Genomic DNA, 144,179 nt, shown 5'->3' with positions numbered 1-144,179 from the left:
TGTGCTGGCTTGCCCCATCAGTGAATCGTTTTGATGGCTGTCTATGGTGAGGAATCTGAGTGGGCTCAATCCCAAGGGAGTCAACCATCGCCACTGTTTTATCAAAAACCTCACGGAAGCTTTCCTCATTCCTTTTGCCCTGTAGAATGGATCTGACGTACTCTGTTGAACTTCTCATTCCTGCAATGGTTTCAGTGCGTTTTTGCAGGGACTTGTTCAGACATTCTAGCTGCTCAATCACTTCTAACGCCAAAAGACACCCAAGCACAGTTTTAAACCTCTCTCACAGCCCATTTGCCCTCACACCTGTGTTAGATCCATTTTCTGCCATCTCTTCTAAGCTAGACAAAACACTTTCATACTGAGACAGCACTGCTTTGATAGCTTTTCCTCTCACTGTCCACCTAGTTGGGCACAGTGGTCTGAGTGATGCTGACAGTCCTTCTGCATCTGTTGCTACAGTTGAAAATATAGCTTTGAACTTTCCAGACTGTTTGCTTAATGTCCCTAGCTCATGTACCCACTGCAAAGCATCACATATCAAAGGACTGGCAAGACATGCAGACTGGTTGATCAAATTAAGACAGTGTGTCCCACAATGCACATAAAATGCCAATGGTTGCTGTCTCTTCAGTTCTGCTTGTGCTGCTGAATACCTTCCCGACATATTGACAGCACCGTCATATGTTTGACCCCTCAAACAAGCCATGGGAATATTGAGCCTCAAGAGAACATCTGTGGCTACTCTAGCAATCTCCTCCCCAGTAGTCCCTGAGACCTCATATAAGCCAACAAAAACCTCATTTAGTACCAGGTCCTGGTCCACATATCTAAGACATATGGACTCCCATTCTATTCCTGAGATATCCTGAGTGCCGTCTACAATGATTGAGTACTGCAAGACTGGTAAAGACTGGATGGATTGTGTAATACTTCTGACAGTACTGTTTCCTAACAACTGCAAAATCTCATTTTGCACTGAAGGAGAGGTATAGTCATGAGAACGGGATAGCCAGCCAGAGAGACATGTGTCATCCCTGGCTTTGAATTTCAAAAGTTGAAACAGATTACCGTCTTGATTGTCATGGCCTCGCATTGCTATACCCTGCCTAGCAAGGTACTGTATTGAAGCTACGATGCTTTGTAGGCAGTGTCTGGGATTTTCTTGTTGTTTTGACCAGGCAGTTGAGAGTTGTGAATCTATCGGGGCTGCCTCTTGAGTTCTAACTGTAACTGCATGATGGTGGGACTTACTACTCTGATGGCGTTCAAAGCTAACAAGAGCATTCTTCCAGTTATTAAATCCCTTTGAGGAGAATACAGAGTCTGCCTTTTTAGACAGTGTACTTTTCTTGACAGTGTATGTTTTCACACAGTGAAAACAAAGAATTCCCTTCACCGTGGGGCTATAATGAAGCCATGGATACTGTTTGTACCAACTCTCCTGAAAATGGAGGACCCTATTGGACAGTGGTTGAACTGCAATGTATTTGGGATGTGGTTGGTTTGACTTGGTTTCTAAAATCCATTGAGTTCTACCCTGTTCTTCATTGTTGTCACTCTCACTGCTCTCCCTGTTTCTGTCTATAGCTGGACCAGTTTCCTTAGGAAAAGACCACATTATACAGTTAACCAGTCTGTATCATCAACTATATGTGACAGTACTGCACATAATATTTATGTGGTTAGTCACCAAACATTTTATATATTTTATATACATAGTTTTCTTCCCACAATATTAAAACCATGATTGGGTGCTTCATAAACCTCTTAGATAGCACTGCAACTTCAATGCAATATAAAACAAATACATTTACTTATTAATCACAATGTTATACACCTAGGCCTCACCTGCGACCCTGCCTCTTCACCTCTGTCTGAACTAGGCCTACTACCTAGCAGGACTGCTTCTGCAATCTGATTAAAAAAATGTTCTACAAAAAGTGACACAACATGCCAACTCAAAGCTCATATCTTTCTTTGTATGTTCTCAGAGCTTCAAAGTTTATTACAGGACTCATTATATATCTCAGACAGACTGGCATTTGCATGTATCAAAATCAGAATTGGCTACTTGACGTGTGTGTTAAGCAATAAGAACCGCAGGGTTTGTGCATTCAAGGATCATTGCCAAACAGAGAATGGTACATTTGGAATGAGATCTTTCATAGCAAATGAGTTCACATCAGGACAGCACGTAGCCTAGCCACAGATGAGTGTTTCAGTGATTTAGCACCTCTAAGTCATAATTCACCTGGATTTACTTGGAAGGAAAAGGAGAAAGGGATGTCAGATGCTGAAAGCTACAACAGGCGTCACCATGCCAAAGCTCTCAGCGTCTTGTCACCAGAACAGGTATGGGTAACTGACACAAAGGTATCTGGGACTGTGCTCCAGAACCACTCCACCCCAAGGTCTTACTTGGTGGATCTACCTCAGGGGGTGGTGAGACGCAACTGCCAGTACCTGATACCTCTACACACACCTGCACGAGACAGAAGGTCTCCACCACAGCAACAAACACCAGAGCCAACTCCTGAACAGGCTCCCATCTCACCTGCTGTGGTTCCCCAAGTCTCACCGGCAGAGACTTCCACTCTCAGAACTAGGTCTGGGAGAGCCATAGTTAAACCTAGTAGGCTTAACCTGTGAGCTAAAAAGAAGTGTAAAAACCAATGTAACTGGTGGAAAGAAAAGGCTGCGGGGTTGTTACGGGTACTGTTCTATGGAAAAGAAAAAGCGAGTCTATCTTAATGGTATGGGGGGAGGGTAGTTTTGAGCACTTTAAGTAAAACTGTGAGAAATTAGTAATTATAAATTTATAATTTAGTAAGTAGTAATTGCTTAAGTACATTAATCACTAAACTGCCTATGTTAACACTAACTGTTCTTTTTTTTACAGGATTTAGTTAGGAACAGACCTTCCAACAAAAGAGGCAGAAAAACCCTCTAAGGTCTGATGAGACAAAGGCAGTCTACCCTTTGTTCTCTAGAAAGGGGAGATCCTTTATTTGCAAACACGACAGAAACAGCTATGAGTTTTCCAAAAATTCACAGTATGATTGCTATATGTTTTCTTCAGCATTCTTCTGTCAAACTTCAACTAAAACAATGTTTGTCTTCTGTGCTGCTAAGCAGTTGTGCACTCCATAAATGTAATTAATACATAATTCATTATCCAGCCATTCACTTTGGTGGCAGTCATCGATTGTTAATGCCCCAAATCCTCCTTTGTAGTCCAATATGGCTGCCTCTATGAATGAAGCCCATTAGACTGATCATAAGGATATCTGTGGACTGCAGTTATTTAGTGATATATATGAAAAGGTTATCTAAACATTACGTATTACAAAGGAGGAAACTATAATCAGTATAATCACTCATAAAACATGAATAGAGGAGAATGAAAACATGACAGTCTCACCTTGATTCCTGCAGTATTTAAAGAAGAGAATCAGAATCAGAGCTATCAAAATCAGGAAGCCCCCAGCTGCCAGAGTGATAACCAGAGGGAAGGAGGAGGCTAATGAATGAAAGAAGAGGGGAAAAAAGAATGAAAGCTTGGCATGAAACCCCACTTCTGCTCTTTCAGTCATCATATCCCTAATATTAATTTGATCTGAGGAGAAATGGATCAATGTAAGCAGGCTGATCCAACCAGGATCACTTACTTTTAATTACATCCCTGACTCTGGGGTGTCACGATTTGACCAGTTTATATATTAATTTCTTAGGAAAATACAGCGTTATACAACATAACACAGAAAGATATTCAGACAAAATCGCACATCCTCGTTGTGCGTTTGAAAAATATCTCAAATTTTTTTGATAATTTCTTTTTTCCTGCTATTCAAAAACTAAAAGTAAGCAGTCTTTGATTACTTCAATCCTACTATTCCAGAGAATGCAGCTTGAGTATTGGGAAAACATCAGGACTGTGCAGGCAGATGTAATATGTCCCTCCTGAGTGATACTAAATGCTTTCATCTCTGTGGCTTGATGAAACACTTTTCACGTGGTGGTCACTGTAATAATGATGACCCCCTGCAGAGGGAGCAACAGCCAATTACAAATGATGTACCAGTTATGTCAGGCAATATTTTTGCATGCTCTCTGACAAAGATGTGGTTGCAAGAGAGCTGACATTGTCACCCTGACAGTGTTCACACTACTGAACTCTTCAACTCACCTGACACAGTCAGAGTGACAGGATCACTGCGCTGTGACGTCACATTTCTCCCCTCCAGCCACGCCTCACACCAATACTGCCCCTGGTCAGACCCAGCAGCTGCAGCGATGGTGTATCTGTCTCCAGGTACACTGTGACCAGCACTCTGGGACATGGACATCTGGTGCTCGTCTTTGTACCACAGATGTAACCAATTGTTGGAGGAGTCCACCCCACACTTAAGTGTGACGGTCTGTCCAGAGTACACGGAGCTCCATTGTGGCTCTACAGTCAGAATGGCTTTGGGCAGTGCTGTGGAAACAGACAGGCTAGACCATAGCTCCTTCTCTAGTTAAAATTTAGACAAGACTGAGTTCACAGATTTTATTCACTCTTTGGAATCTCCATCCTAACGTTTATTGTTCATATCAAGAGCATTGTAACACTACAGCGAGATGCAGGATTTAAGTTCTTCAGCATCAATAAATTCAAATCATTTGAGCTAATGACAACTAACTTTCATTTATGTATTTTGTTTTTCCAGGAACTTAAAATAAATGAATTTTTTGCTTTTTATTTAACCAAAAATTATTTGTAATTCATTTAGATTATATGCCTGAAGACAGCTTTTACGCCCATTGTGTCAATATTCTGCAATGCTATCACTTTTGTAAGTTACTGTGGATACCAGTGTCTGCCAAATGAATGAATATATGTATGGACAGACTTATATGCATTGAATCTCATAAAGACACCAATGGCAGTTCATGGAGAAAATTCCATGACATACTGTAGCATTATTAACCTAAACCAGCCAAGCAGCAGTCGGAGAGAGAGTGGAAAGATAGTGGACACCTACCTACATATTTTCCTGCAATATCCTGATACAGATAACTTTGGGCAGTCCAAGTAAAACGCCTCAAATGAAATGTTTAGTGTAGGACTATAATGAGACCCCTGCATAAAATTGTGGAGTGAATACTTCACACACAACCAACTGCAAAATGATGAGGTAAACAGATACTGAGAATAGATTTAATGGTGGTATTCAGCTCCCTCTGTGAGTTGTGGCAACAGAATTTTACAGTAAGGAAAGGTGATGAACCCAAGACAGAAATCTCTTTTGCCATCAGAATGGAAGATTAATTAACATGAATGGAAAAAATGTAAAATAAAACAAGTATTATGTATATCTTGTGACAAGTATACGAGTTCAACAGACCTGAAACTGTCACCCTGATAGTGTTCACACTACTGAACTCTTCACCTCACCTGACACAGTCAGAGAGAAGGGAGCACTGCGCTGTGACGTCACATTTCTCCCCTCCAGCCGTGCTTCACACCAGTACTGCACGTGGTCAGACACAGCAGCTGCAGCGATGGTGTATCTGTCACCAGTTACACTGTGACCAGCACTCTGGGACACGGACATCTGGAGCTCGTCTTTGTACCAGAAATATTTCCAGTTGTTGGGGGAGTCCACCCCACACTTAAGGGTGATATTCTCTCCAGGGTACAGGGGGCTCCATTGTGGCTCTACAGACAGATTGGCCTTGGGCAGTGCTGTGGAAAGACACAGGCTAGATCACAGCTCCTTGGTGAAATTTAGACAAGACTGAATTCAGAAATTTTATTCACCCTCTGGAATCTCAATTCTAACATTTATTGTCTCTATCAAAAGTTCTGTAACACTACAGCGAGATGCAGGATCTTCAAACTCAATAAATTCAAATCATTTGAACTAATGACAACTAACTTTCATCAACTAAAAATGATTTATTTCAGGAACTTACAAACATCGAATTCCATGTATTAAATTTGACCAAAAACTAGGTGTAATTCATTTGAAGTATGTGCCAGAAGACAGCTCTTACTCCCATTGTGGTAATATTCTGTATTGCATTCACTTTTGTAAATCACCCTGGATTAACAGTGTCTGCAAAATGATGACTATATGTATGGATAGACTTATATGTACTGAATCTCATAAAGACACCAATGCCAGTTCATGGAGCAAATTGCATGACATACCGTAGCATTAATTAACCCAAACCAGCCAAGCTGCTGTTGGAGAGAGTGTGGGAACATGATGGCCACCCACCTACATAATTTCTGGCAATATCCTGGTACAGATAACTTTGGACAGTACATGTAAGACAGCTTGAATGAAATGTTTAGTGTAGGACTACAATGAGATCCCCATATAAAATTGTGGAGTCACTACTGCACACACAACTAACTGCAAAAAGGGAATAACTTGCCAAAATGTAACCTCTAATGCAACAGCTAACAGGTCAACAGTTATAAGAGGAATTTGCCCAATGGATGATATAGGTTTTTGCTTAGATCACAATTTAAGGTAAGATTGGTACCTACCTAAGATTGGAAAGAGTGAGGAAAGACGGGAGCATCCCACCTACATATTTTCTGGTAATGGAGGCTAGATAACTTAGGCATTTCAGACACCTTAAATTAAAAATTTTGTGTGGGACTATGAAGGGACCCCGCTGTAAATTATTGGAGTCAAAACAGGGACAAAATACCATTCTATATAATAATATGTAATTATATTTGCTGTAATGCAAAAATACTTTTCATCTCACTTGACACAAGTATTAAAACAAGTATTATGTATATCTTGTGACAAGTATACGAGTTCAACAGACCTGAAACTGTCACCCTGATAGTGTTCACACTACTGAACTCTTCAACTCACCTGACACAGTCAGAGTGAAGGGAGCACTGCGCTGTGACTTCACATTTCTCCCCTCCAGCCGAGCCTCACACCAGTACTGCCCCTGGTCAGACCCAGCAGCTGCAGTGATGGTGTATTTGTCACCAGTTACACTGCGTTCAGCACTCTGGGACACGGACATCTGGAGCTCGTCTTTGTACCAGAAATATTTCCAGTTGTTGGGGGAGTCCACCCCACACTCAAGGGTGAGGTTCTCTCCAGGGTACAGGGGGCTCCATTGTGGCTCTACAGTCAGAATGGCCCTGGGCAGCACTGTGGAAAGACACAGGCTGGATCACAGCTCCTTCTGTCAGTAGCATTTAGTCAAGACTGAATTCTATGGATATGATAATCTAAATGTCCTAAAATATCTATTTTGAAAGTATGAAATGCTGTAAGGTGGGAATGGGAGACGCCTGACAACATACAGACTGTAGCACACCAAATAACGGACTGTTGCATTCTTGGGCCATAAACGACAGCCACCGGGCTGAGGAATGTGTCCCCACTCCGCCACACCAAGGAACTTTATGACAGGGTGGGTCACCAGGCGGGTAGGGAGAGTCAGAGGGCACAGGATCTTGATGATCCCAAATCCCTCAGGGACCCTTCCTCCTGACCAGTGGTGAAATCCCAACCTGCAGATATCAACTATTATGTCTGTATATTCTGTTTGGTTCAAGGTACACATGTCTTGCTTGGTCTCATTTTGATCCATACAATGCGAGTAGCAAAGGGGTGATAGTTCTGTAACAGCATAGGGTCTCCTAACCCTTAGTCTGAAAATTCGCTCAGCAAGCTAAAAGAATGAACACCAATGCACATGCCCCAAATAACGGGACAAGAATAAACTCTGGCACCAATCAATAGCCAGATAAGGACAAAACCTATTGGGGCCCTGTCCATGACCCCACCTCATGTGCTGACCAACTCCTTGAGATTCGGGTATATAAAGGGAAAGATTTCTGCACTCAGGGAGCACCGTCAGCATGGACTCCTGAGCACCAAGCGCATAGCTACAGAGCACCGTCAGTACGGACTCCTGCACACCAAGCGTATAGCCATGTGACTCCGTATAGGGAGTTCTGTCAGCACGGACCCCTGCGCACCAAGCGTATAGCCATGTGACTCCATATAGGGAGCCCCGTCAGCAAGGACTCCTGCGCACCAAGCGTATAGCCATGTGACTTCGTATAGGTATATATGTATTTATCATCATTTGCACTGTACCATACTGTTTCTTGTAATTTTGGAACTTCTAACTTATTGGAACAATTTGGATTAATAAAGATATTAGCCTTAACCTTTGTTTGTGATTTCTCATTTGGCCATTTCTAACGATGCACGTAGCAGGACTCGAGGTTTTTCCGTATGTTCTTGCCGTACCGCTCGAAACCCACTGATACTTACGCTCATAGTCAGTCTTAAGTATTGCACTATTCTGACGAGCCTGCAGTCCCTAGGTGGGCCGCCTAACGTATATTCTATGATTTAGAGTATAACACGGCAGCAAGTTATATTAAATGTGCTGGAACGGTATCCTACGTCGTGGACTGTGTAGCCTGATCACCTACAAGCCAAAGCGAACTAAGAATTCCTGGGATGCTTGGTAAAATTGGGAATTGGGGAACTAAAACGTAGGTTGGCATAAAATGGAGTCAGATTTGAATTATTTGATAGGCAGATTTTAACATCACTACTTCCAAAGACGCAAACACACGCATCTGCCTTCAACAGCCACCACTTCCTTCATTGCTTGTGACTGGCTGTCCTACAATACTAAGCACAATTTCACCGCAGTCACCAGATACATTCAATGTCAGATACATGCTGACAGAAAACAACAGAATAAAAGAACAATAGAATAAAACAGATCACAGAATAAAAATGTGGCTTTACTGTTAACCTTATTTCATTCTGGGACATTGCTGAGCCTTGAAGATTTATCCAAAGTCAATCAGCACTTACTTGTTACATTAATGTAGACTCGCTCACTGAGGGTTTCGAAACTGGGATTACTTTGTTTTGGCAAACTGCATCTGTACTCTCCTGTGTTTGTAAGAGCAGCAGCCCTGATGATGTATGGGCTCTTGATTCCACTGGAAAGGGGGTCATCATCAGTTGACGCATGTTGCGTTTTCTTCCAGTAGCTATATTTCTGCCCAGTAGAGAAATGTCCACCTTCACAAGTCAGATTCACAGACTCTCCTTCATATATCTGCCCACGTGGAGAGACAGTCAGGACACATTTCTGTAGCTCTGTGACAGAGGAAGAGGACAGTAACAGAACAGCTAGAGAAGTCCCCTCTGTGTCTCCATAATAATGGTCTCATTAAACATTTGTGGAAACCTGGTTTGAAATGGAATTCATCAGATCAGTATTACATCTGCACATAGATAACTCCAGAGGTATTACATCAATTCTGGCCAAAGTCCATCTAAATGGACTTTTTTAATGAACAGTGACAACAACTACATTACACAAAATAACAAACACTAAACTATGACAATATGAAAATTATGTGGCACTGTTGTGCTATAGCTATTTGTTCAGTGCTTTGTGACAACCTGAAATGTAATAATGCACTATAACAAATTTGGAATTGAAATTAAAACTAATGAAATAGCCCCCCACATTATCCCCAGTCCTACAGTATTTTACACAACATGAACTTGTGACAAATCATGGTATGTTTGAATAATCGCCTACCCTTTAGGAAAGGAAACATCAAAATTCACACTGAGATTTAAAATGTGGAAAGGATCAACAAAATGGTTGTAAATGACATCAAATAGGACACAATCTGTTGCTTCAGCTTCCTAAAACATTACTGTATGCTGTTTCATTTTCATTTTATGATGTTGTTTGTAATGATGTACCCAAGAGAAACAGGACTTTGGCTGGACATCTGTACATACTCACTTGATTCAGACTGCCTGAATATGGTCATGAAATTCAGCCCTGAAACACAGAGAGCAATCAGTAATATGCTGTCTAGCTCAATACTGCTAACAGCATGTTTCAATATTACCATGCGTACATCATAAGCAAAAGACGCCTCATCAGATTCAAGTAAAATACACAGGACTGCTATATGCTGTATAATTCTCAGACATGTAATCACTCACTCACTATTTATGCTCTTTTCCCCAAATTTTTCAATTGTTCTCCTTCAATTGTTGCTTCTCAATAACGTCCAAATGCATACATCATGAGAATATCACCTGTTTAGGTATTATTCATATTTCAGACATATGTATTTACTTCGCTCAGACAGAAAATTTAATTATTAAAATAAATTAACACTCATGAATTATATTAGCATAAATCGCTTCCTCAGATTAGAATCCAAATGAGAATAGGATTACTAGAGCAAGAAAAATGCACTCTTGAGCACCATACTATTTATACTGCGTACATACAGTAGGTTGCAGATATAACTATACCATTACAGTGTTTTAAATCGCCTCCCTGTGCTTTAACATAGTATCACAATATTCTATACATTCTTTCAGTAATTGAACATAGAATCATAGTTTTATACCTTTGTCCTCATACAGTTTGAATCTAAAGTACTTCATTCGAAGTCTCTTTTTGCTGATATCAATGGCATTTGAATTAAATACCCACAGACAATATAAATGTCCCTGATAAAATGTAAAAGATAGTGGTATTGTAAAAGACTGATTTTTCAGTACTCACACATTAATGTGATGGCTCTGCTTGCCAGCATGATTGCGGAGAAGGTTTAACAGTGTAGTTTCAGCTGTTTAAAAAAGGGACCGAATGCACACTGCTCAATCTGCAACATGGTATATATGTAGCTTTCATGTTCCTGTGATCAGTTTTGTGTGATGCAGTCTCTCACACCCCACCCAGTCCATCATTTCAACTAATCATACTCATGTTGTAGCTCCAGGGGCTGACATACCTTCTGTAACAAATACTCATGCTCACTAATGTTACTGAACTGCATGTGATTCTGTGGTGTGATTCAGCAAAGTGTGATACAAAAGAAAAGATATTCATTTAGCTATTTCTTCCTTCAGATTTAAAATCATGAACTCTTTTTTCACGCTGCACTAGAGTGGAGTGGGAACAGCCTGGAGGATACAGATCCTACTCCAGTGACATCATCCATGCAACTCGCAGGTACCTGAAGAATCACAGCTGAGATGAAGAAACCCTTACTGTCCTCCTCACCTGTAACCCCTGCAGAATGAAGCCAATTTGTTCCACCAATCCCAGTCACTGCTGACAAACAACATGACCAGTTTCAAACCAAGACCATAGACTAGCTGCCCCTCCTATTATCATTTTATATTTTGATGGCAGAAAAAATAAGCGTGTAAAAATAAAACTGAGGACAAGTGTTTGATTGGATATAACAAGCACACGCCACCCAGGAGGTTATTTATAAATACTTATTGCATCCCACCAAATAACTTCCCTGGGTTTAACACCTCTATTTAAATAAAGACTTTTTAATTCCCCTCACAGTGAAGTGCAGGTAGTTCTGTGTGTATTAAACACTCAGATAAATCACAAGACACTACAAACATCACAGCACAGTGAGTCACTTCAGAGAAATGCAAGCATGTTAAATGTACATTATATTCCAATAATCATTTTCACATAGCAGAGTAAGTTACATAAAGGTTCATTTGCAATTATCCAACCAACTCTAAAAATGCATTTAAAACAGACGTGTGGAATCGCTGGAAGAAGCTGCATTTCCTTCAAACACATAGTCAAATTCATATGACTCCCCTTTCTCATTCTTACAGAAACTGTATATACCATTGTTATGTATCAGGGTTTAATAGAATGACCTTTAGTAGTATTTGTATATATAGTATATGTTTGAGTTGAGAAATAGTTGCTAAAAATTTAATGTGTGTGGAAACGTTACCTACTGACGCTATCTGGTACTGCCTTCATATTGTATTTTTTTTTTTTTCCTTACAAAAAAGAACAAGAATTTACCGTAGCTGTATGGTATGCGACTGGCAATCGCAGCGCGGTGAAACTCTTCAGAAAAAGGCTTCGTTACAACCCCTGCTCTAAGTTTATGTATGTATGTGAACTGCATTTCAAACGGGAACTGATATCAATTTTATTTCCATGTCTGTTTCAGTTTCACTTTGTGAATCCCGGTACAACGGAAATTGCGGTCTGGACTATTCATGGTTGGATATCTGCGTCCCATAGCAGAGAGGCCAAGACAACCATATACCTCATATTTATCTTCATAAACATTTACACCAACCGTACAGGAGCCCTGCTGTGGTAAGACAAGCTGTCATTTAACATATAAACTAAAAGTAGAAAAGTGGCATCTTATGAGAATTACTTAGGGATAGACATGGAGATCATCATCAGCTAAGCAAAAAGGCATTCTTTGTGTGACTCCTTGCTGCACACACTAACGTATCTTTAAGACATGCAGGCTGGGGATTGCCACATCTTCTGTTTTAAGCACACAATGGTTCCTGCTTAAAATAGAGAACATCCATTCCACGTTGCACAACACTACAGGAAGAACAGGATGAAAACCGTTTTTTGTTTTTTTTTTTTTTACTAATATCAGCTTCTTTAAGAAACAAATGAATACAAGTCCCAAGGAAATACCATTCTCAAGAATAACATGCCTGAAATTAATAATGAACAATGAAATCCCAGCATGAAGCACTCTTAAGCCTTACACTCACAAAACACATTAGCATTCTTAGCAGTTAGCCTTCATAATGTTCTCCTTCTGCATTTTGATGAGGAAATTTCACATTGACACGCCTTCTCCTAGGCTCTGCACAGCAAGGAACAGATAAGCTAAGTGTAACTTTGTGAGTGTGAAAGCAGTCACACATGTGAGCTTCTCTGTTTATCAGAGTAAACACTAATGTGATCTCAGTGTATGTAACGCTTTGACAGACCGTTAACCTGTTTATCTAAATTCCAAACTATAAACTTTTCCAATTATGCTATGAACTCTTGATTCACTTCCTGTTTTGTATGTTTGTATGGTTCCTCTAATAGGGTCCTTGTGTTTCAGCTTCCTGTCATAAATATACTATACAAAATGTACAAAATAGCCATTAATGTGGCTAAACGTTTACTGAACCAATTCAGACTCTGTACCAAGGATACAACAGCCATGCCCCACCCAGATTTTATATTTACATTTACATTTATTCATTTAGCAGACGCTTTTATCCAAAGTGACTTACAAAAGTGCATATAGTGGGCAAACAGGCACAGGCACAAGGGCAAGATGTGTACAGGTCATACAAAGCAGATAGTGCTGAAGCTGAGCACAAGGTCAGTGTAGCGAGACAGAACTAATCTGATCTAAGGGTACATACAGTATATCAAATACAATCACTGGGACAATAAAGTACTGCTATACTACCTAGGCAAAAAACGTGCTACAAATACAAGGTAGGAGATAGAGCTACAAGTACAAGCCAAGAATCTTAGATCTACAAGGCCAAAATGACAAGGGTGTCAGTCCAGGTAGAGTCTGAAGAGGTGTGTCTTCAACCCATGTCTGAAGGGTTGGATTGAAGGGGTTGTTCTCAGAGTGGTGGGGAGTTCATTCCACCCTTGGGGGCAATGACGGTAAGGCGACGTTTTGAGGACCGTGGGCCTTTCGCTTTGATGGTGGGAGGAGCGAGGCGTCCGGATGTAGCAGAGCAAAGTTGTTGAGTGGGTGCGTAAGGTTGGATGAGGTCCTGGAGGTAGGTCGGGGCAGACCCTGCAAACTTACAGATATAAGCAAATCAATGATTCTTATTAGCATTTAGATGTTTGTTCTGTTTAGTTAGCAAAGATCTTGATCATTATAAGTAACTTGATGGGATTCCTACAAGCAGAGCACTTCCTGATATACCCTTACAGTTGAGTTCCCTCTTAATCAGGTCCATTCATATGGCGACCTGGTTCTGAACATCCTTGATGTGGGCCAGTAGGTTTTGGAGGTGATTCCTTTCCTGTTCAGATGATTCCAAGCAGCCCTTGACTAGATAGCCAGATACAGCTGTCACAGCCCTCGCCTGCATAACAGGGTATTATATGAAGCACAAGAACACAAGAGAACAGGCAATTTAACCCAACTAGACCCATCATTGGGCCTGAGGTCTGAAGTGTATCTATGCCTCCTACAAATCCTGTTAAGCTATCCTATGTATTAATAACTCTGAGTGAAAATGTGCTTCCATGTGTCAAAGTGAAATTTGCCTTTCAGTAATTTACACCTCCACCTATGCAACAATGTAAGAGCAGTAGGAATTCACTGGGTTTTCAGCTCATCTATTATTCTCCTCACTCATTTAAACACTGTTTGTACTACTTCATACGGCAGTATTATTCTGAAAGAGTCAGGTAGAAACTCTAAACTACTGGCAGTCTGAGAGTTTTGAAGTTTCAGAGTTTCTCTTCACTGAGTAACAGATTTAAAGTAGATGTTATGGCCAGATAAACCGTGAGACCTAAGAAACTCTTATTAAAGATGCCTTAACACCCTACACTTCAGTCATGGCACATATATATGAGCAGAGTTTGAATAACCATGGAGTCCTTTCATAACAGACAGTGATAAACTACACATGTGATCTCAAAGTCACGTACTGTAGGTGAATTTGCAATCTGGAGTAACTGTATTGTCTGACATCCACCTCAAATGACTGCAGAACACCTCAGGTTTAAGAGTTGAGCGTGAATGTTAGCCTCCCCCCCACAAAGCCCACCCACCCTACCCACCACTTGTAGAACGGTTGTTGTACTTCCCGACTATGAAAATGAATGCAGGCTTCAGACTTTGTTTCGTTGTTTCACAAATAGTTTCTTTAATACAGTAGAGGAAACAATGGATCTTCTCCCCAAGTACAGAGATAAAACAACCCTGACGGTATGGTAACACTGATCTTTAAAGGAATCATTTCCCACCCCCTCCAACATTCTCTGTACCCATCCTGGCTGGTGATCTGTGGGGGCTGGACATTCCCGCAGTCCCCCCTAGGAAGGAATCATTTGCATTCTGTAAGGTTGGCTGAAGCAACACCTTCTCTTGACTTCCTAGGGTTAGACTGGCCTGGCAAATGGTCAAGCAAACAATAGTCCCCACAGGGTTAACATTCAATTGGCATTGATGTTACCCACCATTCTAAATACCCATCTGAGCTATTGTCCTGTGGAGAGCAGACAGTCCCGCTGCCATCTCAGGAAAGAGTTGTGTGCATATGAAACGGTGGGGTCAAGCAGCACCTTTCCTCAACTTCCTGGGATGAAGCTGATCTGCCAAAAGCTCAACCACAAGATCTGTTACATATCCCAACACCTATCTGCGATGAACCTCACCATCTGTGTAGACCCCTCCTCCCCGTAGGAGCTAAGCAGGTCAGCGGCAGGACAAGGGTCCAGCCCCAGGCCTGGGGGCTTCTGGTAGCTGTGCTCACTAGTCATGTAGGCATCAGGGTTGGAAATCTGTCCACCAGATGTTCCGGGTAAAAGACGCATGCCGGTCACTCACTCATTGGTTTGTCCTCTTCTAGTTTCACCCATGACTGTGCCCACAGGTGCAGGCTGAAACTCTGTTTCTTTAAATACTAAAAATGAAAATGAAATGTTCTCTCTATTTATATTTGGTTTGATAGAAATGAACGGAAAATGGGATTCATGGCTGTACCCCCGATATGAGGTCCTAGACGGACTTACTGCAATATGCTTATCTTATAGGGCCTTTATGCCGTACACGTCAGCCAGCAACTGGTTGGCAGATGGAAGGAGCTTTCTGACAGGAAGGACATGATGCGCTTTTTAAAAAAAGATGCCCTATGATGTTAATCATTAATTCTTGCCGTTCCAATCCTGCATGCTGTGTAGGGTTCTTTTAAGTTGGCTCAAACTCTCTTGACCTTTGACCTTTACACCACATCCACATACATATTGGAACCAGAAATATGTCCTGCTGCTGGGGGAGTCCACCCCACACTTAAGGGTGATGGTCTTTTCTGGGTACAGAGGGCTCCATTGTAGTTCTACAGTCAGAGCTGAAAAAAGACAGACTGGAACAAAACTTCTTCTGACAGTACCATTTAGACATGAATTCTGTGGAAAAAATATCATGTACGCTTTAAAATATGTTTCAAAAGCACAAAGTAATTAACACAATGTATAATTATCATAAAATAAATATCTGAAGATGCACTCCACTCCACAAGATTTTGGAGTGTTTCTGTGGGAATTTGTGCCCATTCATTCTGTAGAGCATTTATGAGGTCAGGCACTGATGTTGGACGAGAAGGCCTGGCTCGCAATCTCCGTTCCAGTTCATCCCAAAGGTGCTCGATGGGGTTGAGGTCAGGGCTCTGTGCGGGCCAGTCAAGTTCTTCCACACCGAACTCATCAAACCATGTCTTTATAGTCCTTGCTTTGTGCACTGGGGCACAGTCTTGTTAGAATAGAAAAGGGCCTTCCCCAAACTGTTGGAAGCATAGCATTGTCTAAAATGTCTTGGTATGCTAAAGTATTAAGATTGCCCTTCACTGGAGATAAGGGGCCTAGCCCAAACCCTGAAAAACAGGTGTGGCCAAATACTTTTGTCCATATAGTGTACTTTGAGAAATTGTATTTTGTGTGTTTAAAATACTTAAAATACTTAATCAAATATGTCATTTTATTCTCAAATAAGACAAGAACTTTCATCTCCAGCCTTGCTATAGGACTAGTAAATATAGCATATCACAGTCTTTGGCTAGATGCAAGTAAATCACGTGACACATCCTGTTGGGTCCAGCGCGCGCGTTGTGAACTGTTTGTTTTCCTCATGACCAGTAACCCAATGACAGAAGCTGCTTTGGTGCTCGGTGCAGATTTCCTTAGGGTAAAGTATGTAGTAAAATATATTATCAGATATTGCTCACTGAATGTCAATATAGGATAGAAGAATAGAGCAATTAGCAAATAGCTGTGCTCTAGAACTTGTGAATTTATGTTGCGTTCAAGACACCTCGGAACTCGGATATTTCAAGCAGGAAATTTCCCACTTCCAATGTCAAGCGTTCACTCTGTTTACTTGGGGAAAAACGAACATGGATGCCTGTAGGAAAATCTCCTTTACTTTGTTTGTCAAGGAATATATTAAATATACGTAATAGTAGTACGCTACAGTTCTCCGCTTCTTGCTGAACTTTTTGAAGAACATTTAATAAAAAATTTGTAAAAATTTAATAAATGTCTATATATAATGTTACATATTGAAATCTAAATATTTAGGCCTATATTAAATATTTTTCTTATAAATCAATGACTTTCTAGAAGTAAGATATTTATCTAGCAAACATATGCAGTAGCTTACAGGCTTTTTTCCTTTGAACCCATAAATGGGCTACTTTTAACCCAAATGCTGGCAACTTTTCCTTGTTATGTCACCGGTGCTCAGGACAGATAAATCGGAGGTCAAAAATGATACCTGAATTTCTGACCAATAATTCCTAGTTCGACAACCATCCAATTCATTTTTTTACTAGTCAGATGTTTTTTACTAGTTCCGAGCTGTCTTGAATGTAGTATTACTTGCTAGCTTGCTAGTGGCATTCCAGCTAACATCACAGGCATGCTCAGACAGCCTGGGACAGTTGTATCTTGTGGTTATTCATATATGGAAGACTTCATTAGCGATAAATCAGGCTAGCTACTTTTGTTCCTAAGGACAAAATTCATTTGTAACAGCTAAATTTAGGTGTTTTTATAGCGGTTAATCTTCATTGTTGTCAGCGAAATAGCTTGCGCCATCCTCTTTTGGATAACATTTTTTATTACTGAGTTTTGTACATCTGTGGAGGGTCAGTTTAAATGTATTTTTGTATTTTCAAATTACAAATTCTTTGTATTTTAATTAAATACATTTTCTCACCAGTATTTTGTATTTTATTTTGATACAAATTACAAATACTTGCTCATTAAATGTAACAAGATACTTTTTGATGTATTTGTGCCCATCTCTGACCGCGCCTTCCTCCCCGGAGAACTTAGGGACCCAGGATGCACACATAAACCAGGGGACGGTGACGCCACCCAGCTGAAACACAGCACCTGCTCCCCCCGTCCATCCATTCTTGCGGCAAGGCGGATCCTACGCCAAATTTTTAGGGTGTCAGGAGCGGACAGAATGCCCAACCCCACCCCAACCGGTTTGTTCCCTCCTAGGGGTCCACCCGCCAAAAGGACACCAGGACAAGGTGAGTAGGAACACTCTCTTTACAAAAAAAAGTACACACACAAAATTTCATAAAAAATGTATAGACGCTGTTGCGTTTCCCAACCGCGGCTGATCTCCTACCCCTACCCTGCTACCCACTCCCGTCCTCCCCTTCCCGGACCCAGATGAGCAGGTATGCAACCCCACACACACCACACAATATCCTTCTGCACTTGTGACCCACTGCAAAACACTCCGTGATCTGGCGCTCCCACCGCCCGGGCACGGGGAGAGAAAGGACCACTCCTTTCTCTGCCAGGGGAAGTCCTACCACCGCGGGGGAGGTTCCACACATGCACACACTCACACACACACACACTACGCCGACACACAAAACAAAAACAGAAATATAAGGAGGGGGAATGTAGCTCGGCCTGTGGACAGGCTGGCAGCTCCAGAAGCGACCCATGTCTTCTCCTCGCTAGCACCTTGTGCCAGCTCCGCGGGATCACTCTGAGGGAGACACAGTTCAGCAGCCGGTTCCCCCGCTTTCCTTTCCACCCCGTGCCGGGGACTCAAACACACAGTTGATGGTTCGCGGTGTCACGTCCCTCACAACCAGGAGATCCACCTCCCCAGCAAACGCTTTCACAGGGTGGGGGCTCTCCTCATTCCTGGCTGCGTCTTGGAACTGTTAGTTGCTTCCCTCCTCCTCTAAGGCCTCGCCGCGTAAGCTCTTCTGGTTGCCACTTTTCCTGGAGCCGCCTAAAATACACAGCAACAACCTGTCATCCACACACACCCAAAAGATAATAAAGGAAAAAGAAATTGACTAACAAAACAAAACTCCAAAATCCACCCTGGGTCGTGACTCCCGGAACGCAAACCAAAAGCAAAAAGAAACAAAACAAAACGAAAATAACCAACTGAAATCCAGCCATGCCAGCACGTTTAATGAAAAATAAATCAAATTCCCACTCTAAAACCCTGTGTACTCTGCCTCCGTCAGCATCTCTGCCGCGCTGCTCCCACTCACCTGCCTAAATAGCCCTGGCGTCCCTTAACCAGATAGGCAGCAGGTGCGGAGCACGCACCGGGTAACGAACCTCGAAAAAACCCATAATTCAATAATTGAATTAGCCCTGCTGCACGCCCAAGACCCCTCGCTCTCCCAGGGAGTACAGCGTGACCAATTACCACTGTCAGGTGAAACTCCTGACACTTATATATGGTATGTGTGTGATGAACCAGCTTTATAGATATTGTAGTTTTATGTGTATATAACAAGAGTAGACACACTGTAGATAACTAATCTTACTGAGTTGCATGTGGTTCCATGGTGCTACGTTTGTAGGTACAAATTTCAGGTGAAACACATCACATGAAAGCAAGGTAGAAAAAAAACAGATATTCTTAATTACATGTCCTGAGATTGGAAATACCTGGGGAAATATATTTTGACAGGAATTATTGCCTAATAATTGCACAAATGCTAACATATTTGTTTAGTGATTCTGTGTGTTTTTCTTTCAGCAAAGTCATTGATACATGAAAACACAATCATATACTCACTAAGTGAAGGGTGAATCAACCTTGCTCTGCTGCCCTCTACTGGCAGTCTCCCACAATAACATGCAAGGATGAGTTATATCTTGGCTTCACTTACCAGATGTGAGATAATCACGTCCATTACAAAAACAATAACTTACAAATCGCATATTCTCCATGTCACCACATACACATTTGTATGTATTGGTATATTATGCTAGTACATCACACACTTTTCATGAGATATACATTATTAATAAATTATTTGCAAAACTGTGCTCAGGTGGAATATTTGTGTATATCAACGGGATCAGTAATGATCAACCAATTTTTTTCTTGGTTTTAGCCATTGGAACCCTGAGCATGAAAGTCTGCTATGAGTAAATAAAAGAGAATGTCAACTGACAATGTGTGAATGACATGGAGCTGGGAGCACAGAAGAGATGGAGCATAAAGAATATGGAAGCAATGTTTATTGGAAAACATGAAAAAAAGAAAACATGACTTTACTCTCCCACTGAAGTACAGTCTCCCCTTTCCTTGACTACAAACATCACACCAATCATATAACTTTTCATATACTCATGTACTGTTTCTTTTAGATCAGACTCCTTCTATTTCTGAGTTTTCCTGGAGCAGTAAATCAATTCTAGAACCGCTAAAATCCAACAGGTTTCCAGCTCCCTGTCAGTGAATTACACCCACAGAACCAGGGGATTATTTTCATTGTTTCATTAGGGTATTGTCATTATTAGTTAAATAAAAGCTGAAGCACTCGACACTGGGAAGACTGGTTTAACTAGCTCATTAGGATAGTTATCAGCTGCATAAGAAAGCATAAAAAAGCACACCGGACCAAAGTCTTCTACTATTTTGTCTCATGCCACGTTTAAAGCTTCATAAACATGATTTACTCCTTGTGATAGGTTTTTGAACAGAATCAAGAAGAATTTCATGTGTGCCATATATGAATCTTTTAAGTGCCATTCTTGTCTAATTGTATTTGCAAGTATATTGTGCCCTCGTTTCTGCAAGAGCAGAGGAAAACACACCGACTGCCCCCTTCTCCCCCAAATACTAAATTCAAACCAGGTAAATGAGGACAATTTCCTTATTATATTCCACCTCAAATAAGTTGGTCCTTTTAAAAGACGTCACAGAATAATTACATATTTATATTCATTAAGTATCAAGTGTACTGGAAAATGCAGCTGACAGTAGTTCATTAATACTGATGAATGAAGCAAATACAGATAGATACATGTTCTTTACCATAAATTGCAGTAATACATATAAACAGATGAAGTTTCAAATGCAGGCAGAGGTCTATCTAGATATACAGGTAGTCCCTGCTGTATGATAAAAAAAATAAGAAAACAGTGAAAAAGGCTTGTAGAAAAGGCTTGTGGTTTTCTTTCAGTGAAGCCCTGAGGGGGAGTTGAAGGAGGTTGAATGGTATCTACACTGTATGCACACGCAGTCTCACTCACACTATCAGAAGAGTATGATTTGGATGTCTTGTTATTCTCTGAACCAAACCATCACACAGTGCAGAGTCACAATACTGATAGTTTATGCTGAACTTTAGCTATATTAGTAAGAATGTCTAAATATAGACTTAAACATTATTAATGTCAGATAAGTAGAATTAGAATGAGTCCTGTATTTATGGTGAAAAATATCATGTTGCCCAGTGCCGGCCAGAAGCAGATGGGCCCCCCCATGAGCCCGGTTCTGCTCAAGGTTTCTTCCTGATAGGGAGTTTTTCCTTGCCACTGTTGCCTTAGGCTTGCTCTCAGGGGGTCTCAGGCCTGGGAACAATGTAAAGCTGCTTTGTGACAACTTGTGTTGTAAAAAGCGCTATACAAATAAAAATGAATTGAATTGAATTGAATTGAATTTGATGTTTAATTTTAATGAACTTAAGGTTGAATAAAAAATAACCAATGACTCAAACAATATTTAAAAAATGTATAGCATCTATACATTTGTCTATGGGAAAATAAGAGTGATAACTGATTTTCAAACGGGAATTTCCCATACAAATTTATATGCACGTCAATAAGCAAAGCATTGTAAAGAATACACCATTTAACTAAAACACTAAAACCGTGAAACGGAGTAAGCAGGTGTGCTGTAATGATCCTCAAGGCCACGGCGGTATGGAATCCTCCTCTCCCAAGGCAGGTGTGATTCTGGGATCTAGCATGACTGAGAAGGAGAAATAGGAAAACTGATAAAAGGAAGCAGATTGGTTTATTGTTAGGATTTAGATCCCCTCCCTAGCAGCGCCAGGGGAATCTGACTGGTTTCGTGACTTTAATCTCGAGTGTACTTATATTTCAGATTGATGCTGAATCTAAAATCTCAAACTTGGAAAGCCTTCAGTTAGCTATGGAAAGTAGAATTAGATATTTGTTAGGATTTAGATTCCCCTCCCTACCAGCAGTTCAGCAACATGTGATCTGATGGGTGCCATGGCTTTAATCTTTGTTACATCTCTTTTCCTTTGATGTTGAATCTAAATTCTTGTTAAGTTTCAATCCTTTATTCAACCATGGATTTTACATTGAGGATCTTGTAAAGCTGGGTTTGCTTACAATCTGTCAAGATGGAGTGGAGTTGAGATACCAGACACTCACTCTTCCTCTCTATCCATTTTTGACTGTGGAATACATCACATCTGGATCACTGCCTTAAGGGGGGGACAGAGAGCACAAAACATGACTCACACATGGCACTTGGACACGCTCACACACATCCACACACGGGTGCATGCGCACACACACACACACATACTTACAAACTATTACTGGCAGCATATGCTTATAGTGTGTATCAAACAATTACTTTTGAAAGTTTTGAAAACGTATTCAATTGTAATACTAATAGCTCTTTCCACCCATCTAAACAGTACTGTCATTTCAGAACACAAGATAAGGGAGGAAGTGAAATGCAGCATGTAACCAATGAGGTTAAAGGTAGGTGGGGCTAGGTGTGTCAATCAAGGTTATTTCATGTGTGGTCAGGAATGGGACATATTTGAGCCACACCACATGGACATGAAGGGAGTGGATGAATCATCCACTCAGTGCAGGGCAAAGCTGAATTTATAATGGAGTGAAATATTAGTGCAGCCATCCATCATGCTAGTGTGGTTTAGCCCTTACTCTTAATGTCTCTGTTACTCTACGGGTTGTTCTTACTGTCAGTATTCTTTTCCTTCTTCTTCTTGACATCCAGGGCCAAACTGGAGTAAACCACATCATTATGACCTGCAGCTTCCTGAACACCTAAAAAGAAATAGAGAATACAACATGGAGACTTACAGTTAAAATATAATACAGTGAGGAACAGAACGAGTCTTGGTGTGAGAAAAGGCTTATAAAATTGGTTTCTGTGAAAAACAGGTGCATTAGTTGAAACAACTGTCATCCATATAGAACTGATTACCAACACACGATAGCATTGCTAACCCAATTTAAATTATGTCAGAGATGCAGCTGCATTAAATCATTTTGATCAAAAGGGGGAGATATGACATTTGTCTCAATTGTACATTTGTTTAATTGTACAGATTTTAGTAGTAATGTGAAATGTACAAAGAATAATGCTTTCACATTACAATCAAGTTAAAATGTTATCATAATGGAATGAAACTTTACTGTGTCCATCCATCATGCTGGTGTGGTTTAAACTTTTACTGTTCCTATTACTCTAAGGGTTGTTCTTACTCTCAGTGCTCTTCTCCTTCTTTTCCATCTTAGTCTGGTTCTCCAGAGCCAAGCTGGAGTAAACCACATCATCCTGACTTTTAGCTTGTGAGACATCTAAAGACAGACAGAGGCAACAGTGTGAAAGGCATTCCTGTAGTATTTAAATTATCAGTTCAGTGTACAAAATTCTGAGAATAAGAGTAAACTCTGTCAACATGATTGTTCAGGAATAGTGCAATAACATGAGGCAGATTTTACCTTCATCTTACTGTGTTCCACTTAATCACTTAAAGTGGTTTTAGAATTACACTCTTACATGCAACTTTGAGATCAGAAGAAATATCAAGGCTTAAGTCAGTTCTCAAGAGTTAAAGTGAGAGTTTTTATGAATGAAGTCACAGGTCTCAGTGTGAATGTGATTCTCCCCTCTCCCAGTGCATTGGGTCTGGAGCCTTGTTTCTCTGAGTGTGCTGGGACTACGACTGATGTCTCTGACACGAGGAGAAACTCACCTCTTCTACTCCTGCGATTGGTCACAACCTGGGAATACAGGGGCTCCGAGCTCTGCTCTGTGAGCTGGTCCAAACCTGGGAGTGACAGGAGAGAGGGAGCAAGGAAGTGAAAGAAAGTGTGTGGGGGAGGAATATAAGAGAAGGGGAGAGACACAGATAGAGGACTAAGTGTGCACATTCTCCAATTTTGTGCACCTCGGTTTTGAAAATGATGCCAGTACTACAATACTCTGACTCAACATGGTGCTGTAGCTATACCAAGCTAAAATTTTGCTGTCAAAACTTCATTTGCAAAAGAAAGATAACAAGCTTTAAATATCATCACTAATGAATTTTGGTAAAAACAGATGCAGAAGACTACACAAATGATTTCAGGTTACCTTGCTACATTATTACATTGTTGGCATTTAGCAGATGGCCTTATGCACAGCAACTTACATAGGTTACAATTGTTTACATGTTACCCATTTAGACCGCTGGAAATTTATCGAGGAAATTCTGAGTTAAGTACCTTGCCCTATGGTACAACAGCAGTGCCCCAGCAGGGAACTGAACCAGCAACCTTTGGGTTATGAGTCTTGTTCCTTATCACAATGCTACACTGCCACCTTGCTAGCTCTATATTCATGCCGGGTTGCCAGCATGCTAGTCGGATGAATTGAATCACATATAACAAGCAACTTAAGCCAACTGATGAAATGCAATGCTACTTAGAATCTAGCTAGCTAAGTGCCAAGGTGGTTTTGACCCCATCGCTACTCTAGGTCTGATAATATAATAATATTGCGATCCAAGAGCCCTTTTGAGGGTGAGGAGTTAGATTCAGCAAACATTACATTTGTTAGAAAGAGCAACAAAAAAGGACAGTACCTAACCATAAACCGTGGTATTATTATATGTGGTACATAATGTGTTTGATAAGTGACAATAAGAAGCCTTAGGTATTATGGACCAATAGGAACCTGGTTGGGATATGCGGGGCATCTGGAGAGGTCTGCATCCGGGGCAGTTGGTAAAAGTTAACAAAGAGTTTCATGTTTGTTAAACAGTTTGTCTCATGTGCATAGGCTATATCTTTTCTTTGCAAACACGACATGGTGTCAGAAGTGCTGTGAAACTAAATCGGGACGGCAAAGGTCTGCCTGGAAGGAAAAGGAGGGAGATTGTTGAGCAAGTTAAATGAGTAACAGTGAAGAGCGGAGTGGGGAAGGAGCTAGCAAAATGGCTAACACAACCAGCGCTACATTTAGCATTCAGCCACCGGAGCCCTTTCATTTTTCTAAACCACACGAGTGAACGAAATGGATTCGGAGATTTGAGAGATTCCATCAAGCAAGCAATTTAACAGCAAGCTCTGAAGAGAATCAGGTGAATACTTTGATTTATTGTATGGGAGACGAAGTTGATGATGTTTTGAGAGGCTTGAAGCTCAGTGATGTAGACCAGCGCCAATACACTAAAGTGAGGGATGGGTTTCAGTCTTTCTTTGTAGTGAAAAAGAATATCGTTTACGAATGCGCACGATTTAATATGCGCAAGCAAGAAGCAAACAAGACTGTCAATGTATTTGTCACTGCCCTGTATGCATTAGCAGAGCACTGCAATTATGGAGCGTTGCATGATGAGCTGATTAGGGACAGGACAGTGGTAGGGCTGGCAGACACACGGCTCTCAAAGCGCATGCAAATGGAAAAAGACCTAGACCTGGAAAAGCCATGGCATGGCAAGACAATCAGAGGCAAGGGCGTAGGTTTGCTTTTGGCATTGGTGGGGACATAACCAGCAAACACCCCCTCCCCATGTGATTGAAGTCCGACAGATGATACATCGTAGGAGATATTTAACTATTTCATATTAATAACAGCAATGCTATTCAATTGACATTGTTTTAGTACATGTTGAGTACAATAATATGTTAATTAACTAACATGTAAGGTTATGTAATGTTAAATGCAAGTAATGACTGACAAGGAGGCAGTTTCACAAAGTTTACTACAGCCATAGTTCAGTTGTAAATATCAGTTAAAGCATGCATTGTAAACATCAATGAAAGAGCATCTAAACATAAAACTATATCCACTCTTGAAAAACTAATACAGAACAAATATAAATGTCCACTGCCTTGCTCCTGTGTGAAGGAGCCAAACACATGCCTATGCCTCTCTGTGACAGAAATGACCTGCTGGCATATTTGTTTGACATCAGTACTGTCCAGTCTATCCTGGTGGACATGGCACACAGCAACATTGTTTAATCTGACTTGTGTCATTGTTGTTCTCAGCCATGTTTTCAGTCTCATGAGAGCACTGAAACTTCTTTCAGCCTCAGCTGATGAGACTGGGATGACTAAAAGGAGCCTGACAAGGATCTGAACTTGATCAAACAGGCCTCTCACCTCAACTAGCATTCCTCTCATTATATAAGCCACGTCACCACTAGATTTGAAAGTGTGTTTGGACCATATCTGAAATTTTAGACTCTCCCTGTTAAGTTCTGGGTACTGATCAACAATGTCATTCACTTCTCCAGTGAGTAGTATTTCCTCCAGCTTCTGCAAGATATCTAGATCTGGTTGGTTGAACCTCTCCTGAAACTGAACATCTACACTATCCAGCATTTTGTAGAACTCTGATCTGTAATGCTCCTCGGGTGACTTAGGGGTGTGCTGGCTTGCCCCATCAGTGTATCGTTTTGATGGCTGTCTATGGTGAGGAATCTGAATGGGCTCAATCCCAAGGGAGTCAACCATCGCCACTGTTTTATCAAAAACCTCACGGAAGCTTTCCTCATTCCTTTTGCCCTGTAGAATGGATCTGACGTACTCTGTTGAACTTCTCATTCCTGCAAAGGTTTCAGTGCGTTTTTGCAGGGACTTGTTCAGACATTCTAGCTGCTCAATCACTTCTAATGCCAAAAGACGCCCAAGCACAGTTTTAAACCTCTCTCACAGCCCATTTGCCCTCACACCTGTGTTAGATCCATTTTCTGCCATCTCTTCTAAGCTAGACAAAACACTTTCATACTGAGACAGCACTGCTTTGATAGCTTTTCCTCTCACTGTCCACCTAGTTGGGCACAGTGGTCTGAGTGATGCTGACAGTCCTTCTGCATCTGCTGCTACAGTTGAAAATACAGCTTTGAACTTTCCAGACTGTTTGCTTAATGTCCCTAGCTCATGTACCCACTGCAAAGCATCACATATCAAAGGACTGGCAAGACATGCAGACAGTGTGTCCCACAATGCACATACAATGCCAATGGTTGCTGTCTCTTCAGTTCTGCTTGTGCTCCTGAATACCTTCCCGACATATTGACAGCACCGTCATATGTTTGACCCCTCAAACAAGCCATGGGAATATTGAGCCTCAAGAGAACATCTGTGGCTACTCTAGCAATCTCCTCCCCAGTAGTCCCTGAGACCTCATATAAGCCAACAAAAACCTCATTTAGTACCAGGTCCTGGTCCACATATCTAAGACATATGGACTCCCATTCTATTCCTGAGATATCCTGAGTGCCGTCTACAATGATTGAGTACTGCAAGACTGGTAAAGACTGGATGGATTGTGTAATACTTCTGACAGTGCTGTTTCCTAACAACTGAAAAATCTCATTTTGCACTGAAGGAGAGGTATAGTCATGAGAACGGGATAGCCAGCCAGAGAGACACGTGTCATCCCTGGCTTTGAATTTCAAAAGTTGAAACAGATTACCGTCTTGATTGTCATGGCCTCGCATTGCCATGCCCTGCCTAGCAAGGTACTGTATTGAAGCTACGATGCTTTGTAGGCAGTGTCTGGCATTTTCTTGTTGTTTTGACCAGGCAGTTGAGAGTTGTGAATCTATCGGGGCTGCCTCTTGAGTTCTAACTGTAACTGCATGATGGTGGGACTTACTACTCTGATGGCGTTCAAAGCTAACAAGAGCATTCTTCCAGTTATTAAATCCCTTTGAGGAGAATACAGAGTCTGCCTTTTTAGACAGTGTACTTTTCTTGACAGTGTATGTTTTCACACAGTGAAAACAAAGAATTCCCTTCACCGTGGGGCTATAATGAAGCCATGGATACTGTTTGTACCAACTCTCCTGAAAATGGAGGACCCTATTGGACAGTGGTTGAACTGCAATGTATTTGGGATGTGGTTGGTTTGACTTGGTTTCTAAAATCCATTGAGTTCTACCCTGTCCTTCATTGTTGTCACTCTCACTGCTCTCCCTGTTTCTGTCTATAGCTGGACCAGTTTCCTTAGGAAAAGACCACATTATACAGTTAACCAGTCTGTATCATCAACTATATGTGACAGTACTGCACATAATATTTATGTGGTTAGTCACCAAACATTTTATATATTTTATATACATAGTTTTCTTCCCACAATATTAAAACCATGATTGGGTGCTTCATAAACCTCTTAGATAGCACTGCAACTTCAATGCAATATAAAACAAATACATTTACTTATTAATCACAAGCTCTAAGGTCTGATGAGACAAAGGCAGTCTACCCTTTGTTCTCTAGAAAGGGGAGATCCTTTATTTGCAAACACGACAGAAACAGCTATGAGTTTTCCAAAAATTCACAGTATGATTGCTATATGTTTTCTTCAGCATTCTTCTGTCAAACTTCAACTAAAACAATGTTTGTCTTCTGTGCTGCTAAGCAGTTGTGCACTCCATAAATGTAATTAATACATAATTCATTATCCAGCCATTCACTTTGGTGGCAGTCATCGATTGTTAATGCCCCAAATCCTCCTTTGTAGTCCAATATGGCTGCCTCTATGAATGAAGCCCATTAGACTGATCATAAGGATATCTGTGGACTGCAGTTATTTAGTGATATATATGAAAAGGTTATCTAAACATTACGTATTACAAAGGAGGAAACTATAATCAGTATAATCACACATAAAACATGAATAGAGGAGAATGAAAACATGACAGTCTCACCTTGATTCCTGCAGTATTTAAAGAAGAGAATCAGAATCAGAGCTATCAAAATCAGGAAGCCCCCAGCTGCCAGAGTGATAACCAGAGGGAAGGAGGAGGCTAATGAATGAAAGAAGAGGGGAAAAAAGAATGAAAGCTTGGCATGAAACCCCACTTCTGCTCTTTCAGTCATCATATCCCTAATATTAATTTGATCTGAGGAGAAATGGATCAATGTAAGCAGGCTGATCCAACCAGGATCACTTACTTTTAATTACATCCCTGACTCTGGGGTGTCACGATTTGACCAGTTTATATATTAATTTCTTAGGAAAATACAGCGTTATACAACATAACACAGAAAGATATTCAGACAAAATCGCACATCCTCGTTGTGAGATTGAAAAATATCTCAAATTTTTTTGATAATTTCTTTTTTCCTGCTATTCAAAAACTAAAAGTAAGCAGTCTTTGATTACTTCAATCCTACTATTCCAGAGAATGCAGCTTGAGTATTGGGAAAACATCAGGACTGTGCAGGCAGATGTAATATGTCCCTCCTGAGTGATACTAAATGCTTTCATCTCTGTGGCTTGATGAAACACTTTTCACGTGGTGGTCACTGTAATAATGATGACCTCCTGCAGAGGGAGCAACAGCCAATTACAAATGATGTACCAGTTATGTCAGGCAATATTTTTGCATGCTCTCTGACAAAGATGTGGTTGCAAGAGAGCTGACATTGTCACCCTGACAGTGTTCACACTACTGAACTCTTCAACTCACCTGACACAGTCAGAGTGACAGGATCACTGCGCTGTGACGTCACATTTCTCCCCTCCAGCCACGCCTCACACCAATACTGCCCCTGGTCAGACCCAGCAGCTGCAGCGATGGTGTATCTGTCTCCAGGTACACTGTGACCAGCACTCTGGGACATGGACATCTGGTGCTCGTCTTTGTACCACAGATGTAACCAATTGTTGGAGGAGTCCACCCCACACTTAAGTGTGACGGTCTGTCCAGAGTACACGGAGCTCCATTGTGGCTCTACAGTCAGAATGGCTTTGGGCAGTGCTGTGGAAACAGACAGGCTAGACCATAGCTCCTTCTCTAGTTAAAATTTAGACAAGACTGAGTTCACAGATTTTATTCACTCTTTGGAATCTCCATCCTAACGTTTATTGTTCATATCAAGAGCATTGTAACACTACAGCGAGATGCAGGATTTAAATTCAAATCATTTGAGCTAATGACAACTAACTTTCATTTATGTAACTTTTTTTTTTCCAGGAACTTAAAATAAATGAATTTTTTGCTTTTTATTTAACCAAAAATTATTTGTAATTCATTTAGATTATATGCCTGAAGACAGCTTTTACGCCCATTGTGTCAATATTCTGCATTGCTATCACTTTTGTAAGTTACTGTGGATACCAGTGTCTGCCAAATGAATGAATATATGTATGGACAGACTTATATGCATTGAATCTCATAAAGACACCAATGTCAGTTCATGGAGAAAATTCCATGACATACTGTAGCATTATTAACCTAAACCAGCCAAGCAGCAGTCGGAGAGAGAGTGGAAAGATAGTGGACACCTACCTACATATTTTCCTGCAATATCCTGATACAGATAACTTTGGGCAGTCCAAGTAAAACGCCTCAAATGAAATGTTTAGTGTAGGACTATAATGAGACCCCTGCATAAAATTGTGGAGTGAATACTTCACACACAACCAACTGCAAAAAGGGAATAACTTGTTTAAAATGTAACCTCTAACACATGGAGAGGGCTCAACAATTATAACAGGAATTTGCAGAATGGATGATATAAGTTTTTGCTCAGATCACAATTTAAGGTAAGATGAGTGTCACTTGAAGATGAGGTAAACAGATACTGGGAATAGATTTAATGGTGGTATTCAGCTCCCTCTGTGAGTTGTGGCAACAGAATTTTACAGTAAGGAAAGGTGATGAACCCAAGACAGAAATCTCTTTTGCCATCAGAATGGAAGATTAATTAACATGAATGGAAAAAATGTGAAATAAAACAAGTATTATGTATATCTTGTGACAAGTATACGAGTTCAACAGACCTGAAACTGTCACCCTGATAGTGTTCACACTACTGAACTCTTCACCTCACCTGACACAGTCAGAGTGAAGGGAGCACTGCGCTGTGACGTCACATTTCTCCCCTCCAGCCGAGCCTCACACCAGTACTGCCCCTGGTCAGACCCAGCAGCTGCAGTCATGGTATATTTGTCACCAGTCACACTGTGACCAGCACTCTCGGACACGGACATCTGGAGCTCGTCTTTGTACCAGAAATATTTCCAGTTGTTGGGGGAGTCCACCCCACACTTAAGGGTGATATTCTCTCCAGGGTACAGGGGGCTCCATTGTGGCTCTACAGACAGAGTGGCCTTGGGCAGTGCTGTGGAAAGACACAGGCTAGATCACAGCTCCTTGGTGAAATTTAGACAAGACTGAATTCAGAAATTTTATTTACCCTCTGGAATCTCAATTCTAACATTTATTGTCTCTATCAAGAGTTCTGTAACACTACAGCGAGATGCAGGATCTTCAAGCTCAATAAATTCAAATCATTTGAACTAATGACAACTAACTTTCATCAACTAAAAATGATTTATTTCAGGAACTTACAAACATCGAATTCCATGTATTAAATTTGACCAAAAACTAGGTGTAATTCATTTGAAGTATGTGCCAGAAGACAGCTCTTACTCCCATTGTGGTAATATTCTGTATTGCATTCACTTTTGTAAATCACCCTGGATTAACAGTGTCTGCAAAATGATGACTATATGTATGGATAGACTTATATGTACTGAATCTCATAAAGACACCAATGCCAGTTCATGGAGCAAATTGCATGACATACCGTAGCATTAATTAACCCAAACCAGCCAAGCTGCTGTTGGAGAGAGTGTGGGAACATGATGGCCACCCACCTACATAATTTCTGGCAATATCCTGGTACAGATAACTTTGGACAGTACATGTAAGACAGCTTGAATGAAATGTTTAGTGTAGGACTACAATGAGATCCCTATATAAAATTGTGGAGTCACTACTGCACACACAACTAACTGCAAAAAGGGAATAACTTGCCAAAATGTAACCTCTAACGCAACAGCTAACAGGTCAACAGTTATAAGAGGAATTTGCCCAATGGATGATATAGGTTTTTGCTTAGATCACGATTTAAGGTAAGATTGGTACCTACCTAAGATGGGGAAAGACGGGAGCCTCACACCTACATATTTTCTGTTAATGGAGGCTAGATAACTTAGGCATTTCAGACACCTTAAATTAAAAATTTTGTGTGGGACTATGAAGGGACCCCGCTGTAAATTATTGGAGTCAAAACAGGGACAAAATACCATTCTATATAATACTATGTAATTATATTTGCTGTAATGCAAAAATACTTTTCATCTCACTTGACACAAGTATTAAAATAAGTATTATGTATATCTTGTGACAAGTATACGAGTTCAACAGACCTGAAACTGTCACCCTGATAGTGTTCACACTACTGAACTCTTCAACTCACCTGACACAGTCAGAGTGAAGGGATCACTGCGCTGTGATGTTACATTTCTCCCCTCCAGCCGTGCTTCACACCAATACTGCACCTGGTCAGACCCAGAAGCTGCAGCGATGGTGTATTTGTCACCAGTTACACTGCGTTCAGCACTCTGGGACATGGACATCTGGAGCTCGTCTTTGTACCAGAAATATTTCCAGTTGTTGGGGGAGTCCACCCCACACTCAAGGGTGATGGTCTCTCCAGGGTACAGGGGGCTCCATTGTGGCTCTACAGTCAGAATGGCCCTGGGCAGCACTGTGGAAAGACACAGGCTGGATCACAGCTCCTTCTGCCAGTAGCATTTAGTCAAGACCGAATTCTATGGATACGATAATCTAAATGTCCTAAAATATCTATTTTGAAAGTATGAAATGCTGTAAGGTGGGAATGGGAGACGCCTGACAACATACAGACTGTAGCACACCAAATAACGGACTGTTGCTCAAGTAAGCATTCTTGGGCCATAAACGACAGCCACCGGGCTGAGGAATGTGTCCCCACTCCGCCACACCAAGGAACTTTATGACAGGGTGGGTCACCAGGGGTGTAGGGAGAGTCAGAGGGCACAGGATCTTGATGATCCCAAATCCCTCAGGGACCCTTCCTCCTGACCAGTGGTGAAATCCCAACCTGCAGATATCAACTGTTATGTCTGTATATTCTGTTTCGTTCAAGGTACACACGTCTTGCTTGGTCTCATTTTGATCCATACAATGCGAGTAGCAAAGGGGTGATAGTGACAGCAGAGGGTCTCCTAACCCTTAGTCGCTCAAACCTGAAAATTCGCTCAGCAAGCTAAAAGAATGAACACCAATGCACATGTCCCAAATAACAGGACAAGAATAAACTCTGGCACCAATCAAAAGCCAGATAAGGACAAAACCTATTGGGGCCCTGTCCATGACCCCACCTCATGTGCTGACCAACTCCTTGAGGTTCGGGTATATAAAGGGAAAGATTTCTGCAATCAGGGAGCACCGTTAGCACGGACTCCTGAGCACCAAGCGCATAGCCTTGTGACTCTGTATAGGGAGCACCGTCAGCATGGACTCCTGCGCACCAAGCGTATAGCCTTGTGACTCCGTATAGGTATATATGTACTTATCATCATTTGCAGTGTACCATACTGTTTCTTGTAATTTTGGAACTTCTAACTTATTGGAACAATTTTGATTAATAAAGATATTAGCCTTAACCTTTGTTTGTGATTTCTCATTTGGCCATTTCTAACGACACACTTAGCAGGACTCGAGGTTTTTCCGTATGTTCTTGCCATACTGCTCGGAACCCACTGATACTTACGGTCATAGTCAGTCTTAAGCATTGCACTATTCTGGCGAGTCTGCAGTCCCTAGGTGGCCCACCTAACATATATTCTATGATTTAGAGTATAACACGGCAGCGAGTTATATTAAATGCGCTGGTACGGTATCCTACGTCGTGGACTATGTAGCCTGATCACCTACAAGCCAAAGCGAACTAAGAATTCCTGGGATGCTAAGTAGAATTGGGAATTGGGGAACTAAAATGTAGGTTGGCATAAAATAGAGTCAGATTTGAATTATTTGATAGGCAGATTTTAACACTACTTCCAAAGACGCAAAGGCACACATCTGCCTTCAACAGCCACCACTTCCCTCATTGGTTGTGACTGGCTGTCCTACAATACTAAGTACAATTTCACTGCAGTCACCAGATACATTCAATGTCAGATACATGCTGACAGAAAACAACAGAATAAAAGAACAATAGAATAAAACAGATCACAGAATAAAAATGTGGCTTTACTGTTAATTTTATTTCATTCTGGGACATTGCTGAGCCTTGAAGATTTATCCAAAGTCAATCAGCACTTACTTGTTACATTAATGTAGACTTGCTCACTCAAGGTGGTGTAATAGGGATCACTTTCTTTTGACAATATGCATCTGTACTGTCCTGTGTCTGTAAGAGCAGCAGCCCTGATGATGTATGGGCCCTTGACTCCACTGGAAAGGGGTTGATCATTAGTTCCCCCATGATTTTGCACTCTCTTCATGTAGCTGTATTTCTGCCCAGTAGAGAAAGGTCCACTTTCACAAGTCAGATTCACAGACTCTCCTTCATATATCTGCCCAGGTGGAGAGACAGTCAGGACACATTTCTGTAGCTCTAAGACAGAGGAAGAGAACAGAAACAGAACAGCTAGAGAAGTCCCCTCTGTGTCTCCATAATAATGGTCTCATTAAACATTTGTGGAAACCTGGTTTGAAATGGAATTTACATTTACATTTCTTCAGATCACTATTACATCTGCACATAGATCAAGAGGTATTGCATCAATTCTGGCCAAATAACGTCATCCAAAGAATATGCTATGATTCTAAATTGACTTTTTCAATGAACAGGGACAACAACTACATTACACGTAATAAGAACTAATCTATGACAATATGAAAACTAGGTGGCACTATTGTGCTATAGCTATCTGTTCAGTGCTTTGTGACAACCTGAAATGTAACAATGAACTATAACAAATTTGGAATTGAAATAATGAAACGGCCACTCTGAGGAATGTTCGTTCACATTATCTTCAGTCCTACAGTTTTTTTATACAACATGAACTTGTGGCAAATCATGGTATGTTTGTGAATAATCGGCCACACTTTAGGAGGGGAAACATCAAAATTCACACTGGGATTTAAAATGGGGTAATGGATCAACAGAATGGTTTTAAATGACATTGAATAGAGCACAATCTGTTGCTCCAGCTTCCTAAAACATTACTGTATGCTGTTTCATTTTGATTGGTTACTTCATTAGAAATAACATCATACAATCAGAGAAACTGGATTTTGGCTGGACATCTGTACATACTCACTTGATTCAGACTGCTCAAATATGGTTATGAAATTCAGCCCTAAAACACAGAGAGCAATCAGTAATATGCAGTCTAGCTCAATACATTTAACAGCATGTTTCAATATTATCATACGCACATTTTATAAGCAAAAGAAGCCTGATGAGACTGAAGTAAAATACACAGGACTGTTATATGCTATATAATTCTCACACACATTATCACTTAATCACTATTTATGTTCTTTTTCCCAAATTATTCAATTGTTCTCTTTCAATTGTTGCTTCTAAATAATGTCCAAATGCATATATCACGAGAATATCACCTGTTTAAGTATTATTCATATTTCAGACATATGTATTTACTTGCTTTGCTCAGACAGAGTATGTAATTTATTAGTAAAATATATTAATACTCACAAATTATATTAGAATAAATCTCTTCCTCAGTTTAGAATTCAAATAAGAATAGGTTTACTAGCACAACAAAAATGCCCTCTTGAGTGCCATACTGTTTATAGTGCATACATACAGTAGGCTACAGATATAACTATACCATTACAGTGTTTTAAATCTCCTCCCTGTGCTTTAACATTGCATCACAATATTCTACACCTCCTTCCTGTAACTGAACATAGAATCATAGTTTTATACTTTTGTCTTCATACAGTTTGAATCTTAAGGACTTAATTTGAAACAGTCTGTCTTTGCCATGATATCAATGGCACTTGAATTTAATACCCACAGACAATATCAATGTCCCTGATAAAATGTAAAAGATAGTGGTATTGTAAAAGACTGATTTTTCAGTACTCACACATTAATGTAATCACTCTGTTTGCCAGCATGATTGCAGAGGACGTTTAACAGTTCAGTTTCAGCTGTTTAAAAAAGGGCCCGAATGCACACTGCTCAATCTGCAGCATGGTATATATGTAGCTTTCATGTTCCTGTGATCAGTTTTGTGTGATGCAGTCTCTCACACCTCTCCCAGTCCGTCATTTCAGCTGTAGTTCTCAGCATTTTTTTGAAGTCGTTACATTATTATTTTACCCAAAACAGCGAGAAAGAACATTTTTAATTTTGTGACATTGACTCACTCATTAACACAATATCACAATTATTTTCACATTATTCACATTAAAACCAGTAAAGAGTCTAAACATCATGCCACATAAGCAGAGTGCCTTTTAAGGCACTCAATAATTGAATAAAATTATTGAGGTGAAATCACACTCAGTGATATGGAGTATGTGTATGCAGGATGATATTGTATTTTCATGTATATGTGTATGTAACAAGAGTAAAGCTGCTGCAGGTTTTCATCCTCACAGGGTTTAAAGGATACTGTTTAATGTTGTTGGGCCAAAGACCAAGGTCTCCAGCAAAAGGAACTAATCATACTCATGTTGTAGCTCCAGGGCTGACATACCTTCTGTAGCAAACTCTCATGCTCACTAATATTACTAAACTGCATTTGATTCCATGGTGTGATTCAGCAAAGTGTGATGCAAAAGAAAAGATATTCATTTAGATATTTCTTCCTTCAGATTTAAAATCATCAACTCTTTTTTCACACTGCTATACAGTGGAATGGGCACTGCCTGGAAGATACAGATCCTACTCCAATGACATCATCCAAGCAACTCACATGCACCTGACGAATCACAGCTGAGATGAAGAAACCCTTAGTGTCCTCCTCACCCCTGTCCCGTGCAGAATGAAGCCAGTTTGTTCCACCAATCCCAGTCACTGCTAACAAATGACATGGCCAGTTTAAAACCAAGACCATAGACTACCTGCCACTCCTATTGTTATTTTATATTTTCTTGGTAGAAAAAATGAGTAGGTAAAAATAAGACTGAGGAAAAGTGTTTGATTGGATATACAAAGCACACACCAACCAGGTAGTTACTTATAAATACTTATTGCATCCCACCAAATACTTTCCGTGGGCTTAACACTTCTATTTAAATAAAGAATTGTTAATTCCCCTCACAGTGAAGTACAGGTAGTTCTTCAGTGTGTATCAAACACTCACATAAACCACAAGACACTACAAACATCACAGCATAAAGAGTCACAGGAAGTTCAGGGAAACGCAAGCATGTTAAATATACAGTATATTTTAATAAACATTTTCACAGAGCAAATTACATAAAGGTTCCTTTGCAATTATTTAAATAAATGTGCAAGTAAATGTACAGCAAGTGTTTGTAAATAAAAGCCAACTTCAGCTCATCACCCAACCAAACCTAAAAATGCATTTAATACAGACATGTGGAATCGCTGGAAGAAGCTGCATTTCCTTCAAACACATAGTCAAATTCATATGACTCCCATTTCTTATTCTTGCAGAAACTGTATATACCATATCCCTCATATTTATCTTACACCCAGTGTACAGGAGCCCTGCTGTGGTAAGACAAGCTGTCATTTAACATGTAAACAAAAAATAGAAAAGTAGCATCTGATAAGATTTACTTAGGGATGGACATGGAGATCACCATCATTTTAGCTGAAAGGCATTCTTCATGTCACTCCTTGCTGACCACACTAAGGTATGTTTAAGAGATGCAGGCTGGGGGTCACCACATCTTCTGTTTTAAGCACACAGTGATCCCTGCTTAAGATAGAGCACATCCATTCTACGTGACACAACACTTCAGGAAGAACAGTTAATGATGAAAATGGGGATTTTTTTCGGCTCATATCAGAAACAAATGAATACAAGTCTCAAGGAAATACCATTCTCAACAAGAACATGCCTGAAATTAATAATGAACAACAAAATCCCAGCATGAAGCACTCTTAAGACTTACACTCACAAAACACATTAGCATTCTTGTGAAGGCAGTTAGCCTTCACAATATTCTCCTTCTGCAATTCGATGAGGAAATTTCACATTGACATGCCTTCTCCTAGGCTCTGCACAGCAAAGAACAGATAAGCTAAGTGTAACTTTGTGACTGTGAAAGCTTATCACACAATCACACATGTGAGCTTCTCTGTTTATCAGAGTAAACACTACATCTCAGTGTATGTGAACATCTCAGTGTATGTGACCATTTGACAGACCTTTAACCTTTTTATTTAAATTCCAAACTATAGACTTTTGCAGTTATGCTATGTGCAGTCTGGGTTTTCCAAGCACTTCCTGTTTTACTTCCTTCAGCTTCCTGTCATAAACCCTCCATGTGAAGTCTCTTATTGTGTCTCCTCCCCTACCTGAATCTGAGGTATGCGCTATGACCTTGCATTGTTTTCCACTTTGATCACAGCCAATGGTAACCCTCAGGTACATGTGCCCAAGTGTAAGTGGGTGGAGCCCATTTGGCTGGCTGGGTGATGTCACGGCAGGCGGGGCCCCTGGCTTAGATGGAGCACAGAGTGCTCATCTGCTGCACTTTGGCCAGGTCTGTCAGGAGCTGCTTGATCCGACGTTTCAGCTGGGGCAGTCTAGCCAGGGGGTCCGGAGGCTCCAGCTCCCCACTGAAGTCCAGCCAGCTCTCCAACACTGATCACACACACACACACACACACAAGTGCATACATAAGAGTTATTCAGGTTAAAGTGCTTAGATGTTTTTCTTGGCGTGTCTAAAGTTTGACAAGTGATAACCACATGGCGGCTACAGAATATAAGCCTACAGTATTACTGATAGGCAGTGTCACCCACACTTAACTGTTAATTTTTCTTTTTTCTATTCATGTCTGCAGTGTCACGTATAATTGTTTAGGCCAAGGGCAACATTTGAAAATATTTAACTAACCTAGCAGATTCTCTTCTCCAAAGATCCATATCAGGGTGGATGGTATAAATGGTATAGAAAGTACACTGGTATGAATTTGCCCTACAGTATGGATTTTGACTATACCGTGCTGACCAGTAGAGCTCTCACAGATCTAGGTGTAACTTCATCAAAAAGACACGATACTAAGCTTTAGCTACATACACAAATCTTTGCTGACCTGACAGTGATTAATCTTTTCTGAAGCATTAAAGTATTGTGGTCCGAGACACCGTGAGTTTGCACTACTGTCAGATGCGCACCCATTCTCTCTCGCTCACACACACACAGAGCAGTAGCCTAACCTCACATAATGTAGCCTACATACATCGACGTGACAAAACCCTTCAAAACCCCTATGTCCTGCATTAATGGCCACCCATTAAAAGTCTATCTGCATGTTATTTTCTTTTAATAATAATGTGTTATTCTCTTCCCATTACTCTTGAATAATGCTATGCATTGTGTGTGCTATCAGTTGATTATATTGTATAATGAAGACGGACAGGACGTCCACACAGCCCAAATGCTAGGGATGAGAGGAAGTTGGTGTGCGCATGCAGCTGAACACGGCGTTCGGGTTCATATAATTGCAAACTGTCAAGATTCTTTGTTGCTGTAATAAACTTGGGTGGTTACAAAAGGATTGCTTTCTTCTCGTTTGTCGGAGTGGTGAGATTGCAGGTTGCTCCTTTCTGAACCGCGGCTTCTCGCTCCTTCTTCGTCACAAGCTTTGACTTTGATTGCAATCTTGATTAACTTTATTCGTATGAACTATTTTTGAACTATTTCTATTGCTTGTTGGATATAAAGTCTCTCGTAATTTGGGGGTTTTGGGGTATTTTGTCACGTTTATAAATGTATATTTTGGTGTTAATCCAACGTCGGCTTGTGTGTAGACTAAAGATGAATGTGAGCGCGTCTGCTGAGACGTGATTAATTGATTAGCCTATTTCACTACACCGTGAGGCTATATTAATTATCGTCTCCAATTGTTTCAATAGGAGATATATATATTTGTTACTGACAGCCTATACAAACCAGCTACCTATCACCTGGTATCGCGATTCCTAAGTCCTGTAACAACCCCCCCTCCCCTCGCTTTTTTTTCCCCTTCGGATCTACACTGATCTCATACACGGCCTCTCTGCAATCCAGTTGACGGAAATCCCTCGTAGCGATGTAGAACTTTAATCCCTGAGTCAGTTTTTATTTTCATTTTGTGCAGCTTGATTTTATTTATTTCATGAAAAAGTGTTTTTCAGAGATGGAAGTTACTTGAGAAAAGGTTTTGTATTTTTTTCTTTTTATTATTGCAGTCTTGCACAATAAATGTTCTTAAAATACCTCTATACTATGTGAAATATGTCCTAGTAATACAGTTAAGAGTACAGTAATAGCTGCCATGCAGTTGCCATACCAGTGCTTTACCCCTTCAGAAGCATTTATACTGAAATTTTAGGAAAAACGAATATACCGTGATATATACCGTTACCATCTGTGTTTCAAATTATACCGTGATATAATTTTTTGGCCATACCGCCCAGCCCTAGATCCATAGTATACTGTACATATTATCCATTTATTTAGCTGATCATTCACTGAACTAGTTCAGACTCTGTACCCACCCAGTTCAGACTCTGTACCCACCCAAACTTACAGATATAAACTCATTTTCCTAAAAAATAGCTGATTTTTATTAGCATTTCATAGGGGTTTGTTCTGTTTAGTTAGAAAGGATCTTGATCATTGATAATGTGACTTGATTCCTATATCAGAATTATTATAGGCAGAGCACATCCTGACATGTCCTTACCGTCGAGTTCCCTCTCGATGAGGTCCATCCGGACGGCGACCTGGTTCTGAACGTCCTCGATGTGGGCCAGTAGGTTCGTCTGCCACTGGAGGTGATTCCTTGCCTGATCACATAATTCCGAGCGGCCCTCAACCAAGCAGCCAGATACAGCCATCGCAGCCGTCTCCTGCATCACAGGGAATCATATAACATCTAAAATGACTTCAGACCACCTCAGGGTTAAGAGTTAAGAACTGAGTATGAGTATTAGCCCATCCCCACCTCACCCCCCCACCCACCTCTCTGGAATGAACCATACCGTGTGTGTAGGTCCCTCCTCCCCTTGTGAGCTGAGCAGGCCAGCGGTAGGCCAGGGGTCCAGCCCCAGACCCGGGGGCTTCTGGTAGCTGTGCTCACTGGCAATATAGGCGTCAGGGTTGGAGCTCTGACCCAGGCTGTCCGCCAGGTGCTCTGGGTAAAATATGGGGGCCGGGCGCCCGCCCATTGGCTCGTCCTCCTCAAGGTTCACCCATGACTGCGCCCACAGGTGCAGGCTGGGACTCTGTTTGTTCCTAAATATTAAAAAAGAAAATGCAAAATTCTCTCCATTTATATTCACCTTGACAGGAATGAAAGGAAAATAGGATTCATGGTTGTCCCCCCAATGTGAGGACCCAGACAGACTTACTGCAATATGCCCATCTTAAGCTGCAGTCCGTGCAGCACCTCCTTGATGCCGTACACGTCAGCCAACAACTGGTGGGCAGAGACAATCTTTTGGGCATTCTGATGGGAGTAGTTCTCCGACAGGAAGGACAGGCCATACAGGTGTCCTCGCTTCAGCCAGTCCTTGTCATGCTGATATTTCGCGCTCCACCTCTGACCTGGCAAAAGACCGGATTCGACTTTACCTCTGTGTCGTGGTTACAGAAACAATCTGAGACAATGCGCTTATTGAAATAAAATGCCTTATGATGTCAGCCATTAAATTTTTCTCTTTCAACACTATATTCTGTGTGGGTTTTTTTCAAGAGACAAGTTTTCTCTCAGTATTTTGACCTTCGACCTTTATTCCACCACTGCATAAAAATTGGAACTAGGTGCTTTCATTTTAATGAAAAAAGCCTTCTGTAACGGTGAAATGACTTCGCTGTAACTGACTGCTCTCACCTGGAGGGTCCCGGCAGATGTAGCAGGTGTAATGTTTGGGCAGGCTGTCCTCAGGAAGGCCCATGCACATACTATGCTGCCAGCACATGCACTCTTCACACTAAGGGACAGAGGGAGACAAATAGGCCGCTCACCACTCAGCACAACAACATCGTCCTCTGTGGCTCTGAGATGCCAACACAACCACAAAGGCCTTTAGCTCCACAGACTGTTTAAGAACGCGTGCAGCTAGGCATTTTCCCAGGCATATTAAGCACTGTGTTACTGGCTTTTCTGGACCTATGAGCTTGTTGTCTCTGTAATGTGCATTTAATCTATCTCGCCATAATGGCTTCATAAGTTTCACTGGATAAAAGCACCTACCAAACAAATAACTTTTAATTTATCAACCTCTATCTATCAGGTGACGATAAATACATTCATGATATTATATGTCCTTTGACCTGAACAGGAAGTCAGCCATTCTGATGCCAGTATCAATCACAGTTCTGTTGCTTTAAGTTGTTGATATACGAACCTGTTGTCATCCATTCTGTTAAAGCCTTCCTAAGTATTGCCTGTCAGTTCATCACAGATCAGAGTTTATATTTTTGGAACATTAAGTATTTTATATTTCTTCTGATGTTTCCATTATTTTTGATGGATGTATAGATAACCTGCACTGCTAGCCTAGCCTCTCTGATTAGCCTAGCCAGTATTGTTACTGCCTATAGCTTGAATGTTAGTTAATTCTGTATTACTTCTGTCTTTGTTATTTCATGTATTTTGCATTTACATGTATAAAGTGCTACATAGCCATTTGCTATGTTTTTCTAAAAGGCTATGCATACATTTCCATCGGCCATGTTGTAGCTATTAGACAGCCAGCACTGTGCTGTAACCATATAATATTGTTTCTTATGGTACTTTTTTCTATTTTGGTCTTATAGTTTCACTCCTATTCACTCAGTATACGAGTGTCCAGCTCACTACAGTACTGTGGGTTGGAGGCTATATCCTGACCTGCATGTATAAATAAATGTATTCTTTTGAATGGAGTTTGGCTTGCTGTTAAATTGTGTAGAGACACACAAGGAGAACAGGACAAATTGAAACACCCTAACAGGATTTTCCTCTTTAGTCTTTAGCATATATACCAGGTAGACAGGTAATTTGTAGGTTTAAAGTTACCTGTAAACAAGTGACTGCTTAAAAGTTTCAGTTAAGATAACTTTTACTTTAAGCTATTAGATACTAGCATGTGTAGTCATGGGTACTGATTTCTTCTAAAGGTTCAATAATTTTAATAGTTTCATTCTTTTACCAGTGATCATTATGTGTGGCGTGCTACTTTCAGTGAAATTTTACCATTTACGTATATTCCTGCAATGCTCTTGCCCACACGTCTGTTTCTGGGTAAAGCATGTCATCAGTAGCCCTGTGTAGGACAAGTGCTTCTATATGACAACAGCCCTTTAGGGTTTTTACATTTATACTGCTGCTGTGCAAAGCTAAACAGTAATAATAATGTTTTGCTGCAACTCGCCTGTAGGATATTTCAGGAAGATGAAAGCCACTGTGGTCAGAGAGGACTTGTAAATACCCATAGCCTAGATATTACATCTACAGTTTAAAGCCGGACTACGTTACATAATAACATTGCCTTTAAATCAATGTTTATATCCAAATGAGACAAAAAGGTGGTTACACACATAGTCATAGGTGAAGCAGATACATACAGACACACACAAACACATACACACACACACACAAACACACATACACAGACCTGGATCATGAAGCCATTCTCCTCTTCAGTCTGGCAGACACAGCGCACGATCTCAGCTGTGTCACCCTCTTCCTGGAAATCATCAATGGAGAGTGAGTCCAGGTCCTGGCTGCAGTCATCTCCGCTGAGGAACAGGCTCTCTGTGGACGAGTCCTCCAAAAAGTCGATGTCTGACAGGTCTGGAGAAATGCACACAGGCTAAACTATAAGAGGGACCAAAACACAAGAAATCTGGCCAACACTAGCAGATCATCGTGTAATACATGGATTTTTTTTGCTTAGAAAAACAGCAGTGACCAAAGAGTCACTGGAACTCCATGTGAAGCCAGTGCTGCTGTATGTTCTTATCACTATAGCTGTAAGGGTTAAATTGGAGTGGATTTGAAAGCCTAGGCCCTGTCACTCACTCTCTCCCGTAAGGTCCACAGAGAGGATGGCACGGGGGTACTGGAGGGTCGTCTGTCTGGAGGGGGCCCTGCTATGCAGGTTGAAGCCACTACCAGATGCTTGGCTCACAGGAAAGGAGCATCTCCCCAGGAGGGCCAGAGGCATGTCCTCAAAGTCTGAGTAATCTGAATGAAGCACAGACAGGTCATTCACAGTAATGCCACTGCTAATCTACCAGTACGGTATCCACGGTACTGGTACTGCTAATCTACCAGGATGGTATTCACAGTACTGCTGCATGCACTGAATCAGGGGCAATCACAGTACTGCTGCTTCTACTGTATCAGGGGGCATTCACAGTAATGACACTGCTAGTCTACCACAAGAGCATTCACAGTACTACTACTGCTACTGTATCAGGGTGAATTCATAGTACTGCTACTGCTAATCTACCAGGATGACATTCACAATATTGTTATTGCTAATCTACCAGGACTACATTCAAAGTTCTCTTACTGCTAACAACAGACATCTAGAATGTTAAATTCTTATAATTGTTTCTTTGAAAATGAAAGCTTTTGGTTGGACACATCAAGTACACATTAGGTAAACACACCATATCAGGCTATTTTATAAACGCTTGGCACATTCATCAAAAAAATCCCTTGGTTTAATTTTGTCAGAGAAGAGGAGCAGTATCGTTTTAATGATTAATTATCAAGCAACATAAATGGAGAGATATATACACATACACATATACCCAATCACACTTCACTTACTGTGGTGCTTGGACTTCTTCTTCTTCTTTTTCTTTTTCTTCTGTTTTATTTTAAAAAGGTCCTTCTCCTTTTTGTCTTTCTTGTCCTTATCCTTCTCTTTCTTCTTCCCTGTAAAACAGATTGACATAAAACACATTAGCTATTTTACTTGGTTGACATTCACCAGCATTTAACAACTGATAAAGGAGATGTGATTGTACCTATTGGGAGGCATTTCTCCTCAAGTCTGACTTTTTTCTCAAATCTCATTGGTCCTGTGGAAGAGATCATTTAAACTATTAAAGAGTACAATTTACAGTGCCCACTAAGTTTATTTATATCCCTAATAAAACAGGTACAAAAGCTGCAATAATACACTGGATAACAGTTTCTGCTTAAAAATATTTTTAAAAGCTGCATTTTCCATCCTTAAAACATGGCACAGAGCCAATTAAAACTTTTCACAAATAATGAATTTTAATCCTGAAAATACAAGGGTCATATTTATTCACATCCTTGTAATAAGCATGTTGTAAATCAAGACTCCTCTGGAAATACCTGTTAAAAAGTCACACTGTCTGAAATCCCTAAGTGGGATGGGCAATACTCACCTGGATTCAGGGGGATGTTTAATCTACACTGTTTGAAACCCTGTAGCCGGGTGCCCAACACTGACCTAGGTCCAGGTGGTTGTCTTTCTCCATGGACTTCTTCAGGATCCTGTCGTGCAGACACTCGAAGGACTTGTTCCAGGATGGTGGTAGCAAGTCCTCCGCGCCCTCTGAGCTGACTGAGGTGGAAGAGTGTTTCTTCTTACTCAGTTTGGGGGGTCTCAGGCCAACCCCGTAAGGGTCCATGTGCAAGGCATGTTCAGGGGGGGACAGGGCTGGAGAGGGAAAACAACAAATCAATCCATAGATGAAACAACGGAATGGGAAACAACCATCTGAACATTATGGTCTGCATAGCTCATTTAACCCCACACTGGTCTCGAATGGTGCAAAAGGTAGTTCAATGCAATTAAAAACGTAATGCCTAGAAAACTGATGCAATCTACCCCAGTCAAACTATACCAACACCTATGACAACAAAGCATCTGAAATTAACACCCGGCAGGTAGATTTTTTTCTTTGGCAAGTTAAAGTTGCAGGTCACTGGCCACTCTGGTGTATGCTTCTTGCATGAAAAAATAAAAATAATAAGAATACATAAATATATAAGAATATATATACAATATATGTATTGCGGCCATCTCTGTGCAGTCACTAGCTGTCCAATCACAAGCTATGCATGACAGTGAGATGCAATTTCTTCTATCACAGGAAGATTTGTCTCGATTCCAAAACCAACTCACTAGTTTTGGTCTGAGAAGTGGTTATGCCCTTTACTATGTCTGCCACATTGTATTTTGATGACTGGCTCCACTATTGATTTAAAGCCTGAGTACAGAGACTTTAGTCAAATGAAAACCAGAATGATACATGCCATTGGAAAAAGTGGAGACTCCTCTCCGCCAGTTTTGAATGGCTATGTAAGTAAGTTTGATTTCAGCTTCACTGATTCTTTCTGTTGTTTAGGTAATGTCTGTTTGGCTAATGTCTTACTAGCTAGCTAGTAGTAGTAGCAAACAGTTTAGCTGTCAGCTTAACTGTAACATTGTCTTGCTGGCTAGCAGCTTTACCTAATAATAAATGATCCTGCTAACATACAGATGTGTGCCTGGCAGGACCAAGTTAAAATGTAACTTAATTGTTAATAATAATTCTTAATTACTTTGACTGTTAAAAAATCTGCCTTACTGGTGAATTTGTTTTATCTTACCAACCATCCTGGCTGGTGGACCAAAAAGTTCATTTTTGACCCTCCAACATGCAAGATAAGATTCCAAACAAGGGTTTATCAGATACAAACTAACAATTGCACACAGTTTAAGAAAGCACTTGAACGCATTATGAGAAACACATCTGACTATAAGAAAGGCTACTCGAGTTACATACAGGCAGAGGTGGAGACAGTTCTGCGCCTCTTGCTGTTGGTTGCTTCGGGGTGGGTGCTGCAGGGCACAGAGGCGGAGGTGGTCCTGGTGCGCCCTGCCCTGCTGGGGGACCCTGCCTCCAACTCTGCCACCTTCTCCGTGCTGTGGTAGTACTTGAGGTGGTAGTCCAGCAGCTTGGCTTTGCGGAAGGCTTTGGAGCAGCCGGGAACCTGACATTTGAACTTGTTATGGTCCGGGTCAAAGAGGGACTCTCTTGGAGATGTGGGGTCCTCTGACTTTATGGTATTCATTACTGAATATAAAGAGGAGCAACAGTGGAAAAAATTCTTGAACATTAGGGTGTTATATTTCATATCTCATTTTGAAGGACAGACAGAAAAACATAGGTATACAGACAGACCACAGACAGACAGGTAAACAGAGCAGAGAGGCACAGAGAGAGAAACATATTCAGACAGATAGGCAGGGAGATTTGTACCCCATTTTATCTAAAGCAACATCACATTTCAAACAGTCAAAGAGGAGGGGGAAAGCTAAATGCATTAGAAGAAAGAACAGAATTGTTGCACGTACTCGGCTCCCGGGAATGCTTGTTTAGCTTCGGGGTTCTGGCTGCTGCCTTCATATCGGCACCTATAAAAGACATGGAAATCTATCTCAGTACAGCTATCAGATGAAATGCTGTTTCACACGCCATCATCCTGCTTCCCTCTGTCGTCTCCTCTAAAATTGAAACACTGTTGCTACTACAAACCAATTCAACTCCAAGTCATGCCACATACATTTGCCCAACACGAGAATGTCAATGAATGGAGTACAGCAACATCACAAGCGTAAATGACAGCATTTATTAAAGCTATCAATCGGGCAACAATATAATAACAAACTTCATCCAAACCTACTTTTCACCACTGCTTGACCTGTTTTGGGCAGGAACACCTTGTCTCCAGCCAGTGTCTGATTGGATGAGGCACTCTCAGGCTGCCTGCCTCTCTCTGTGATTACAGGCTGAAGTGGTGGATGTGGTGATGCTGTGAAGGTGGGCTTGGACAGAGGTGGCTTGGATTTCTCCACAGCCAGAAGGATGGAGTCTGGAAAATAAAGGTTGCAGTCAGCGGTTGGCTAAGACACAGACTGTTCAGCTGCTACAGGAGACAAAACGTGAGCTCCATAATCTTTGACCAGGTGAGTCGTTTCTCTGGGGAGGACAAATGAAAGATAAAAAAGGTCATTACAAACCGCGGAAAGCCAGCTCTACTTCTTCCAGGCTGTGGCCCAGGAGGGGAAAAGTCAATTAATTTCAAGCTCTTATCATATCAAGTGGATGTCTGTTAAGTGCAAATTTATTTTTTAGAGAGCAGCTCGAGGTTCCCTTTAAGCAATTGATTATTAGTGTAATAACTGCTCCAATTAAACAGCTTCTCCAAGGCATGGAATAAGCAGAGGAATCACAGAGGTTTAACCATGGGTACACTGTCTACTGAGATGGTATATTTATTTAGATATGCATAGCTTCAAACTACAAGTTTTTGCTCTAAATTTCTATTTGCTTTCCTTTCCTTTATTTTTCTAAAATCTGCTTCAAACAATGTTAACACACAATCGCAGACAAAATACAAATGTCAAGTATGTTGACTATTTACTGATAGTAAAAAAATTTAAAAAGTAAATACGTTCACATGCTACGGTCTGAGATAAACAGCAGCCGAGTTTTCACATCTGTAATTCCCTGCTGGTAGCTGTACCACCCAGTACACTTTTCCTGTCTGATGTCTAAAACTAAGCAGCAAGACATGGTCAGTGCTTGGCTAAGAGGCATTCTGGGAAAATGCTGTTACTGTTGGAGGGCCAGCAATAGGCAGTGTCCCCACTGGACCAAGAAAATTCCTCTAGACCAGTGATGGAGACACTGTGCTGTAGGAGGTGTTGTCCTTCAGTGATGTTAACTGAGATCCCAAGGCCCGGACTCACAGTGATAAAAGATCCCATGGCACTCATCGAAAGAGTACGGGTGCTAAGCTCATGTCCTGGTCAAATTCACAGAACTAGGTCTCTGTATATGGCCAACTAATATTAAACCAACTGCGTTCCCCACCTGCCTTACTTCCCCTGATCAATTCTTACAAATATATGACACCGAGGGGTTGCCAAAGCAAAGTGGAGCACAGTCTGGGTCAAAACTCTTTTAAAGTGTCATTTTTACATGAAACTGTGGAAATAGATTTGGGGACAGTGCTCAGTGAATTCAAATCAATGTCAGCATTTGCAGTTACGCATGTACTCTACATCTGACTGACTGCCAAGGCCATGACTCTACAACAGCTGTTTGAGAAACACCTCTGGAGCAGGTGTGGCTGTCTCAGGTACTTGTGTGTGATGACAAACCCCTCCCTTCCACCCACCAGTCCAAGCGGTGTCAGGGACGCCTGGGCCGGGAGGAGCCGTGGCCTCTCCTAAAGCCTGCGTCTCCTCTGTAGCAGCTGTGTCCCTGGGGTGACAGTGGCTGCTGCTGGTGTCCCCCGGGTCCTGTTTTGGACGGACACTCCGTGGCTTGCTGGGCAAGGCAGGTGTGCTGTGTTCCCCTGTATCTGCACAAGGTCCCTGAGGTAAATTCAGAAGAAAAAAAAAATAGAATTACAGCATTCTGTTTGCTCCTTTTTGGGTTTTTTTTTTTTTTGAAATGCCCAATATTCTTCACCCCTTTTTCTTCCAGAAGCAAAATGCAAAATTGTATCGGAGAGGCGCCGCTCATCGTGACAACCACTGCTAACAGCCTGAGAGAATACAGCAAGCACGTGCTCTCCTCCACTTCTTTTGACACCGCGGTTCCCATGCCAACCTTACACAGACTTGAGTCAGAGGAAGAAACTTCTTGCACAGCTTCATACAAGCTGACTGTGAATACCCGAATGACCAGTGGGGGTCACTGGTGTGCCATGAGACAGACAAACCCCTGGATGACTTGCCAGTCCCTACTATCCCAGTGACATGAGGGATCAAAGCCAGGACATACATCTCACCCTGCACTTGAAAAAAGCACTTTTCCCATGAGAGCCATTTAAGAGTGATTACTAAATTTATCTTCAACCTGCAATATACACCAGCCCAAACAGCATCTCTGATGTCAGTAATCTAACTGAGGTCTGTATATATTTAATAATAAATGTGTACTGTACCTCTGCACAAGTTTCTGGAGCATCACTCCTCTCCTCCTTCCTCTGCGTCTCATCTTCCTTCGCTTCTTTTGAGACTAAAAGCCCAACAGTGCATGTGTATTTATACTGGTTATCTCATGAAGGCTTTTGCATGACAAAGGCTGTGTCCCTCACACCTGTTTAAAGGTGAGTAAAAACATTACCTGTGATCTTGCTGCTGAGCGATCTCTTTGTGCTGAGCATGCTGCCTGCTTTGGTTCTTTCCTTTTTAGCTTCTGCCATTGCAGCCTTTTCAAGGGATGGCTTAGGCTCTTCCATACCAATGCATCCCAGTGCTGCTTCACATAAAAGAAAGAACAAGAACAAACTCAAATAAGCCACATGACTCCAAGTTGCCGTTATATATCAGCATCGTAATGGTTGGTTTTAGGGAGTTTAGGATTAGCAGGAATAAGGAAGAGATCCTTGACAGGAGAGACGAGGCAGGGATGGGATACATGGAAAATACATGGAGAAAAGACAGGCCTTGCTCCTAAAAAGGCACAATGTAATGGAGAGTTACCCATCTTCTCGGTGGAGTCCAGCTCGTCGTCACTGGAGTCCTTGTCTGCGGGTTCCCTGTCGGCCATGTCTTCTGGCCTCCCCGCTCTCCTCTCCTCCTTGTCCATGCTTCGGTCTGAGGTGGTGCGCAGCTTCCTCTTCATGGGCGAGGTGGCTCTTACCAGGGCCATCCAGTCCTGCTGATGCACAGAGACCAAGGTGAATAACACAACTGACACGGACCAGAAAACTACCCCTAGGGGAGAACAGGTCAGCCTTATTCACACTGCACTGCATCCGCAGAGCAGCGCCTATCCTCAAATGGGAACCTGCTCTACTGTAGCGTGCTGTGATCCTGTCCCCATACATCCTGTCCCCGTACTGTCGATATACTTGCTGTATGCACTTTTGTAAGACGCTTTGGATAAAAGCGTCCGCTAAATAAATAAATGTAAATGTAAATAAATGTAAATGTAAATGTGATCCGCAGTGTGAAAAATAGCCATGGCCTGCATGCAAGTGCATCAGAGGATTGCATTCTCAATCTCGCCTCAGCGCTCCTGCACCAGTACAAAGGTTGGCATGCTGAGATGAGCCTCCTACAATATGTGGTTGATCATTCCAAGACAGGAGTTGCATGATGGGGAAAAAGAATTTTTTTAAATGTTGGTTGCTAAGATTTCAAACATTTGCTTCACTTCAACTTACCTGCCCTTTTGCATCCTCTGGCATTGATTTGATATGCATCCTCTTCATGCATCGAATAACTCCATCATAAAACTGCACTGTGTATGTACCTGAAAAACCGACATTGACAAGATCACAAAAGACTGAAATATACAATAGCAACTAACAGACCGAGGCTGAGATATATAACAGTAATTGCTAACAGAACTAATTCGCTGTTGCTTATTTCAGCTTCTTAAGTTCCAATGTAAGCAATACTCTCCTAGCATACACGCACCTTCTTTGTGTACGGACTCTATTTTAGCAGGGTAGTATCGGCAATCGGTCCATCTGGCCAAAACTGCCTCACCCGGCTTCAAATCCTGCAAGAGATATAAGAACAAGAGGACAAATGTATGATGATCTGGAATCCAGGAGAACCAAAAAGCAAACAGTGTTCCACATATGGACACATAGCTAGATGCTCCCCTGGATCATGAATATTACTGTTATTTGCCTCTGCACCTGTTTACTTTCAGTGTATATGCTGCTCTATAGTTACACACTGTTGTGCTTAAAATCTATACTGTAGAACACATATAACAGGATTACAATCTCCTGGTTCTAAGGATACCTCACCTTTTTCGGCATCTGTCATTGCAACTGTTTTATTAACTGATAAATTCTAGTCATGGGAGAATGAGTGGTCACTGATTCCATTATGGGTGGAGCTAACACGTAATGTCAACTACCGACTCCTTTGAATGAATCAAAAGACATGGCTCTCCACAGAAAAACACAATGACTCAGATAACTCCACCCATTATGGGGCTCACAAAGCCTCACTATCCTATCGCTGATATAAACTGGCTCGAGCTCTACATGCCACTTCATGCTAAAAGAAAATCGGACATGTAAACAGAACCATATACTCCATAACGAACACTGTTGCAGTGAACTATGTGCCTGAGTGATAAACAACCCAGAATACGTTTAACTGGAAAACTGTTAGTGAACTGTGTCTGGGGCATCCTGTCTAACTCATATCAAACTAATAAGTGGGCATTGTCAGTTTCAATTCCATTTGTCAGACAGCAGGATCACAAAGGCCTCCCAAGAGATTGGGTGTCATTTCATCAGGATGTACACTTTGTAGAGAATCACAGGGTAGACAATCTCAGCAATGCTTTAATGCTACCCAAGTGAGAAAAGCTATTTGGACATCCCTAACATTGGCCAAAATATCTCTGGAGGTTATGGAGTGCAGCTGAAATATATTACTTGTGCTGCCTGTGGTAACTCTGCTTGGTCCTCTGTGCTCCCTGTACATGGAGAATGCTCCTGATGGAGAGATACTCTCATCTCACCAAGTCTCCCCTGGTGGGAATGTTCATAAAATACACACAAACAATTAGTTCACTTATATATGTGTATAAAGGATCAGAATTGCATGCACTTTAAACCATGCTCACAGGATCAATCTGTGATCAAGATCTGATATTATTCTCTCACAGGTAAAAACAGTTAAACAACTACAAACATGGCCAAGCTTCATATTTTGCTGTTATGAAATCCTGACAGAGACTGGTGGAAAGAAAATTAAAACACCTACAGACATCTCTTCTTCTTTTAGTCCCTCTTTGAGGAGTGCTGGCTTCTCCAGGGGACGCAATCAGCCACTATCCCAGAGAATCCACTTGTCTAACCTGTGACTCCAGTGCTCAACGTGAACCAGCAACTTCCCCTCCTCATAATCAATCTTCTCAATCTGGGAGGGGTACCTGAGGAAATTACGTAGACATCAAAGGCCAATAGTTTAGGAGATGATTTAAACGTACAAAGACCCATTGAAGGTCTGGGACTTCAACAAACTGCCCGAGAGGAGTTTCCTATAATATTTCGGAAGCGTCAATCTAAAATGTGTCGATTGGGAGATTTCATGCTTATGTTAGCGTACAGAATATAAAGATATGTGGCGGCTCTAACTGAAGAAAGCGAATGAGCCAACTGATACACAGAATCAATACATTATGGAAATCCATACACGATGATTTCACTAAACAACTCGTTTCCAGGTCAGTTCACAGGTTATCTAGAAAACAGCTATACAACGTAACATTACTGTTTAATTCTGCGATGTGTGATAATTACTTAAGTAGGCCTATTTTGTGACAGACGGAATGTTGCTAAAGTTAAAAGCTAACTCTAGTGAAAATTTCCGTCATTACTCCGGTCAACGAACTGCCAGTGGGCAGCTACTTTTTCGAGCTTATAGTTTACCTACCTATGTAGAGCCTTAGTAAAGTCTTAACACGGCTGTAAGCCATACTTGCAATTAGTTAGCCAATGAATACGGGCAGTTAGCAGGCAACGTATAACTAGACGTTTTGCGAAGCGAGCTATTTAGCTAGTCAGTAAAACAATCACCAAACAAAAGGATCAGCTAGCAACAAAAGCTAAGGTGCGTTAGCAAGCTAACTGCCTATCTGGAACTATCATTTAACACAATTCATCGCCGTTGGAAGATTGACATCTCGTTACTGTTAAATAGATGGTCAGATTGAAAATATATATCCTGGTTAGCGTGACGCGTGACATTACCTTGACAGCGACTACCTTTCTGATCAGCAAAGCTACTTCAACTCAAGTTGGCTAGCTAGTACAAGACTAGGCTAGCCACCTTGCTAGCTAATCTCTGGGAACTAGCAAGGCAAATTTGTATTGTGCGATCAATACACTCGTACGTGCTCTGCAGAGTACTCGGATAACTGGCTCATTACCTTTTTCACATAGTTAAAGAAGGTTGTTATGTTTGAAACTCAACCTTCCTGTCATTCTTCAGCTGCCTATGACAAACTCTACCTAACCCAAACACTACGACGTCAGCGATACGAAGGCACTACAGTCACACAGACATTGAGATTTGAATACAAGAGTGGTTGAAGGCGTCGAGTTGTGCAGTATTCTGCGCAGCTACGCAGATATATATACTTCATCCGGAAGACTCGTTGTATAGCGTAGTACTGTTGAAGCAGCCGATCCACATAAAAGCAATCCGTGAATCTGCGCAAAAGAACCCATTCTGCACAACCAGTTTCCCCGGTCTTTGGCAGACATGTCACATGACCAGTGAGACAATAAACAAAAAACTTAACGTTAGCTGAGCTGTATGCATTTTTCTAATCTGTTAGAATCATATCGGTATTTTCCCTTAACTTTAAGTTACCCATACGGATACATGTTTTCACCTCAGATTACAGATATCCGTTGGTTACAGCAGATCTGAAGTGAGTTTGAGTCTTGAAATATTTTATTCATTATATTTGTGTGTTTTGCAGTCACATTAAGCAGTTTGGCCGTATTTTAAAATAATTTTGTGGTGTGTCCCGGTGTGTTAAGCAATACTTTATTACGCTATCGGAGGAGATCACAGTTTTTTTTTAATACAGCATTTGAGCTAGCCAGCTATCTAGCTAACTAGTACAACACAGTTTGCTACACACCTGATTTGCACAAATCGTACCTCACTTCATTTAGAGGCATTACTGCTATCTACAGGCCAGTTGATACGGAAGTCACTAGTGGAGCGTAGATTAATAGCTAGGCAGCAGCTGGGGGACTAATATTTCATTGTGTTAATGCGAAAGTATCTGAGGACACGGAACTTTATCACAGCCGGTCTTTTCCGGTGTCACACTTTTGTCGTTCCGGTCCGAACAGTCGTGTTTATGTGAAACAGCTTGCTTGTCCGCTAATTAATTTTACATTTAAAGACAGTGATATTATTTCCTGTGTTCTGATGGAAGCTAACGTTACGGAACATAGAGGGACCCCTTCAGTAATTGATAGATATTTTACCCGCTGGTATAAAACAGGTATGTTGTGACAAGAGTACCTACCGTACTAGGTAACCGCTATATTGTTAGGATGAAACATCATTTCTAAACGAATTAATAAAATGTTACTCCAGTTAGATACATGCTGTTCCAAACTGTATTCTCACGTAAATAGCTAACAGTGCATGCCTTGGTAGTAGGCTAACTATGATTTAAAGAAACGAACCACTTCATTTTTTTTTTTGTTTTTCCTGTAGATCTCAAGGGAAAACCATGTGAGGACCACTGCATCCTGCAACATTCAAACCGGTAGGAGCATGGTGTGGTAGGCAAAGAGTGTGTGCCTCTTGCACCTATGACCACAAATAACTTACCTCAAGATGCGATGTTATTGAAAATATCATCTTCCACGTGTGGGAAGAGGGACACGTGTGGAATATAGCTGTCATTTCAATAAAAACATTTTCCAAGGAATTCACGTGTACAAAAATATATACTGGCTAGGTCTGTTAACAATTTGTCCCCTTGGACATTATTTATATCAAAAGTTACCAGTTTGGGACACACAAACGAAACTGCCACTCCCAAGCAAAATGTCCCAGTGTTCCTGAAATTCCTTCTTGTAAATGGGTGCTGTCTTTTTTCTTACCTGTTTTACCATCCGAAGAAAATGTGTAATTATGTAGGAAACCTGGCAAGGTATATAAAACTGTTCTGTATGGACATGGGTATGTTTCACAACTAAGGAGATAGTGTATGTGCCCTCCCAATATGGTACAGTAAATAGCACCATATTACTGATATTAGCAATATTACAATAAATAGTACCATATTAGCGATATTACATATTTTAGCCTTACACATTGTAGTTATAACCAAATGCTTTCTTAAGTCTCCCTGTGATGTTGCATGCATTTGTTTAGCAGGCTACAGAATAGGTTTACGTTTTTAACTTAGTGATGGGTATCAATTAATGCCAAACTGCAAACACTGCTCGGGGTTGTATGTATGTTGTATGTGTAGGCCTATTTTTGTGGATTGTAGGTCTGTTGCAGTGTGTTGGGATGAAAAGTAGAATATTTTTCTTAATTAAAGTTCTTCCTGTGCCTTTTTGTACATTAATATTCATTTTTAAACATTACATTAGAGTGCCATGCCATGCACATGTGAACAGCATACCTTTTGTCTTCAAATCAACCCAACTGCCCAGAAATGGACTGTTTCCATAGTAACATTAAGTCCCAAGATTTAAAAGCTCGTGGAGATCATCAGAAAGCAGCCTATGTCAGAAACCCATGGTAGGAACAATCACTCCCATTTTGAAAATAGCTGGCTCATTATATCACTCGAATGTTTTGCCTGGAACCTTTATTTATTTATTTTTTTGGAGCTGGTTGATGAAGGTAGTAGTGGAGTCAGTGCATTAGTTGCTTCCCTGTAATAAAGCTGAGTGGATGGCAGAAAGGCCAGTGGTCACTGATTGGTTGTCAGAGAGAAGCAGATAAAACTGGGATATTCTGTGTAGTTTAGGATGCCTGGGTTGCACCTGCCACTTTGTATTTCCTCAGGAATTACAGAGTCACTTCTGTAAGTCACAGAAAGTGCGTAAACTGGGAGAACTTAATGTGGTTTTAAATCAGAGTGGCAGGGTTTGGGGCTCATTCAATTTGTCAGGAAAGCGTCCTTGAGTTCTACTTTGCAAAGCCTTCTGCAGCCACTCTATCGGTATTTGAAATGGATTTCTTTGGGCCAGAAGAAAATGGATAACTTAACGTCACTGCTTGCATTATTTGTTTTGTCCTTTTATCTCTGTATAGAATCTGTGTGATCACACTGGCAGAGTCGCACCCCATTATTCAGAAGGAGAAGAAGATTCAAAGCATCAACTACCAGATCAGTGCGGGGTGCAGCCGCCTTCAGAACAAGGTGTCCGGAAAGTCAAAACGAGTAAGTAGTCCCAACGTGGCCTCACACCCGTTCCCAAACCAGAGGGTGTATCCCTCAAGTTTCTAATATTCAAGCACACTGCAACAAATTGTTTCTATTTTTTAAAAAATACTTTAGGCCTTACAGAAACATGTGGCTGTTGTTGCTAGTGGTTTTGATATGCTTATAAAGTAATTAAGTTTTCCTCAGGAGCAGCTCTCAGACATTTTTCATCTTCATTCAGGGTGGCCAGTTCCTCACAGAACTCGCTCCACTATGTCGAATCACTTGCACAGACGGAGAGGAGTATACCATTTTCAGGTAAGTGCGTATAGTCTTTGGGTTCCTTCAGTACAGCTGAGCCACAGGATATATATAGAAACGCCTCACTTGTACTTAAGTATCTTTTGTTTACAGCTAAATCTACAATTCAAATGAGTCTTGTTAAATTTATATGTTAATGAAGTACCTCTGGCTACAGAGAAGGAAAACTAATGAATCCTGTCTTCTGTGATCCAGTTTTGGAGGCGGATACCCAGTAAGAACTTTGTTGAGAGAAATAAAAGCTTCTGCACTGAGAAATAAACTTTTGCCACCATTCTTCCCAGCTGCATCAGAGGCCGTCTGTTGGAAGTCAATGAGGATATCCTCACCAGGTCAAGCCTCTTGCTTGAAAAGGTGAAAAATATACACAAATTATTCCAATACATCTCTGTATATACTATAACACTGTTTTGTGTGTCAGTCTACCTGATGCAGAATTGAAATTCACACTGAACTATTCATAATAATAATATTCAAGTTGGAAGCAGAAATTTGTGTCATGTGACATAGCCATAGAAAAGTTGTGTCACGAGGCACAGCCACTAATGCAAAAGGGCACTCAGAGGACCATTGTTTCAGGAAATTTGTTGCTCACCTACTTGAATGATTTATTACTGAATTAAGTCCTATTTGTGTTTGTCGACTCAATGTCAGCTTTGTTGTCATTATGTGTACATATCTGACCAATGGAAAATCCTCCTCACTTTTGCCTCCTGGTTCCTCTGAAAAGGGTGGCTGAGTTAAGTTTGTCTGTCCCCTTGTTTCTGTATGGCCAGCCTTCCACGGATGGCTACATCGCTGTCATCCTTCCCAAGTTTGAGGAGAGCAAGAGCGTCACAGACGGCCTCCTGAGCCGAGCAGAGTACGAGGAGGTTGTCTCCAAAAGGGCGGCATTGAAACCGGAGCCCTGCTGACGGGACAAAGAAACTGGGAGGAGCATTAGCACACCGGCTGGACCCCGTCAGGGAGGCATCCTCATGGGTCATCTGCACACCCAACTCCCCATTTCCACAGATGCCAAAGGACCGTACCGACAATTGCACTGCAAAGAAGCTTTGAAAAACAAGCAGAGCTAAAATGTTGACTTTATGGATTGTCCTCTTTAACCGAAGACAGAGGAAAAGCCATTTAGGTTCAGGAGTGGAGATTTAAGACTTTCATTTGAAAGGTTCTTTTTCGTTGTGACATTAAGATAAAAATGGATTGGGATGGGAAAAATAAACATGGCAGAAGTTGTACAGATGTACAGTACTAAGTCAATCAGGCAACATTACCATTGTTTGCTTCTGGTCACTTACATCTGAGGGGACAAAGTGACTTTTAGAATGTCGTTTTGCAGGACAGAAATACCCATTCCTCAGGTTTATCTTCCCAAGGAATTTGGCATTCATGTATTCTGGGAAAATCCTGAGGACCATTTCATTTTTAAACACCTTGTCCATTTATATGAAGTATACAACCAGGACAACATTTATTTAGTGTACATACAAAGGAAGGACACATTCAGCCAAATGTTCTTTAAGAAAAAATAGTGTATATTTAGAATTTTGTTGGTTTATTAATCATTCAGCTGTCAACAATTAATGGTCCAAAACTATTTCCTGCAGGCTAATATGCTAACATTTGTGGTTCAGTCGACACATCTCACCAATCTGTTTATTCCTGTTTTTGAACGTTTTAGTCATCACTCAGTCCATTTGAAAGTTAGTACCAAAATATTACTTCCACTGACTTCTCAACATTTCAAGTACCGTAAAATACATTGCAGAGGCCCCACCACAGCTTATTCCAAAGATCTATAGTACAAAATATAACTTGGAAGGGAATGGTTCCTACTGACAAAGGATGCAGTGACATTTACTGCTGTGCTTGACCAGTGTGTCTTGCAAATATAATCATCTGTGCAGGAGGAAGCAAGGTCACAATATATTTCTGTAAAATAACATGGAGTATTTCTAGCAAACACCAATAAAATACTTCAGGCATTAAAAATCACAATAAAAATGGTACTTATTGACTTCTGATGGAGGTAATTTCAGGCACTGGACCTAATTTTTCAATCTTTGTTCAAGCTAAATGAAAAAAAAATATATATCTAGTAGTGTCTTTTTTTGGTATCAAAGTATGTGCAAGCCAATCATACCTGGAAGTATTATGAATTGACAACTGGTATTAGTAGGCAATAGTCTGAGTTAAATCAAACTGCCCTTTCATTAACAAGAAAGGGAGGTCATCAACTGACAATTACATGTGTATGTAGCCTGCAAGAGTCCTCACCAGCTCACACTTTGAAGGAACAAATTCTTAAACACCCTCTTTCAGACTGCAATTCGTCCTCCTTGGTTATAGTTTAGAAATGCTTATTGGTCAATGGCTTAAAAATACTACAGGTGTGCCACAAGTCAATGGATGTCTGTGCACAGTAAGGCCCAGCTGAGTGGAACTAGCTCTGCGAGTGAGGTTGTATGTCGCCCTCTGGTGGGGAGCGGCAGAGGTGCTCTGGTGAACGATCCGGGTCCGCAAGTCAGTCAGATGAATGGCAGTGCTGCTGGTCCTGGGCTACTTGCTCTCAAGGAAGGTGAGGCCGGCCATGTGGTGCTCCAGAGACTTGACCCCAAAGCCATTGGTGTTCTTGCTGTCCAGCGGGTCCTCCTTGACTGGGGTGGGTAACTGGTTTTCCCCCCAGCTCTGTGGCGAGCCCATGCTGCTACGCTCAGACTTGCACTGCAAATAGTTGCAGAGAAATAGCAGGTAGTGTGAAGGTAGCACCTATTTATGATCAACACATTCACTTTTAAGAAAAGCAAAACTGAATTCTTACAGTACTGAAGATTTCACTACGTGCACATGCTAGTTTAAATCTCCAAACTGCCTGTTTGACAAATGGCGTATGTGTGCTTCTTCATGAACACCAGGAAGAGGCGGACTGGACACTTCATATTCTGTTGTAAAAATTCTCTTCCACTATTCCAAGTGTGGTTTTACATTTACATTTTTGTCATTTAGCAGATGCTCTTATCCAGAGACTTATGAGATGCGAGTACTACTTATTCCATGTACACGACTAACCACGTACAAACAAGCCTTTTCTAGGTATTTTATTAATGAGGTCATCTGCTATACCTTAAAAAAACCAAGGCAAAAACCACCATGAGAACCATAGTAGTAGGCAGTAGTAGGCAGTTTCTAATGCTCCTTTTGCACCTGCAGATCCCAGAGTAAGCACAGCTGCCAAGTTTTTCCTCACAAAATCCATCAGGAAGGATCAAGATTTATATACAGGTCCTTCTCAAAAAATTAGCATATTGTGATAAAGTTCACTATTTTCTGTTATGTAATGATAAACATTAGACTTTCATATATTTTAGATTCATTACACACAACTGAAGTAGTTCAAGCCTTTTATTGTTTTAATATTGATGATTTTGGCAAAAAAGTAAAGAAAAACCAAAAATCCCTATCTCAAAAAATTAGCATATGTCATCCGACCAATAAAAAAAAAGTGTTTTTAATACAAAAAAGTCAACCTTCAAATAATTATGTTCAGTTATGCACTCAATACTTGGTCGGGAATCCTTTTGCAGAAATGACTGCTTCAATGCGGCGTGGCATGGAGGCAATCAGCCGGTGGCACTGCTGAGGTGTTATGGAGGCCCAGGATGCTTCGATAGCGGCCTTAAGCTCATCCACAGTGTTGGGTCTGGTGTCTCAACTTCCTCTTCACAATATCCCACAGATTCTCGATGGGGTTCAGGTCAGGAGAGTTGGCAGGCCAGTTGAGCACAGTAATACCATGGTCAGTAAACCATTTACCAGTGGTTTTGGCACTGTGAGCAGGTGCCAGGTCGTGCTGAAAAATGAAATCTTCATCTCCATAAAGCTTTTCAGCAGATGGAAGCATGAAGTGCTCCAAAATCTCCTGATAACTAGCTGCATTGACCCTGCCCTTGATAAAACACAGTGGACCAACACCAGCAGCTGACATGGCACCCCAGAGCATCACTGACTGTGGGTACTTGACACTGGACTTCAGGCATTTTGGCATTTCCTTCTCACCAGTCTTCCTCCAGACTCTGGCACCTTGATTTCCGAATGACATGCAAAATTTGCTTTCATCCGAAAAAAGTACTTTGGACCACTGAGCAACAGTCCAGTGCTGCTTCTCTGTAGCCCAGGTCAGGCGCTTCTGCCGCTGTTTCTGGTTCAAAAGTGGCTTGACCTGGGGAATGCGGCACCTGTAGCCCATTTCCTGCACACGCCTGTGCACGGTGGCTCTGGATGTTTCTACTCCAGACTCAGTCCACTGCTTCCACAGCTCCCCCAAGGTCTGGAATCGGCCCTTCTCCACAATCTTCCTCAGGGTCCGGTCACCTCTTCTGGTTGTGCAGCGTTTTCTGCCACACTTTTTCCTTCCCACAGACATCCCACTGAGGTGCCTTGATACAGCACTCTGGGAACAGCCTATTCGATCAGAGATTTCTTTCTGTGTCTTACCCTCTTGCTTGAGGGTGTCAATGATGGCCTTCTGGACAGCAGTCAGGTCGGCAGTCTTACCCATGATTGCGGTTTTGAGTAATGAATCAGGCTGGGAGTCTTTAAAAGCCTCAGGAATCTTTTGCAGGTGTTTAGAGTTAATTCGTTGATTGAGATGATTAGGTTAATAGCGTGTTTAGAGTACCTTTTCATGATATGCTAATTTTCTGAGATAGGAATTTTGGGTTTTCATGAGCTGTATGCCAAAATCATCAGTATTAAAACAATAAAACACCTGAAATATTTCAGTTGGTGTGCAATGAATCTAAAATATATGAAAGTTTAATTTTTATCATTACATTATGGAAAATAGTGAACTTTATCACTATATGCTAATTTTTTGAGAAGGACCTGTATATATATATATATACACACACACACACATATATACATATATATGTCACAGCTTACGAAATTGTTACATACATGGCACCATGTTGTAATGTAATGACGTATACACTGATTTGTCAATGAACCTGTCAATCTTGCAGAATGTAGTTGGGGGAGCTAACTGTGCTATGGCCCTTAGATTTGATAGCAACACACACCACAATGAATGACAGATATGGCATATGGTGCAGACAGAAATACACGGGGGTCAAAAATTATTGGGACACTCACTTTTTTTTTCTGAAAACCCACAATATTTTTGCTGCATATTCCATCAGACATTGGGAAAGTCATATTTATGTCAATGTCAATTTCAGCTTCATCTTCTGTGACCATGTTCCAACCTTGTTAGTTTTATATAGGCTTGAGTGTGAGTGTTCAATTAGGGGGCAGGGCAACGTTCAATCAGGCCTAATTGAAGTGATGGTCATTTTTGTTCACTTGTCTGCACTCAATAAGTATGTAGATACCTTTTAAAATTAAGTTAATGTCATGGAATTGTCAGTTTGTTTGGCAGAATTAATGTCATACATATTATTAAAATGTTGGAAATAAGGGTAGCCATCAGGCAATCGTGTGCCAATCACATAAAGAGATGTTTTGAAAATGTTAATAGTTGCCAAAACATGTAACTGTTTTCGCCACACCATAAATTAGGTTCGAGTGATAAAACTAATAGCTACATGGACACATCCACACTTAACCACAAAATGCCAAGGTGTCCCAATAATTTTGGACCCTAGTGTATATGCAGTTTAAATGAATTAATTTTGTGTTAATTTTTTTTAACTGATGGAAATTGAAACATGAGATTTGTTGCTGCGAGTCACAAAACCTAGCCAAAAAGCACTAAGCTAGAAACAGAAAGTGTAAGGGATGAGACCAATAAGAGGAGGCAGCCATCATGTGCAATCAATATTTCACTGACCTGAACAAATCAAAACAATCTGCTCTGGAAAGCAGGTGTATGTGATTGGTTGAAATCATTCAAGGACTGATAGCACATTGGGAGCTTTGCTCATCACTAATGAGTCCCCTTACCTTCCTGATGAGCTTGTTGCAGACTGGAAGGAGGCAGACCACTACAGTCATGATGCTTCTGGCATTCTGTATGCAGGCATCAACCTGAACAAGACAAATGGGATGAACAGTTGGAAAAAAGCCCTCTGAAAAAGAGAAAGTCCTCATGACAAATATACAGTGTGGTGTTTTAGCATATTAATTTATAGTGTATAAATATAGTGAAATATATAGTGAAAATATATGTGAATATATTTTATATATAAATATATAGTGAAATCTGAAAATCAGCAAGTTTAAATATGCAATCCATAAGGTGCTTTACATTTACAGGCTTTACAGGCAGAAGCTCACATTTCTGTCAGTTGCTCAAACTCATGTATTTTCTTTATATATATATGCGCAAAAGATTTAGGCACTTGTGGAAAAGTGATGTAAATTCAGAATGCTTTCAAAATAATGAAATGAATAGTTTTCAATGGATGCATTAACAACATACAAAGTGCACGAAACTGAAAAATCAATACAGTAGTTAAATCAATATTTGGTATGACCACGCTTGGCTTTCAAAACATCACTGATTCGCTTAGGTATACTTGTGCACAGTTTCGGCAAGGTACTCGGCAGGTAGGTTTTTCCAAGCATCTTGGAGAACTTGCCACAGTTCTTCTATGGATTTTGGCTGTTTCAATTCTTTCTGTCTCTTCATGTATTCCCAGACTTACTCAATAATGTTGAGATCAGGGCTTTGTGGGGGCCACACCATCTGTTGCAGGACTCCTTGTTCCTCTTTATGGTGAAGATAGTTTTTATCACTCTGGCTGTATGTTTGGGGTCATTGTCATGCTGCAGAATGAATTTAGGACCAATCAGAAGCCTCCCTGATGGTATTATATGATGGATAAGAATCTGCTTGTATTTCTCAGCATTGAGGAGGCCAGTAATTCTGACCAAATCCCCAACTCCATTTCCAATGCAGCCCCAAACCTGCAAGGAACCTCCACTATGCTTTACTGTTGCCTGCAGACACTCATCCTTGTAGCGTTCTCCAGCCCTTCAACGAACGAACTGCCTTCTTCTAGAGCCAAATATTTCAAATTTGGACTCATCGGTCCAGAGCACCTGCTGCTATTGTGCTGCATAGATGAGTCGTTTGGCTTTGTTTCCACGTCTGAGGAATGGCTTTTTGGCTGCAAGTCTTCCCTTGAGACCACTTCTGACCAGATTCTCCGGACTGTAGATGGGTGTACCAGGGTCCCTGTGGTTGCTGCCAGCTCTGAGCTGATGGCACTGCTTGACAGCTTCCGATTGCAGAGGGACGTCAACTTGATGTGTCTTTCACCTGCTGAACTGAGTTTCCTTGGCCGACCACTGCGTTTCTGGTCCTCAACTTTGCCCGTTTCTTTGTGCTTCTTCAGAAGAGCTTGGATAGCACATCTGGAAACACCTGTCTGCCTCGAAATTTCTGCCTGTGATAGACCTTGCTGATCCAGGATGACCACCTTGTGTCGTGTCTCTATGCTCACCTGTGTCAAGATTAGTAATCTGTTCTGCAACCTCACCTTTTCAGTATGGCTGATCCTCACCCAGTTTTATTCCCGCTACACAGGTGTTTCTGTTTCAGTTAATAATTGTGGTTAAACCTGCTTATGTTGCTAATGATTACCACTTGTTTTGTTTAGTTGTTTGGTATAGTTGTTTATCATGCATTGGCGTATATGCCTACAAAAACAGGTTTGGAGAGTCTGGAAGGTTTTGTGTTAGTTTGCCACTTTCTTTCTTTATTTAGTCTTAGTGGCACATTTGACTATTTTCAAAAGAAATGGTCAGAAATCTAAAATATGATATTTGTCATTGACACACTAATGGAGAAGATAGAAAACTGTTTTAAGACAAATGTTCCGTGAAAAAGCTTACGTGCCTAAGACTTTTGCACAGTACTGTGTGTATATATATATATATATATATTATATACACACACACACACACACACACACACATATATATATATATATTCGTAATTTTGTGTTTTGTGTATATTGTAAAACATATTTTTCAGTTTGGATCGTATATCTTAAAATACATTACTCTTTATAGGCTAAGAACTTAAAACCTAACATCCCACCCACCGACTAACCAACCACAGTTCAATGAAAAAAAAAACATAAACGTGAGACACTGTTGTTGATCTGAACCCTCGGGAGCGTTGTAGCATGTTTGGAAACAGAGGGGGAGCTGTACAAGCTGTTTGAATAAGTTACATGAATTGCACTTGAAAAACTCACACCAGCCAATTAGCTTCACTGCAACAAACAAAGCCGCCGCGGCAACCGAGACAGCCTTTGGCTGAGACCTTTACTTCATCCGCGCGCGGTAATGAGCTCTGACAGCCTGCCAGCGCGTCAGGACAAACAATGCCGAGCGCAGAGTCAATGACAATGAACGCAAACACCGCGGGTTCGCGCACCGCGTCTCTGTCTCCGCTCATTCTGCGCCCGCCTATCTCTCTATTCCAGCCGGCATTTTACCGATTTAATCGCTATTACTACCGTACTTTGCAAAATGAGGAAGAACGTGAATATTCTTATACATACATACACACACACACACACACACACACACACACATTTCAGTAAACTATATTTTGACATATTTTCATGACTTAGTAGTACTAATACAAGATTATTTAATAATTCGATAATGTACAACACAATTACTAAATTAATTGTAAATGTGGCTCTACCGCTTTCAATGTGTCAAAAAAAACACATGAAATTTGGGACAGAAGAAAAAAAGAAGTTTGATTTCAAGAACATAGTGATATTAATAAATGTGAGTAAAATACAATCAATGTACATTTTTCTGTTTAAAGACAGGCACAAGCAATGAAAAAGGCTAATAGTCATTGGATATTAGAGGAAAATCACTTGGGTTATTAGAGAGACACCAGAGCCATGCAAATTGAAGCTGTAAGTGAGCCGTGAATACCAAATAAATGACAGAGCAAGATAATGGCCTTGTTTAAAGAGAGATGTCTTCGGCAGACAATAAAAGGTAATAAAATGCCTGGCAGTGGTGCTAATGTTACCAGGGAAGCCAGGGAGAAGAGAAAAAGTCCAGATTTAAACATGGACTGACAAAAAGATCATAGAAACTGTCTACCAGCAGTTAATGATCGCAATGGTGATGTATGAACAAATGATTGACTGACATAAGAGAGCTTATGTGTTGATTGAGTATTGGACTGGACCATTTTGCATTACAGTCTATCTTTTCTAACCGTTGTCCTTCACAAAAAAATAACTGAGCAAAACTGTTGCAAAACTTGTGTTTTGTAATTCCTGGAGTCTGTCACTTATATATCTCCTCCATAATATGTAATAACCACAATCACAATCTCTAAATGCATTATGACATATGGGTCCCATGATATTTTTATAGCCTGTCTGTGTGTGCATTATTTACATTCACGAATGTGTAATTTATGCGTTCAGAGGGATTACCAAAATGCTCCAAAACGATTTCTACTCCATAAGCAAACGGTTACCCAAAACTGACACCTGTCTGAATGCAATCCATGGCCTTATAGTCAGTGATACGGTGTGTAGTCTCCCTAATATTATGGTGGAGGTGGTGTCCCACACTCTGCAGGAAATGAACGGGACTGCGGTCAGAGGGGCAACATCACCTTCTGGAAAGTAGCACTCTTGCCCTGCGCCACCGTCCTCCCAGTCAGCTGCAGCTGCTGACACAAGGCCACGAGCTTCTCCGTCTCCGATGTGGTGACCGCCTTCTCGTCATCTCCCAGCTAGCGGAAGAGACAGAGCACGCTGACAAGCCCGCGGGCACAGAGGGGGAGCAGAGTCAACTTCACCCCGCTTTAATACAACTTAACACTCCCCACATTCCTGACCAGCGTTAAGAAAAATTAATAAAAGCATGTTCGGTGAGTTTATACACACACAAAGCCCTGGTTACCCTGTAGGAGGGAACACTGCTCTTAATTCATTTCTCATATAAACAGGGTGTAAAATTTGGGCCTCTGCGAAGGCATTTACTGCTGGATTCATGGTCCCGTTCCCAGTTCTGTAAACTTGCAAAACTCCCCCGTCGGGGAGCAGTCAAGCAGCCAAAGTTATTTCGGAATTCCTCGTCAGACGGTGGCGCCGAAATTCTGCCCACGCCATTATCATTCATTTGACGTAATCTTTATTTTGCCCCCATGCGCCCCCTGCGGCAGTGGGGTGGGCTAACTGATACCTGCATTTCCACTTTCCCTCCAAAGATGGATGGAGGTCATTAGCGGTTGTCAGGGAAAGACATTTAATTAAATCCCGGGCTCGAAGGGGGCCACAGCTTGGAAATGTACTTATTATTTACCATGTCAGGCCTGAAAAAAGGCATTAAATAGGCAGAAAGAAACAGCGTGTGATGGTTTTAATTTCCTGGCACTTTGATTTATCACCATACCTGCGAGGACAGAGCCTGGAGACAGGAGCACAACTGAAAGCCCTCTTCGGAAAACACCTGCAAAGAACAGGCAAGGCAAGCCACTCATTACATCCTCACTCACTGGAAAAATGACTGAAGTTTTGTTTATGTAAGTTTCCCCCCATTGCAAGCGCAGAGTCGTCAACTTGTAAAACTAATTTCCAGTGTAAGAAACAAGACAATATTTCTTATCTCGACCTGGAACGGATTCATTAAGATGTCGTGCTCATAATCCTCCTCATCTGAGAGTTAAACAGAATTAACATTCCTTAAGCACATGACAGCACAAGGTTAACAGATCTACAGAACAAGAAAACACACAGTTTAAAGTATTCAGCACTCCAATAAAGCAATACCCATGCTACGCTTTACATCATAAAATACTGCGCAGCAGTGTGGTGTAATGCAAAGGTTGCAGATTAAATTCCCTCGTGGGGCACTGGTGCTGGGTACTTCAACTGCCTCAGTAAATATCAAGCTGTGCAAATGGATAATGTAAAAACTGTGTAAATCACTCTGGCTAATATCATCTGCTTAGTCCTGACTAAAACTAAGTCTTACTAAGAAAGACTAAGTTCTAACTTTACTGAAATGTAAAACAACTGTAATGTAAGAGATGTCTGCTGTGCAGAAAGGTGTCCTACTAAATTCTGTTCAGGTATTATACTATTGATATTGCTGTGTGATTCCAGACGTGTATGACGTGTCCTGTCTGATTTCCGGAAACAACCTGGCCCTTGGTACTATGGTCTAGCAGGACTGTGCAAAGAGGAGGTGATGTCCCACTCTGCAGAGGGCAACTCAGGCTACACGCCACACCTCAAACCTAACCCAAGCTGTTCTGCTGATCTCTGATCAGTGCTCAATTTACTGGCTAATCACTTATCCAGGACCAGCGCTGAGCTGGCCAGGAGGGATTTATCAGCTCGGTCACAACCTCTCTGCGAACGCGTTCACCACAGACAAACAATCGCTGGTGCTTTTAATAACACTTCGATCCTTCTTAGGGGCCCTCTTAGAGGGGTTGTCCCTGAAAGTGTCTGTTTTTAAAAATTGTCTCTGACAGTTTGCATTAAAAGTCCTCATAGGCTGTTAGGTGGAAGGGTGAGCCGGGCAGTGGGGTGCACCTCTGCTTGGTGGAATAAATCCAGGGTTGTCTTCAGCAGGCCCTCCCCTCTAGACCGAAAAGAAAAAAAGCATATCCAATGACTAATAGCCTTTTTCATTGCTTGTGCCTGTCTTTAACCAGAAAAATGTACATTGACTGTATATTACTCACATTTATTAATATCACTATGTTCTTGATATCGAATTGATTTTTTTTTTCTTCTGTCCCAAATTTTGTGTGTTTTTTTGGGACACTGAAATATCCACTGGTCTAGCTAGCCAGTGCTAATCAATGGGAAATGTGGTTAAACACATTAAATGAATTATGTTTGTTCTCTCAGATGGCCTTTTGTACAACCTCAAGTCTTCAACCCAATGTAATGAATTTCTACTGCCACTACAGCAGAGCTACCACTCTTCTGCAGTTTAATAAAGCTTCTAACTTACTCAAAGTATAGGACATTCAAATCATTTTTTCTCTGCCTTCCAATCCAACTTCAAACCCAGTTTTTGTTAGTTGTATTTCTTTATCTGAAATGTTAGATAGCGAGTTCAAATTATCAGTTTTTTCTTTAATTTATGCCATTTCCTTTCAGTCTAAACTGGGGTTAGTAATATGTTTGTAAAGTATCTGATGAACCTCTACTGAGCATTTATGATGGTAAGTTATTCCTTTGTGGGTGTGACTATGTGTGTGAGCATTTTTGAATGTGTCCTTGTTGAATGACAGTACCTGTTGAGGGGGTGTGTGCCTCTCAGTCAATAAAGAGCTATCCGTATCATGTGACTAAGGTGTGTGCCTCCTGGTCATTATCTGGTAAAGAGGTACCAATACCATGTGACTGAGACGAGTTCTTCTCAGTCCATACCTGGTGAATAGATACATGGAGTACGCCATGCTAGACATGCTCTGGCTCAGACGGACGATGTCGTGGTCCTGGTCCTCCCACTTCTCGCTCTCAGAGTCAACATCTGACGTCAGCAGACGTAGCTCCAGCCCCACCTTGGCTATGGTGGTCTGCTCCTGGAAGAAGCAGGTCAGAATGTCTGCGTTAGTATTGTCACATCTCATCAGCCTGTTAAGTCAGATTTTAACCAGTCACTCAAAAGTACGACCCTGCTGTGTAATCTATCCCATTATTACCATTTGTGCATTTCAATATGCTTGTGTTCCGACAGTTGTGTTCATGGGCACACACAGGCCAGAATGGTTTTCTGATTAAAGATAATTATATTCATTCATAATTATATATATATACAATTTACATGTATATATAATTATATGCAGTGATGCAAATACATTGACATGTTTAAAATAAATATTAATTTACCTCAGCGTCAAGCTTAACAGCCTTTACTGTCTTCAAATTTGCTGAATGTTTCTGAAGGAAAACAGAACATCTTAACACATTTCCTGGTACATATCCATTTCACAATAAAATAAATATTATACAAAGGTCTCAGTCACTGTGTCATATTTCAGTTATAGTAGGTTGAGAGATACTTACCCCTGGTCTGGGTAATGACAAGTAGGTTCTCTTATCACCTTAAATAAAATAAAAAAGGACATTTACCTCCAAACCAGTGAATCAATTGGTCAAGGTAATGTATTAAGAGGTGAAGTATGATAGATAAATGGTGATTTCTCAACAACCAAACATTTTACAGAGCTTGAAATCTCATAACTGAAAACTAATCTCTGAGCATTAGTGTATGCTCAGACTCTTTCCAGCACTCTTGGTTTAAAGACACTCAGCAATTTTTTTAATTTACATTTCTAAATATATCAGTATAAGATATAACAATACAATCCATATTTGTTCTAATCACTTCATCACAAAATGAAGGAATTGATCCAAGCTTAAAAATATGATTTGACAGTTGGCTGGTCTAAAATAGAAGTCTTGAGCAGGAAGTCCTAATTCCTAATTTATGTTAATCTTGAAGATAAAGACATTCAGAACCCATTACTTCAACATCTTTTCAAAGGTAAGTTTTTAGAGTTTCAAGTTTAGAAGTGTTTAAATTTCAACTCCCACTTTTCCTTTTTGCATACTTTGCATAGCAAAATGGACCAAAAAAATCACACTGTTCTATCTATCTTTTCATCCATTGGCAAATTAATATGGGAAATAAAAGAAAGCTATTTCTGACTATGCAGAGGCTTGGATATACACCCTGGAACCTTGTCTTCAAACGCAGACAAATGAGGGGTTTCGTGGTACGGGAAATACCTCCAGGGCATCTCTAAACTATGTCCTTAAATTTCACCAATGAGATTTATCTCTTTTCAATTCAATTACTTTATCAAAAGCTGTCTGACTTACTGATTGTGCCCTATAAATACCAGAAAGTGACATGCTTTAGGGCTTGGAAAAGATCTCAATCTTGCCATGGAGAAAAAGACCTTTTAAAAACAACTTAAATCACCATGCTGCCCATAACCTATTTATGGCCCCATGTACAACACAGTAAAAGGAAATTCTCTTAGTCCTTTTTCATTTGACAGAAATGGCCAAAAGAGGACAACAGAGAGAGTACTATACTTTTATAAAAACACCAGTGTAATTAATCTCCTAATAATGTACACATTTATAACAGAATGTGATCTGTGCAGGCATCATGGAAATTCAGCACTATCTATGGACCTATTACACAACATAAGGTTTATGTACCTATCTTTGTACGGCATTCTGGAATGGCTATATATCCCCCCCCCCCTTCCTGAGTGGTCTGATCCTGTTACTAGATGCTAAAGGTGAGGAAAAGGCAGTGGATAGATAAGGTGGAGACACGCGGGGCCTACCTCTCCGTCCCTCAAACACATCGTTTATTTCTCGGAGTAAGATGGCCATGTCGCTCAGCTGGGACTCCCAAGCTTCACAGAACACCTCCAGGTTCTCTTTGGCAATTTTGCTGGACGGGTGGAGAGCCAGCGTCTGTGCGGCCGAAATGATCTGTGGGAGAAGGGGGAAGACACTGTGACAGGGACAACCACACTGAAGGCAGCAGATGCAAACACAGCAAAACACTTCAAAAAGCACAGCTTTGAGCCAATTTAACATGGGTGCGAGAAACATTAGCACTGCATACAATAAAATGCAAATTCAAAAAATGAAGACCCACTGTATTCAAGTGACAGCATGTTTTTCAACAGACAGAGAACTGTACTAGAACTGTACTCTTTTCTGCTGGAATTAGTCTCAGCACAAATTACAGCCCTGTATTTCTACTTATTACTTACTAGCTTTGGGTTAATGAGAATGTTGTCACATTGCATTACAATATTATATTCCAAGAGTCTGTGTCTTGTTTCCAGCTACTCATTTCAAACACTGTAAGGATTTATGCTGTCAAAACATCTTAAATTTTCAACCTCAGCATTGATCAAAACCCAGAACTGAGCTAACACAGACTGACTGGGTGTGCAGTCCACATGTTTTCAAAACTCCTCTGCATGAGAAAGGCTCTGGTAATTATCTGCAATTACTCAAGGTTTTTTTCTCTCTTTTTTTAACAAAAAAATTAGTTTCAACGTCTTCATAAGAAGCCGCTGTCTCCCGGAGTGACCTTATTTGATTGCCTAACCTTTCAAAGCAGTCATTACCGGAGGGCGATGTCGTGGGTGATACTCTGTGCATTCAAAACCATGACTCCGAGTGATAATTAACTACAGCCACGGCCCGTAAAATGGAACATAATTACAAATAACGAGACAAAGGAAAGCACTCTGGCCCACTGGCAGAACAGTGTAGAACCTACAAGGGCTGTTATGCAGACTTGGTAAACAGACTGCCTGCACTCTCACACTGAGAAATGAATATTCTTATTTGGCATTTGGTGAGATGAGATTTGTCGACAAAATACGAATGAAGCCAAGGTCCTTCTCATTAACAGAGATTCTGATATCATCGAATTAAATGGTTTTCTTACTCAACTCTGGTTGGCCCTTAACCTTAATTTGTCACCCCCTGAAGTGACAGTGTATAACTATCAGTGCTAACCTTGATTCAGGTGAGGCCTTTTTGTCTAAGCCAGTACACAATTATTCACCCAGACAGGCTTTAACTGAAAGACTGTATCTGTTTCATTTACTCTGGGTAAATCTCACAATAGCTGTTGTCCTTCATAATGCTGTAATTGTGAACCATAAAGAATGTTTATATGATTTCACAACAAGTAAAAAATTTGACCAACTCTGGACAGACTTGGTTGGCTTTTAGCACTGTGACCAACGTGTGGTGTCCAGTGAGGGTTGCAACTACCTAAGTCTCTCAGGTTACCTGTGGGCCAATGACCTGGAAGGTCTCCTCAGCGTGTATAGAGGTGATCTCCAGTGGCTCTGTCCCCGAAACATGGCGCAGAAGTCGACACGTCTGTATGAGACGAAAAACAACAGTTGCAGCCTCTATGTACAGGAGGTAAACACTGACACCATGACCCAAGTTCCATTCCCAAAATCTCCTGCTCAAATGATATGTGAAGAAACAGCACCAGCAGAGGCAATCTTTACAGTGCCTGTCATCATTCTGTCTTGGATGTTATAAACATTTATTTGTTTAAAAGACACCATTATCCTATCTTACATTTTATGGATTATCCATTTATAAAGCCGGATATTTACTTAAGCAATCAAGATGAAATATCTTGCTCCAGGGTAAAAAAAAAAAAAAAAAAAAAAAAAAAAAACACTGTCAGACCACAGATTCAAATCTGCAATCTTTTGGTTATAAGCCCAGACATCTAACCACAATTTCAAACTGGCACCCAAATCTTTTCCCTGGAATGCTGCTTCCATTTCCAAATGCTGTAAACAGCAAATGCACATCCTTTGGTGTTGTGTGGTTTTCTAGTTTTACTATCCCTTTTAGGTGGAGATCCACTAAAGAAGCGACCGCTGATTGACCGCTGGGTGACCAAGAAGCAACAGGTAGCCCCAGGTCACTGCCCTCACCTCCACAAGCTGCTCCTTCTGCTCCATCAGTGTGTGGGAGTACTCGGCCCCGGCCTCCAGATTGCCCTCCTCCCCGGAAGCTTTTAGGGCCTTCAGCACAGTGTGATCTGCGTGGCACTTCAGCAGGTCAGCCGCTCGCCCCACCGCTGTCCTGTGGAGCTGGGGGTGGGTGGAGGAGTCACAGGTAGGATCCGAAAACATTTCACCTAAACTCTTTAAAAAAATCCAACCTGCCTCACTTTGTCCTTTGACAAAGCAAACTTTTTCGGAATTTAAATTCAGAAATATTTCCAGAATTTCATGTGGAAGGATTAAGGCTTTTGTGAGCCCTAATTACACACACAATGGTTTTATGAAAACAAATGAAATCAAGAAAAATCTGGACATGCCAAGCATACATAAATCTGCCTAATGAGGGTCTTTGACTTGGTGTCCAACTAAACACTCGCCCTGAGGTTGACTTGTGGACTGTGTTAATGTGTAATGAGTAACTTAGACATGTCATAGGCCGTCTTCTGGACAGGTGAGGGACTCACCTCTCGGCGAAGATCATTCACGCTCTGACAGGTCTTCAGGATGCACACCTCCATCTCCTCGCTGGCTTCTTTGGCTTTAAAAGACTGCTGCTCACAGTGGAACAAGAAGAACAGAAAGGAAAGAAAGAAAAGAGAAGAGCAGCTGTCAAGTGGGAGACAATTTGGTCAGTGACACCCACCAAATCAACACATTGGACAATGACCTTCCCTGCTCCCCTCCTAAATACACACAGACAGACATGCACACTTCACAACTGGATGACACTCTCTTCAGGACTACATTTTCATGCACTAAAAAGTGAGAGAAACAGCTTCAAAATGCACTTCATCTGTTCCAAAGTCATTAACTCCTTGAAATCATCATAAATAAAATGAGAACATATTGAAGCAGACATTGTTCAAGCTTTTAACAGCCAACCAGCTGCCCCATGGCCAGACACTGCGTGTTGGTTTTAGTGCATTTTATCATATCATTGTTGTCTCACTGCGAGCCAAATTCTCTAAATGGGAAAAAAAAAGCGTTCATTCATTCATTCACATCCCTTTGCCTCTGACTGAACCACGGCAAGGACACCTGCATTAAGCAGCAGCACTGCAGTCCTGGGTGAACTTTGCCAAAGTTGGTGCTGCCTTTCACAGATACTATGAGAGCAGGAGAGAATAGGTATGGAGAGATTATTTAAAATGGGATTACAGCAAGACATCAGGGCCATGTCGCCTGGCACTGGGGATTTGCTCTCAGCTTCTGAACAGCGGGACGCTTTTTCTGGCTCATGGTTGACCCGAGGCTTGGCATTCGTGGGTCAAGAACACACCGGCCAGTGCTTGGGGATTTGGTTTGAGCTTTCTGAGCTAACCTGAGGCCTGGCATTCTGGGGTCAAGTCCACAAAGGGAACGTGGGATGTCTGAGCTTCCAGGGAAAGCTGTAGTGCATCAGTCGTTACCAGACCAGACTTTACCAACCCAGGCGGGGAACTGGACCCTGAGACTGTATGCCAAAAATACTACTGACTCAGCAAGAGCGCCCTGCATTTTAAAAATGCAATTTCATGATTTTAATTATAGCTTTTTAACATTACTGAAAGCACTTCTTTTGGGCTATTGTCTCAAGAGAAATTCAAAACTGCACGGTCAGTGGAGCCATCTGTTAGGGTCGCAGCGAATACATAATTAGTTACATAACGGCTTTGCTATGATCGTGAAAATCGCAAAAACTCGCTCAAAAGCAGGTCTCAAACTGACTCAACTTATCAACAAAACCATAGCCTGTGCATGTGTTCATTGGGGAAAAATGAAATTATGAAGCAATCTAGAAAATGAAGGAAAAATAAAACAGAATAACGTAAGTGTAACATTTATGCTGAGCTGAATGCAGTCATGCATAACAGAGAGCCTGCTGCAGTACAAATATGTGCACTAGGAGAGACAGGTAAAGAAAAAAGGAAGAATGTCACAGCATAATACACAGGAAGTGTGCGCAGCTATGGGGGGTGTGTCACAGGCTGAAAAGGGAGACCGCAGTCATGGCCTGGAATAATGCCTGTGGCATAGTGGGGGGACAATGAGGCCTGCACGCCTATACGGAGGTGGATTTCTCTTCCTTTAGGGCCCACTGTTGAAAAGGAATGCACATCCCATGCCTTGGCCATTGTTCGGGAGCCTAGCAACGACCGCGAGGGATCAGGGACAGGTGCCGCGAAGGAGGGCGGCCGCGCAGCGAGGCAAACACTGGGTAGGGCGCCGGGAGATCTCACCTACGCGAATGGGTGAGATAAGGACGGGACTGTATAGGAGGGCGCTACAGTTTCACCCACAGGGAAAAGAACAAGGGCGGTGGGTGCACCTCTCAGGGTCCCATCAGAAAAAGAGAAAAAGAGAGCGAGAGAAAGAGAGAGGGGCCTAGAGAACAGCAACAATGTTCCATTCAAACATGCAGCCAACTGAATATGTGGAACAACATGACATAACTTAAGGTGCCCAGCAATGCACAACAAAGCACATGACATAACACACAAAACATAACCGGTAACCTATGACATAACATAACAACAATGTACAACAAAGCGTATGGAAAAAAAAACGAAACAAAAAACACAAGATCGACATTGACACATGACATTACATAACACCGCAGTATGACCAAGGCTGTGATTTTTAACAGGGAAATGCTTAATAAGTGTAATAAGTTGCCCACAGGGCACAGAAAATGCACGATATATCATTGAAATGCGCACATTTCACACAAGCATACACACACTTACGGAATAATTAAGACAATACAAACACCTGCGAATTTTTCTCACCTCCCACTTGAAAAGAAACAAACAATAATCCTGCTCATATTCTATGTTTATGTTCACAAATTTTAAAATGTCTTCAGCATCTGTTCACAGGATCTCACAGGACCTCTGACCCCTGTGACAAAATGGTGGCCAGAATGGTTTTGCACACAACAAAAGACAGGACTTAACATGCAACATGAAAACATTATATATAAGGATGTGTAAGTGCAGTGAGAGATGTGAGAGAAGCAGTCTTGCTATTCTACTTCTTAGGGACATATGAATGTGTCAACAACACCACAGTGTCCTTGAAAGAAAGCAGGGAATGTGGGGTGACACTTACAGCCTGCATCCAAGCAGCGATCAGCTGCTCCAGCTCCTGCCTGGTCAAGTGACACCGCTGCAGAATGCTCTCGCGGTGCTCATGACTGGTGTAGGCCGAGTCCGTGAAGTCCTCCGTCTGCTCCACCACACCTTCCAGCTGGGCGACCAGGCTCTCCGGTGGCAGGGAGAACAGAGACTCCCGCAGCCCTTCCACCTTGGCCTGAGGGGAGGACAGAATGGTCAGGAAAGCCCCAGGCTCCACAAGGCCTACTGCCAACAAACGCTCAGATTGACCACGTCAACGAATTTCACCCTTCTTAAATTTACAACTACAAAAGCAGGAAACGTACCTTGGATGTCACCTTGACCACGGAATATCATTTACGGCACTATGGTGACCAGAACTGCAACAAGATTAAAGTCCACTGCTCTCTGTCTGCATTAGTCTCTGCTCCACATAGTCTGGCCTTTCAAAGCTGTCTGTATCCAGCACTGAATGCAAACTACTCAGCACAAAATTCAACCAAGTCAACTGTAAAGTCAGAGGGTACAAGGTTAGGTAAGGAGAGTGGGGGGACCAGACTGCCATCCTCAGCTGCAATAAGCTGAATCAAGGAAACGGTGACATAAGTATACCAGTGTTGGACTGCCACCACTTTTAGTACTGAGTTTTGATAAGGACATGAATACTGTAGATGACATCACCTGCACTAAACAGCTTGTCTATAACCAGAATTCTTTGTTAGTATAATAATTATATATTCATCTACAATTTCATGCTAAATGTCTTAGCATTCATTTCTGCATCATGTTAGTCATTTGCTGAGCAGACATCTGTAACCATGGTGACACACAGTTACACATTTACAAATCAGACTGAACACCTGGGGCTCACTTCATACAGCTGGATTTATAATGGAGCAAGTGGACAACACTGTCCTTCCCTGCAGTGGCAGGAAATAAGGAGCTGGGCACCAAACTAAAAGGTTGCTGGTTCGATTCTCAAGTGAGGCACAACTGTTGTACCCTCAAGGCACTTAACCCAATTGCCTCAGTAAACATCCAGTAAACATCCTGTATAAATGTTAGTAATAGTACTTTATGTAAGTCATTGGATAAGATCATCTGCTAAACAGATGCACACAGCAGCTTAGAGAGAGGTCTGTGTGCAGGGAAACAGGCTCCTCCCTCCTGTTCACCAAGCCAATCCACTGCAGCCTCAGATGGCCTACCTTGAAGTCTTTGATTCCTGTGTAGATGCTGGCGGGCAGGACCTGGGCGTCTCCGCTGGGGCGAGCGTCCGTCACGATCTCGATCACCTGCTCCAGGGCCACACGCATGCGCCGGAACACCGCATCCTTGTTGTGGCGCGCAGACTCGCAGTCAGGGTGTCTGAGGCATGTCTGCAGCGGGACCAAATGCACGCAAACACACACGCACAAACACATACATACATGTGCATTTACACACACATGCATGTACAAACACACAGTCATACACGTGTGTGCATGAATGTGTGCGCACACACATACACAACCACATGCCCGCACACACATGTAGACATGTGTGTGCAGGCATATGCACGCATATGCACGCATCCATATGCACGCATCCATACAAATACGCATGCATCCATATAAAAAAGCATGCACACATAGACACACACACATAGACACACAGATATACACACACACACACACACACACACACACACACACACACACACACACAGACAGCTTGATTCACACTCCTGATATTGTGATTACTGCCCTTCTTAAAATGATTTGACACAAGCCTTCAGCAATCACCTAATCTAAACACAGCAAGTGTAATGCACTTCCAAATGTTCTAATGGCACCTCTAGTAAAGTTCTCATACTGCTATTTAGAGCTGCTAAATGGAATCAACATGATTCAGGTTCATTATATCTTGCAACAACACAAGCAGAATGAGAGAGGTGTGAAGCTAAGAAAGCCAACGTTAAGAGAAGCATAGCTTATCTTACAGTATCGCCATCTGGGTGCTTTATTATGGGAGCTGAGCTGAGCTGAGCTGAGCTGAACTGAAAGACTTATGGAGATGCGTACATAGAACCTAATTAATCATTAACGGCTTCACACACAGGCACTGTCACTTCGACTCACCTTAGAAGCAGTGAGGAGCATCATGGTGCATTTCTCAAGCACGGCTCGCGCCGCTGCCATCCGGGCCTTCTTTTTCTCATCCTTCAGGTCCTGGGGAGTGGGGACAGACCATGCCGTGAGCAAGGGGGGGCAAGAGTGACTGTGTGTAGGGCAAGAGGGGCAAAGAGTGGATGAGAGAGGGCAGGAGGGGGAAAGAGTCACTGCAGGAGGGGCGAGTTGGGGAAAGGGGGTAAGAGCATCCATGTGAGGGGCAAGATGGGGGGACAAGGGGTGCGAGATATCACGTGAGGGCCAAATCAGAATGAGAGGGGTGAAAGTGACCATGTAAGGGGGTGAGAAGGGACAAGAAGGGGACAGAGGGGTCAAGAATGACCATGTGAGTGACAAGATAAGGAAAGAGGGGGCCAGAGTGATCAAATGAGGGGCAAGAGGGGGTGAGAGGGGGCAGGTGTGAGACACTGTGATGTGAATGGGGGGGGGGGGGGGGCATGCTCCCGGGCATGGTCTCAAAGCCCTCTTTGTGAGAGGTGCACGGAAGGGGTTGGAATGTGCCAACCCAATTTCACACAGAGGGGTGAGTGTACTTTTCTCACCCCACCTACTCAGCAAGGGAAAGGGTTCGGGAAATAAGTGACGGTGCCCCCACACTCCCCTCTGAAAACATCTCAAGTGTTAGCACAGCCCCTTCAGTCAGCTCTCAGCAAGGGCAACCTTTCCTAAGACAGTCTAAACAACACAAAAGAGGAGAGTCTTTGCACGTCACTTAAATACCACTGTGATCCAAACAGCACATAGTGTTATATCTCAAGATCCAAGGCGACTTCCCCAACTCTGTCCATAATAAAATTCCGGAAGGTACTTTGGGGAGACAGAATCTCAGGAAATATGACAGGCTCCTCTTGAGGCACAGTGCCACGGACCACAATGGAGCAGAGATTATCTCTTATTATGTTATGCCGTGAGAGCTCCGGGAGATATAACCTGCAGATAGCTGGGGCTCAGCAGCAAACAGCAAATATCTCAAGGGTACTGCGAGGGGGAGCGTGCTAGCCCAGCAGAGAAAGGCAGAATGCCTAACGTTCTCTGAATTGAAACCGCACCACACGTAGGCGTGTGTGTGTGTGTGCGCGCATGTGTGTGATAGTGTGAGTGTGTGCACCTGTGTGCATATGCGTGCATGCATACGGTATGTAAGAAAAACACTTGACATTGTTTCGACAGCCAGCGCTCAGAGTACTCAGCATCTACCGGTAATAAACACGGCGGCCCGAAATTTGTTTCCATTAAGTCACGCAGGCACGCGGTGGCTTGGCCCGTAAATCAGCCGTGAAAATGTCAAACCGGTCTCGGGAGGTCAGTGTATACACACCGCTCTGCCCTGAAACATTCATTAGGCCCGCCGCTGTCTGGCTCTGTGATTGACCGGGTCATATTGAGCTGTAAAGCGTCCCCACTCAGACCCCCGCGGCCGGTGATTTATGCCACCCCTCCCACGAACTCCTTCACTTGATCCATTTGGACAGCCGGCTCACTTTTACGAGCTCCGACCCCTGGGTAAAGAGGCTCGCCCTCACTCCAAGTGCCTCTCCGACGCTGAATGCTTATTTAAAGTGAAGGCAGGACCGGTGGGGGGTGAACGGGTGATTTTGGGGAGAGCAGAATGCAGAGGAGGGTGCGGGTGACGGCGCTTACGTTCTGGCGGTCTCCGGTCAGGTGGGCGAACTCCACCATCTCGTTGCCGAACTGGCTGAATATCTGCACGAACTCCTGGAAGCTGCTCACTCTCTCCAACTGCTCCAGGGTGGCCAGCACCTGCAGGACGTCAACAGTAGTAAGGGGAAGGGATCACCACCTACAGCAGCCAACAGGAGTGCAGAGAGGAATCTAAAAAGGTCACTACTTATGTCGACGTCTTTATTTACAGCTGTGGCAGGACAAAGAGAACACTATTCGTAAAAATTTACAGCAATTCAAAATACAGAAAGGGTGTGTTCCTCTCGGCTGGGACAGTGAAGATGAGTGGATCTGACAGTTAGGCGGTCCATCTGAAGGAATTACACTCTAACAACTTTGTCCCGAAAGTACACTCTTTTCCATTCATATTCAGTCACTTAGCAGACACTCTTTTCCAGAGCAGGGCTCATAACCAAAAGGTTCGATTACCCCCTGGGGCACTGTTGTTGTACCTTTGGCTAAGGTACTTAACTGAGATTCACTTCAGCAAATATCCAGCTGACAAAATTGTAACCTATGAGAGTCACTTTGGATAAGAGCATCCGCTAAATGACAATAATATAATGTAATGTAATATTACCAGATGGATACAAAGATTATCCATATCTTAAATTGGCACTGGATAAAACAATAAGCACATTGTTACACACACTAGTGCCCCAGTCCTTATTCATCACTCAGAGTTGCATCATTCTGTTCGCAATTTGTGGTGTGTACCCATGTGATCCGCAGTGAACTCATTTGATCTGAACCCTGAGCAATGCGTGGCTCAAGCTATCCCCAGGAACATTACAACTGCTGACATAAGCCATTGCTTGAATAAATCCATTTTAGAGGGTAGAACTGCGTCATCTATTGTGCATCTCCATATGCAGAGTGTGAGGGCTGGAGGGAGAGTATCCCATTTAGATCTCTTGCTAGATTCATTTCTTATCATTCAGGGTTTTTTCCACTCCAGCTGTTCTCTTTGACTTGAACAGCATTATGAATTGGCTCAATGAACTTCATGCCTTTCAGACGTCCTCACGTCAGTAAAACTGCTGCGGACAAGATCCTGAGACAAACATAAGCAGGAGCTGTGCTGTGGGCGTCTTAACTGATTTCACACTGTGGTTGCTGAGAGTGACTGGCTTTTTTTACATTATCAGCTTTAAGAGCATAGTCTCGATAAGGAAACGTTTGTGAGTGTGCCTCAGTGGAGGAGACTGGTGTTGTGTGGCATCCCGTTAAAACATGCTTTCAGACGGTGAATACAAAAGCAAGAGGTGCTGATAGGGTGATCAACGACGTCCCTCCGGAATTACCACACTAGCCTTGAGGCTGGCATATGCCCAGGAAACTGATTAAAACCCTCCGACACGCGTGTAAATTAAACATGCGGGATGAGGCGCGACACGCTCCGCGTCCTGCTTGGCGAGACCCCAAAGTCACTCCTCTTGAAGGCGAGTTCCCACGGGCACATCCACACAGGGGGGCAAGCTCGGAAACAGCAGCGCTGCTAAAGCGCTGGCCTGCTCTGGTGACAGACACCGTAACAAAAGATCGCGGTGTACTTTCACAGAGGACACAGCCACAGACAGTGAGGAAATGAGTGCAGCACTTGATAACAGCTCACGTATGGGTGAGCATACATTTGCTCAAAGCCCACAATGCAAGAATAGATGGATTTGCGCTCCTTTAACAAATACCTTTCTGAGATTTCTCTCCCTCTGTCATAGGAGAGCAATACAGATTGCTGTCAACAGAGAACATTGTGTACACTCGGTCACAGAAAGAAGTGCTGCTTTAAGAAAGGCAAAGGTTCTGACTGTCTGGAGGTGGCTGGTAGTGGGCGCTCACAGACACGGAGAGAGGAGAATTGAATTGCGCCTCAGATTAAGGTGAGAGTCGTGGTGGCTCTGTTCTCTGTCTGTCCAAACAAGTCTAACGAGACTTGATTACCCACAGCTCTGAAAGCACACAGCACATTTCCTCCTGCTAAAAACAGTGGGTAGAGAGCGGCTCACCTCAGCCACTTCAAGGCAAATCTACTGCTTTCGTCCATTATCTAAAAAGAAATGACGGCAGAAGCATGATTACGCTAAAAGGCAAGATCTAAAAAAAGGTCAGTGAGAGTAAGATATAAATTTGTGCATGGGTGTGTGAAGCCTACTTTGTTGCGTGAGGTGATGATCTGTTTGATGACGATGCGGTCGGCTAGGACCAGCACTTTGGTGACGGAGGAGAGCAGCATCCTGGCGGCCTTCACCATGCCCGTCTTGTCGCTGAAGACGGTGATGCGCCCGTCCGACTCCGGCTGCTCCGGGCTCAGGGCATCAGTGAGCTGAGCGATGGCATCGCCTGGTGGTGGGGGAAGACACTGTCAAGGCAGTCGTCACATTCAGACACATTCAAACACAAAAAAGAGGCCAGATGCTCTAAGCTGTTACACTGTATAACTTAATATTCATATCTGAGAAGACGTTGTACATGTATTTGTGTGTCTGTGTGTGCATCCGTGTAGCAACGTGTTTAGCACAACACATGCTCAGTTCCCAGGACCAAGTTGGAGCACCGCATCTTTCTCTATAACAATAAATAAACTTTCAGCGGGTAAGTGAATGTGTTGTCCAGTTTTTCATCCCACATTTAAAGCCCATCTTTTATACAGTTTTAATAAAGACCTCAAAACTCTGGACAAATGTGTAGAGCCTTGCTACTGATGCTCCGTGGACACTGATGATTCTATGTTGTCACCGTGCAAGTGCATGTCCTACACCTGTTAAGCCCTGGTTCAGGCACAAAAAACCACTCTCTCTCTTTACCCTGAGGGAGAATCTTCCAAGATCCTCAAACCTTGTGACAAAGCGGCACAGATACAGTGGCCTCCATTGGACAAAAACCAGCCTGGCTCTGGGGATCGGCCCAGCCAGGCCCCGCTGGCACAGGCTGTGGGAGACCTGAACGGGCCTTTCTCCCGCCTGACCACCCCAACTAATGCAAACGGAGGGCCCCGTTCCAGGGAAACTGGGACGCGGGAGGTTAAAGAGGAAAACAGAAAATGGCACCAAGAAATCCGACCGAAAAACAACAACGGGAAAAGAAAACATCTTAACAGAGAGGGAAGGCTTTGCGCTCCATGGCCACGCTTGGCTCGACTCGGTCGCTGGGGCCCCTGCTCCAAAGAGAATCCCACAAATGCGCCGATTGCATTAGACAGCTTGTTTGATGCCAGATCTTATAAAAAAAGAACAGCAGAGAGATGGGAGTCCATCACAATTAACAGTGGCCGGTCCCAGGCCAGCCCCTGTAGCTCTGCTAAGCTTGCTCTTGTTTGCCCCAAAATTAGATTAATACTGGAACAGATAGGAGGAGCCTGAATTATACAATGAAGAGCGAGACCAAAGAACACAGATCCACTCCAATTTGATTACCTGAATCTAAAAGCGTGCTACTTATATTACTTCACATTAAATTATTTATTAGCTTAACAGAGACTTGTATTACAGGAGACCTAAATAGTTCAGATTATTAGTTATTAGTTTAAAAGACACTCTCATGAAAGTAGACAAATAGTGTGTCTAATACCTTCCGCACTTACACGGTCGTATCTTGAGTACTTCAGATTAGGTGCCTTCCCCAAGGATACAACAGCAGTCTTCCACGTGGGATTCAAACTTACAACCTTCTGGTAACACCTTTAGTTCCACAATACTGCTCCACATCAGAATGTGGAAGGGTCAAGGCAGAGAAATTTTTTTTTTTTTACTGCTGAAAATGCCATGACCCTGCAATTGGCTTGTAGACTGAATTAATGCCACTACACCACAGCAATGAAACAGGGGTTTGTAAATCAAAAATTGTATCTTTGGGCAGCATACTGAACTAAAACATCCAGTTGTACAAATGGATAACACTTAGACCTGCTAACTACTTGGATCAGTTCTCAGAAATAACATTATGTGGTCTGTGGGAGCTGCTTTATAAAGAGGTTATATTTCTGGTTGAATCTACTCATCACTGGCAAAGGGAATAGTACTGGAGTCCATGTGAACAGTGTGGGCACCTGTTTAATACTGTAGTAATTATTGAATTACTATTATTGACTGAACATCTGTGTATGGGAAAAACATGGCAAAGCCAAGAGCCCATGAGCCTTATGTGCTCTCTTCAAATCATTTCAAATACAAACTTAGACTCGTTTTCATATCCCATTGACTGCTGACCTAGTTTAGCCATATAACACACAGAGTGGCTCCTCAGGACTCAGTGTGGGCTACCCAATAAATCACTTCTCAGCGTGAATGTGAACTATTCCATTCTTCACTTTCAATGTACTTTTAAGATAATCTTCATGTTTTCAGTAAAACTGTTTATATCAAGTATGTGCAGCCTTGCTACTTATTCTCTGACAGACTATTATCAAAGTGCTGTTTGCTTATTTACTGACATTTTCATTTAGTCAGTTAGCAAACACTCTTATCCAGAGTGATTTACAAAATAGAAAAACCATTTACTTGACAGATAAATCAGCCTCGACACAAGATCAACAACTGAAACTCTTCCATGAAACCGGGTTAATCCAGCCTGGATTAAATTATTTCCACAGATCTGTTTCGTTTTGCCTCTGTGTCTCACAGCGAAGAAGATCAGCACATTACACTAATGTAATTGCCTCTTCTATTGAATTAATTACACCAAATGTTAACTCTGGTGAGTCTCTCCCGTTGGCTATACATAAAGGAGCAGTCAGGGGCAAGTGGATTTATTTATTAAGATCCAAAGCACAGTGTTTTTTTGATGTAAAGATCAGATCATCTCACTAATCTTACCAATTTTACCACCTTGCTTTGGTAGTCACAATATTTCTGGGAGTCACATTCTCATTCCAAAGCCCTTAACTGATGTACTTAATACATTTCCATGGTGAAAATACTTTCCTGACTGTAACCAATTCCATGATAACCTTTCATAATAATTATAATATCAATGTGTTAGATGTATGTTTGACTCCTGAAACTTTAACTTTATCTGACCTGAATTTTTAAATGAAAAACAAGACAACAGAAACCAGAGCAAAGAGAATACATGCATTAGTGCCTTATTGTAAATTATGTCATAATTAAAATATTCGATAATAATAAAAAAGCAAGGAGAGAGGAATGCTGGAACAGGAAATAAGATGTTAGAGGCTGGTTCTGAGTCTGGAGCAATGACTGATGATGCTTTCAGTATTACAATAAGCTCTCATCACACTGGGCATGCTGAAAACCAGAGGGAACCAGTCCCAGTGAAACCCCTTGGAACTGATCAAGAAAAAATGGACTGCAAGCTTTTGCATGGCAGGGGCTAAGCATGTTGTTGCTAAGACCACTAGGAAGACATTTAGCAGGCATAGTCTAATATCCCTTATTTATTTTTGTCTACAGGTCAAAGCCATCCTCTTTCATCACCACCGTGATGCTTTGCACTGACTCTGTTACCTAAAGTCACTTTTCCCTTAGGACTGGCAACTGGTCTGAATATACCTTCGTCTAATTGATATGGTAATTGAGATGCCAGCACAGACACTGAAGCAGCAGTTTGGGGATTTTCCCCAAGCAGTATGTGTCCTGATGGTATAACAGCTCTTCCTTTTCAATCTCCAGCATTCTCAACACCTTCACAGTCTGTGGCACCCCACATCTGGCTACTTCCTCTGTTGGTCAGAAATCAAGCACTCACCTTCAATACTGAATTTAGCAGGGGGGCACTGAAATTTAATCTGCTCCACTAATAGCCATGTGAACATGATATATACCTTAGACAGCATGACATTTTACACATTTCAACTGTTTTATTCTTCACTTCAGGATATCAGATCTCCCTGTAATCGCAGATGCAGAGCACCTATAGCCTACACCATGCACCATCCACCAGGAAAAAGAAATTTGAAACATATCTAACTTAACCGCCAATTGGAACTTTTTATCTTTCAAGTACATGTATCATCATTTCCTGTTGGAGGATTTTACCATAGCCCATCTGTAGCGAAGGGTGAGAGCAGTCACCCCACCTGGCCTCAAACCCGGGTGTACGGGGTGCCAAACCTGCAGCTTGACCGCAACGCCAAAGAGCCAGGCTGCCGGGTTCAAGGCCGGGTGGGGTGACTGCTCACGCCCTTCGCTACACCATCCCTAAGCACAATGAGATGTTGGTATATATTCACATCATAAACCCTTAATTACTGATACAGTCTTACATTTGTACAAACCATCATTGTTCCAATGTACACAAATGTCTTAACACTTTGGAGTAAACCTGTCTAGGGAACAGTGATGACAATATTTGTGTTGAAAGTCAAAATCAACCAAAGAGTGGCCAATGGCCTTGAGCTGAACTAAAACCTATAGGCATCAGGATGAGGAATAGTGAAGATAGCACTTGGGTCTGGTTTCAAGAAAACACATTGATACAACTGGCAAAGCCAGACATCAGCAGGAGCATGTCTGTGTTGCCACCATGAGACCACAAAATATCAACCTGCAGACAGCACGCTACTGTTGCTGACTGCATTAGCATAGAATAATATGGCAATAATAGTACAGTAATGACAAATTAATAATAATAATGGTGTATAATGTTGTGGGTGAACCCCACAACCTTCTCTGGCCCTCTCCCAACTACATCACTGTACTCAGTGAGCATTTCCTTACAGTTTGTAAATAATGAGCCATTAACTATGTTCATTAAATTTGATATTACATAAACGCTACTCAGAAATAATCAAAACATCATTATAGAGTGGCGGAGTTTTCTCTGTCACCATTGAGAGTGCAGGCAAATTAATTTTTAATGAATCCCATGAGAATAGAGCAGAAAAATGGCTAAAACACACAAGCTGAATAGAAATGGCTAACAACATCATTGTATGCTAGCCTTGAGTGGCTACAATGCAGTTCCAGTGGTCATGACTACCATCTGGAACTTCACTGTTCAGAGTGAGGCCTCAAATTCTTTAAGCCAATGACTCTTTTTTCAAAGCAGCTGCTCGGAGTGGGCAGCACTGTGAAAAACTTAACTCTTCCCATCCATGCTCTCAACTCTTTTCAACGTGTTTTGTATTTTTCCCCCTTTTGCAGGTTTTAAATTTTGTAACTGACGATTATACATCAAGCTTGCTTCACCCTGGCATCCTGTACACTTATGCAGGAGCATAGTGCCCAACAAATAAAGTCTTCTGGTGCATACGCATTCCTAAGCACAGCTATTTTCTGCACTACAAGTCCCAGAGCGCAACAAGAAGTTGATGCCAAACTGTGCATCTGCCCAATGTCATCTGCTCAACTCACGGGAACTGGAAAGAGTCACATGGAACAGAGATCAGTGTGACAGAGGGGGACACTGGTTGACCCAGCAGCCTCTAACCCATCAGAATGAAGCTAATTTTGTCATTGTCAGTGTATGGCAGGTCCAGTTCTAAACCTGGGACCTAGGGGTCAGCCTGCATTTGAGGCCCAACACTCAAAACAGGAGACTTAGCTGTCTGAAGCCATTTTCTCATATGAACTCCGGATAATGTCCAGAGAATCAGGTCTGGACATTGTCCAGAGTTGCCCTTTCACACATGTAGCACACAGCAGGAGATTGTCCGTGTCAGATGCGTTCTTACCTACTGGAAATACTCGCCTGGGTAGAGCGTGCAGGAGACAGGACATGATGCAAAAAGTACGTTGCGGAAATCGTGTTGCAAGTGTTTTGTTCACAGCATCGAGCATCGAATACGGCGGACAAGGCTAATTTGGTCATAAACAACAGTCTCTTGCCGTTCCTTGAATTTGTCTGACGATTCTGGCGTCGGCCCTTACCAACAAGTTCCTGAATCTCGGCATCTCTCCAGTTAGACAATTTCATTGGCGTCTTCGTGTAAATGACCCTACTTCACTCTCGGATGTTTGTATTCTTCCGGTTTCACATGATAGAAAAGTCATCAACACGCCCACTCGCTCGCTGTGACTTCTCCGGACAACAACCTGCTCCATTGACACATGGACTCAATCAGACATTACACGGACTTAGGGAGCTGGCAGGGGTAAAGTCCGTATAATGTCCGGTCCAACTGATTCGGACATTTGCGCTCTCACATACAGCTCCTCCAGGTAATGTCTAGATAAGTTCAGGGTTGCAGTGCATGTCTGAAAGGGGCTTGAGCCAATTGAGAGCCCCTGGGTCTTCTCTCTGACTTGCAGATAAGAATCAATGTCTATGATCTGGGACACACACTGCACTCTCTTCCCAAAATGCTGTCCCAGCTGGGTGATGTAGCACCAAGCCAGAGCAGAGTCTAGGAAGACCGCAGCATTGCCATCACCACAACATCAATGAACTTAGATGACTGTTGGCTTCACTGTCAGACGAAGCTCTTACTCACAATGGCTTCATGTTTATTTTGAATCTTGCGGTCAATGCAAGCTCGTTCAGCCACATTTCTACTAACTTGCTAACCGTGACAGTGCTGTCACTTGTCCACAAGAGGCTGAACATCAAATCCCCCAAACAGGACAAAATATAAATGGAAAAAAAGAAATACTTTCCGCAGTTTCACAATGAATCCATTCACCAACCACAAAAACTGTGTAATCAAATTCAAATTCTTTCAAACACATTGGTAAACTTTACAGCATTTAAAACCACCACACTTAAAAATGAACAAAAGGCTGCAAGTGGGAGCACTGGCCACAAATCGCACTGTTGCCATAATTGCATGAGCAGCTGCATTAAGCCCCATTTGTTCCCACACAGCAATAACGCAGCGATGGCAACAGACAGCATTCGCGGCTTGCATTCAGAGAGAACACAGCTATTCAGCAACACAGACACGGGCTGCCTTTTGTGTTGTATTTTTAGAAGGGTACTACAGAGAGGAGTGGAGACAGAGAAGGAGTAAAGGAAAAAGTGGTGCCAGGGTACCCTCTCTCCCTTTCTCTGTCTCCCTCTCTTTCTCTGGTTCACTCTCTAAGCTGAGTGCAATCCTGCAGAATAATGCAAGCTGGCCAAAGGCTGGGGGAGACAAAGGCTACCCACAATGCTGTTTGCTACATTATGCTTGCAGCCTAATTTTCAAATACAGTGGGTCGCTCCCAGAACGATTACAAAGCATTTTCTCCAACCAGAGCTGCTCTGCACTCCATTCCACCTCTACTGTGCAGCGGCTGAGGTCATGAATCTCCCCAGTTTATGAGGGGAAAAAGGCAGCTTTATTTCCTTCAGCACCATAATGTTACATTATTTAGCTGTCTCTTTAGCTGACTACCTTACCCAGGAAAACTTAGCCATTTTCACAGCCAGGTTTTCACTGAAGGGATTCAGGATTGATGCTTTGCCCCAGCTCAGATTAGAACATGTATCAGCATGAGTACAAACCCAGATCCCTGCCACTGCTCCACAATGTCATCCTGGTGCCAAAGTGCCATTAGCTCCCATTCATCCCATCATGCTTTGCTCATACTGAGAAACAGCTGAGAGATTCTACAGAGGAGCAACCGTGATCCAGAAGAAAAGAACAATGAAGTTGCTTCAAAGCACCAATGCAGGTGCTTCAGAGCACAGAGAAGGAAACTCAGTACCCAGCAGTCTGCCCAACAGTAACACTTTTTGCTTGTCACTTTCTCACAGGGTGCTAACGCTATTTCCAGAACGAAATAGGTGGTCTGGATCTTTAACCTGCTCCCTCAAGGCAACCAGAGACACTAGAGGGTGTGTGAGGGGATCCCTGCTTCTTCACTCAATGGGGCAACCCCACAAGTGAGCATAGAGGAAAATACTGGGATCCAATCTTGTCCGCTCCACCAGCTCCCTAACAGCTATTCTCCAGCGAGAGGGGCTCAGCAGCACCTCTACTAAAATCTGCATTCTAAAATCAGAATGAACGAGCTGCCCTTTGAGTCAGAATAGATGTGTCCGTGTGTTACACATTTACAGCTGAAACAGTAGGCCTTATAAACACAGAAAGAGTGCCTGTATACCTAGCCCTAGCCTTAGCCCTAGCAGGGGGCTGTCCTGGCCCTGTCCATCCCCCAGAGGGTGCCCTCGTGTCTTAGCCCACCTGCTCGCCGCGCCTCCTGGCAGGCCAGGCCCATCTCCTCCTTCAGCTCCTCATTCTCCACCGCAATGGCCTCGCCCACTGTCACGAAGCGCCCCACCGCCACGTTAACCGCTTGCCCCACCCTCTGGATGGCCCTCAGCGTCTTCTCCGACTTCTTTGGCTTGTCTTTGTGGTTGATCAGAGTGGTGATCTGCAAAAACACACACACACCCCCACCCATCAGGACACACAAGGCAAACAAAAGCAGACAGCCTACGCTACGTTACCACTGACGCGTCTGCCTCGGTTTAATTAACGAGGGTTGTCCACTTCAGAAGATTAATGCTTGCAGTATGTCAAAGCACAATGTTGGCTCGTGACAACTGCTTTTATGTTTATTCATGTTCAGGCAGTGCTAAGCGATTTCAGGACATGACGCCAGTTGAGGTCCAGGTTTATCTTACAACGAATCCTTCCCTAAATCCACACACATTCCTTTCTGAGCTACCTCACAGGAAGCACAGCGTGACAGAAAACATGCCAGTGCATTGTCTGATCTACTCCACTGACAGAAAAATGTGTGTGATGTTAAACAGCAGCTATTTAATCTTTTAAACCTGAGCTGGAAAAAGAAAAATCTGTCGTTTACCTTACAGTTATGTAATATTGAATACATGTACCTAATTGAAATTGAAATTGAAGTGAAGTTTATGAGAAATTTGAGTTTCTAATAAAAAAGTTGGTGAGCATTTGCAAATGAATGCCAAGGAAAGCACCAAGCACACTCCAAAAAAACTGGGCTTAAAAGATAGATTTATAAATGCTTTGCGCTTTAAACTACGTCCAACATTCTCCCTGGGTAACTCACAGGACCACCGCTGGTGTCTTTCAAGCACTGCCTAGGAGCTGAGCACTGGTTGTGCCACTCATAAAACACACACACACACACACACACACACACACACACACACACATACACACATACACACACACACACATATGCAAAGCGTGTACACACACAAGCACACATGCACACACACACACAGAAACGCACGTAAAGCACAGGAGTGACAGAGTCATGTTCTCTGCGGTCTCGGACACCTCTGTGCCACTGCAGTCTCCAAACTCACAGTCCTTGCTTTGGGGGAGCAGTAGCTGAGTCCTGTGACCTGAGAGAAGAAGGAACACCCCGTTCCACAGTGTTCTGAGATGCAGAACAGCAGCAGGGAGCTGAGCCAGGCGGAGGGGGTAGGTGGGGGGGGCTAAAAGGTGCCGGGTCAGCATGTGCTCTTTACCGGCAAGCTCCCGGCCGCCGCCCGGGGCGATTACGCAACGCGGCGCGGCAGGACGACACAGCATGGCACAGAGCCAGCCGGCTCACACCGGACCGCGAGAGGGCATCTGTCAGAGGGCTCAAGCGAGCATGATCCCGAAAACAAACACGAAAATGCGCTCACGCACCGGCAGCCAATTCACCTGTTTGCTTTGCTCTGGGATGAGATATCGGATGAGATATTGATTGCGCTGAACTGAGGAGCAGCAAACATAATCAATCGGAAAAAATACAACACAAACACCATAACCTTTCCACCTCCTGACCAAATCATCTTCGTCATCAACGCCAGGGCTACCCCCCTTCACAGGGCAGTCCACTAACAGTTATTTCTGGTACCTCATCAGGACTACGTCATAGGAAGAAACATTATGTTATTGGCTCAGAATAGACTCTTATCCACAGAGATTTGCATGCTTCTGATTTCCTCAGCTGGATATTAACTGAGGCAATTGAGGCTAAGTGGCTTGCCCAGAGGTACAGCAGCAGTGCCACATCTGGCAATTGAACTGTCAGGGTTACAAACCCCACTCCTTACCACTATGCCACACGTGTGTCCCTGCATCAGGCTACCCGCTGTCTGTCGGTGTGGGGCATGCCGGCTCCTCTGCGGGGGGATGATTTATTCCCCTGCCTTCGAAAGCCCAGCCCAGGTGGCCTGTTCTGCTCCCGATCGAAGCCATCAATAATTTAGCGCCGCAGCCAATTACGCGGCCTGTTGTAATTAGCCTGTGCTCTTCCTGTGGAGAGGGGGGAGGGTGGGGAGGTGACAGGGACCTTTAACTCATGGGGTGCACGGTGGAGGGGCCCCCATGGTCCCAGTGGTGGCCAGGTACAGTTGGGTGTGGCAGCAGCCAGTGGTGTCCCGTGACGACAGCGGCTCACAGAATGGTTAGGGTAAGGAGGGGGGGAGTCCAGCACACCACCAAAACAGGATAGAACCATTCTCAACATTGTGGAGACGGAACCATCCACCATCCCAAAAAGCGGGATTCAGAGTGTTTTTTCCGTGCTTCCACCCCACCTTGCCACCATCCCCCCCCCCCCCCCCCCCCCCCCCCCCCAAACACACCCACACATCCACACCCACACATCCACACCCACACACACACACATCCCTCCACCGAGCGGCCCTGTAGCACTCCTGTTCGCTGAAGTAGGCTTCGGAGTGCTCTGCATCACGTCTGGGGGAAAGTGTTTGTCATTTAGCAGGGAATGTTCCCAAAGAGGAGCGCAGCACCAAGGCGGCAGGCAGATAAGCGCGTCTCTGGGAACACGCCGAGCGTGTGAGAGGTGCCTGGGCAAGACCTGATAGCTGGCCGTAATCACCTCTCTGAAAAAAGCCACTCTGGCTGACTCAGAGGCAAACGAGCAAACGAGACACTTCCCTTTATAAACTCCCAGGGGAGGGGGGAACTGGAAAGTTAGCCGAACACTACATGGAGCAAGACACATATATGACAACCAACTCCTTGTCCTAACAGTGACAAACAGGACAACATCATCAGGTCAGTACATGCAGAAACTCATAGCCATGGAAATCGTGTCACTGTTGTGTGTCACAGATCATCACAGAGTGGCCTGGATCAGGGCTGGTATTTGCCAGACTGAAACGCCCTGCCAGCTGGCAGCAACCCAAAAGACTCAGTGAGGAGAGTGCCGGCTGTTCTTGCCCTTCAACAGCGTGCCGTTCGATGTTTCAATCCACACCATTTTAGAGGGGCTAAAAGCATTCACTTTCCTGCAGAATAAACATGTTTAATAACACACAGCTTCCCTGAGGAGAGTGAGAGAGAAAGAGTGAGACAGAATGAGTGAGTGTGTGAGTGAGTGAGTGTGTGTGTGTAGTAAGAGACAGGGAAGTGGCAGAGGTCCACGGTGGCAGTCCTATCATATCTCTGACTTCCTCTTGTTTGGGTGAACATGGCCAGTGCTTGCTGTGTCAACAAATATGACACCACGAGGGGAGGAGAAACCTAATATTGTTACAGCCATGAGAGGACAACACTTCCTGACAGAGGGGTTTCAGGATATCCTTTACAAACGTGGGCTCGTGTTGCCTGTCAGAAGATTCTCCGACCCTCCAAACACACCATGTTTTCGTTAGCACTCACTGCATTTTTGACAAGGTGGTGGCCAGAGGACGTCCCCACCTCTACAGGAACCGACTCCTTTGTTTCGGCATGCTATCGTGGGCCGCCAAACGAGGAAACAATTTCCTTCCAGACCCTTCGGCTGTTTGTTTACACCAGGAGTTCCAAGAACGCAGTGGAAATTCTGCCACTCAGAGCGCTGTAACTTTACCCCGAGCGTCAAGTGTCGTGTTGAGAGACGGGGGAGGGGTGGCAGCAGAGTTTCACTTGGGATGATTGACGCTCCACAGGGGCGAGATGGCACAGGAGGGAGACGCCCCTGAGGGGGAGGGCCATCACAGGAACCACGAGTTTCAGACAGTCAGGGGGCACCGCCCTTTCCTTTGCGGGGTGGTTACCGTGAACCGACACCAACACAAATCTCCCTGGGGGTCTAGGTTTCATTCTGAGTCACAGTGTCCCATAACAAGCTCTCACTTCGTGTACACCTCACTTCAGTCCTGAAGAGGGCTGACACTAACGTCTGCCTGTTGTCCGAGTCAGCACCAGGCTCAGTGACTCATACGTTTCAAACAAAGAGGTGAGGCCTACATTACATTAGATCGGATTACCAGATGCTCTTACACAGTGTGTGACTTGCACAGCCTGCTTCTGTACATAATCCATTCACATCGCTGGATATTTACTGATTTGATTCAGGTACCTTTACTAAAGCTAAAACAACAGTGTTCCATGCTGAAATTTCCTTCACATTTGTTTTGACCAAACAAAGTAAATGGAGAAATAATATTATTAAGAAATATATCTGGCAGAGGTCTTCATCCTGAGTCAACTGCACTACAGAGAATATTTAAGTGTGGGATAATTTAGCACATAAATAAGTCTGTGAATGAAAACTGCAGAATGGCACCAGCAAGCACTGAGGAGGGATCCCAAGGTGCTTTGGATATGAGCTCACTTTTAGAGATGGGAGAATTTTGAATATGGAAGGAGGGCAAATATGTGAGAAAGCCTACAATCCCCTCCAAAAAAAAGGATCTCTCAGTAACTGAGGCAAGTTATGCCCCCCGGAGTGCCAGTACCTCATAAACACCTCAGGCCACAGCAAGCAAATCCATTTCAAAGCTTCTGAAATGGTTGAAGATGGAGCCTTTCAGGGGGATTAAGATCCCCCCCCCCCCCCCCCCCCACCTCCTGCTCCTTAGGATGGAGGAAAACAACTAGAGACACGCCAGAAAAACAATCCTGGGCTCTCAATTTGCTGTGAACTTTGTTTTACCTCTGTGAAAAATGCAAGCCAGGGCTCGGCCATTCCAAATCACGTCACGTAGAGTCGCATGTGTGTCACATGGAAACAGAGGAGGCTTGAAGCAGGCCTGCTAAATTACCTGTGCCAATTGTTGGTTCTGCTCTGCGTTAACACATCTGCTCTGTGCAGTTTCTTCTTTTGCAGCGGTTCAGGTCAATCTGAGTCCACCGGTCTGTCTTGTGTAATCAAATGCACGGTCGCAACATGCAATGAGAGTAAGAGAGTGGCATGCCACAATTCGTGCATGATTATGAGAAACAAATCCCTGAAGGAGGCATGGCCAGCCCTGTCAATCAGCACATCCTGCATTTCTTATAGATTCTGATGGATCATGTTTAAAAACAACACAAAAAAATGTCTTCCTTCATCAGTGCCATCAATTCCTTACAATCCCATTCCCTAACAGTTATCTTTTTCGTGTAGTAAAGATTCCATGTATGTCCAGGTCACGGTTCCAACTGGCCTTTTCACAGGAAGCTCAAAATAATAAACAGTTTCAATATCCTTCCATATCTGTTTCCATATCCTTCGGCAAAAACATATTCAACTTTAATCTCAGAGGTACAGGGCACTTCTGAATGTAGCCTTGACTCATCCATCACAGGTAATCATGTTTCAGCACAGATTACCTTTGAGATGTTTCATTTTTGCTTCATCTTCTTTTGCAGAAGGTCCACATCCCCCCATCATATAACACAACAGACTATTTAAAGCAAGCACCCCTTATCTCTGCATATGCTCATTTACCAGGCTATGCTTCAAATAAAGGATTAAGTAGAATTATACTTTCAAAACACTCCTGCACCAAACTGCTTCTAGTTACTTGTCAGCAATGATCTAATAATAGTGGATTGCATACTGGGAGAAAAGTAATGCACTTTGCATATCACGCTGGCACCTCCTGACAGGACTCTCACTGGCCAATCATTGCCCAAAGGTAGCTGGGAGTGAATGGGAAAAAACAGGACATGCCCCGCCCACATTCTACAGGTAGACTCCTGAAGACGCACTGGGTGTTCCTGAGCCAATAATAGTCACACAGCGAAAAAGAGCACACAAAGAACAGATATGTGCTGGACTAAGTCCTCAGTTTGACTCTTCCAAAAGCCAACAAAGATTTGGACAAAGGGAAAAGAAGCCGGAGGACTTGGCTGAAACCCTAAAATGCAACTCCTGTTTTATAAAACTTGCCGCTACAAAATATTCAGGTAGCATAACAAAATCCATGATAAATCTGACACCCTGCATGAAAACGTAGTGTTATATAAAAAGATGTGAAAAAAGTTAGCCCATTCAATAGGGCTGGGTATTGGCAGAGATGCCCCGATCCGATTCGATTCCGATTCACAAGCTAACGAGTCGATTCAATCCGATTCGATAGGAATGAGATATGAAATACTATAGCTGCTTTCCATATTTGGAGAGACGTTTAAAAAACTCTAAAGGGAACACAAATTTACAAATGGAGAGTCACTGGAAAGAAATTGTGAAAATCACTAAACAAAAAGGCCAAAGGCTTGTACAGTCATGCACCGCTTAATGTCCATTCGGACAACGTCCATTCATATATACGTCCATAGTCCCATAAGGTTATAATAAAGTTTTAAAATCCCGATCGCAGAACGGGACGTAGCAGACGTTGCAGACGTAACCGGACGTAGTGAAGGCAATGCTTCCCGCATGCAACACATGTATCTCATGTCTCTTGGAAATAAAGCGATTGCACTGCCAGGCGTATAATGGTACAGTACATAGTACACCATATAACAGCATTTCTCAAACCTCTCCTGGCGGCCCCTGCTTATCTTCTATCTATTCTTGTTGCTTGATTAAATCAGGTGGGCTCAACTAATCAAAAGTGCCACTGATGAGTTCAGTCAGGTAGGTAGAGCAAGGATAGACAGATGATATGCAGGACAGTGGGCTGCCAGGAGTAGGATTGAGAAACACTGCCATATAATACGTCCTGATAGTCATAATAAACGCCTATGTTAATGTGTTTTAATGTGAGCTTAATGCAGCAGCATCCAATCTCGTGCCTATTCCATATAGGTTTGCTAAGTATATAAGTATGGTGTTTTCACAACGTCCAAATCACATAACGTCCTGTTTCACAGAACGTATCGTGGACGTTAAGCGACGCATGGCTCTGTATTCCAAAATCTTTTTATTTGAGGAACACATGGTTATAGGTCCTTAAAAACAAAACCAACCTTCTCATTGCCTACTTATTAATGACACGAAGCAGCAATGTGTTTGCATTAGTTAGCTCAGGGAAAGCTGGTTTGTAAGGTAGCTACAATGACTGACAAAACGTAGCTGACTGCCAGTAGCAACTCTGCAATTGTGAACAACGTTTTCTTGCTAGCCTAATATGAACAACTAGCTAGTTAGCTACCTAGGAAACGAACATGAATAACTATGTTTCTTTTGAATTGCGCTAAATAACATTGCATTTGTGAGCAAGTGTTGCTGTTCAGTTTAGCTAGCTAGTTAGTTAGGTAGCTAGGTAGTGGTTGTGCACTGTATTAAAGTTAAAGCTAAAAAGCTGTGACTGCAGTGCACATACATATGAATATGTATACCAGGCATCTCCACGATTTTGGACACCCTTCTCCACGCATCGTTTTTTATTTATATCTCTGTACGTATCAAGAGACAAATTGTAGAGTATGAGGGAAACCCAGCACTGCAACGATAAGCTTCTTCTCCCATGTTTGAATGGAACCAGAATGTTGGATCATTTGTTTGCCGTGCGCCGTGCTGCCTTCGCCATGTCGCATCGCTCAGTATTTGCATAAACCAGACCTCGAGTCTAGTCTATTTTAGCCCCAAGTAGTTGGCTTTGCAACGGCCACTTGTCTCTTGTTAGTGTAAATGGCGAACTCTCATTGAAAATGAATGGCAGCCAGTCGCTTTGTCTCTCTCCTGTGTCGTCCGTGTGACCGTAGGGTTAGCCATGGTGAACACTGAGAGGTCGCATCACAGTAAAAAAAAACTGATGTAACAGGTTTTCCTCTATGCATCCGCAGGTCATTAAATGTTAAACAAGAGAGCAACATCTAATTGGGGGACTAGTAATTGCATTTAGTACGACAGTTAGGTTATGTCAGAGCCTGTCTATTTAATTCTCCTGCTTTGTTTAACCATTTCGGAAATGAACCTAGAAAACCAGAAAAAATGCATATTAGCCTAAAAGATCGATCCATAAATTTTACAGATCGATATCGAACCAGACGAGTTTTAAAAAACGATTAATCAAAAAAAAAAAAAAAACAACAATATTTTTGCACACCCCTACCATTCAACCTGAATTGCAAAGTCCACGGTGGACCTGACAGAAATTTCCACACAAAACCACAGTGTTGTTCAACATAATGCAAAAAAGCAATATGAACAGACTCACAGACACTGAAGAAAATAATAGTGGTAATTACATGTCTCTTTGACTGCTATTCAAAAATTAACGGAAGCAACCATCAACTGCTTTTTAAAATCAATCTAGCTGCTCTGGAGTGCTCCTTTCAGGTTCAGTAGCAGAAACCTTTGAGAGTGCAGGTAGCTTGCACTGAATGATACGGAAATGCTGACCTGTCATGAGGAGTGGTCTGACCATCACAATGGCATTAGTAGGGAGTAAGTAGCCTGATATATAGAGGTTTTAAAACGGCAAAAGTACAACTCCAACCAGCAATAAGGAGATCCCACCAAAAGCAATGAGAAGCAAGTATGAAATTGGGTACAGAGCTAAAGGAGAGGATTACAGTGAAGCGACATGGATCTCTGTGAAACAAAAGTTTAGCGGCACAAACGCACGAGCTTCAACCCAGGGTAAGAGTGCAACAGGTAATGTAATCAGTGTAACAATGCAAGTCATCAAGGCGTCACCTTACCCTTGAGGACACCTGTCTCACTAAGATTAATGGGACATCATTAAGGGGCTTTCAGTCTCTGGTGTGCCAAAGAGAGGATGAGAAAGAAACGATAAAACACTGCAATCTTGACTTAAAGTCTTCCAGAATGTACTCCTACTTGCTGTAAAAACGACACGTACAGCATTTAATTATCAATACTCCACTGTACCACTCTGGAACATACAACAAAAGGCGTTCACGGCATTCAAGGTAATTCTGCCACCTTTAATCGTATCTTCTTTTGTAGAAAAAAAAGAAATAAGTGGATTAAGATATCCGCTGAAGGGAAGGATTGAACATTCTGTTTCAAACGTTCTATTTTAACAGCTGTGAATGAGACCTGCAGTGAGACCATGTGCTGGCTCCATCCTGGTGCCATGTAAACCTGTCATTCCCCATAGAAATATCCCTCATCAAGCTCTGACCATTTTGTTCCTGAAAACAATGAATCCCATGTCTTGGACTGCTTCCCAGCCACATGCCTTGTCACAGTAGAGGCATGCGATGAAAACTAGCTGTATGCACGCACTGGGATATCGCAGCATTATAGCCCAACAGCACGATACATAAGCTGGATACTTCACTCTCTGTCCTGAACTGAATATTGATACAGTGATACTGGACCTCCTGAAAATAGCCCACGAAGGAATGCCAAACTGCTCAGGCCCCACACAGACAACAGGAGATGTCTACTGATTTCCATTTGTTACCCATGCAATAATGCATTGTGCCTTGAATTTCATGTCAAATTCAGCATTGAGTGTGAAAATGAGGACATATCATCCGCACATCAAAGGCACTCAAGGCAACTGTGACTCGGATTGCCTCACCTTTTTTTGCCTCAGCTGCACACAAGATTGTGTGTGCAGGGCGAACAAAATTAAATGCCCTTGGAAGCTGGAGGGTTTAATTGCTCAGCTTTCGTTTAAACATGGCCCCTGCTTCACCGGTGATCCTCAGGAGTCCTTGGTGGCTCTACCTGAGCTTGCTCCCTGGCTTTCACGTTTCCAGAAACCTCCCCTCGGCTGCCCTTGACACGCAGTTTAGTTTCTGATGAAAAGATTAAACTAAAGGGAGGAAAAAAAAGAGAGGGCAAGAGACAGATGAACGGGTGGCTGAATGCACCTTTTAATAGAGGAGCAGATCCCCCCAAAATTGACTGAAGGCAAACCAGGACTGAGCTCTGGTGCGTGGCTGGTGACTACAGTGCCAGATGATTAAGGACAGGAAATGGAACAGGGACAGGGGAGAGAGGGAGAGTACAGCGGTGACCCGGTCGGCCACGCTCCACGGACCGACAACTCTCTCGCTCCGTGCACGTCCTTTGCTCTTGGTCAAAGCGAGCCTTACTGCACCTTACTGCAGGGTGTGGGGGCTCACCCGGGAACCTGATATCAGGAGTCCGACAGACCAAGAGTCTCCCGAGAATTCTATAAGGAGTAACTGAATAACAGTGGATTGTATAGTATAGAGACACAGTGCTTTATGCCTTTACACATATGGCCTGGTCAAATGAGAACCTCTCTCTTCTGTAGCAATGATCTGAGAAGACAAGGTAGGGAGGGAAACAAGAGTTTGTGTAAATTGCTGATGTGGAGGCAGCGATCACTTAGGGAAAGCCATGTTTGGACTTTGGCCAAAAAAACAACACAACAATATGGAACTGTCTCGTTATTAAGAGATGGTGGACATATTTAATGGCTTTTAATTGAACTGTGTAAATGGATAATATGTAAAAAATGTAAACTATGTACTCTAAACATCTCCAAATAAGGGTGTCTGGTAAGCAACCATAATGTATAGTATGCAATGTAATGTGCATAAAAAAGTCACAAATTTACTGATTTCATGAAGATAAAAATATGTACAAAAATTTATAAGGCAAACCATTTCATTCAGCTCATCAAAAGTTGACAAACAAACCACTGGTCCATGACACCAATCATCACTTAACCAACCAGTCACATCAGAGCTTTGCCAAAACACAACACCGTCAAATTCATGGCTTGACAAGTCCCTGAGAAGCAGTTTATAGTGACAGGATGAGCAAGCAGTAAAATGGGTCATTCAATAATAATAACATTTACAGAACACAATGCGTAATAACTCCAAAAAGTAGGCCTCATCATTAATCCCCCAAAGGGTCTGTTTTTTAATTGCATAATAATCACAGTAGACAGTTAATGGAGTTAGCCTCATCGAACAGCAGGAGATATTTCACAGCATCATTATATCGTTTTAAGATCATCACAGGAGCTCTCCCATCAACAAATGTACTCCACTGTTTTACTGACGTAAAAGATGTTCTCTGCACCTATATTTCAAAGGGAAAAGGGAAAGGGAACTCAAAATATAATCTCTGCTGGGTATCGTTCCAACAGTGGTACACAGAAAAAGCAAGCAACGGGCCTACGCAATTTATAAAATAATTTATAAAAATGATATTTTTATAAAGTCCCATACAGTCAAATACTGAGAATCATTTAGGGTTCATGAGCTTGGCTTTCAGGAGACCAGCTGAGGACACTGGCATGACTAATCAAAACTGATTCAGGGCTGAAGAGCCTGCTCACCTTTAAGCAGAAATTCTGCACTCGTCCAACCACAATGACCGGAGCAATCTTCCAGTCAGGCAGTATCCTTTTGCTGGATGCCCTTTGTGCTTGACTTCTGGAGTCATCTTGTATATCGCTCTGGATAAACACATCTTCTTAGCAACAAAATGGGTTTGGTGTGCTTCTATGAGGCAGAACATATCAGACACATCAATCCTCTGTATTCAGCTCATTAAGTAAACTATCTGCTCCAAGTACACATGATGTGCATCCACTTCTTGCTGTGGATGCACACTGATTTCTATTTGAATTTTTATCTCATTTTTTCCAGCATTTGACTTTCAAACACTGATTTGGGAGATTTGCTTTGACAATGCAGCCTACATAGTGAATGCATGAAAGAGCCGAGATTCCCCTCATGTAGAATATTGTTTAGTTTACAAAACACTGTAGAACGAAAGCACTCCAAACGAGTCAAGAAAACACTCCATACCAGTGTGTAGCTTTACCCTTGTGAAACGGTGCCTTGGAGGCTAAGCGGACTCTCAATGTGGTGTCCTGCCCTTCGTCTGGAAGCGCGTCTACTTGCAGCGTGATTTTTCGTGCCTTTCTCATGCTTGCCAGCGCACATGTCAGGTAAGCTCTGCTGCAGAAATCACAACACCTAATCTCATTACGTGCTCCCGTTCGTGCCCCAGGACCGGGGAGAGGCGTGCTCTATCCCAGGGGAAGGCAATGTGCTGGCCCTCGCCTCGAAACCATGCTTGGAAAATCCATGACAGCACTATACGGGTGAGCACTGTAAAAGGTTTTAAAAACGGTGACCATGTGTAAGTGTGAAATGTAACTCTGAGTAACCTGCTCACCTGCCACTATGCTCTTGGGCTGCCCTGATCCTCATTATTGAGGTAGCATGCTGCTTCCTTTGTGGGGAGAGTGTGTGCGACATATGACATGAAGGCATCACGCAGTGTCCTGTTTAATATCTTAAGCGTGGACCCTAACACAAACACATGACGTGCATCTGCAGAGGACCTTAGAGTGGATGCCCTATACCACTGCGGTGGCCAGCCCAGCAGACAGGATGGGACACTTATTTCTTCATCTGGAACAAGGTCCTGTATATCAGTTTGGCCTACAACATCATGAATTTTTCATGGTTCATCCAATGGATGCTGCCTACCTGTGACAGGACAACCTTCCTGTCCAATCATGAATGTTAAATTTTTCCCATTCTGCCTTTCCCCGCTCTTGCTCAGAGGCACATGTGACTGACAGTGCAGAGACAAAGTTGACATGTGCTGCCAGTCACAAAGCCAAATGTTAAAAACAGACAGAGGTGTCTTCAGAGAGGGGCTGTGTGCTATGATATATTGAATGCTTATTTTGTTGGTTAAAATAAGAGGTGATTTTGGACCTATCCCTCAAAGCTTTTAAAAACGGTAGCTAAATGACAGAAAACACTCCGTTAAATTAATCCCTGACCGTTCTTCATATTTAGCTTATTGAGCTAGCAAGTTGGATATTAAAAAATCAGACTGATTCAACTTTTTACGTTGTTGCTAGATATTTCTTCCTTAGATTATGCCTCAAATCATTTCTCCGAAGTACTGTGGGTCAGGATAGGCTGAACGCACTGGCTATGCTGTCTACTGAGCGGGACTTCATCCAAAAATCACCGGACTTCAATGACATGGTGATTAACCGGTTTGCGTCCCAGAAAGGTTGTCGATGTGAGCTTCTCTTCAAATAAGGCAAGCCCAAGCCTACAGACCAAAAGACCATCACACATGTTTCCTTTAGCCTTCCTGTGTACATATTTCCTGTCTCTCTTCTATAATGACCGTTATTTTTGCTGTGGTTGCAAAATGGTTGCGATAAAAACAGCTGCATTATCTACTGGCAGTCGTTACAGTTGGAACACGTTTTGTAGTGCATCCCTAGGTGGACCCTTTTCTGACATTGTAGGCTACATGATGAACAGAATGCTCTATCATTCCATCATTCTTGCACATTTTTTTTTGTTAAAAATGGCATGTGCTAATATAATGTGTACAGAGAAAAATAGCCAAATGGTATGTGTATGTGTGTGTCTGTGAGAGAGAGAGAGAAAAAGAGAGACAGATACAGAGAGAGTTTTTTGGTATCAGGCCATTCTTGGGTACGTCTCTATAGTGTTGTTGTAGAGCACTTGCTATAACAAGGTATATAGTGTTGTTGTTGTAACTTGGTATCTCGGATGTGATGCTGCTGTTGCTGCACCGTGAACTACTGATGGGTATAATGCATTTGTTAGCCCGCCCACCCAATATCACCACCAGCCGTCACTGCTGTTAGTTGATCACAAGGCTGGGATCAAACCCAGTTCGTAGGACACAGCAATTGTAAGCATAATTTAAAAGTAAACTGATTACAGCAATTACAATCAAATTCATTCTTTCAGAAAACTGCCTCCAATCAATGATGCAAGGAGTTGTTGGGGTGAAAGTGATACTGATGCAACGAGTTGTTGGGGTGAAAGTGATAGTTATTGGCAGGTAAAGGTTTTCCTTGTCACACTCCATTAACATACCATGCTGCCCATGATCCACTCTGTTTGTGCTGTTAACCTGCAAGTATACATGGATTAAACAAAAGAGAACATAAACTATATATATATAAATACATAATGTTATTGGCTGAAAAGTTCAGAAGCTGAAAGACTGCGGGTGGGTCTATCTTTGAAAGCACACGAACTATCATTATAAACAATATAGTACAAGTAAAATGGAAAATAAATAAGATCAGCAAGGACATATTAAAGATCAGATACTGGAGACCAAATATTGTAGTCCTTATCAGGACTGTTCCTGCCTCAAGAAGCAAGGACCTATCTAGCATTTTCTGCTGCTTCTGTTGATTTAATACAGATAGTTCCAGGCAATAATAATGATGGCTTGAGAAAGAAATACAGAGAATACAGGGAAATGGCAAGCATGATTATAGCCTGAAACGGTACCTCTTAAGCCCAATGCACACATAATTTGCAGCTTGATACAATTTTAACCTGCTTGTCATGAGAAAGAATGATTAAAAATGTTGAGAGGCTGCATTCTGTATTACCTACTAGAGTCTACAGCATCAGTATTTTACCTGGAAAAGAAGGGACTCGGGAACTGTTTAACAGACACAGACTGTGGAGTGCCATGTATACAGGGCTTTACTAACACCGTGCTCTAAAAGGTCTTTTAATCCTGCCATTGCACTGAAATGGCACAAAGACAAGAAGTGCCACTGATAATTACTGCTAAGCAGTAGCATTGTGCACATTCACTCTGATGTTGTGCGGCACGCAGGTTGTGCTTTGCTTGAGGAATACAATGTTCCATGAAAGGGACCTTTCCTAAATAACAGCTGCTATAATCGAATATGTTTCACTCCACAGCTCTGGGAACATTCTGCTCTCAGCAGCTGACCCAGAATCAGCTTACCCAGGCCCTGATCCTGAACAAACCATTACTTAAAAAAATAGCAGCTGATCCTGGGTCAGTGCCACCCGCATCATGACAGCTGATGTCAGCAGCTGACCCAGAATCAGCTGACCCAGGCCCTGATCCTGACCCAAACTATTACTTAAAAAAATAGCAGCTGATCCTGGGTTAGTACCACCCGCAACATGACAGTTGATGTCAGGTGCATTGGTGCTCTACATCGTCATGGCTACACAGCCAAGGCTGTTATGAGGTGCCGTCTTGCAATGGCTTGTGTTCAGTAGAACACAACAGTTCTGCGCATCATTAGTGGACGAGAGGGGGGGGGAGGTGGGCACAGAATATGCAGCTGCAAGCACTGCATATTCCAGCTCCCTCACAGGAGTGATAGTAACTAGCCCCTGCATGATGAGGACGGACTGGGTTCAGTCCACAGAACCTGGCTGAGAGGACAGCAGTCCGGAAGCTTGCCCTCACTGCCCAGCACTGCAGTCTCGGGTCGGTGTCGGTGCCGGTGCCTTCTTGTTCTCACAGTGATCATCTTAAACTCTGTTCACGTCCTGCTGCCGTTTCAGCGGAAGGTGTGAAGTGGGGACAGCACAGGCATACACTCCGTCCCCTGCCCTGTCGTTTCCCATCGCCAGTGTTGATGCTGATGACAGTTACAGCCTCCAGAAGCTGTCAGAAATCTCTCCGCTTCTGTCCACAAAGTTCTGTCACTGCCAGCTGTGCAGTGTGCATGTGGTCTCCCCTGTCGAGTATTGAGTTAACCCTGAGCTCGTGCCGAATTTGTTACTGAATGGTCACTAAATTTAACCAGCCAACCAATTATATTAATTACCAATCAATTAAACGAATTTAAATGGCACATCAAGTTCCTAGACATTTCTATCGAAAGTAGAATATGTTCCCAGTACTGACTTGAAAAATGTTATCCTGAAATTCATCGAGCACATTGTTCCAGGTGCTCTTGTTCCGCCATCCCGTGGTGAGCACCTCTAGGGATGAACAGATATAAAAATGTGGACTGCGTCATCATTGCGCAAAGGAGAGGGAGATCGGAGAAATGATGAGGGAAAAAAAAAAAACTTTAGGAGCAATAAGCAATTGTACGATGTTTCTGACAGGCCCAAAACTAGTCTCACCAAATAATCCAATGATCCAAAATGAAATACAAAGGAGAGATAACATGACAGGAGGTAGGGAAACCTTGTCTGTTTTCCGCATTTCCCAAGGCGAGGGATGGGAAGATGTTTTGAGCTTCTGAACTGAAAGAGGCTTTGAGCAACATGCCCGCTCTAGGTGCAGTGAATTGACCACAGTGTCGCGTCCGGCAGCAATTAAACAAGGGGGAAAAAAATCAATTTGGACATTTTTTTACCGGTTGGACAGTGACAGATGTCAAAGATCATGCTGTATTGTTGTCTAATTAAAGTCAATATTGAACTTTTCATTGTCAGAACAAAAATACATTAGGATGTTGACTGAAATCTATCACTGATGCCCTCTTTGATCAAATGCAAGTTTGCAGTCAGACTTTAATGAGATGAGGGGGAGGAATGCCCACCTATTGATATGGTTATGCACACACAAATCATCATTCTGTACACTCAGAATGATGCTACAATCTTGAGTTTAGTCAAAATATAGTAATTATACAGTAAATGTATTATTATGTAAATACTTGTGAGAATGTGTGTGTGTGTGTGTGAGAGAGAGAGAGAGAGAGATGTACATTACTCAACTGAAGAACACATCAGAGCCTCCATAAACACATATGAAGAGAATAAACCACCTAATGTGGGAAGTCTAGAAATCTTCAAAATTGGTTGGGATCCCACTCTGTCATTGCATGGTCCATTGCAGTTTCCCAAACATTATAAGCGGTCTGGCAAAAAATAATAAATACATGAAAGATGCTTGAGAGCCAGATTTCTGCCATGTTCTGAGTTGATAACCGTTCATCATCCACACAGCCCCAGTTCGGGGGTGGGGACAGTCAAAGGGCCCTAGGATTATTCATAATCTCCCATTTCATTTTTGTCAAGGTAGATACTGAAGTTCATAACGTCTCACCCTCGAGACTGTAACAAAGTTTTGTGACTGAAGGTTGCTAAGAGCTTGTCTTGAAGGAAAAGCATGTGAAAGGTCTGCTGATTTCTTTTTTTTTTTTTTACATTTTTCATGCTTTTCATATATAAGTAAAAACGTTCTTATATAGCTCACGTTACATGTATTTTTCATGCATTCCTTCAAAGATTTATGCAGGTTTGATTATGACCTGAGTCTGGATTTTGCAGTCAAAGTGTTGGGCAAGGCTGAATGAAATGATTCCATATTGTTTATCATTTTCACTTAATGCACAGACAGAAAGGTGTCACAACAGCCATTCATCTCATAACATTCCAAAAACAAATTCTTTCCCATAATGTCTCCAACTATAAAATGCTGCTATACATGCCCATTAGACTTAGGGGCTTAATGATATATTGTGGGCTCACAACACAGTCCTTGGATTGTGATTTCAAATGAATATACTGGACTCTTGTAAAAATACTCAAACAGCGCAACAAGACCAAATTCTATGAGGAGAGTCTTACTGGATTTGCAAATGCATCTACAGCTTCAAATTCTCTACCATTAAGCAGCAACAGCATAATGTTTAACACACGACTAAGGCAATAAATGCCTTCCTAACATCACTCAGTCCACCATGTCCTTGGTGTTTTTATCTTCCCTTGTGACCTCAATTCAGGAAAAAAAAATCACAGGGGCTTGCATTTTAGAAAATCAGTGCGTCGAGCAAATTACAGAGATTCATACAACAATCCAAGTCAAGGCCTACTACAGCACACAAGCAATTCCTTTTAGGATTGGTATGCCCTGTTTTCTTTTCAAAGTAGCCATTTATTTGATCTTATCCAACTGTGTGTTACTGCTTATTTTTGCAAGGTATGAAAGTACTATAACAGCCTTTTATTGTAATGCAACATTGCATTTTACTATATCGCCTACTTCTTTCCTCATGTAAGGACACGGTATGGCAATCGAATGATATTACGTGTATATACGTGTATATACGTGTATATATACACACACACATATATATGCAGATTATAATTCTCAAAATTCGTTGGGAACAAGTGTATCTGCTAAAAAAAAGACTTTTGGCTGCATCATAGTGTATGTAATCTTTGTGAAAACTTGCTACAAGATACCACAGCCTGCAGCTAGCTCAACTTCCCATTACAAGTGGATTACCCTCTTTGATTAACTTTCAAAGAGAAAGACAAATTGAACGGACCTCAAGAAATTGTCTGCGTGGACGAGGCCTGGGCATTGTCACCTCATCCTTGGCGAGACATCACAAATGCTTTCGCCCAGGACACAGAGACCGTGAGCTTTCACCCATTCCTTGAACCGATCGTTAGGTCTCATTGACTCACATTTGCTTTCTTGTGCTGAAACTACAACACACATTCACAAGTAGGGATGAATAAAGGCAGGGAGGGATTATGGCAATTAGTGCTCCCTCATCTTTTCATCTGGTGTTAAGCATTCGCTACTCTAATGACTTTCGCTCAGTGAAACTGATTGCCCATTTAGCTTCTGCGTCTTCTCAGTTGGGCAATTTGTCACATGGGATGAGGCTCTAGTGGCACCTGGACAGTGCTAATGACGACGACTTGTCGATCTGGTCACCCAGATCAGTAATGAGCTGGATTTTGTTGCCAGATGCTTCGTAAAGGTTGTAAAGCTTGGTTTCACAGTTGTGTGACAGTTGCTTCACAGTGGCTGACAAATGGCTCAGGGGAACTAACAGAAACAAGGTCTTACAAGGATAGACATGACTCAGGTGCTCAGCTTGCCCATCCTCATTCCTAAATTCATCTGTTTTGTGTAAAAGTTTGATTCTGATCCAGGCTCAGTTACTGAGGGTAGAAAGTGCCTACACAAGTCAGATGAGACACAAGTCATTCTTTGACTTGGCTACCTGGGGTTTACACTATGAAGGTAAGCATATCCACCACAGCCCACAGTGGCAGGCAGCAGACAGAACCACCAGTACCCTTAACTGAAGAAGTCAAATATCTACACATTTTTCCTCTACTGAGGCCAGAGGTGACAAAACAACGTGACAATGCTGTCTCCTCCTAGGTGCACCAACCCAAATTTAGTGTCACCAGTGCAAATAAATCTATCAAATGTAAGCCCATCAGGGGGAAAATTTGACGGGAAGGAAGAAAGAGGGAAAGGGAAAGAACGGGAAAGAGCTTTTTAAAATGGATTCACTCCATATATTGATTCCAGAAAAGTGAATCACTGCCCATTACCACAAGTTGTGAAATTTATTCCCTCAGAGCTGACACAAATTTATTCAAAAGGCACATTAATGTTGTAACTCATGCCTAATGATAAAGCATGACATGAAACAGAAGTGAGAGACACAGTCAAAGGATGACTCCCTGTAGGAATCTAGCTGTCGATGTCATGTTAAACGTCTAGTCAGTTTTTTGTTGGCACAAAAATTGTAACAATTCATCAGCATTGGGGTTGTTAAAGTGTATCCAGACAATGCATTTGAAGCGATGACCTCTGACACCCCCCCCCACCATGGCCCCCTCTGGCCGGCACACGTAGACCCCAAGCTGGACACCTGAGCCCTGCTGTAGAGCTCAGGGGCTGTCCCGCTGTCTGCACCAAGTAAGTCACTCGTCACATGCTGCCCGCGGTGAGAACGCGACACCGGGGACCACAGGGACAGCGATGTCCGCTTTCATTATGCCACACACAGATACAGCACAGGGTTTGCATGCAGAAGCTACAGGCATGTGTGACTCTTACTACCACAAATACATAAATAGCAGAACAACTAAACTGGTAAGCTGCCAATGCTGTTCAGCACAAGGTATGTGACACATGTGTTTCTACACACGAGGTGAAATACTGGCTGTGTAATTCACATCCTTGATGAACCCTGACTTTTATAACCCAAAGTCAAAAGACTTTTCAGACAAGGGCCAAAGCGACCAGCATGGTTTCATCTATGTATGCATGTAATGCTTCTCTTAACACTGCATCTATAAAATGCTGCTGAATGGGCCCATTAATCAGCTGTGGCTTCTACAATGACATATGACGAAAAAGTATGATGAATAAATACAGCATGTATATTCATAAACACCAAAGTTGAAACCTGTGGGCTGGCTGTGAGGCTACTGCATAGATTCCAGCCCTGGTAGGCATGAGGCAGAAATCATTAATTAGCAAAACACATTTTAGCATCATATTGCATTTGCTTAGCAGGTGCACTTGCCCTGAGTGAATGAGGCCAACATATCTTACATGAATTTCATATCTTATCATTTCTAGTTGTTATCCATTCACACAATCTGGGGCGGCAGTATAGCATAGTGGTTAAGGAGCAGGACTTGTAACCAAAAGGTTCCCAACTGGGGCACTGCTGCTATACCCTTGGGCAAGGTACTTAACCCACTGCCTCATTAAATATCCAGCTGTATATATGGATAACATTGTAAAAAAAAAAACTGTAACCTATGTTAGTCACTCTGGATAAGAGCCTCTGTTAAATGTCAATAATGTAATAATGTAATGTAATGAATATGAGACAATCTGAGTTAAGTGCCTTGCCCAAAGATACCACAGCAGCCCATCTGGGAACTGACCCAGCAAACTTTGTGTTATGAGCCCTGTTCCTTAATCATGGTACCACACTATGTCCCAAGCTGGACAATCACACAGAATGCACAAAAAAAAACTGTGTAGCAGAGACAAGAAGCCACTTACTGCACTGGAGAGCAACTGTGCCTCTTTAATGTGTGTGAAAACTGGTGTGGATAAGCATATTACTTTGCAGTCGGATCGCAACCGGGTGTGGATACCATATAACTTAAAAGATCCTTTTCAAAATAACCCCCATAAACTGGAGAATCCAGCAGATCTCGAGCCAAAGCTCCCCATGCTGGGATCTGATGGGGATTTGAGGAAAGGCTTGGAGCCTCTCTTCATTTCCTCCGGCAGGCCGTCTGTATCTCTTTCAGTCCCCACACCCCAGAATCACACAGGGTGCGTGCCCAAGCTCTTCCTCTGAGCCAGGCAGGGGGGATTTTCGGCACTCTGAGGCCTGTTCCAGCCCACATAGGCCTATTGTTCAGAGCTGCCTGGCAACTTGGAAGGGTTTCTAGGCAGATAAGCTGAAGCTCGTATCGAGCACACTCACAGACTGGCCTCATGCTTTGCCAATAGCAAGCTCAAGTGCAGGGCCGTGCTCCGAAAGTGGCCTTTGCCTGTAGCCAGTACACGTTCTGCATGCCAGAGGGGCAAATCAGTGGCACAGTGCTAATCCACCAGAACTGAGTGTTGCATGATTGATGGAACTAATTGCTCCAGGACTCTGCTTTAAATCAAAATATCACACAGGAAACATAGCTGGCTTTCAAGCTGCAAGCATCAAAAGAGAATCACGCAGTGTCCCCCGCTTACTGCCATACTGAAATTTGTTCTATTTTTTTTTTTTTTTTTTTTTTTGCTATATGACTGGCTCATTACTTCAGACTAGTGAAGGGGGGTAGTGGTGGTGGTCCTGGGAGGGGTTCTTCTTTCAAGCCAGTTTTGTGTACCCTCAAAACTTTTTTGCATTGTGTAATCAGACCCAAATCCAGCTGGCCCAAGCAGTCTGAGAAGTGATTATGCACATGCCAACTGCCCTAAAAGAGGAAAAAAGGATGCCACTCTTTTGACTAAAAATATCCAATTCCACATTATTACATTTGTTGCTATACCCAATACATTAGAAACGATTCCTGTAAATCCACACTCTGTATTCCACTGTTTGGTCTTCTCCTCCACCTCCCAGTGCCTGACTCATGTCCAATGAATGCGCAGTGTTTATCTCTCCCGGTTGTCACGGTGATGATCATCATAGCCTGAGAGGGGTTCTGATACCACAAACGAAAAAACAGACCTTCGCAAAGGGCCCTGATGAACAAAACTTCCGCCACCCAGGTGGGACAAAGTCCTGTGTACCATAACATGCCATGATAGACGTGTCTAATCACAGCTTAAATCTTTCTTTCCCTTGCGTATTGCTGTGGGATGTTATCGCACTAGTTGTTGAAACTTTTCATAGCACCTCTGTTCTGACAATGGTCCTAATTACTACAGTGCTACATGATGGCTTGACAGATGAGGTCTACTCTTTGCCTGTGTGCACTGTTTTTTTTCTTACAACCTTATTAGATGCACTTCCATGCCTTTGCTTTCTAAGGTTCTCTGAATAAGAGGGTCTGGCAAGTGACGAACAGTAAAATGTAATGGCCCTGCAACCAATGATAAAATCTCCACTGAATTCTGAACGCACTAAAAATAGACTTATGAACTGGGGAAAGATGGTTATGGACTGAAGTTCCCCAGAGCCGCCTTGGGACCAAGTCTTCGAAGTGCAAAGAGAGGCAGGCTCTGCGACTCTGTTTGGAGTTGGAGTACATGTGGAACCAGCTGCAGGCTACCCGGGCAGGTTCCTTTCACCTTTTCACTGCTCTCTGTAGCTTCCGGCTAAGGTTACAACAACCCATATCATTACCCAGACAAGTCTGGAACACTACACCTTAGGGGACGGCTATATCAAAAAAAAAAAAAAATGCAGGCGCCACGGGAATGCTGGCGTATCCCTGGTATCTGGTAGTAAATTCACAGTGCCTGGGAATTTGGCCACTCATGCGCAGCAATTCTAAACTATTCAGAGGTACAGGCTCAACTGGCCCATGGTGAAACTTCACTCCCATGTCCCTGTGTCCTTGTTGGCCTCCATGCTGGTATTTCCAGGACCCTGCACTGCTGTCAAGTCCCTGCTGATATACAGGTGCTCCTGGTGTGGGCTCTGTCCTGTCTCACTGTGATTCAGTGATATGCTGTGTTTGCTACTGACACTCATGTAGGATGTTTCCCATAGGAGTTCACAACTGACTCCACAACGTAGAACAATTTAAACTTAGACTTAGAATAGACACTTACATTTAAAAAAAAAAATCTTACGGGAGAGGCGTTCACACGGCAGCAGTGGCTGAGGATATGCTCGGCAGGGGAAACCATGCAACTGCTCCAAGACTTAAGCATCCATCTAAGCCCTGAGCGCTTTGTCCTTAGCAGTGAGTAAGCAATTTAGGTAGCCTAAGTGATGTGTTTTTTTTTCATTTTTCATAGAATATTTTTCATGAATTTATTGTTAAACTAATAACAGTGAAGAAGCAAAACAGAGTACACTCCAGTCAGACTGAAGGGGACATACAGGCCAGTAGGTTTGCCTGGAGGTCCAAGGGGGTGACCAGAAGGCAGAGGTTCTTAGCGTGCCCACAAGCTTTGGTCCTTGGGCCTTTTTTTTTGGAAAACCACTGCCCAGTGAGCAATGTCCCAGCTGGAGGGCTGGTGGCCCGCAGCTCTCATGCTACAGTTATGCAATTAAGCCCTTTAAAAAGCTCCTGGGGCCAAAGCCCTCCAAAGAAAGCAATTAAACACAAAAGAGTCTGGACCATTTTTCTGCGGCTCAGACAGCTGTGTGTGGAGGGGGGGGGGTTGGTTTATTAAAGCACCAGGAGAGGAATGAGCTCATTAAGGACGGGTACGCCAGACTGCCACATGCCAGCGATCCTCCCGCGTTTGTTCGCGGTTGTCCCAGGCAAGGAATTGACAAATTAGGCATTTTATTTCCTCCTTTATGGGCAGGGAAAATGATGGTGCGTGGGTAATTACTGTAAGTGGGGTATTCGTCACGAGCTCTTTAAATTCCTCAGACCGGGCAACAGTGTCGTTAGAGAACATCTGATCGGCCTGCGCTCGGAAGACCGGTGGAAGTGGAGCTGGTGCGTATGATTTAACAGCTTCTACATTCATTAACAAGAAAGCGTAGGTATAACTGCGCTGCGAGAGGCAGTTACCCAGCTGCTAATGATCTATTTGAGTAATTTTATTCACCATCGCTTTGTCTGAGTCATTAACGTGAGAATGCCGCAGGCAGCTAGAGGGAAAACACTGCATCCTGAGGCCTTCAAATGCGACAACCTGAGATGTTTTAAAAAAACAGGGCTGAGCTGTAAGAGGAAGAGACATACCACCGAAATACTTTCGTTTAACAAAGCTGTGCCACCGGGAGGAAAATGTGGCTCACTTCCTTCAATACTCAGCGAAGGCCTTTATCACAATAACCTTTGTCCTGAATGACAATCTACGCACTCCTGTTAGGAGTGAGAGTAATTCAAAAGGAAACGGCTGAAATCCATTATTCCCCGGCAAGACTGGGAGATGTAAATGTTTCCCTTTTGTGATACTGCTTTATGAATCATATCGCAACAGTGTCAGTAACACCGGCTACCACAACGGAGGGTAGAACTGAAAAAGAGATGACCTCATGGCCCTCAGTCAGCTCAATGCTGCTGTACCGCTCCCACAATGCCCGAGGGAACAGAGTCTGGAGTTGAGCAGCTTGCTGTGCGTGAGTCTAGGGGGTCTCCCATTTTCTGCGAATGAAGAGGATAGGAAAACGCCTAGCACTGCTGAAAGAGCTCACCTCCGGACCACCAAAATGCCACATCTATGTGAAATACATATGACCGGGGTGAGACTGAGCCACTGTTTGACACAGAGAGGTGAACTGAAGAGCAAGCAGTCTTTCTCACTCTATTTGGTCTCAGCCTCTATAGGTCCTTTCAAGTGCTGTACTCAAGTTTGGCCCCCCAGTGCAGTCAAACAGGTGTGATGGAACCAAGATAGAGTATAAGTCAACTGCAATTTCATGAAGTGCTATAAGTGTTCTTTCTCATGTTTATGACAGTGGGAATCCTCATCGGAGAGCCTTTCTTGTATTTTTGTTGTTAACAAGTTAAATTAGCCCACTTGAAATTCTTTTGTGGTTTTGCGACCAGCTCATAGAAGACTCACACAGACCCCAGAATGCATTTCGCATTTGAATGGATAAGACGCTTAGATGACCTTCCCACAGGGTCCTTCAGAGCTGAAGTGGACACGAGTTAGGGACCAAAAATATCACACCTCCTACAAGAGCTGGAGTAAAGCACCAATTTAAATCATTAATTTTGTCAACGATTTTATGCAGATTTTAGCCAAATATTCTGCAGATGGTGCTCTTGAGCAAGGAGCTCGTGTTGCCACTGTCACCTCACCGCAACCACATAACCATGCTTGTTAAGCTACTGCATTTCCTCACCTCTCACTCATGTCAGGTGTGGAGTACGTTAAAAATCACATAAAAATGACTATGCATGAATAATCAAAACATCAGTGTAAGTGAATATTTGGAAGTTGTATCAGGTGTTAAAATTATGAAAGCATTTCCCTGTGCCAATTACATTAGTAAATTCTGACTGCTATGCTGGGTCAGATTTGGCAACACTGAAACACAGGCTGTCCTCTCTTACTGCTCTGTGCTCGAGGGCTGATCTCCCAGTATATTATCCAGAAGAGGTCAACGCACTGACATCTGTAACCAGCACTTGCATCACCTTTTAAAAAATGCAGATCAATATGTGCTCCTTCCTGCAAAGAGGGCAGTGGGGGTAACAGAGTCAGGAGGTAAATGTTTTGTATCTTAAGGGCACAAAGGGTGATTCTATGAGGGTAAAGACCAGGACAGTGATTGGTTGGGCAAGCACTGAAAAATCAGCCTTGCGGCCTGTGATGGGATGGCAAGCGGCAAACAGGTGACGACAACAGAGACTGGGGTGAACGAAGACAAGGCATTTAATAGTGCTATACAACAATTATGTGCATGTTTGCACGGAGAATTCTGTCTCCGTCACAAGGCCATTTACTTAGAGTGTGCTTGAAGTACCCTGCTTTCTCATTTTAAATAGGCTTGCTCGTTGACTTCAGAATGGTCCTAATCAATTTCAATAATTAGACAATAATTGCAAACTTAAAATGATCGCAATTGTTGACTTTCACTAATACTAATATGACAAAACCTATCCCAGCTTTCAATTGTTAGTGTACATTGATGGCAAAGGAATCTACTGATATTGTTCTTGTGATAAATGTCAAGATGATTTTTCAAAGAGCCAGAGAATAAAATCTCATGAGTGACACGACACTGAGGGACGCTTGGGCTTAGCCAAAAAAAGGGAACAGTTCAACAATGAGACAAATTTGGAGCAAAATAACCACTGTCAGATGTGACCTCAAACTCTACAAAAAATTAACAGTAATCAAAACTGCATGTTTGTGTATAAAGACCTTTTTGTCAAGAAGTACTCTCCTGTGAAGGACCAGTACATAACTTCTGCCACAAAGGCTACTTCATCAATTAAATATTTGACCAAGAACAATTTAGCTTGCAAAAAGTACTTTCACTTTCAACACTTCTTTGAGCTCTTTTATTCTTCACAAAAATCATTTGGCCTTTAAGCCAATGGCAAGCCCCAGGGGAAGTCACATGCTAACAGGGATATGAACATCCAGAGTCTGAGGTCTGAGATCAGGGCTGGAAGGTTCCATAACTCTGTCAGGCTTCTGGCCTCCCTGAGAATAGATTTTTACAAGGCTTGCAGCTTGAATGAAGGCATTGTTGGTCATGATGTGAACGCAGCGCACGGCATTCCCCTTCTCCCTGCCTGCTCTGCGCTCTGCTGTGTACGGGGACCCTTTTGTCTCCCGCGTGCGTCAGTAGCTCGGCTTCATGTGGGCCTCCAGTATGGGGCCCGCCAAGACTCGAATAGTTGGGCTGAAGTAGACTGTGAAGATCTTATCTGTTACTGTATCACCCCCCCCCCCCCCCCCCCCACTCCTGCACCTCTGCCTGAAGGGGACACAATGGGAGAGCACGCGCCCGCACCACGCCCCGTTTGCCGGAAAGCGTCCGGTTTTGTGATCCTCCTCGGTTCAGGACTCATCTGTCGTTACTGCAGGAAGCGAGTCTGTTACACATCTGCTGTGTGATCAATGCTTGTCGGCGTCACACTTCAGTAGCACCAGTTCTATCCAAATTGGTATCTATCACCTCCTCGCTTTTCTCAGCACGGGGTGTCCAATCACGGCTATCTGATGAGAAGGCTGAAGTTCACTTAGCCTCTTTCTGGCACAATATATTTCAAATGATAAACAAATGAAAGCAGTGTCAACACTACAGAAACTCCTTCTAACAAGAAATCCATAAATACAGCTAATTGAACATTAGACAGGAGGTTTGCACAGGCAGTATATTCATATGAAAGACATCTTTTTGGACAGAAATTCTTAGCAAAATGTCATGTGGATGTACAGACACTTAGTCTCTATGTTGCATGTGGAAATCACAGACTCTCTCAACTGAGATACACATTAAGCATAGGTTGGTGCATGTTTTGCCTGGCCCGAAATCAACTAACCAGTCAAGCTTTATTTATCATGGCACATTTTTATAATGGAAATTGCCATAAAGCACTGAACACGTGTGCTTTCCAGGGGGAGGAACTACAGAAACACTATGGAAGCACATTAATTTCTTTGAGGCCATCAACCCATTTGATCTGCCATGACAACTCTGCCCAGCTGCACATTTGTTTAATGAGAACTTCCAGCTGCTGTATTGAGCTGTTCAGCATCAACACGCCAAGCAGAGACACTGCCAAGCAGAAGTGCACTATGTACACCACATGATGGTGAAGAAATGACTGCAAAGCGGTACTTTGGTAGCAGTATGCACAGTACTAAGTAACAGGTCTCACAACCCAAAGGTTGCAGGTTCAATTCCCAGGTAGGGAACTTCTGTTCTACCATTTGGCAAGGTACCTTCAATTGCCTAAATAAATATTCAGCTGCATCGATGAATAACATGTAGAATTTACAAGCTATGTATTTCACTCTGGATGATGTCTGCTATGCAAATGTAGCGTAATGCTTTCATAAAAAAAGTCTGCTTCATCTTCTCAAATCTGCTCAAGACACTGTACAAGTCGCCCCTCCTTCTCAACATCCAATTATATCCAATGTTCCTCATCCAGATTGTTGACTTACCTTTCTAAACAACAAATAAACCTTTCAATCTCCTCCCAGACCCTTGATAGTTCAATTTGAAGAAAGTGCGAGTGGCACCAAACTCATACAAGCATGAAAAGCAGCTGTAACAAACCAAGACAGAAAAGGGATTTTAGTCCAATTATAGCTGCAAATCTTTTTTTTATGCCGTGCTTAGTCCTGCAGAAAAAGGCCAGAGCCAGCACAAATACGTAATAACAAGGCTGGTGTGCCACAGGAGTTTAGAAGCCCCAAGATTAAACAGTCAGATCAAAGAGTGCGGTGTGCATTCCAATAGCGCTACCCCCAGACCTTATCACGAGATCTGCGGTATTAATGTGTACAGATAATACCCTCTGCTCTATCACGAACGCACCGTCCCCTCGCAGGCTAACTGCATGCGGAAGAGGTGTTTAGTGAGTCCTGCGCTGGGAAAAATTGGCAATCGCCAACATTTTCCCATGGGCGGAGTCGCACATTGGGGGTCACTGTCACCAAGTCCCACTACTCACATCTCGCATCAGACAGAGCATCAGACAGAAACGTGGCCAGACAGCTACTTTTGCTCTATGCGTGCTGATGCTCGCAAGCTTCTGAACCTCCCACCATGCATTCAAATGTAATCAATCTTCTTGTCCTTACCATCTCCATCCTTTCCCTACAGTTCCAACTAACCAAAGTGCATCATGTTGGGTTGGTGCCGAGTGCCTTCTTTGGGAAGGGTCATGTGACCATATGGGCTATAAAACCCATGGCTTAAAACAACCTCCACTGCACTTGTAAATTAATCAACCACTGTTTACAAAAGTTACAGCGTTTACAATCCAATTGTCACGGGGAGCACTGTGCACCATTTCCAAAAGTAATGAAAAAAAGGCATCAGTGTAGATGGGAAAAACAGAAATGATTCCCTGACCCCTTCCAACAGGCAATCAAGATAAACACCTGAAAATATGTGGGGAAAGATAAGTTATAGGGTATATTTTCCATACGAGTCATTACGTCACACGCCCATGAAGATCAATCTGCTAAAGAGAGGCGAGAAAGGGTGTGGGAACTTTGTAAATGGACTTCCCAGAGAAAGGTGACAGAGCAGTTGCCGTTTATGTGCCTGTCCCTAAAGCAGACCTCTCCACTCTCCTTCACTGATGATGGAAAAATATTTTGTGCTGCCAATGCCCTAAAGACCCAGAGTTGTGTTTAAATGGAGATAAGCACCCCACACAGTCATCTGGCTCTCCAGAATAGGCTCAGAGGGATCAGGCAGAAAGGCACTATGAAATAACAAGACGGGACGATGCTTTTTTGTGTGTGGGGGGTGGGTATATAAAGGTTTACTGCAACCCTTTTGGCAGCACAAGAACTCAGACTCAAATGCGTCTTCAGTAACAGGGGAGGCGTGGCAAAGACTGTTTGCGGACAGCAATCTTCTTTTGGTTCCACTCACCTCCGCTGTGTGTACCTATCAGACCGGGAGTCTACTGAAGATTCAGAGCACACTAATTGCACAGGAGTAGGAGGGACTGATAACAGAGGGCATGAAAGATCAGCAGAGATATGCGACTACAGTGCATATTTGGGCAGGGGCGGGGTGGAGGCAGCTGAGGGGGATTGGATGAGACTAACTGAATCACCCTCTCATTACTTTTTCCAAGGCACAGCTCCTTTCATTTCTTCCAGCTATCATCTTCTGTCCAGACAAGGTGGAAACAGAACCCGTGCAATATCTGATCTCTAGGTCATGTACGTTTCTATGCACAAAAGGGGAAAAAACTGCATTGAACACTGGAAATGAGTGACTAGGCATGGACTGTGTGACTGCTAATTCCCACCCTAAAGACACAGGCTGAGAAAATGTATTCCACAAATGTTTGTGTGTACAGAGGGAGCTTATTAGTCTACACAGTGCTAAATACAGGTCTTCTAAGAACCAGTCATATTTAAAAATGGTTTCTAAAAAAGCTTTCCTTTTTTATTATTTCTACACTAACAACTTAAAACCAAGTAACTTTGGACTTTCCATTCATCTATGTTTGATACATCACAAGCCATTCCAATCCATCACTCCTGAAAATGCTGTAATTTGCTTCAATTCAATGATTTCTCTCATTGTCTGATCTCCCCTTGGTGCTCTACTTCATCTCAATGTGAAATGAAGAACAGGATGTTGGATACATTGTTAATTAAAATGCAAAACCCCAAGGTTACGGGTAAGGTCTTTCACTTGCCTGCAAACAGCTAGGCCATTGCTTTCCATGGCCACCTACCTTGTACCTCTCCTGAAAACAATTGTCAAGCAACTCACCCACATTGAAAATGGCCACACAAAACCCACTCCCCAGGTTGAGGGTTACTGTCCTTTCCTCATTGGTGTGAACATGTTACCTTTCAAAATGGCTCCCAACAACAGGAGGAAGCTCCTGCTTTGAACAGCACAAAAGACGATTCTGGCTGGCCACTTAGCAACTGCATTGTTAGGGACTCCTGTCACTTAATACAATAGGTGACCCTTTTTTCAGTGGCTCTGAAAGTAAGATGTCACGCGATTAGCAAATCACCCATCTCCCTTTTTCCCTTTCTGCTCTGGCTCCACAAGTGGCTTTATCATTTCCAAAACACCACTTATTGACAAACAAGTAACGCCACCTCAAAGGCCTGCTGGTAATCTCCTGAAAGGGAAGTGTCAATAGAAGGATGTGCTACAATCCATTTGCGCGCCCTTAGACTGAAGTGAAAGGATACATCAACAAAAGCGAGCTCAACCATGATAAGTGAATCATGTCCCTTAACAGGTGAATTTGAGCTGAAGAGAAAAAATAAAAGTTCACAGGCATCTCATTCAGGTGAAAGTGGAATTCCACTTGCTTGTAAATTGCGCTGGAGCGTTGGTTCAAGCAAAGCCCACATCTTCCCTGATACTGAAGTCGGAGATAAAGGCACGAACTGTGAATGCTCACAGCATCCTGAGGACAAAGCCTTAGTCAAGCTTAATCTACTGCAGATAAAGCGAAATTGCATGCAGTTCTCTCCACAGCCGTGAGTTTTTTTCCCCCCCTCAGCAGTGAACGTCACAGAAACCATGAAAATAACCTGCATTCTAATCTGGCACTGTTGACAATGGCTCAAATTAACTGAGCTCTCACAGGAGATGGGAACGGACGGACGTCTTGCAGCAGATGGGTAAGGCAGGCCTTTCTGTGTGGTCTTCACAGCACAAAAAATGCTTTCCCTGGGAAAGCTACACGACTCTATTGGATTACAGAGGCTAATTTAAAACAACAACCAACAGAACTGCACAGCCAGTGAAAATTATAATTCACAGTTGCCAGTCATGACACTGTAATAACACACTAAAAACAAAACATTAATAGTATCCTTTAACTTGACATCAGGAAGAGGCCAGAAGAAGCAGGATAAAAGAAAACAAAGTGTCACATTATGAAGTCACAGGACTTATACACCCCCACTGTTACTAGGAACATTGACATTAAAGACAAGAATGTGTGCAAAGTATGCAAATTCTTGCTTTTGTGTTTGTAATAACTTGGAACACCTTTTTCCCATTCACGTTTACTGGCTACTGGGTGTGATGAGCATAAATGCTTTCGAGAGAAAAATAGCCTGCTGAGGGCATCTGGACTTCATTAAATGTGTGGCATGATACAGACCAACCTTGTTCTGACCCACCCATAAACATTTAGGTTTGAGTGCTACGTATTCATTTAACCTAGTGAGTTTCTGCTTCATGAGTATTGATCTTTCACTTGGTTCAGACACAATTTGAAATACCCTGTAAAATATCGCACGTGCTACCACAGGCAGCACAAGTGGTAACACCAACCTCTACTTCAAATACCCCGAGTTCCATGGTTTTATGCTTTTATGATGGGGGAAAAACACTCCTGGGAACATCACGCAATCTTTTGAACTGCTTAATCTGATTTAATGGATTTTGGGACTGCAGTTTTTAATTATGAAGCAACACAGTCTACACTTGGCTGAATGTTTAAATTCTTTTAAACATGCAAATATTTCTGTTGCCCTGTATTTAACAAGGGAGAAAACTCTCATCATGAAATCGTGAGGGTCCTGTATAGCGACAGCAAGCTACTGTTCCATTAGAAAACAAATCCGAACCGAATGTAAACAAGGGGATAATTCGGACCATTCATTAACTGATAGTTGCAACCCTAGAGTTTAACAAACATATTACGTGTTTACTTAAAATGAAATAAATAACTGGTTAACAATATTAGACAAAGTACCAATGAAATAATGTTAAGGCGCACGTTCATTTGGGTAAAGAAAACGAGCTAGTCTGAAAGTTACCTTGTGCAAGTAATCAACTAATATGTTTATCTATCATAAGTAAAATGCAATCAATTCCAGGCTGTGGACTATAACAACAGCGGAATTCATACAATTTTGACGAGCGTGTAATGGAGTCACTTTCCAAAACTACGATCAGGACAAAACCGCAAGCATCTAACAAATAAATTATTCATAGTCGCACGAGTATTTAGTAAACAATGTTGAACTTTCATCTGAAAATCATGTTACTGCGATAACAATGCAGGGTTTGTGACATCTCTTTCAAACAAAAGTTGTTTCATGGAGTTTGACCCAAGTTGGGCCTCAGCCAAACAAGCGGACCTAGGTAAAATCTCAGAATGTACCTACTGCAGCTAGCTAGCTATCATCTTTCATAAACTGTAAAGTTTAACACTTTTAACAGTTAAATTCGTAGCTCGTTAGCAATTAGCTACACCTCTGTGTATGTTTATAATATGCCCTCTTTCGTAAAGCATTTCGAATAGTGTCCATTCTGAGCCAGATTTAAAACACTCACTTAGCTGCGGCCTTGATGCAAGCAAACAAGCAAAAAGTGTAATATATTTAAATAATTTAGATGCTGTTACTTACGTGGCCAATTAACACGTAACTTTCAAAGGATAACTAGCTAGCCAAGTTCCTACACCGCAACCAAAAGTGTGCAGGCGCTGTACAAACTGGCACTACATAGTAAATGCTCGATCGTGCGATGGAAAAATTAAGACAGCATGTGTAAATTCAAAGAATTCGCAGTCTTACTGGTTTTAGTGTAGCGAGATGGGTTATCTAGACTGCAAAGCGACGGTGAACTCACCTGAGAAACCAACGGGATGAGGGTTTGCTCTACCGAACGAGTTTTGATCTCCAGCCCCGAATCAAAGTTACTATTGCCGCAAGGAGACGAAGCCATTCCCGCCGATTTGTAATCTCTGCACCGCACAGGTGAGTGTTTCGGATATCTTGCTTATTCTTGGTGAAGGGAGGAGATGCTGTTACCGTTACAGATCAGCTTGTTCCAGACTTGTGTTGGCGATGTTTTCATCCGATGCCCACTAAAGTGTCGTGCACTTGTAATCCAGTCGTATTCTGATGAGTTTCCCTAGCTACGTGCCCCTGACAATGTCCATGTAGTTCACCCAACTACAGCAAGCTGGTGGAACGAAGACTGCACTGTGCGGTCTACTGCAGCAAGACTCGAAACACTATCCGGGAGAAGCCGAGCGGTGACTGACTTTGCCCTGCTTGGAACACACTCAAAGCCTGGTGACGACATACTGCCATTCAATAGTTTTCCGCAGAGCCGTTCTGTTCTTTCATATTCCCATTGCAACTCAACACCCTTTCGGGATTCTTAACCATTTATCTCACGTTCGTCTGTATACACGCGGGGGTCTGTATGACCGATGCTGCCGTGCGATTTTATTTGTGTTAATCATAACTATTGAATGTTTGTATACATTACAGATACCGTGCTCTCTTTAGTTTGTACAGTCTGTGCATTTTCCTTATTTAAATAGTGCGACTATGATTTATGTGAGTTTTCACAGTTAGAGTTGCTGTATAAAAACACGATATTGGTAGATTTTTTTTCTGTAAAAATATGGTCAACTAGGGACATTTAACAAAAATCACAACGTTTGTGTTTTGTTGCAAGCTGGCAAAATCTGGCAAAATGTTTGCAGTACAGAACCAACGAGTTTGGCAGTGTAGGTTATACAGCGTTCCTTGATACAGGCGCATAGTAATGTTTTATCACAAACATTCCCAAAGATCTTTGTTTCCGAAATTTGTACTTTGATTAAATTCAGAGGTGTGTGTGTGTGAGAGAGAGAGAGAGAGAGAGAAAGAAAGAAATGCGGCAGTTTCTTCTAGGATTGTAAGAAGTTTGGGGGCTTCATCAGATACAACACGGACTAGGACGAGGACTGACTGGACTAGGCTACCTGGTTGTCCCTTGCGCACAAGTTACAGTAGGCTCCAACTCTGTGCATAAGCTTTTTCCACAAACAAAACCTCAAAAAGCTGAGCAGATACCCTCACTTATAAACACAAGTTTGTTTGGGTTTTATATTCTTATTTCTGACTTTAAATTTATAGTAACGACATTAAAGACCTCTCCTGAGAGCAGCATGTATCCAGTATATCTAGTAAAGTGATGCAGCAAAGGGAATTGTATAGAATGGTGTGTGCAGTCTCTGCAATTTCTCAGAATTATGCAGTGTTCTCAGAACAGGTTTTGAATCCACGACTAGAATATCCAAGAATATCATATTCACTTGGGCTATGCGGGTGATATGTTGTTCTTCATTATATTGTGTTGAGACAGAGTATTGATTATAAACATTTTGTTTTCACTGTTTGTATACATATTAATGACTATAGCAAACCTCTGAGCAAGGAACTCAATTCTTAAGGTATTATTTGATTTCATCCCATTACTTGGATGAATTTAGTGGAAGAAATAATCATGTAATCACATGTATCACCTCACATAATGTAGAAATGATCAATAGATGCATGTTGGGTACTATGCACCAATGTTGGGGATGCTGGCCAAAACATACCTGTCCCTTGATACCTTGTAGTGAAGCGTAAAATAAAGAGAAAATAAGGAGGTTCAAAAGTTTGCTGATTTGTATTTTATTGGTGAATGTCTTAGAGCACAGGCATCCATTCAGTTGGTTGTACATGGATAGCTTTTTTTTAGTACTGCGCTGGCCATTAGTGTACACATGCACAAACATGATGATGATGATAAATTCTGATAGCACTGTTTAGGATGAGTGAGACAATGAAGGTGGCAGCAGTGACGAAGGTGCAGATCATTTTGATGAAGATGATGATTATAAAGGCAAATATGTAATAATGAGCATGTCAAGCGTAGCAAGAAGTAAGGTGGTTATGGGAATTGAGGTTGTTTTCTTAAATAACCTCAATTTGAATTGGTTGACAGAATAATGCTCACAACCTACACTTGGTACATTTGAACGTTTGTGTCCTCCAGGTCACATGTATGCAGCATTAGAAGTCCCACAGTGCACCACAGAGAACTGGGCACTCATTTAAAGATAGTCACTACTCTATTGACATCACCAGAGCAACTCTGATGAATGGCAGGGTGCTTGAGAGGTGACATGAGGAACATTGACCATCCTACCTAAACCCATCCCCCGTGGAATAAACCCAATTTATGATTTTTATTATTATTATTATTTGTGAACTCCCAGTCATTGTTGGCAATGGCTGGTTTCATACCCAGGGCCTAGTGTAGGGTTTATCTTGCATTTGAGATGAGTAATTTTCCAACTCAGCCACTCCGCAGCCAAATTGGCATTGACATTTAATGAGTATATATGTTATAAAGGTTTATAAATCCATTTCAGATTCCCTTGGATTTTTTGCCAATACACTTTTTCATGAAATGGGTTATAAAAACCCTTTTCTTTATGAAGACTTGAATTTGTTTGAATCACCGTTTTGATTTGGATGTGTTGTTTGTGCTTTTCAGTCCCACTAGCGCCTCTGCCTCCTGTTTTAAAGCATCGTTTTACAAGCGTGAGGTTTTGAGTGACATGCAAGCAACGGCAGTGACGGGCTCAGATGGAGCTGACAGAGAGTATGGGCTCTGCAGCCTGAGGTGCCTGAGGGCGGCTCATATTGACTGCGGTTGCTTCCCAATGTCAACACTGCGTGCGGCAGCCCAGCGCCCAGTTATTGTCATAGCTGAAAACCCACAAAGCCCCCGTGTTTACTTTGAGCCTCAGAGCCGGACTCGGATTTATTTACCACAGATTGCACAACGTGCCAGAGACCCCCCCCCCCCCAACTCTGCCACCCCCGTCCATTTCACGGTTTTATTGAAACCAGCCTCATAGTTTAACATTTTTGTCTCGGGTCAGGTTGGCTGCATGTGGTATGAACAGCAGTGCATGTATTCTACTGCAATAAAAGGAGCACTCTGCTTGTGTACTAATGCCACTAGTAGTAACTAGTGATGCCATTTCACTGTCAGCGCATTTACAGATAAAGTAAGAAGACAGTTTACACTTCTTGCTGAGTCTCAGATGATGCTTTTCGAAAGAGATTTCAATTTCAGTTGGCAATAGAGTAAAATGACCCTAGACTGTTTGTAATTAGAGTTGTTAGATTCATAGACATTCAAAACTCGTTGTGACATCACGGATAAAAATGTGCTGGTGGTAAAGAGAGATGGTCACAAGTGTGAGCTGATATCATACAAGGAGCCACAGTGGTTTTCTAGAACGATCTGTAAGGCGCAGCTTTCAGCATGCTATCTTCCTCCTCTGAAGATGCCCTCCGTCTACCTCCGGAACAGTGGCAGACGCTCCAGCTCTTATCTGTGTGAAATATTGGAAAAACTGCAGCTGCCTCATTGCTATCGACTTCACCGTTCAGTGAAAGTGAAATGGGTAAAAACACTTTAAAAACGTCTTAATGAGTGCCTCTCACGCAGTTTTACACAGATACCAAGTTATCTCAACCAATCAAGCATTTTCAGATGTTGGGGATAATTACAGTGTGCAAATAGGCCTAAAAAATCTCCAGATGATTCCTACCAGTTGCATATACTGTATTACCCAGAGGTGTATGTGACTGAATAATAACCAATCAGACACCTGAGCATAAGCATGCAGAAGGCCAAATGTTATCAGCATGATCCTCTCTTGAGTAGACGTCTTATACATGACATCAGTGAAACAGGCAATCTAGGAGTGAGTTTAGAAAAGTCAGGTTAGGCCTAGCTGGTCCACTTGGTAGGACAGCTTACTTTTCACCCTGATGTTAATTAACGGCTTTCAAACTAACATCCTGAGTAACATCCAGTATTGAAAAGACCATGTTGAATTGGGGCACGGGGCAGTGTTAAAAATAGATTATCAAAGGCAGTTCATATATTTCAGAGAAGATTTGTGGGAGGTTTTGGTCAAATATGCATACCTGCAACCCATCATTAATGTAAACGCTTGTATGTATTGTATTATGTTTGGAAAATGGATTTAGAGGGGATTTTTCTCCAAAATATTAAATGTGTTTCATAAGACACACATTTCCTGCACTACTTAAGTGGAATTAGCAAATAACCCACAGTGAAATTATTGTAAAATACATAATTACCCATGGTTTTTAGATTACACAATTCAAACTCTTAATCTCTGAGGGAACCAATAGAAGAAAAGGAAAATCAGGTCAAGTTTAAAAAAAGGACTCTGTTCAATGGGCCTTGTGGAAAGACTTTAATCTGCTGTGCACAAATTCCTAATGAATAATCAGTCTCATACCGAATCACACCGGAATACCTCATACTTCTCATGAGCTCAGATGTTGATCAAAGAATGAAGGGTTAGGCTTTGGGTCAGGATTGTGGTACATATTTCTGTTAACTGCCACAAACCAACGCCATGCTGAATTCAGTAAATGACCTTGGGAGACAAGAGGAAGTTTTCCACCAAGGATGATCTACAGCAACTTTACCAACAAAAAAAAAACATCTACTTTACTGTGTTTCTGCTCATTAATTATACTGGATCACTGGCAAAACCCCCAAAGGATTTAACAAAAATTCATCCAAGCTCCACGAAATAATATGCTCAGCATCATCTAAACACAGTGTCCAAAAACTGTGCTAATTGTATTTATGTGAATGTAAATTATGCAGTCCACAGCATGCAGAATAGACTGGAGATTTCAAACCAAGAAGGCAATACGGCAGAGCGCTATACTAACACTGAAAAGTTATCTCAGAACATAATGTCTCATTCTAATTGTAAAAGCACACTTTGGAAAATAATTGCAATGAACACCTCAAGCTGTAATTGGAGAAAGGAAAAGGCTTGTTTTTCAGTTCACACAAAGGCATTTAATAAAATCATTGATCCCACAAGTAGAGATGGATCCAAAAAGCAATAGAAAAGCAGCAGGTTATTGAACTGAAGAATGCAGATCTATAAGCATTCTGAACGTCTCATGCAGAAAACTTATAGAGCAAAACATACATTGCTTCCCAACTGCAACGTCATTGGCAGTTTTTCTTCCATGTGATGAAATGAAAGTTTGACTGATTGAGAGAATGTTTTCTTTTCATAAGGGAACGTTTTTTTGTGTCTTGTGTTTTTTTCACAAAGCAGAACATCTCCACATCTTATTTGACGTGAACAATTGGCCAGATCCACATGGCACTAAATGGTCTCAACTACAATTATTATGCATGCGGAACAGCAATTACAGTAATGTGTGCCCAGCAGACATAGCTGTATTTTTCTCTCATTAGAAACAAGGCTTGCAGTGTCAGCTGTTGCAGACTTCTCTCTGCGGCTCCGTAACAGACAGCTTTAATGCCCAGCTGACTGTAAAGATTCTCAGTTTCGTGTAAGCACTCAAAAACGTGGACTATGCAATGAGTCATCTCAATCAGAGGCATCAATAGATGTTCAGAAATTTGCATTGTACACCACGCCATTCACATTAGAGTTTTAATATCAATTTAAAGGGTGCTGGAGGTTATTCTGATGAAAAAAGGAGCCTAGCCAAATGAAATTATCCACTTGTATGAAGCATCCATCTACCTACAAAAGCCTGTACGTCTAGCCAAACACTTTCAAACATTGGTTTTTAGTTCTGATTTGATTTCATTTGTAAATGATAATAGTGAAGTAAACCGCTAGTCTTTATTTGGAGACTAAGTCTTGGTGCTCCATGAGGAATATCCTAAAATTGTGGACTGAGGCAGTGCGGGTGAGTAGGTGGGGGAGATTTCTTTCCCTCAATTGAACAATGTTCAGACAGGTTTTATTCAGGGAGAAGGAGAGTAATGCTCAGATTTAAGTTCCGTGGGCCCATCCAGCTTACTAACACCAGTAGCAGCAGCTGTGTAACATACATCTAGCTGGCCCTATTTAGGAACATGGTTATCCGGCCATGTTAACCAAAAAATGAACAAAAACACGAGGAGACACAACAAACTCAGCTATTGTGTGTTCAGCGTCTGCTATCTCCTCCTTTGCCGTGCTCTTTCTGTCCAAGTATGCAGGTGACACTACTACATCCATCTTCTCCTCTATTTCATAAAATAAAATGGACAATGGGGTGATTCCATGTACTGTGACTAAGCATTTGTAAGCAGGTTATGAGAGAAGGTTGTCCGTTTCATGATTAACATGCCCAGTCACCTTTGTGTGGTGAAACTCAGCAGCTGTAAAATGGACACTCAGCTGTGATGTATATTCTTCATTATGCCTCTTCAATTGCTTGAAAGTGCCTTGTTATATACCCACCCATGTATACAGTATTTTTTGTACCTGAAAAAACCCTCAAGTAGGTTCTATTAGGAATGTTAACCAACAAAAGTATTGGTTGGATATCCCATGAATCTGCCATGACCTGTTCACTTGGGGTGTTTGGTATAGCATGTCCAAATAAACAAATTAAGGGGGGTCATTTGAATGTGTCTTTCAAGTTTTTCAAGAACGCTTCAAAATATCTAAAAGGATGGGTGAGCCAGGGTAATATATGCAAGTCGTAAAGGATCACCTGGAGATTTTCTAGGCTATATTTGCACACTGAAGTTATCCCTGACATCTGAAAATGCTTGCTCAGTTAGAGAGAGAGAGATAACTTGGCCCAGACATCACAAGTTTGACGCCAAGTTAAGTCATAAGCCGGCTATGAAATGCGGTCTGCAGAGGCAAGATGTAATCAGTTTTGTCCAGGTGGGGCTGAGTGGGCTTACATTAGCCAGGCTTCCTTGTCACACTGTTACATATCAGCACCTACTAGCAACTTTTCAGGTACCTAAGTTGCTGTCAGCAAGGGAGCATCAATTCCCCAACTGGTCAACTCCCCTGTTGTGCATTGTGGGATTTGTACTTTGTAAAACAGTCTATTACAGGCAGTGAAATGATTTTACATTTACATTACATTACATAACATGCATTTAACACACGCTCTTATCCAGAGCAACTTCCATCACAATAGAACATAAGTGTAACCATTCAATTTAAATTGAACAACAGCGTCAGACCAGGCTCACAACACTCCCAGACCAGTGAGTGCGAGCAAACATTATTCAAGCCCTACCACAAGTTAACTTGTGCACTCTGACAAAAGCCAAGTATATTACGGTACAACAGTCGCTAGAACACAAATTATAATATGTCGTAATACTACACATCTAATGCAAGAAGTAGCAGGTGTTAGGGGGTGGGCATAGAAGTGGAACTGAGATGCAGTCTGAAGAGGTGGGTCTTCAGTATGCATGGGAAGATGGCCAGTGATTCTGCTGTCCTAACTGCTGTCCCAGTAGTCCAGGCGTGAGAGGACTAGGGACTGAAGAGCTGTGTTGAATACATAGTGAGATAGGGGCGGATCCTTCGGATGTTGCAGAGTAAGAATCTGCAAGCCCGACTCACAGCTGTCACCTGAGGGGAGGAGGACAGTTCGCTATCAAGTAGTACAAGTACACTAAGACTATTGACAGTGTTATTGGTTGTAGAGTTTGTAGAGTCTAGGCTGAGGGAGAGCAATGAGGACTTGGATGGGATGAAAAGCATCTCAGTTTTAGCCAGATTCAGCTTCAGTCAGTGGTCCACCATCCACTGTGAAATGTCTTTCAGGCAAGCTTAGATGCGTACAGAAACCTGTGTGTCAGATGGCGGACACGACAGAAAGAGTTACGTGCCGACAGCATAGAAATTATCCATGGGATAACCATGGGAGGAGATGACAGAGCCAAAAGATTGTATGTAAAAGGAGAAAAGGAGGGGGCAGAGTACAGAGCCTTAAGGGACACCCGTAGGCAGGCTGTAGGGTCTGGACAACCCACCGTTCCAGGACACTCTAAAGGAGCGTCCAGAGAGGCAGGATTTAACCGAAAGGAGAGCGGTGTCAGTAATTGTCAACATAGCCAGGATAGATAGATGTAGAGCGTGGTCCACTGTGTCAAAGGCTGTAGAAAGGTCTGGAAGAATCAAGACCGAGGAATGGGAGGAAGCTCTGGCTGTTTGAAGAGCCTCAGTAATGGAGAATAGGGCAGTCTCTGTGGAATGACCAGCCCTGAAACCAGACTGTAAAGGATCAAGAAGGTTGTTCTGGGAGAGAAAGGAGGATAGTTGGTAAGCCACAGCTCTTTCAAGCATTTTAGACAGAAAGGGAAGGACAGAGACCGATCAATAGTTCTGGACAGCAGACAGGTCCATAGTCCTTTTCTTCAGCAGAGGTGTGACTTGTGCCTCCTTGAAGGCTGCTGGCACACTGCCCATGGACAGTGACTAATTCATTAGACTCGTGATGAATGATCCAGAGCACAGGTCATTGTGATGTAAGGAGGTGAGCAACATCAGCATCTTAGGGTGTACTCACACTAGGCCCGGTTGCCTTGTACCATGCCCGAGCACGATAGCCCCCCCTCCCCACTCCCCAGCTGGCCTGTGCTCACATTGCGCTTAACGTTCTGAGCCCGAGCACACTTACGTCATCACGATGCAACTTTTTATGTTGAAGAAAAGCACTCTTGCACAGCGCAATGGAGTTCATGATTGTACTTTGTGGCTTATTTGGAGTTGTTTTGGGCACGGTGACACACGGCCCTCTTACGTGTCTTATATATTTTATACAGTTAATCGTGCTGCATGTATAATAAGATTTTTATGGAGGCAGCTTACGTTTCAGTCATTATGCTAAGGGACAGACCAATATTTTGTGACAGATTTGTGTCAGATTACAGTAGCCTAATCACAATAATGTTAGTTAATGTTAACCAGTTAGGGCTACTACTTGTGTGTGCGCTACTGTCATCATTACAACAAACATCTTCTATTACTACTTGGATAGTACACTTTTCAATTCATTCGAGAATATTTGGGTTAATAACGGGTCTGGTTCTCACCTTATTGATGAATGTGAATTGTAGTCGGCAAGTAAAGCTTCAAATTCCTCCCTCAACGTCTGCTGCCTCTGTAAAAATCTTCACATACGTGCAGCATGATTAACTGAAAATCACTGCGTTGCATAATCGTTGCTAACTGGCTGGGGAGCTAACGTTAGCTATCTAGCGATAGATTTGACAAACACAGCTAGTTCGCTAACAGGCTACCTATCTGAACGATTGTTGAAGACTAGCTACTTAAACAGGCTGGCTGCTTCATTTGTGATACTCTGGCTAAGCCCCTGACAACAGCAATGCTTACATCGCCACGTAAAGTATGGTTAGTTTTATTTTGCTTGCTAGTAATCAAGCTAATGTGGGGAGTTATTTTTAGATATAGATCTACAGAACTAACATTTACATTTACATTTATTTATTTAGCAGACGCTTTTATCCAAAGCAACTTACAAAAGTGCATACAGCAAGTATAGCGACAGTACAGGGACAGGATGTGTACAGTTCCACAATGAGTTCTCAGCTGAGAGCAAGGTCTGTTTGAGGACACAGTACTATTAGATTTGTACAATTACAGCCTATAGGGCAACTAATACGATACACTTTGAAACGGCAAACTTCAACAACTTCAAACGGCGCAATGAGCGTTGTGGTAAAGGCGGCAACAAGAAACAATTTGAAAAGCACAGCAATTTACGACAGCACTGATTGGGGGGGGGGCAGCAATTGTGTGCTGGGTCAGTCCGGGTAGAGTCTGAAGAGGTGCGTCTTCAGGCCCCGTCTGAGGGAATGGGGTGAAGAAACTGTCCGTAGCGAGACAGGGAGTTCGTTCCACCACTGGGGAACTAACCAATCAAAGATCATTTTGGAGACAGCCAGCTTGTTATATTTAAGGAAGTCAACTACCTAATCAAATGATGGTGTAAAGGATTTATTATGAGTGGGCGTGTAACTAACAGATATCCAGCTAACTGTTGCTATAACGGATATATTTGTTAAATGCGAGAGTTACATCATTAACGTCATGTTCGAGTTCCGTGCTCGGGCACGGTTAGCGATCACACTGATGCCTACCGTGCCCAAGTCCAACTGACCCGTGCCCGCGCCCACCTCTTCAAGGGGTGACAAGTGGGAGGGAGGAGAAAGAGACAGAGGTGAGAGATGAGGGTTGTGGAGATTGGAGGAAGTTATGAATGTTTACAATCTTAAGGGTGAAGTGATCCACAAAGTCATCCACAGAGTGGATGGGGGAGTGGAGGATTGAGGAGGGAAGAGAAAGTAGAAAATAGTCTGCATGGATTAGAAAGTGAGCTTTGAATTTTAGATTTATAGAAGGAAGCCTTAGCTGATGTCACACCTGCAGAGAAGACAGAGAGGAGTGCTTGATAGTTCAGCAGATCGGCGGAGAGCTGGATTTTCTACACTTCCATTCCACAGCATGAAGCTTTGCCCTGTTCTCGTGGACTGCATCAGTTAGCCAAGGACATGGTGGAGTGAGTCGTACAGGCCTGGAAGTGAGAGGACAGAGAGCATCAAGGGAAGAGGACAGAGAAGGGAATGGGTGCATGCACCGGAGTCAGCAGACAGTTTGGAGAAAGCATCAAGGGGTGGGAGAGATGCTTGAAGGTGACAGGTTGCATATATTACAGTGGGAGGTGGCAGAGGTAGGCACCAGAGTGGGTTGTGGAGGAGGAGGTAAAAAAAAGGAGACAAAGTAGTGGCCAGAGTTCGAGGGGGTAACTTAGATCAGAGTTAGAGCAGTTCCTCAGAAAAACCAGATGCAGCTGTTTGCCTGCCTTGTGTGTTGGAAGCAACTGTCTTAGCATTAAGTCAAAGTGGAGCAGTGGGAGGAATCCAGACGCTTGAGAGGTCTCTAGGTGAATGTTGAAGTACCCCAGTAGGATCAGCAGGGTGCCATCCTCTGGGAAGGAGCTAAGGAGAATATCCAGCTCCTCAAGGAAGTCTCCCAGGGGGCCAGGTGGTCTGTAAACAACAACAATACACATTCTAGAGGGGTTAGTAATAGCAACAGCATGAAATAAAAAAGAGGAGATTGGGAGATGAGGGAGAGGGAGAGCAGAGAATTTCCAGGCCTGGGATATGAGGAGCCCAGCCCCACCGCCCCAGCCAAAGGGTCAGGGAGTGTGGGACAATGAGTAGCAGCAGAGAGGGATGCCGGAGTTGCAGTGTTGTCCAGCGTGATCCATGTTTCTGTGAGGGCAAGGAACTGAAGACAGAGGGGGGAGGCACATGCTGTGATGAAGTCAGCCTTTCTGGTAGCAGACTGCCAATTCCACAAGCCTCCAGCAATAGGCAGGTTGTCAGGGGAGGTCAACAACGGGTAGATGAGGTTGGAGACATTTTGAGACAGAGGAGGACATCGACGACAAGTGCATCATCTGCAGGAGACAATTACAAGGATCGGATGATGCATGGCGCATGTTCACCCTGATGCTCTCCCTCAATGGACTCCCACAGATAGACTCTAGAGTCTTTGTCCAACCCAGTCTTTGTCTGACTGAGGCTGCCACTACAGCTGCCACTATAGCGTTACTCTGCTACTTAAATGCACCTATTAATTACTAATGCAGCTGTGGAGACACTCTTCTAATGAGCTGCTCGATCAGCCTCTAACTAAATAGTGCTATGACCGAAATTTCCAGGCCCCAGTAATTATCAAAGCAATAAAACTAATTCGGCAGCAAACAATAAACATGCAATGAACGAACTAATACCACTTAGAAAACAATATAAAAAGCTACAAACTATACTTTTGAAGCACAAGAAAACAATAGTATGAGCTAAAAGCAATGTTGCTTACCCTAATTGGCTATCAAGAGTGAAACTAACCTGATCTAGAAGAACACAGGACACTAGTTTCATAAGTCAGTGTATACAAAGATGGAGTGCATGTGTGTGTGTGTGTGTTCTCAGAACTGCAAATAAACACCTTGACAACACTTATCTGAGTATTTGTGTGGAGCTTAACTTTCATTGCCTATGAAGCCTGAGATGCATTTTCAAAATGTCGCCTTCAGCATCATTAGCAGTTCTTAAAAAAAAAAAAAAAAAAAAAAAAAACAACAACAGTGCCCTGCTGGAGCTAACCCTTTCCAAACCCACACTGAAACAACAGAAAATTGTGCCTCACATTGTAACACCACAAAGTACCACAAGGGGGAGCTTATCACAAAAATTGCAAGCACTTCTCAGACACTTCGCCAGCTCTTCCACGTGCTGATTTTAGCACAGAAGCAGAATGTGATCACAGCGATTATCAAACACAACACTGTTGGCTTCTTTCCCACACCTGTCACAGGAAAACTCATCCCTTTTACCGATTCCTGCTGCAAGCTGACAGGCCATTGACAAGCTGTTTGTTTAATTGGATTTGCAGCATCAGCTTGATTCAGGCCGGAGGAAATGGCATCTGTTCAGTGCTTTCTGTCTGAACTGATCCCAGATCAGCTGAAGGCAGACAGTGCGTGTGAGTCATAACAGATAAGTTAATGAACCGTGACCATCAATGAGTCATGATTTTCAGAAGCTTTTGGTTAAATTTTCCTGGACCTATAAGAGACTGACCTGGTTTTCCACAACATCTTTTGAGGCATTATCTTTTCATTAATGCTTTCTGCTCCTGTGGTGTTCTCTCCTCGACTAATATGTTCAAACCAAGACTGCTTGGCAGTCAGCAAACTATAAGCTGTAGTACTGTCACAGAGTAGTTTAAATTCAGGGCCAGCCAAACTTTTCAGGGCAGACAAAAACGCTTACCTCCCAAACTGGCTTCACCTTCCCTTCTCAAGATGAATTGTAGTTAACAACTCAATTTCCCATCATGCATCTCACAGGTCCTGATACCTACCCCTGCATCACTGGTTAGCAATCATTTGCGTGGTGTGGCATGTTCTATTGTACAGTGGTAAGGAGCAGGGATTGTGACCTAAAGGTTGCAAGTGCAATTACCAGGTGGAGCACTTCTGTTGTATCATCAGGCAAGGTAACTGTCTGTTAAAATTCACTTGTAAGTCAAGTAAGTTGCTTTAGATGGGAGCATCTGCCAAGCATGCATAATGAGTACATGCACTCATTTTCATACTATATGGATGCAACAGTATAATTATTGATGGCTGCTTTCAGCCCATCCAAATAGCATTATGATTGATGGATCCGTACATCACTTGTTCAGTACAGATGCCTGTGAACAAGCAGTCTGGTTTTGATTAGAGCTAAGGAAAGCCATGAAAGGGTGATGGCAGAGAAACACAAGGTACCCAAACAGTGGCAAAAAAGAAAAATCAGAGAGCAACCTCAAAATTACAGTGAAATTTTCAGTAGACTGCCTTCAGGTCACAGTTGCTAAGATGGTATTGTACTGTGAGGATCAGATAATTTACGATACACTGGCCTGGGATGGCAGGTATGCCATCCAGTAAGGTACAGGTCGGCAGAACATATACCTTTATACCTTTATACCCTATACCTTTACAGCACCAAGAGTTAGGCCACTTTTGGGGATTTTCCTCCATTGTGTGCATACACTCAGCAAAAGGTGGTACAGTGTGTTCTGACCTGTGGTCTTCCTCAGACTGTGCATGGTATGTTCTGTGATGTTTGCTTTTTTGATGAGGGCAGATCTGTACTTGCACGGGGACAGGGAGGACATGGTGGGGTCACAGGGTGGAGTGTGCCTGCAAAAGCCAATCTACAAGACAGCAAGAGAGGGTCTGAGAGACCAGGCTGGTTTAATTGTCTGCAAACAACAAAAGCTAGAGAAGACAGCAGAGGCTGCAGTCAATAATCCTTGCATATCTGTTTTTTGGCTATACTCTCATACATGTTGATTAGCAGGTCCCTCTATATAATATGTTACACTTGCATATTTTTGGAGCAGGTTATAATTATGAGCACACAAGATTTACTGCGCATCTGTGGGAATGACATTTGACCTCAGACAGCCTGGAGATTAGCTGTACCTGCGAGTCCATCTGTCCAATTTTGTGCAAGGATAATGAGGCCAGTTTCACTCGTGTAGCGTCTGCCCAAGTGCTGGATTGTAAAAACAAACAAAACATTTGGTGGAATATGTTCTGCCTTATTGTGCCTTGTGTGTTCGTGCATTCTCATTCACACTTCGGTGAACTGCACTCACTTCCGAAGCAGTGTTCACTTTCACTATTCTGAATTCCCTGGGGTGAAGGTCATGAGTGGAGTTTTAGTGTAACAAAAACAGAAATGCTAAACCCATATAAATATTTAAGCCTAACAGAGGCTGGATACACTTCAGATGTCTTTACTCAATTACACACAGCAAGTACATGAATTGTTCATTTCATCTTAATAATTGGCAGTATTTGCAGTGATGTCACAAAAGCCTGTGTGGAACAGAGATGGTGGGCATGCAATAGTGTTTTCTCTGTTCGTATGTGGTTCAAGCATTGTTTACCTCCTCCTAGCAGATACTGGATCCTGAAAAATAATTACATTTAATAGCCATCTGGAGGTATCGTGATGCGGTTTTAGGGAACTGGAGCTGTAACTAACTGCTGTTTTTTTTTTCCTCTGTGGCACAGATAAGCATTGAAATAAAATTAAAAGTAGTAAGCCTGTATTTCAACATTTGTTAATCAATTGAAAAGTGCTTGGGAAAATGACCACCTCAACTCTCCCTACAAATAAGCCGTTCAGTTCGAGACGAAACAAATCTTGTTGATGTTGTTAATCCTTGCACAGCTATTAAAATATTTGCAAAGTGTATTTCCGATTCAATATCTGGCATTGATTTTAATAACGACCGGGAATACTCCCTGAATATTTGCCTCAGCCATTCTTCCAGCCTCTCAACTTAATGGAGTTATATTGCATTTACCAAGAACAGGACTGTCCACCCTTGCCCTCAGGTGGAGCTGGGAAGTCGTGCATTGGACTTTGGTTGACCAGAATGACTGTGTTGATTCTATGTGCGAACAGTGAACATTACCAGCTGGTTGAGGGATCAAACGAGTGTTTTCAAAACGCGAGGCAAAATCTCTCCATGCCCACGTATATTGTTGGATATTCTTGTTTAAGGTGCTGATTTCGTGAGATAATTGGTTCTGAGTTCCCTGCTTCAGGGGCCCAAGGAGTCAGCATGACAAGGAGGAAAATCTATTTTTTCCTGAAGCTTTGACAATGATGAGCCCGAATACCAACCCGCAGGGGACCTCCTTGTTTTCCTTTCCTATTCTGGTCGTCATTTTTCTTCCCCGTCCATCCGCGCCGTATTGTCATTAATCATCTTGTCTCGAAGGTGTGGAGATGGTGAGAGATTTTCCTTGTGATTCCATCAAACGTGCGAGAAAAACCTCTTCTGACAAAACTGTCCCCAGACCTTTGAAATCGATGTCTAACAGCGTTGCTTGTCCGCTCAACAGTCAAGTGTGACGCTTCGCTCGTGTCATTCGACGGAACACAGTGCTACCTTTCAACCGTGCGTCTATACGCACCAGATAAGAACTAATGTCTGTCACGGTGTCTAACACTCAGCAAAGTGACAACTGTTCCCCCTGCTTCCCCAGGTGTCTGCCAGGACCAGTTAAGGTCCGTAACTTTCTAAGATATCCGTGTCCTAACTTCACCGACTCTTTGTTTCGCTGTCTTTGACCGGAATCTCGTCGTTGCGCGTTACATTAAGCCTGTGCATATTAGAATAACCGTTACACCGTTTCGGTTACACCTTACCTGTCTCTAAATGGCCTAAAGCCTATCTTACTACACGGCATATACAAAAATAAATAAATAAATAAACACACACAAGCACACACACACACACACAAGCGCGCGTTAATGTATTATATTATTCCATTACACAGTGTATCAGGCAGGCCTATTTCATACATAAATATATAAATTACATATATGAATATGGCAAGGACTTAATGTCTTCAAATACCTTGTTTTGATATGTCGTATATTCTCGGCTTATGTGCCTTTTATTTTGCATTTTGTACACATTACTTTTTACAAGCCATACACGTACAATGGAGCCGTTCATAAAGTGTGTACCTGTGATTATATCCTTGTTTTTCAAAGACGAATCCTTGAACATTTAATTAATTATTTTAAAAAGTTGACTATTATTAATGCGCGTGAGAGTGTTATTATGTACGCGCTAAATATTGATCTAATTGCTTTGCTTTTCATTTATAGCAATCTGTGTTACTTTTTGTTTTGCAAAACGGTCATAATGAGGTTAGCAGTGGTTGATACAAACAAAAACATCTTAAATAATAAAATACAACTAATTTCAATATGTTACTCACTGTTAATAATCAGGTACATTGCACGAGTCACCTAAAGTACAACCAGGATTCATATTTTAGCAAATCAAGATTCAAACAAAGGGTGACATGATATGCAATTAAAATAAAAAAAGAAGAACAGTGTCCTCAGAACTTAAAGTATGTCTATAATAACCCTCACAATCCCTTATATGAAAGGTGATTTGTCAATTTGTAATGAAAATAACTGTGAAGACAGGGCTGATGGAAAGTGGAGCCAGCCGAGACTGAATCTGGTCCTTAATCCTGTCACCATAATAGAAACTGGCAATTGCAAAGTATTCAGATAGAGGGCTTATCTATTCCCCTATTGAAGGGTTCAGCATTTCTCGATATCATAGATTTGCCTTTTCATCCCGTTGCAGACGTCTGAGCCTAGCATTAATGTGTTACAGAACACACTGTGAACGCAAGAAAGAACGGTTACGAAACCCATATTCTCTGCGTTGAAAAGTCACCATATCCTCTCATATATGCCTATGATTCAGCAGCTAGAGAAAAAGAATCAGCAAGAGGAATACGAAGGCAGTGGCATCATGACACTCATGAAAACGTATAAGAAACACGTAACCATAGAATAGAAAGCTCTGGATAAATCCTTATTTACTGCATACTGTATGCACTGATGTGATCGAAACACACTTGAGTTATTTTATTGGTCTGTCTGAAAAATAAAAAATAAGTTACATTTTAATTATACTTGGATTTATTCCAGTTGTTTCAGTATAAAAGCTTAATTATGCTTGGATTGATTGTTTGAATAGTTTCAGGTCCTTTCCTTTGGATCCATTAATAAGAACCATAAACAAATTTCTTGGAAGTCGCTTGTGTGATGTAAGAAAGCGGCGAAGAGCACAGAATCATGAATAATCGATTTGACGATTAATTATGTCATTGCATGTGCTATTACACCTGTGCAACACTTGGCAGGCAGAGAGGTGACTTTTAATAGCTACGCTCTGAAACTGACCTCCGGCCCGACCAAAAGAAACAGGACAAAGGGCGATTTTGTTTCAGGTTTTAGAGAAATTTTGAAAATGAGGATGGTACACATCAGTGTCGACATAGAGTCCGTGAAATATGGATAGTGTAGCGTTAGAAGCATCAGCGTGTTAAAGCTGTGCGTTTTACATTTACATTTACATTTATTCATTTGGACGTTTTTATCCAAAGCGACTTACAAGCGAGCTAGAGTACAGAAGCACTGCATGACCAGGTTTAAATGGTTGGCAAGGCAAGATACAAGCCAGCTGAAAGAGAGTGCGTTAAACCATTAGATTACCTTTTTGAGTAGTTTAGTAGGACACAGTTTTAAGACACGAGAAGTTCCGTTAGGTGGTAGTGTTTTAAGAGGCAAAAATGCTTTCTTGATTGAGGATGTTGCACCACCTACTGGACAAAGACTCACTACTCGACTTTGGATATAGGTAAAATTGTCATAAAATTCCCCAAAATACAACTCTTAGCCTTTTAAGATGTAATAGATTCTGATATTTATGAATTGAAACTATCTCAACATAAATCAAGTCTATAGTGCCCCTTTTTGAAGTAGCCAACTATAACATCTGAATGTTCAAATTTTGTAAGAGAGAGAAGATAAAGCTATAAACTTATGAATGCCAATGAGACTATCTACAGACATATTTCCACTAAGTAAAGGAGGTTGTGGTTCTGTAATATTACCATGAACACATCTAAACTGCTCAATGGAAACATGTGAATTGGAATTTTCTCTTTGTTTTGCTTCAACCAAGACAAGTTGATTTCAAGACTGATTACAAAATTACAAAATCTTTGAGTTACTGCTCTTTCCAACATCCATATAATCCAAAAATACACTAATTCAAATGAATAATAGACAAAAAAGAGCTGGTCTTAGTCTAATCTCTCACCTTTGGCCTTTCTGATATAGTTGGACCTCACAGGGACTGGTACTGCCCCTATCAGTATAGCCCAAATGATCACTGAGACACTCAAGCTACCCCACCTCGACAAGGTGCCCTCTCTGTGTTGGGGTAGACATGGGTAGGTAGGGTAAAGGGATAGCTTGCTAAAGTTTTGGGGGGGAGAGGGTGGTTTTTTATTGTTTTTTTTTTTTACATGCAGTCTCTCTTATTTTACAGTGTGTTGACAGTGTGTAGAAAAATCATGAGATGTTATCTCAAACACCTGACTAGCAAAAGTTGTAACCATGTGTTTTACAGATATGTCGCTTGCATCTTTGGCAGGCCATTGGGGTTTTATTATCAGACTCTGTGCAAAGATGACATCACACACGTTTTGGGGCAGGTGTTGGCACTGGTTCTGGAATTTGGGCACATCTTTTTGTTGAATCACCAGTGATGCCGATGTTGCATTTTGTGGAATGCGCTCCCTCCATGCCATGACAGGTGCCACAAGATCTTTCCCTAACTGCCATTGTAACCTCTGATATACTTATGCTAACTCTGAATGGTAAAAACTAAGTAGGTATGAATGAATACATTGATTTATTACAATAATAAATCAATAGGTATGCAAGGGTAAGATCTTCACATGCAAATGTAAAAAGGGTAGTCTCTGACAGGAACAATGCTAAGTCTGTATTTGAGCAGCTAATGCCTATGTGCTGTCATCAACACCAGAGATGCAAGGTCAATTTCTGTGCTGCTAATAATTGAGCATGTGTAAAATGTCAATCATTAGAGGTCAGGGGCCATCAGTGGTTTTGATACAATATGGAATACATTATGGAAAAACATGGAAATTGTGTACTGCTAGCAACCTAGCATGCTAAACCAGCATGCATGCTAATATCTTTGAAATGGGCCTAGTACCAGGTATTTATGAGTATGAGGAAATGGTGGGTTTGTGGCACTCTGAGTCAGATAGAGCTGCTCATAAAGATAGTTCAACATCAAAAGTTATCTCGGGTCATATTGACCCTAAGACAATAGGCGTTACTTTTTTGTGGGAGCTACACTGAAAATTATTTTAAAAAATAAATAAATAAATCCCAAAATTTCCATTTTTGGGGTCATTTTAGGAAGCTACATAGGAGGCCATGTAGCCTACTTAGATTAATATTTTATATCATTTTCTTACGTTTGAATATGATTTCAGGTCATTATGACCCCAGGCCAGTAGGAGGGTTAAAGTTCGTATTGCTAAAAGATCGAAAGGTTACACATATTCTGACTGAAGTTAGAACAGAGTAAATAGTTTACGAATAATTCAACGCAATCTATGTGAATACCTATTAGAAAGGAATGGGAACGTGACGTCAGATTACGCCTGTTGACAGTGAAGAACATCCGTGCATGTTCGTATATGAGACACTGTGGTAGGAGCTATACAGAGCGAACGTTTTATAAATATCTTGGCAGACTCGTCTTCAAGAGTTCATCGATGGCAAGTCTGTTCATGGGGATATGTTTGCTTTTTACAATTTTGTACCAGAGTACTTAAGCTTCGAAAGTGGAGAAAGCTGTGATGCGTTTCTTTTCTTTTCCTATGTGCTTCTTTGCCAGGGGAAAGTAAAGAGCGAGCCAGGACACCGGATTATTTATACCCACGCGCATAATGCGTGCTGCCACCAGTCTAAGTGGATCATTCTTATGGAATACATTCGTAAAAATTCATCATGCGTGAAAAGAGATCATTGTTGAACTACTCAGTCGTATAAAATTAGCTGTACATCCTCCTCAACATACCATTCAACATGAGATGTTGGGTTTTACTGGTCTTAAGAAACAGTTATTAACGTCAGTGAATGTTGTGCTGTCTCCAATCCCTATCATTGTTGTTGTTGCTAATATTATTATTATTATTATTAATAATCATAGTAATAGTAGTAGTAGTAGTAGCAGTAGTAGCATATGACATATATAACAGAAGATAAACTAGAAAATATTATGCAAGTTGCCTATATTATATTCCACACAAATGATCAATATACTGACAGTAAGGCAACAGCACCTACGTTTTCTCAATGTAGTGCATTTGATTATATAGATAAA

The 144,179-nt window shown here is 42.3% G+C and overlaps 3 protein-coding genes across 3 annotated transcripts; 1 reads left to right on the top strand and 2 right to left on the bottom strand.

Moving 5' to 3' along the window:
* Nucleotides 1-38,195: 38,195 nt before the first annotated feature.
* Nucleotides 38,196-54,173, bottom strand: LOC118768689 (PHD finger protein 20-like protein 1). Its single transcript, XM_036515548.1, has 21 exons — nucleotides 54,072-54,173; nucleotides 52,904-53,072; nucleotides 51,590-51,674; nucleotides 51,334-51,422; nucleotides 50,648-50,825; nucleotides 50,289-50,423; nucleotides 50,107-50,180; nucleotides 49,333-49,531; nucleotides 47,833-48,021; nucleotides 47,504-47,563; nucleotides 46,932-47,222; nucleotides 45,602-45,820; nucleotides 45,156-45,203; nucleotides 44,956-45,063; nucleotides 44,197-44,361; nucleotides 43,790-43,968; nucleotides 42,022-42,121; nucleotides 41,540-41,735; nucleotides 41,171-41,423; nucleotides 40,873-41,038; nucleotides 38,196-38,782 (listed from the first exon to the last, which is right to left on the bottom strand). The coding sequence occupies exons 2-21, from the start codon at nucleotides 52,907-52,909 to the stop codon at nucleotides 38,640-38,642; spliced, it is 2,883 nt and encodes a 960-aa protein (XP_036371441.1). The 5' UTR covers nucleotides 52,910-53,072; nucleotides 54,072-54,173; the 3' UTR covers nucleotides 38,196-38,639.
* An 818-nt stretch (nucleotides 54,174-54,991) lies between these two features.
* On the top strand, nucleotides 54,992-58,311 carry abitram (actin binding transcription modulator). Its single transcript, XM_036516236.1, has 6 exons — nucleotides 54,992-55,166; nucleotides 55,385-55,436; nucleotides 56,945-57,074; nucleotides 57,298-57,374; nucleotides 57,662-57,731; nucleotides 58,154-58,311. The coding sequence occupies exons 1-6, from the start codon at nucleotides 55,091-55,093 to the stop codon at nucleotides 58,289-58,291; spliced, it is 543 nt and encodes a 180-aa protein (XP_036372129.1). The 5' UTR covers nucleotides 54,992-55,090; the 3' UTR covers nucleotides 58,292-58,311.
* A 1,609-nt stretch (nucleotides 58,312-59,920) lies between these two features.
* On the bottom strand, nucleotides 59,921-124,171 carry ctnnal1 (catenin (cadherin-associated protein), alpha-like 1). Its single transcript, XM_036516234.1, has 19 exons — nucleotides 123,779-124,171; nucleotides 90,957-91,146; nucleotides 83,046-83,233; nucleotides 80,852-80,971; nucleotides 79,160-79,249; nucleotides 78,248-78,418; nucleotides 77,035-77,235; nucleotides 74,409-74,495; nucleotides 73,873-74,031; nucleotides 73,202-73,294; nucleotides 71,725-71,875; nucleotides 70,427-70,464; nucleotides 70,250-70,300; nucleotides 69,788-69,942; nucleotides 68,939-68,987; nucleotides 67,791-67,847; nucleotides 67,009-67,128; nucleotides 63,342-63,425; nucleotides 59,921-60,101 (listed from the first exon to the last, which is right to left on the bottom strand). Exons 1-19 carry the CDS (start codon nucleotides 123,872-123,874, stop codon nucleotides 59,937-59,939), a joined length of 2,265 nt encoding a protein of 754 aa, XP_036372127.1. The 5' UTR covers nucleotides 123,875-124,171; the 3' UTR covers nucleotides 59,921-59,936.
* Between the last annotated feature and the right edge of the window lie 20,008 nt (nucleotides 124,172-144,179).

The sequence above is a fragment of the Megalops cyprinoides genome, chromosome 21 (genome assembly GCF_013368585.1).
Source record: "Megalops cyprinoides isolate fMegCyp1 chromosome 21, fMegCyp1.pri, whole genome shotgun sequence".
In the NCBI taxonomy this organism is placed as follows: Eukaryota; Metazoa; Chordata; class Actinopteri; order Elopiformes; family Megalopidae; genus Megalops; species Megalops cyprinoides.
This window is presented reverse-complemented; position numbering and strand designations above follow the sequence as displayed.

Excerpts from the sequence above, each read along its gene's own strand:
- LOC118768689 (XM_036515548.1), bottom strand. Across the intron at positions 50,826-51,333 it reads CAGAGGATGCAAAAGGGCAG|CAGGACTGGATGGCCCTGGT; the intron begins GTAAGTTGAAGT and ends TCTGTGCATCAG. Across the intron at positions 45,204-45,601 it reads CCTGGACCTAGGTCAGTGTT|TGAGATTTGAGAAAAAAGTC; the intron begins GGGCACCCGGCT and ends CCACAGGACCAA.
- abitram (XM_036516236.1), top strand. The coding sequence starts at position 55,091 with ATGGAAGCTAACGTTACGGAACATAGAGGGACCCCTTCAGTAATTGAT. Across the intron at positions 57,075-57,297 it reads TGTCCGGAAAGTCAAAACGA|GGTGGCCAGTTCCTCACAGA; the intron begins GTAAGTAGTCCC and ends ATCTTCATTCAG. Across the intron at positions 57,375-57,661 it reads GAGGAGTATACCATTTTCAG|CTGCATCAGAGGCCGTCTGT; the intron begins GTAAGTGCGTAT and ends CATTCTTCCCAG.
- ctnnal1 (XM_036516234.1), bottom strand. The coding sequence starts at position 123,874 with ATGGCTTCGTCTCCTTGCGGCAATAGTAACTTTGATTCGGGGCTGGAG. Across the intron at positions 80,972-83,045 it reads TCATCACCTCACGCAACAAA|GTGCTGGCCACCCTGGAGCA; the intron begins GTAGGCTTCACA and ends GACGTCCTGCAG. Across the intron at positions 70,301-70,426 it reads TGTCATTACCCAGACCAGGG|AAACATTCAGCAAATTTGAA; the intron begins GTAAGTATCTCT and ends GTTTTCCTTCAG.